This window comes from Anas platyrhynchos, chromosome 11 (assembly GCF_047663525.1).
Source record: "Anas platyrhynchos isolate ZD024472 breed Pekin duck chromosome 11, IASCAAS_PekinDuck_T2T, whole genome shotgun sequence".
Taxonomy (NCBI): domain Eukaryota; kingdom Metazoa; phylum Chordata; class Aves; order Anseriformes; family Anatidae; genus Anas; species Anas platyrhynchos.
The window spans coordinates 1,996,583-2,135,428 of NC_092597.1; positions in this window are offsets into that span (position 1 = coordinate 1,996,583).

Here is a 138,846-nt window from a genome sequence, read left to right on the forward strand (position 1 = left end):
TGCTAGGGCTATATTTAGGCTTGCGGTGAAAGGGTGAACCCGGAGGGTCCAGTTGCATGTGGGGCTGCATAAAGGCTCCCCTGGGGAGTTCACTTGTACCCAAAGCCTTCCTTTGGGGGCACTTCTGGATGGGTGAATGGGGCTTGAAACGCTTTTTCTGTGGCCCGAGTTTTCTGTTTTCTGCCATGCAGGCTAGTGTTATATTTAGGGTTGCTTGTAATCAGCGAACACGGGGGGTCCAGTTGCGTATGGCCCTGCATAAAGGCTCCCCTGGGGAGTCCAGTTGTACCCAAAGCCTTCCTTTGGGGGCACTTTGGGATGGTCCAAGGGGAATCGCAATGCGTTTTCTGAGGCCCGCTTTTTCAGTCTTCTCCCATTGCGGCGAGGGCTATATTTAGGCTTGCGGTGAAAGAGTGAACCTGGAGGGTCCAGTTGCATGTGGGGCTGCGTAAAGGCTCCCCTGGGGAGTTCAGATGTACCCAATGCCTTCCTCTGGGGGCACTTTTGGATGGGCGAATTAGGCTTTTAACAGTTTTTCTGGGGCCCGAGTTTTCAGTCGACTGCCAGGCGTGCCAGGGCTATATTTAGGGTTGCTGTGAAAGAGCAAATACGGAGGGTCCAGTTGCATGTGGGGCTGCGTTAAGGCTCCCCTGGGGAGTTCAGTTGTACACAAAGCCTTCCTCTGGGGGCACTTTTGGATGGGCGAATTAGTCATTTAACGCATATTCTGGGGCCCGATTTTTCAGTCGACTGCCAGGCGTGCTAGAGTTATATTTAGGGTTGCTTGTAAACAGCCAACACGGGGGGTCCAGTTGCGTATGGGCCTGCAACAAGGCTCCCCTGGGGAGTTCAGTTGTACCCAAAGCCTTCCTTTGGGGGCACTTTTGGATGGTCGAATGGGGCTTGTACCACGTTTTCTGGGGCCCGATTTTTCAGTCGTCTGCCATGCGGGCCAGGGCTATATTTAGGGTTGCTGTGAAAGAGCGAATACGGAGGGACCATTTGCATGTGGGGCTGCGTAAAGGCTCCCCTGGGGAGTTCAGATGTACCCAAAGCCTTCCTTTGGAGGCACTTTTGGATGGGCGAATGGGGCTTGACACGCTTTTTCTGTGGCCCGAGTTTTCAGTCTTCTGACATGCTGGCTAGGGTTATATTTAGGGTTGCTGTAAAGAGCGAACACGGAGGGTCCAGTTGCATATGGGGCTGAGTAAAGGCTCCCCTGGGGAGTTCAGATGTACCCAAAGCCTTCCTTTGGAGGCACTTTTGAATGGGCGAATGGGGCTCGTAACACATTTTCTGTGGCCCGAGCTCTCAGTCGACTGCCAAGCGTGCTAGGGCTATATTTAGGCTTGCGGTGAAACAGTGAACCCGGAGGGTCCAGTTGCATGTGGGGCTGCGTAAAGGCACCCCTGGGGAATTCAGATGTACCCAAAGCCTTCCTTTGGGGGCACTTCTGGATGGTCGAATGGGGCTTGTAGCACGTTTTCTGGGGCCCGATTTTTCAGACGTCTGCCATGCGGGCCAGGGTTATATTTAGGCTTGCGGTGAAAGAGCGAATACGGAGGTTCCAGTTGCATGTGGGGCTGCGTTAAGGCTCCTCTGGGGAGTTCACTTGTACCCAAAGCCTTCCTCTGGGGGCACTTTTGGATGGGCGAAGTAGGCTTTTAACGCATTTTCTGGGGCCCGAGTTTTCAGTCGACTGCCAGGAGAACCAGCGCTTTATTTAGGGTTGCTGTGAAAGAGCGAACACGGAAGGTCCAATTGCATGTGGGGCTGCATAAAGGCTCCCCTGGGGAGTTCACTTGTACCCAAAGCGTTCCTTTCGGGGCAATTTTGGATGGGCGAATGGGGCTTAAAACGCTTTTTCTGTGGCCCGAGTTTTCAGTTTTCTGCCATGCTGGCTAAGGATATATTTAGGGTTGCTGTAAAGAGCGAACACGGAGGGTCCAGTTGCATGTGGGGCTGCATAAAGGCTCCCCTGGGGAGTTCACTTGTACCCAAAGCCTTCCTCTGGAGGCACATTTGGATTTGCGAATTAGGCTTTTAATTCATTTTCTGGGGCCCGAGTTTTCAGTCGACTGCCAGGCGGGCCAGGGCTATATTTAGGGTTGCTGTGAAAGTGTGAACCCGGAGGGTCCAGTTGCATGTGGGGCTGCATAAAGGCTCCCCTGGGGAGTTCACTTGTACCCAAAGCCTTCCTTTGGGGGCACTTCTGGATGGGCGAAAGGGGCTTGAAACGATTTTTCTGTGGCCCGAGTTTTCAGTCTTCTGCCATGCTGGCTAGGGTTATATTTAGGGTTGCTGTAAAGAGCGAACACGGAGGGTCCAGTTGCATGTGGGGCTGCGTAAAGGCTCCCCTGGGGAGTTCAGTTGTACCCAAAGCCTACCTCTGGGGGCATTTTGGATGGGCGAATTAGGCTTTTAATGCGTTTTCTCTGGCACGAGTTTTCAGTCGACTGCCAGGCGGGCCAGAGCTATATTTAGGGTTGCTGTGAAAGAGCGAATACGAAGGGTCCAGTGGCATGTGGGGCTGCGTTAAGGCTCCCCTGGGGAGTCCAGTTGTACCCAAAACCTTCCTTTGGGGGCACATTTGGATGGTCCAAGGGGAATCGCAATGCGTTTTCTGAGACCCGCTTTTTCAGTCTTTCCCATTGCGCCGAGGGCTATATTTAGGGTTGCTGTGAAAGAGTGAACCCGGAGGGTCCAGTTACATGTGGGGCTGCATAAAGGCTCCCCTGGGGAGTTCAGTTGTACCCAAAGCATTCCTTTGGGGGCACTTTTGGATGGTCGAATGTGGCTTGTAGCACGTTTTCTGGGGCCTGATTTTTCAGTCGTCTGCCATGCGGGCCAGGGCTATATTTAGGGTTGCTGTGAAAGAGCGAATACGGAGGGTCAAGTTGCATGTGGGGCTGCGTTAAGGCTCTCCTGAAGAGTTCAGTTGTACCCAAAGCCTTCCTCTGGGGGCACTTTTGGATGGGCGAATTAGGCTTTTAATGCATTTTCTGTGGCCCGAGTTTTCAGTCGACTGCCAGGCGGGCCAGGGCTATATTTAGGGTTGCTGCGAAAGAGCGAATACGGAGGGTCCAGTTGCATGTGGGGCTGCATAAAGGCTCCTCTGGGGAGTTCACTTGTACCGAAAGCCTTCCTTTGGGTGCACTTTTGGATGGTCCAAGGGAAATCGCAATGCGTTTTCTGAGGCCCGCTTTTTCAGTCTTCTCCCTTTGCGCCGAGGGCTATATTTAGGCTTGAGGTGAAAGAGTGAACGCGGAGGGTCCAGTTGCATGTGGGGCTGCATAAAGGCTCCCCTGGGGAGTTCTGTTGTACCCAAAGCCTTCCTTTGGGGGCACTTCTGGATGGGTGAATGGGGCTTGAAACGCATTTTCTGGAGCCCGAGTTTTCAGTCTTCTGCCATGGTGGCTAGGGGTATATTTAGGGTTGCTCGTAAACAGTGAACAAGGAGGGTCCAGTTGCATGTGGGGCTGCATAAAGGCTCCCCTGGGGAGTTCACTTGTACCCAAATCCTTCCTTTGGGGGCACTTCTGGATGGGCGAAAGGGGCTTGAAACGCTTTTTCTGTGGCCCGAGTTTTCACTCTTCTGCCATGCTGGCTAGGGTTATATTTAGGGTTGCTGTAAAGAGCGAACACGTAGGGTCCAGTTGCATGTGGGGCTGCATAAAGGCTCCCCTGGGGAGTTCAGTTGTACCCAAAGCCTTCCTCTGGGGCACATTTGGATGGGCGACTTAGGCTTTTAATGCATTTTCTGGGGCCCGAGTTTTCAGTCGACTGCCAAACGGGCCAGGGCTATATTTAGGGTTGCTGTGAAAGAGCGAATACGGAGGGTCCAGTTGCATGTGGGGCTGCGTTAAGGCTCCCCTGGGGAGTTCAGTTGTACCCAAAGCCTTCCTTTGGGGGCACTTTTGGATGGGTGAATGGGGCTTGAAACGCATTTTCTGGGGCCCGAACTTTCAGTCGACTGCCAGGCTTGCTAGGGCTATATTTAGGCTTGCGGTGAAAGAGTGAACCCGGAGGGTCCAGTTGCATGTGGGGCTGCATAAAGGCTCCCCTGGGGAGTTCACTTGTTCCCAAAGCCTTCCTTTGGGGGCACTTCTGGATGGGCGAATGGGGCTTGAAACGCATTTTCTGGAGCCCGAGTTTTCAGTCTTCTGCCATGGTGGCTAGGGGTATATTTAGGGTTGCTTGTAAACAGTGAACAAGGAGGGTCCAGTTGCATGTGGGGCTGCGTTAAGGCTCCCCTGGGGAGTTCACTTGTACCCAAAGCCTTCCTCTGGGGGCACTTTTGGATGGGCGAATTAGGCTTTTAACGCATTTTCTGGGGCCCGAGTTTTTAGGCAACTGCCAGGCGGGCCAGGGCTATATTTAGGGTTGCTGTGAAAGAGTGAACCCGGAGTGTGCAGTTGCATGTGGGGCTGCATAAAGGCTCCCTTGGGGAGTTCACTTGTACCCAAAGCCTTCCTTTGGGGGCACTTCTGGATGGGTGAATGGGGCTTGAAAAGCTTTTTCTGTGGCCCGAGTTTTCAGTTTTCTGCCATGCTATATAGGGTTATATTTAGGGTTGCTGTAAAGAGCGAACACGGAGGGTCCAGTTGCATGTGGGGCTGCGTAAAGGCTCCCCTGGGGAGTTCAGATGTACCCAAATCCTTCCTTTGGGGGCACTTCTGGATGGGTGAATGGGGCTTGAAACGCATTTTCTGGAGCCCGAGTTTTCAGACTTCTGCCATGCTGGCTAGGGGTATATTTAGGGTTTCTCGTAAACAGTGAACAAGGAGGGTCCAGTTGCATGTTGGGCTGCATAAAGGCTCCCCTGGGGAGTTCACTTGTTCCCAAAGCCTTCCTTTGGGGGCACTTCTGGATGGGCGAATGGGGCTTGAAACGCATTTTCTGGAGCCCGAGTTTTCAGTCTTCTGCCATGGTGGCTAGGGGTATATTTAGGGTTGCTTGTAAACAGTGAACAAGGAGGGTCCAGTTGCATGTGGGGCTGCGTTAAGGCTCCCCTGGGGAGTTCACTTGTACCCAAAGCCTTCCTCTGGGGGCACTTTTGGATGGGCGAATTAGGCTTTTAACGCATTTTCTGGGGCCCGAGTTTTCAGTCGACTGCCAGGCGGGCCAGCGCTTTATTTAGGGTTGCTGTGAAAGAGTGAACCCGGAGGGTCCAGTTGCATGTGGGGCTGCATAAAGGCTCCCCTGGGGAGTTCAGTTGTACCCAAAGCCTTCCTCTGGGGGCACTTTTGGATGGGCGAATTAGGCTTTTAACGCATTTTCTGGGGCCCGAGTTTTCAGTCGACTGCCACGCTGGCCAGGGATATATTTAGGGTTGCTGTGAAAGAGTGAACCCGGAGTGTGCAGTTGCATGTGGGGCTGCATAAAGGCTCCCTTGGGGAGTTCACTTGTACACAAAGCCTTCCTTTGGGGGCACTTCTGGATGGGTGAATGGGGCTTGAAACGCTTTTTCTGTGGCCCGAGTTTTCAGTTTTCTGCCATGCTATCTAGGGTTATATTTAGGGTTGCTGTAAAGAGCGAACACGGAGGGTCCAGTTGCATGTGGGGCTGCGTAAAGGCTCCCCTGGGGAGTTCAGATGTACCCAAAGCCTTCCTTTGGGGGCACTTCTGGATGGGTGAATGGGGCTTGAAACGCATTTTCTGGAGCCCGAGTTTTCAGTCTTCTGCCATGGTGGCTAGGGGTATATTTAGGGTTGCTCGTAAACAGTGAACAAGGAGGGTCCAGTTGCATGTGGGGCTGCATAAAGGCTCCCCTGGGGAGTTCAGTTGTACCCAAAGCCTTCCTCTGGGGGCACTTTTGGATGGGCGATTTAGGCTTTTAACGCATTTTCTGGGGCCCGAGTTTTCAGTCAACTTCCAGGCGGGCCAGCGCTATATTAAAGGTTGCTGTGAAAGAGTGAACCCGGAGGGTCCAGTTGCATGTGGGGCTGAGTAAAGGCTCCCATGGGGAGTTCACTTGTACCCAAAGCCTTCCTCTGGGGGCACTTTTGGATGGGCGAATTAGGCTTTTAATGCATTTTCTGGGGCCCGGGTTTTCAGTCGACTGCCAGGCGGGCCAGGGCTATATTTAGGGTTGCTGTGAAAGAGCGAATACGGAGGGTCCAGTTGCATGTGGGGCTGCATAAAGGCTCCCCTGGGGAGTTCAGTTGCACCCAAAGCCTTCCTTTGGGGGCACTTCTGGATGGGCGAATGGGGCTCGTAACACATTTTCTGTGGCCCGAGCTTTCAGTCGACTGCTAGGAGTGCTAGGGCTATATTTAGGCTTGCGGTGAAAGGGTGAACCCGGAGGGTCCAGTTGCATGTGGGGCTGCATAAAGGCTCCCCTGGGGAGTCCAGTTGTACCCAAAGCCTTCCTTTGGGGGCACTTCTGGATGGGTGAATGGGGCTTGAAACGCATTTTCTGGAGACCGAGTTTTCAGTCTTCTGCCATGGAGGCTAGGGGTATATATAGAGTTGCTCGTAAACAGTGAACAAGGAGGGTCCAGTTGCATGTGGGGCTGCGTAAAGGCTCCCCTGGGGAGTTCACTTGTACCCAAAGCCTTCCTCTGGGGGCACTTTTGGAGGGGCGAATTAGGCTTTTAATGCATTTTCTGGGGCCCGAGTTTTCAGTCGACAGCGAGGCGGGCCAGGGCTATATTTAGGGTTGCTGTGAAAGAGCGAATACGGAGGGTCCAGTTGCATGTGGGGCTGCATAAAGGCTCCCCTGGGGAGTCCAGTTGTACCCAAAGCCTTCCTTTGGGGGCACTTCTGGATGGGTGAATGGGGCTTGAAACGCATTTTCTGGAGACCGAGTTTTCAGTCTTCTGCCATGGAGGCTAGGGGTATATATAGAGTTGCTCGTAAACAGTGAACAAGGAGGGTCCAGTTGCATGTGGGGCTGCGTAAAGGCTCCCCTGGGGAGTTCACTTGTACCCAAAGCCTTCCTCTGGGGGCACTTTTGGAGGGGCGAATTAGGCTTTTAATGCATTTTCTGAGGCCCGAGTTTTCAGTCGACTGCCAGGCGGGCCAGGGCTATATATAGGGTTGCTGTGAAAGAGCGAATACGGAGGGTCCAGTTGCATGTGGGGCTGCATAAAGGCTCCCCTGGGGAGTCCAGTTGTACCCAAAGCCTTCCTTTGGGGGCACTTTGGGATGGTCCAAGGGGAATTGCAATGCGTTTTCTGAGGCCCGCATTTTCAGTCTTCTCTCATTGCGCCGAGGGTTATTTAGGCTTGCTGTGAAAGAGTGAACCCGGAGGGTCCAGTTGCATGTGGGGCTGCATAAAGGCTCCCCTGGGGAGTTCACTTGTACCCAAAGCCTTCCTTTGGGGGCACTTCTGGATGGGTGAATGGGGCTTGAAACACATTTTCTGGAGCCCGAGTTTTCAGTCTTCTGCCATGCTGGCTAGGGTTATATATAGGGTTGCAGTAAAGAGCGAACACGGAGGGTCCAGTTGCATGTGGGGCTGCGTAAAGGCTCCCCTGGGGAGTTCAGATGTACCCAAAGCCTTCCTTTGCGTGCACTTTTGGATGGGTGAATGGGGCTCGTATCAAATTTTCTGGGGCCCGAACTTTCAGTCGACTGCCAGGCTTGCTAGGGCTATATTTAGGCTTGCGGTGAAAGAGTGAACCCGGAGGGTCCAGTTGCATGTGGGGCTGCATAAAGGCTCCCCTGGGGAATTCACTTGTTCCGAAAGCCTTCCTTTGGGGGCACTTCTGGATGGGTGAATGGGGCTTGAAACGCATTTTCTGGAGCCCGAGTTTTCAGTCTTCTGCCATGGTGGCTAGGGGTATATTTAGGGTTGCTTGTAAACAGTGAACAAGGAGGGTCCAGTTGCATGTGGGGCTGCGTAAAGGCTCCCCTGGGGAGTTCAGCTGTACCCAAAGCCTTCCTCTGGGGGCACTTTTGGATGGGAGAATTAGGCTTTTAATGCATTTTCTGGGGCCCGAGTTTTCAGTCGACTGCCAGGCGGGCCAGGACTATATTTAGGGTGGCTGTGAAAGAGCAAATACGGAGGGTCCAGTTGCATGTGGGGCTGCGTTAAGGCTCCCCTGGGGAGTTCAGTTGTACCCAAAGCCTTCCTCTGGGGGCACTTTTGGATGGGCGAATTAGGCTTTGAACGCATTTTCTGGGGCCCGAGTTTTCAGTCGACTGCCAGGCGGGCCAGCGTTTATATAGGATTGCTGTGAAAGAGTGAACCCGGAGGTTCCAGTTGCATGTGGGGCTGCATAAAGGCTCCCCTGGGGAGTTCAGCTGTACCCAAAGCCTACCTCTGGGTACACTTTTGGATGGGCGAATTAGGCTTTTAATGCATTTTCTGGGGCCCGAGTTTTCAGTCGACTGCCAGGCAGGCCAGGGCTATATTTAGTGTTGCTGTGAAAGAGCGAATACGGAGGGTCCAGTTGCATGTGGGGCTGCGTTAAGGCTCCCCTGGGGAGTCCAGTTGTACCCAAAGCCTTCCTTTGGGGGCACTTTTGCATGGTCCAAGTGGAATCGCAATGCGTTTTCTGAGGCCCGCTTTTTCAGTCTTCTCCCATTGCGCCGAGGGCTATATTTAGGCTTGCGGTGAAAGAGTGAACCCGGAGGGTCCAGTTGCATGTGGGGCTGCGTAAAGGCTCCCCTGGGGAGTTCAGTTGTACACAAAGCCTTCCTCTGGGGGCACTTTTGGATGGGCGAATTAGGCTTTTAACGCATTTTCTGGGGCCCGAGTTTTCAGTCGACTGCCAGGAGTGCTAGGGCTATATTTAGGGTTGCTGTGAAAGAGCAAATACGGAGGGTCCAGTTGCATGTGGGGCTGCATAAAGGCTCCCCTGGGGAGTTCACTTGTACCCAAAGCCTTCCTCTGGGGGCACTTTTGGATGGGCGAATTAGGCTTTTAACGCATTTTCTGTGGCCCGACTTTTCAGTCAACTTCCAGGCTGGCCAGCGCTATATTTAAGGTTGCTGTGAAAGAGTGAACCCGGATGGTCCAGTTGCATGTGGGGATGCGTTAAGGCTCCCCTGGGGAGTTCACTTGTACACAAAGCCTTCCTCTGGGGGCACTTTTGGATGGGCTTATTGGGCTTTTAACGCTTTTTCTGTTGCCCGAGTTTTCAGTTTTCTTCTAGGCTGGCTAGTGTTATATTTAGGGTTGCTGTAAACAGCGAACACGGGGGGTCCAGTTGCGTATGGGCCTGCATAAAGACTCCCCTGGGGAGTCCAGTTGTACCCAAAGCCTTCCTTTGTGGGCACTTTTGCATGGTCCAAGTGGAATCGCAATGCGTTTTCTGAGGCCCGCTTTTTCAGTCTTCTCCCATTGCGCCGAGGGCTATATTTAGGCTTGCGGTGAAAGAGTGAACCCGGAGGGTCCAGTTGCATGTGGGGCTGCGTAAAGGCTCCCCTGGGGAGTTCACTTGTACCCAAAGCCTTCCTCTGGGGGCACTTTTGGATGGGCGAATGGGCCTCGTAACACATTTTCTGTGGCCCGAGCTTTCAGTCGACTGCTAGGCGTACTAGGGCTATATTTAGGCTTGCGGTGAAAGGGTGAACCCGGAGAGTCCAGTTGCATGTGGGGCTGCATAAAGGCTCCCCTGGGGAGTTCACTTGTACCCAAAGCCTTCCTTTGGGGGCACTTCTGGATGGGTGAATGGGGCTTGAAACGCATTTTCTGGAGCCCGAGTTTTCAGTCTTCTGCCATGGTGGCTAGGGGTATATATAGGCTTGCTCGTAAACAGTGAACAAGGAGGGTCCAGTTGCATGTGGGGCTGCGTAAAGGCTCCCCTGGGGAGTTCACTTGTACCCAAAGCCTTCCTTTGGGGGCACTTTTGGAGGGGCGAATTAGGCTTTTAATGCATTTTCTGAGGCCCCAGTTTTCAGTCGACTGCCAGGCGGGCCAGGGCTATATTTAGGGTTGCTGTGAAAGAGCGAATACGGAGGGTCCAGTTGCATGTGGGTCTGCATAAAGGCTCCCCTGGGGAGTCCAGTTGTACCCAAAGCCTTCCTTTGGGGGCACTTTGGGATGGTCCAAGGGGAATTGCAATGCGTTTTCTGAGGCCCGCATTTTCAGTCTTCTCCCATTGCGCCGGGGGCTATATTTAGGCTTTCTGTGAAAGAGTGAACCCGGAGGGTCCAGTTGCATGTGGGGCTGCATAAAGGCTCCCCTGGGGAGTTCTGTTGTACCCAAAGCCTTCCTTTGGGGGCACTTCTGGATGGGTGAATGGGGCTTGAAACGCATTTTCTGGAGCCCGAGTTTTCAGTCTTCTGCCATGGTGGCTAGGGGTATATTTAGGGTTGCTCGTAAAGAGTGAACAAGGAGGGTCCAGTTGCATGTGGGGCTGCGTAAAGGCTCCCCTGGGGAGTTCACTTGTACCCAAAGCCTTCCTCTGGGGGCACTTTTGGATGGGCGAATTAGGCTTTTAATGCATTTTCTGGGGCCCGACTTTTCAGTCGACTGCCAGGCGGGCCAGGGTGATATTTAGGGTTGCTGTGAAAGAGCGAATACGGAGGGTCCAGTTGCATGTGGGGCTGCGTTAAGGCTCCCCTGGGGAGTTCAGTTGTACCCAAAGCCTTCCTCTGGGGGCACTTTTGGAGGGGCGAATTAGGCTTTTAATGCATTTTCTGGGGCCCGACTTTTCAGTCGACTGCCAGGCGGGCCAGGGTGATATTTAGGGTTGCTGTGAAAGAGCGAATACGGAGGGTCCAGTTGCATGTGGGGCTGCGTTAAGGCTCCCCTGGGGAGTTCAGTTGTACCCAAAGCCTTCCTCTGGGGGCACTTTTGGATGGGCGAATTAGGCTTTTAATGCATTTTCTGGGGCCCGAGTTTTCAGTCGACTGCCAGGCGGGCCAGGGCTATATTTAGGGTTGCTGTGAAAGAGTGAACCCGGAGGGTTCAGTTGCATGTGGGGCTGCATAAAAGGTTCCCCTGGGGAGTTCACATGTACCCAAAGCCTTCCTTTGGGGGCACGTCTGAATGGGTGAATGGGGCTTGAAACACTTTTTCTGTGGCCCGAGTTTTCTGTTTTCTGCCATGCAGGCTAGTGTTATATTTAGGGTTGTTTGTAAACAGCGAACACGGGGGGTCCAGTTGCGTATGGGCCTGCATAAAGGCTCCCCTGGGGAGTTCACTTGTACCCAAAGCCTTCCTTTGGGGGCACTTTTGGATGGGTGAATGGGGCTTGTAGCACGTTTTCAGTGGCCCGAGTTTTCAGTCTTCTGCCATGCTGGCTAGGGTTATATTTAGGTTTGCTATAAAGAGCGAACACGGAGGGTCCAGTTGCATGTGGGGCTGCGTAAAGGCTCCCCTGGGGAGTTCAGATGTACCCAAAGCCTTCCTTTGGGGGCACTTTTAGATGGGCGAATGGGGCTCGTAACACATTTTCTGTGGCCCGAGCTTTCAGTCGACTGCAAGGCGTGCTAGGGCTATATTTAGGCTTGCGGTGAAAGAGTGAACCCGGAGGGTCCAGTTGCATGTGGGGCTGCATAAAGGCTCCCCTGGGGAGTTCACTTGTACCCAAAGCCTTTCTTTGGGGGCACTTCTGGATGGGTGAATGGGGCTTGAAACGCATTTTCTGGAGCCCGAGTTTTCAGTCTTCTGCCATGGTGGCTAGGGGTATATTTAGGGTTGCTCGTAAACAGTGAACAAGGAGGGTCCAGTTGCATGTGGGGCTGCGTAAAGGCTCCCCTGGGGAGTTCAGTTGTACCCAAAGCCTTCCTCTGGGGGCAATTTTGGATGGGCGAATTAGGCTTTTAACGCATTTTCTGTGGCCCGAGTTTTCAGTCGACTGCCAGGCGGGCCAGGGCTATATTTAGGGTTGCTGTGAAAGAGCGAATACGGAGGGTCCAGTTGCATGTGGGGCTGCGTTAAGGCTCCCCTGGGGAGTCCAGTTGTACCCAAAGCCTTTTTTTGGGGGCACTTTTGCATGGTCCAAGGGGAATCGCAATGCGTTTTCTGAGGCCCGCTTTTTCAGTCTTCTCCCATTGCGCCGAGGGCTATATTTAGGCTTTCTGTGAAAGAGTGAACCCGGAGGGTCCAGTTGCATGTGGGGCTGCATAAAGGCTCCCCTGGGGAGTTCAGTTGTACCCAAAGCATTCCTTTGGGGGAACTTCTGGATGGGTGAATGGGGCTTTTAACGCATTTTCTGGAGCCCGAGTTTTCAGTCTTCTGCCATGGTGGCTAGCGGTATATTTAGGGTTGCTCGTAAACAGTGAACAAGGAGGGTCCAGTTGCATGTGGGGCTGCATAAATGTTCCCCTGGGTAGTTCAGTTGTACACAAAGCCTTCCTCTGGGGGCACTTTTGGATGGGCGAATTAGGCTTTTAACGCATTTTCTGGGGCCCGAGTTTTCAGTCGACTGCCAGGCGTGCTAGGGCTATATTTAGGGTTGCTGTGAAAGAGCAAATACGGAGGGTCCAGTTGCATGTGGGGCTGCATAAAGGCTCCCCTGGGGAGTTCAGTTGTACCCAAAGCCTTCCTCTGGGGGCACTTTTGGATGGGCGAATTAGGCTTTTAACGCATTTTCTGTGACCCGAGTTTTCAGTCAACTTCCAGGCGGGCCAGCGCTATATTTAAGGTTGCTGTGAAAGAGTGAACCCGGAGGGTCCAGTTGCATGTGGGGCTGCGTAAAGGCTCCCCTGGGGAGTTCACTTGTACCCAAAGCCTTCCTCTGGGGGCACTTTTGGATGGGCGAATTAGGCTTTTAATGCATTTTCTGGGGCCCGCGTTTTCAGTCGACTGCCAGGCGGGCCAGGGCTATATTTATGGTTGCTGTGAAAGAGCGAATACGGAGGGTCCAGTTGCATGAGGGGATGCATAAAGGCTCCCCTGGGGAGTTCAGTTGTACCCAAAGCCTTCCTTTGGGGGCACTTTTGGATGGGTGAATGGGGCTTGAAACGCAATTTCTGGAGCCCGAGTTTTCAGTCTTCTGACTTGGTGGCTAGGGGTAAATATATACTTGCTCGTAAACAGTGAACAAGGAGGGTCCAGTTGCATGTGGGGCTGCGTAAAGGCTCCCCTGGGGAGTTCACTTGTACCCAAAGCCTTCCTCTGGGGGCACTTTTGGAGGGGCGAATTAGGCTTTTAATGCATTTTCTGAGGCCCCAGTTTTCAGTCGACTGCCAGGCGGGCCAGGGCTATATTTAGGGTTGCTGTGAAAGAGTGAACCCGGAGGGTTCAGTTGCATGTGGGGCTGCATAAAAGGTTCCCCTGGGGAGTTCACATGTACCCAAAGCCTTCCTTTGGGGGCACTTTGGGATGGTCCAAGGGGAATTGCAATGCGTTTTCTGAGGCCCGCATTTTCAGTCTTCTCCCATTGCGCCGTGGGATATATTTAGGCTTTCTGTGAAAGAGTGAACCCGGAGGGTCCAGTTGCATGTGGGGCTGCATAAAGGCTCCCCTGGGGAGTTCACTTGTACCCAAAGCCTTCCTTTGGGGGCACTTCTGGATGGGTGAATGGGGCTTGAAACGCATTTTCTGGAGCCCGAGTTTTCAGTCTTCTGCCATGGTGGCTAGGGGTATATTTAGGGTTGCTCGTAAAAAGTGAACAAGGAGGGTCCAGTTGCATGTGGGGCTGGGTAAAGGCTCCCCTGGGGAGTTCACTTGTACCCAAAGCCTTCCTCTGGGGGCACTTTTGGAGGGGCGAATTAGGCTTTTAATGCATTTTCTGGGGCCCGACTTTTCAGTCGACTGCCAGGCAGGCCAGGGCTATATTTAGGGTTGCTGTGAAAGAGCGAACACGGAGGGTCCAGTTGCATGTGGGGCTTCATTAAGGCTCCCCTGGGGAGTTCAGTTGTACCCAAAGCCTTCCTCTGGGGGCACTTTTGGATGGGCGAATTAGGCTTTTAATGCATTTTCTGTGGCCCGAGTTTTCAGTCGACTGCCAGGCGGGCCAGGGCTATATTTAGGGTTGCTGTGAAAGAGTGAACCCGGAGGGTTCAGTTGCATGTGGGGCTGCATAAAAGGTTCCCCTGGGGAGTTCACATGTACCCAAAGCCTTCCTTTGGGGGCACGTCGGAATGGGTGAATGGGGCTTGAAACACTTTTTCTGTGGCCCGAGTTTTCTGTTTTCTGCCATGCAGGCTAGTGTTATATTTAGGGTTGTTTGTAAACAGCGAACACGGGGGGTCCAGTTGCGTATGGGCCTGCAGAAAGGCTCCCCTGGGGAGTTCACTTGTACCCAAAGCCTTCCTCTGGGGGCACTTTTGGAGGGGCGAATTAGGCTTTTAATGCATTTTCTGAGGCCCCAGTTTTCAGTCGACTGCCATGCTGGCTAGGGTTATATTTAGGTTTGCTATAAAGAGCGAACACGGAGGGTCCAGTTGCATGTGGGGCTGCGTAAAGGCTCCCCTGGGGAGTTCAGATGTACCCAAAGCCTTCCTTTGGGGGCACTTTTAGATGGGCGAATGGGGCTCGTAACACATTTTCTGTGGCCCGAGCTTTCAGTCGACTGCAAGGCGTGCTAGGGCTATATTTAGGCTTGCGGTGAAAGAGTGAACCCGGAGGGTCCAGTTGCATGTGGGGCTGCATAAAGGCTCCCCTGGGGAGTTCACTTGTACCCAAAGCCTTTCTTTGGGGGCACTTCTGGATGGGTGAATGGGGCTTGAAACGCATTTTCTGGAGCCCGAGTTTTCAGTCTTCTGCCATGGTGGCTAGGGGTATATTTAGGGTTGCTCGTAAACAGTGAACAAGGAGGGTCCAGTTGCATGTGGGGCTGCGTAAAGGCTCCCCTGGGGAGTTCAGTTGTACCCAAAGCCTTCCTCTGGGGGCAATTTTGGATGGGCGAATTAGGCTTTTAACGCATTTTCTGGAGCCCGAGTTTTCAGTCGTCCCCAGGCGGGCCAGGGCTATATTTAGGGTTGCTGTGAAAGAGCGAATACGGAGGGTCCAGTTGCATGTGGGGCTGCGTTAAGGCTCCCCTTGGCAGTCCAGTTGTACCCAAAGCCTTTTTTTGGGGGCACTTTTGCATGGTCCATGTGGAATCGCAATGCGTTTTCTGAGGCCCGCTTTTTCAGTCTTCTCCCATTGCGCCGAGGGCTATATTTAGGCTTGCGGTGAAAGAGTGAACCCGGAGGGTCCAGTTGCATGTGGGGCTGCATAAAGGCTCCCCTGGGGAGTTCAGTTGTACCCAAAGCCTTCCTTTGGGGGCACTTCTGGATGGGTGAATGGGGCTTGAAACGCATTTTCTGGAGCCCGAGTTTTCAGTCTTCTGCCATGGTGGCTAGCGGTATATTTAGGGTTGCTCGTAAACAGTGAACAAGGAGGGTCCAGTTGCATGTGGGGCTGCATAAATGTTCCCCTGGGTAGTTCAGTTGTACACAAAGCCTTCCTCTGGGGGCACTTTTGGATGGGCGAATTAGGCTTTTAACGCATTTTCTGGGGCCCGAGTTTTCAGTCGACTGCCAGGCGTGCTAGGGCTATATTTAGGGTTGCTGTGAAAGAGCAAATACGGAGGGTCCAGTTGCATGTGGGGCTGCATAAAGGCTCCCCTGGGGAGTTCAGGTGTACCCAAAGCCTTCCTCTGGGGGCACTTTTGGATGGGCGAATTAGGCTTTTAACGCATTTTCTGTGGCCCGAGTTTTCAGTCAACTTCCAGGCGGGCCAGGGATATATTTAAGGTTGCTGTGAAAGAGTGAACCCGGAGGGTCCAGTTGCATGTGGGGCTGCGTAAAGGCTCCCCTGGGGAGTTCACTTGTACCCAAAGCCTTCCTCTGGGGGCACTTTTGGATGGGCGAATTAGGCTTTTAATGCATTTTCTGGGGCCCGGGTTTTCAGTCGACTGCCAGGCGGGCCAGGGCTATTTTTATGGTTGCTGTGAAAGAGCGAATACGGAGGGTCCAGTTGCATGAGAGGATGCATAAAGGCTCCCCTGGGGAGTTCAGTTGTACCCAAAGCCTTCCTCTGGGGGCACTTTTGGATGGGCGAATGGGGCTCGTAACACATTTTCTGTGGCCCGAGCTTTCAGTCGACTGCTAGGCGTACTAGGGCTATATTTAGGCTTGCGGTGAAAGGGTGAACCCGGAGCGTCCAGTTGCATGTGGGGCTGCATAAAGGCTCCCCTGGGGAGTTCACTTGTACCCAAAGCCTTCCTTTGGGGGCACTTTTGGATGGGTGAATGGGGCTTGAAACGCATTTTCTGGAGCCCGAGTTTTCAGTCTTCTGACATGGTGGCTAGGGGTAAATATATACTTGCTCGTAAACAGTGAACAAGGAGGGTCCAGTTGCATGTGGGGCTGCATAAAGGCTCCCCTGGGGAGTTCACTTGTACCCAAAGCCTTCCTCTGGGGGCACTTTTGGAGGGGCGAATTAGGCTTTTAATGCATTTTCTGAGGCCCCAGTTTTCAGTCGACTGCCAGGCGGGCCAGGGCTATATTTAGGGTTGCTGTGAAAGAGCGAATACGGAGGGTCCAGTTGCATGTGGGGCTGCATAAAGGCTCCCCTGGGGAGTCCAGTTGTACCCAAAGCCTTCCTTTGGGGGCACTTTGGGATGGTACAAGGGGAATTGCAATGCGTTTTCTGAGGCCCGCATTTTCAGTCTTCTCCCATTGCGCCGTGGGATATATTTAGGCTTTCTGTGAAAGAGTGAACCGGAGGGTCCAGTTGCATGTGGGGCTGCATAAAGGCTCCCCTGGGGAGTTCTGTTGTACCCAAAGCCTTCCTTTGTGGGCACTTCTGGATGGGTGAATGGGGCTTGAAACGCATTTTCTGGAGCCCGAGTTTTCAGTCTTCTGCCATGGTGGCTAGGGGTATATTTAGGGTTGCTCGTAAACAGTGAACAAGGAGGGTCCAGTTGCATGTGGGGCTGCGTAAAGGCTCCCCTGGGGAGTTCACTTGTACCCAAAGCCTTCCTCTGGGGGCACTTTTGGAGGGGCGAATTAGGCTTTTAATGCATTTTCTGGGGCCCGACTTTTCAGTCGACTGCCAGGCAGGCCAGGGCTATATTTAGGGTTGCTGTGAAAGAGCGAACACGGAGGGTCCAGTTGCATGTGGGGCTTCATTAAGGCTCCCCTGGGGAGTTCAGTTGTACCCAAAGCCTTCCTCTGGGGGCACTTTTGGATGGGCGTATTAGGCTTTTAATGCATTTTCTGTGGCCCGAGTTTTCAGTCGACTGCCAGGCGGGCCAGGGCTATATTTAGGGTTGCTGTGAAAGAGTGAACCCGGAGGGTTCAGTTGCATGTGGGGCTGCATAAAAGGTTCCCCTGGGGAGTTCACATGTACCCAAAGCCTTCCTTTGGGGGCACGTCGGAATGGGTGAATGGGGCTTGAAACACTTTTTCTGTGGCCCGAGTTTTCTGTTTTCTGCCATGCAGGCTAGTGTTATATTTAGGGTTGTTTGTAAACAGCGAACACGGGGGGTCCAGTTGCGTATGGGCCTGCAGAAAGGCTCCCCTGGGGAGTTCACTTGTACCCAAAGCCTTCCTTTGGGGGCACTTTTGGATGGGTGAATGGGGCTTGTAGCACGTTTTCAGTGGCCCGAGTTTTCAGTCTTCTGCCATGCTGGCTAGGGTTATATTTAGGTTTGCTATAAAGAGCGAACACGGAGGGTCCAGTTGCATGTGGGGCTGCGTAAAGGCTCCCCTGGGGAGTTCAGATGTACCCAAAGCCTTCCTTTGGGGGCACTTTTAGATGGGCGAATGGGGCTCGTAACACATTTTCTGTGGCCCGAGCTTTCAGTCGACTGCAAGGCGTGCTAGGGGTATATTTAGGCTTGCGGTGAAAGAGTGAACCCGGAGGGTCCAGTTGCATGTGGGGCTGCATAAAGGCTCCCCTGGGGAGTTCACTTGTACCCAAAGCCTTTCTTTGGGGGCACTTCTGGATGGGTGAATGGGGCTTGAAACGCATTTTCTGGAGCCCGAGTTTTCAGTCTTCTGCCATGGTGGCTAGGGGTATATTTAGGGTTGCTCGTAAACAGTGAACAAGGAGGGTCCAGTTGCATGTGGGGCTGCGTAAAGGCTCCCCTGGGGAGTTCAGTTGTACCCAAAGCCTTCCTCTGGGGGCAATTTTGGATGGGCGAATTAGGCTTTTAACAGTTTTTCTGTGGCCCGAGTTTTCAGTCGACTGCCAGGCGGGCCAGGGCTATATTTAGGGTTGCTGTGAAAGAGCGAATACGGAGGGTCCAGTTGCATGTGGGGCTGCGTTAAGGCTCCCCTTGGCAGTCCAGTTGTACCCAAAGCCTTTTTTGGGGGGCACTTTTGCATGGTCCATGTGGAATCGCAATGCGTTTTCTGAGGCCCGCTTTTTCAGTCTTCTCCCATTGCGCCGAGGGCTATATTTAGGCTTTCTGTGAAAGAGTGAACCCGGAGGGTCCAGTTGCATGTGGGGCTGCATAAAGGCTCCCCTGGGGAGTTCAGTTGTACCCAAAGCCTTCCTTTGGGGGCACTTCTGGATGGGTGAATGGGGCTTGAAACGCATTTTCTGGAGCCCGAGTTTTCAGTCTTCTGCCATGGTGGCTAGCGGTATATTTAGGGTTGCTCGTAAACAGTGAACAAGGAGGGTCCAGTTGCATGTGGGGCTGCATAAATGTTCCCCTGGGTAGTTCAGTTGTACACAAAGCCTTCCTCTGGGGGCACTTTTGGATGGGCGAATTAGGCTTTTAACGCATTTTCTGGGGCCCGAGTTTTCAGTCGACTGCCAGGCGTGCTAGGGCTATATTTAGGGTTGCTGTGAAAGAGCAAATACGGAGGGTCCAGTTGCATGTGGGGCTGCATAAAGGCTCCCCTGGGGAGTTCAGGTGTACCCAAAGCCTTCCTCTGGGGGCACTTTTGGATGGGCGAATTAGGCTTTTAACGCATTTTCTGTGGCCCGAGTTTTCAGTCAACTTCCAGGCGGGCCAGGGATATATTTAAGGTTGCTGTGAAAGAGTGAACCCGGAGGGTCCAGTTGCATGTGGGGCTGCGTAAAGGCTCCCCTGGGGAGTTCACTTGTACCCAAAGCCTTCCTCTGGGGGCACTTTTGGATGGGCGAATGGGGCTCGTAACACATTTTCTGTGGCCCGAGCTTTCAGTCGACTGCTAGGCGTACTAGGGCTATATTTAGGCTTGCGGTGAAAGGGTGAACCCGGAGCATCCAGTTGCATGTGGGGCTGCATAAAGGCTCCCCTGGGGAGTTCACTTGTACCCAAAGCCTTCCTTTGGGGGCACTTTTGGATGGGTGAATGGGGCTTGAAACGCATTTTCTGGAGCCCGAGTTTTCAGTCTTCTGCCATGGTGGCTAGGGGTAAAAATATACTTGCTCGTAAACAGTGAACAAGGAGGGTCCAGTTGCATGTGGGGCTGCGTAAAGGCTCCCCTGGGGAGTTCACTTGTACCCAAAGCCTTCCTCTGGGGGCACTTTTGGAGGGGCGAATTAGGCTTTTAATGCATTTTCTGAGGCCCCAGTTTTCAGTCGACTGCCAGGCGGGCCAGGGCTATATTTAGGGTTGCTGTGAAAGAGCGAATACGGAGGGTCCAGTTGCATGTGGGGCTGCATAAAGGCTCCCCTGGGGAGTCCAGTTGTACCCAAAGCCTTCCTTTGGGGGCACTTTGGGATGGTCTAAGGGGAATTGCAATGCGTTTTCTGAGGCCCGCATTTTCAGTCTTCTCCCATTGCGCCGAGGGCTATATTTAGGCTTTCTGTGAAAGAGTGAACCCGGAGGGCCCAGTTGCATGTGGGGCTGCATAAAGGCTCCCCTTGGGAGTTCACTTGTACCCAAAGCCTTCCTTTGGGGGCACTTCTGGATGGGTGAATGGGGCTTGAAACGCATTTTCTGGAGCCCGAGTTTTCAGTCTTCTGCCATGGTGGCTAGGGGTATATTTAGGGTTGCTCGTAAAGAGTGAACAAAGAGGGTCCAGTTGCATGTGGGGCTGCGTAAAGGCTCCCCTGGGGAGTTCACTTGTACCCAAAGCCTTCCTCTGGGGGCACTTTTGGAGGGGCGAATTAGGCTTTTAATGCATTTTCTGGGGCCCGACTTTTCAGTCGACTGCCAGGCAGGCCACGGCTATATTTAGGGTTGCTGTGAAAGAGCGAATACGGAGGGTCCAGTTGCATGTGGGGCTTCGTTAAGGCTCTCCTGGGGAGTTCATTTGTACCCAAAGCCTTCCTCTGGGGGCACTTTTGGATGGGCGAATTAGGCTTTTAATGCATTTTCTGGGGCCCGAGTTTTCAGTCGACTGCCAGGCGGGCCAGGGCTATATTTAGGGTTGCTGTGAAAGAGTGAACCCGGAGGGTCCAGTTGCATGTGGGGCTGCATAAAGGCTCCCCTGGGGAGTTCACATGTACCCAAAGCCTTCCTTTGGGGGCACGTCTGAATGGGTGAATGGGGCTTGAAACACTTTTTCTGTGGCCCGAGTTTTCTGTTTTCTGCCATGCAGGCTAGTGTTATATTTAGGGTTGTTTGTAAACAGCGAACACGGGGGGTCCAGTTGCGTATGGGCCTGCATAAAGGCTCCCCTGGGGAGTTCACTTGTACCCAAAGCCTTCCTTTGGGGGCACTTTTGGATGGGTGAATGGGGCTTGTAGCACGTTTTCAGTGGCCCGAGTTTTCAGTCTTCTGCCATGCTGGCTAGGGTTATATTTAGGTTTGCTATAAAGAGCGAACACGGAGGGTGCAGTTGCATGTGGGGCTGCGTAAAGGCTCCCCTGGGGAGTTCAGATGTACCCAAAGCCTTCCTTTGGGGGCACTTTTAGATGGGCGAAAGGGGCTCGTAACACATTTTCTGTGGCCCGAGCTTTCAGTCGACTGCAAGGCGTGCTAGGGGTATATTTAGGCTTGCGGTGAAAGAGTGAACCCGGAGGGTCCAGTTGCATGTGGGGCTGCATAAAGGCTCCCCTGGGGAGTTCAGTTGTACCCAAAGCCTTTCTTTGGGGGCACTTCTGGATGGGTGAATGGGGCTTGAAACGCATTTTCTGGAGCCCGAGTTTTCAGTCTTCTGCCATGGTGGCTAGGGGTATATTTAGGGTTGCTCGTAAACAGTGAACAAGGAGGGTCCAGTTGCATGTGGGGCTGCGTAAAGGCTCCCCTGGGGAGTTCAGCTGTACCCAAAGCCTTCCTTTGGGGGCAATTTTGGATGGGCGAATTAGGCTTTTAATGCATTTTCTGTGGCCCGAGTTTTCAGTCGACTGCCAGGCGGGCCAGGGCTATATTTAGGGTTGCTGTGAAAGAGTGAACCCGGAGGGTCCAGTTGCATGTGGTGCTTCATAAAGGCTCCCCTGGAGAGTTCAGTTGTACCCAAAGCCTTCCTTTGGGGGCACTTTTGGTTGGTCGAATGGGGCTTGTAGCACGTTTTCTGGGGCTCGATTTTTCAGTCGTCTGCCATGCGGGCCAGGGTTATATTTAGGGTTGCTGTAAAGAGCGAACACGGAGGGTCCAGTTGCATGTCGGACTGCGTAAAGGCTCCCCTGGGGAGTTCAGTTGTACCCAAATCCTTCCTCTGGGGGCACTTTTGGATGGGCGAATTAGGCTTTTAACAGTTTTTCTGGGGCCCAAGTTTTCAGTCGACTGCCAGGCGGGCCAGGGCTATATTTAGGGTTGCTGTGAAAGAGCGAATACGGAGGGTCCAGTTGAATGTGGGGCTGCGTAAAGGCTCCCCTGGGGAGTTCACTTGTACCCAAAGCCTTCCTCTGGGGGCACTTTTGGAGGGGCGAATTAGGCTTTTAATGCATTTTCTGGGGCCCGAGTTTTCAGTCGACTGCCAGGCGGGCCAGGGCTATATTTAGGGTTGCTGTGAAAGAGCGAATACGGAGGGTCCAGTTGCATGTGGGGCTGCATAAAGGCTCCCCTGGGGAGTTCACTTGTACCCAAAGCCTTCCTTTGGGGGCACTTCTGGATGGGTGAATGGGGCTTGAAACGCTTTTTCTGTGGCCCGAGTTTTCTGTTTTCTGCCATGCAGGCTAGTGTTATATTTAGGGTTTCTTGTAAACAGCGAACACGGGGGGTCCAGTTCCGTATGGGCCTGCATAAAGGCTCCCGTGGGGAGTCCAGTTGTACCCAAAGTCTTCCTTTGGGGGCACTTTGGGATGGTCCAAGGGGAATCGCAATGCGTTTTCTGAGGCCCTCTTTTTCAGTCTTCTCCCATTGCGCCGAGGGCTATATTTAGGCTTGCGGTGAAAGAGTGAACCCGGAGGGTCCAGTTGCATGTGGGGCTGCATAAAGGCTCCCCTGGGGAGTTCAGTTGTACTCAAAGCCTTCCTTTGGGGGCACTTCTGGATGGGTGAAAGGGGCTTGAAACGCTTTTTCTGTGGCCCGAGTTTTCAGTCTTCTGCCATGGTGGCTAGGGGTATATTTAGGGTTGGTCGTCTACAGTGAACAAGGAGGGTCCAGTTGCATGTGGGGCTGCGTAAAGGCTCCCCTGGGGAGTTCAGTTGTACCCAAAGCCTTCCTTTGGGGGCACTTTTGGATGGTCCAAGGGGAATCGCAATGCGTTTTCTGAGGCCCGCTTTTTCAGTCTTCTCCCATTGCGCCGAGGGCTATATTTAGGCTTGCGGTGAAAGAGTGAACCCGGAGGGTCCAGTTGCATGTGGGGCTGCGTAAAGGCTCCCCTGGGGAGTTCAGTTGTACCCAAAGCCTTCCTCTGGGGGCACTTTTGGATGTATGAATTAGGCTTTTAACAGTTTTTCTGGGGCCCGAGTTTTCAGTCGACTGCCAGGCGGGCCAGGGCTATATTTAGGGTTGCTCTGAAAGAGCAAATACGGAGGGTCCAGTTGCATGTGGGGCTGCGTTAAGGCTCCCCTCGGGAGTTCAGTTGTACTCAAAGCCTTCCTCTGGGGGCACTTTTGGATGGGCGAATTAGGCTTTTAACGCATATTCTGGGGCCCGATTTTTCAGTCGACTGCCAGGCGTGCTAGAGTTATATTTAGGGTTGCTTGTAAACAGCCAACACGGGGGGTCCAGTCGCGTAGGAGCCTGCATAAAGGCTCCCCTTGGGAGTTCACTTGTACCCAAAGCCTTCCTTTGGGGGCACTTTTGGATGGTCGAATGGGGCTTGTACTACGTTTTCTGGGGCCCGATTTTTCAGTCGTCTGCCATGCGGGCCAGGGTTATATTTAGGGTTGCTGTAAAAGAGTGAATACGAAGGGACCATTTGCATGTGGGGCTGCGTAAAGGCTCCCCTGGGGAGTTCAGATGTACCCAAAGCCTTCCTTTGGAGGCACTTTTGGATGGGCGAATGGGGCTTGACACGCTTTTTCTGTGGCCCGAGTTTTCAGTCTTCTGCCATGCTGGCTAGGGTTATATTTAGGGTTGCTGTAAAGAGCGAACACGGAGGGTCCAGTTGCATATGGGGCTGAGTAAAGGCTCCCCTGGGGAGTTCACTTGTACCCAAAGCCTTCCTTTGGAGGCACTTTTGAATGGGCGAATGGGGCTCGTAACACATTTTCTGTGGCCCGAGCTCTCAGTCGACTGCCAGGCGTGCTAGTGCTATATTTAGGCTTGCGGTGAAAGAGTGAACCCGGAGGGTCCAGTTGCATGTGGGGCTACATAAAGGCTCCCCTGGGGAGTTCAGTTGTACCCAAAGCCTTCCTTTGGGGGCACTTCTGGATGGGTGAATGGGGCTTGAAACGCATTTTCTGGGGCCCGAATTTTCAGTCTTCTGCCATGGTGGCTAGGGGTATATTTAGGGTTGCTCGTGAACAGTGAACAAGGAGGGTCCAGTTGCATGTGGGCTGCGTAAAGGCTCCCCTGGGGAGTTCAGTTGTACCCAAAGCCTTCCTCTGGGGGCACTTTTGGATGGGCGAATTAGGCTTTTAACAGTTTTTCTGGGGCCTGAATTTTCAGTCGACTGCCAGGCCGGCCATGGCTATATTTAGGGTTGCTGTGAAAAAGCGAATACGGAGGGTCCAGTTGCATGTGGGGCTGCATAAAGGCTCCCCTGGGGAGTTCAGTTGTACCCAAAGCCTTCCTCTGGGGGCAGTTTTGGATGGGCGAATTAGGCTTTTAACGCATTTTCTGGGGCCCGAGTTTTCAGTCGACTGCCAGGCGGGCCAGGGCTATATTTAGGGTTGCTGTGAAAGAGTGAACCCGGAGGGTCCAGTTGCATGTGGGCCTGCATAAAGGCTCCCCTGGGGAGTTCAGTTGTACCCAAAGCCTTCCTTTGGGGGCACTTTTGGATGGTCGAATGGGGCTTGTAGCACGTTTTCTGGGGCCGGATTTTTCAGTCGACTGCCAGGCGTGCTAGGGCTATATTTAGGCTTGCGGTGAAAGAGTGAACCCGGAGGGTCCAGTTGCATGTGGGGCTGCATAAAGGCTCCCCTGAGCAGTTCAGTTGTACCCAAAGCCTTCCTCTGGGGGCACTTCTGGATGGGCGAATTAGGCTTTTAATGCATTTTCTGGGGCCCAGGTTTTCAGTCGACTGCCAGGCGGGCCAGTGCTATATTTAGGGTTGCTGTGAAAGAGTGAACCCGGAGGGTCCAGTTGCATGTGGGGCTGCATAAAGGCTCCCCTGGGGAGTTCAGTTGTACCCAAAGCCTTCCTCTGGGGGCACTTTTGGATGGGCGAATAAGTCTTTTAATGCATTTTCTGGGGCCCGAGTTTTCAGTCGACTGCCAGGCGGGTCAGGGATATATTTAGAGTTGCTGTGAAAGAGCGAGTACGGAGGGTCCAGTTGCATGTGGGGCTGCGTTAAGGCTCCCCTGGGGAGTCCAGTTGTACCCAAAGCCTTCCTTTGGGAGCACTTTGGGATGGTCCAGGGGAATCGCAATGCGTTTTCTGAGGCCCGCTTTTTCAGTATTCTCCCATTGCGCCGAGGGCTATATTTAGGCTTGCGGTGAAAGAGTGAATACGGAGGGTCCAGTTGCATGTGGGGCTGCATAAAGGCTCCCCTGGGGAGTTCAGTTGTACACAAAGACTTCCTTTGGGGGCACTTTTGGATGGTCGAATGGGGCTTGTAGCACGTTTTCTGGGGCTCGATTTTTCAGTCGTCTGCCATGCGGGCCAGGGTTATATTTAGGGTAGCTGTGAAAGAGCGAATACGGAGGGTCCAGTTGCATGTGGGGCTGCATAAAGGCTCCCCTGGGGAGTTCAGATGTACCCAAAGCCTTCCTTTGGGGGCACTTTTGGATGGACGAATTAGGATTTTAACAGTTTTTCTGTGGCCCGAGTTTTCAGTCGACTGCCAGGCGAGCCAGGGCTATATTTAGGGTTGCTGTGAAAGAGCGAATACGGAGGGTCCAGTTGCATGTGGGGCTGCATAAAGGCTCCCCTGGGGAGTTCAGTTGTACCCAAAGCCTTCCTCTGGGGGCACTTCTGGATGGGCGAATTAGGCTTTTAACGCATTTTCTGGGGCCCGAGTTTTCAGTCAACTGCCAGGCGGGTTAGGGCTATATTTAGGGTTGCTTTGAAAGAGTGAACCCGGAGGGTCCAGTTGCATGTGGGGCTGCATAAAGGCTCCCCTGGGGAGTTCACTTGTACCCAAAGCCTTCCTTTGGGGGCACATCTGGATGGGTGAATGGGGCTTGAAACGCATTTTCTGGAGCCCGAATTTTCAGTCTTCTGCCATGGTGGCTAGGGGTATATTTAGGGTTGCTCGTAAACAGTGAACAAGGAGGGTCCAGTTGCATGTGGGGCTGCATAAAGGCTCCCCTGGGGAGTTCAGTTGTACCCAAAGCCTTCCTCTGGGGGCACTTTTGGATGGGCGAATTAGTCTTTTAAAGGTTTTTCTGGGGCCCGAATTTTCATTCGACTGCCAGGCGGGCCAGGGCTATATTTAGGGTTGCTGTGAAAGAGAGAATACAGAGGGTCCAGTTGCATGTGGGGCTGCGTTAAGGCTCCCCTGGGGAGTTCACTTGTACCCAAAGCCTTCCTCTGGGGGCACTTTTGGATGGGCGAATTAGGCTTTTAACGCATTTTCTGGGGCCCGAGTTTTCAGTCGACTGCCAGGCGGGCCAGGGATATATTTAGGGTTGCTGTGAAAGAGTGAACCCGGAGAGTCCAGTTGCATGTGGGACTGCATAAAGGCTCCCCTGGGGAGTTCAGTTGTACCCAAAGCCTTCCTTTGGGGGCACTTCTGGATGGGCGAAAGGGGCTTGAAACGCTTTTTCTGTGGCCCGAGTTTTCAGTCTTCTGCCATGCTGGCTAGGGTTATATTTAGGGTTGCTGTGAAGAGCGAACACGGAGGGTCCAGTTGCATGTGGGGTTGCGTAAAGGCTCCCCTGGGGACTTCAGATGTACCCAAAGCCTTCCTCTGTGGGCACTTTTGGATGGTCGAATGGGGCTTTTAGCACGTTTTCTGGGGCCCGATTTTTCAGTGGTCTGCCATGCGGGCCAGGGTTATATGTAGGGTTGCTGTGAAAGAGCGAATACGCAGGGTCCAGTTGCATGTGGGGCTGCATAAAGGCTCCCCTGGGGAGTTCACTTGTACACAAAGCCTTCCTTTGGGGGCACTTCTAGATGGGCGAAAGGGGCTTGAAACGCTTTTTCTGTGGCCCGAGTTTTCAGTCTTCTGCCATGCTGGCTAGGGTTATATTTAGGGTTGCTGTGAAGAGCGAAGACGGAGGGTCCAGTTGCATGTGGGCCTGCATAAAGGCTCCCCTGGGGAGTTCAGTTGTACCCAAAGCCTTCCTTTGGGGGCACTTTTGGATGGTCGAATGGGGCTTGTAGCACGTTTTCTGGGGCCCGATTTTTCAGTCGACTGCCAGGCGTGCTAGGGCTATATTTAGGCTTGCGGTGAAAGAGTGAACCCGGAGGGTCCAGTTGCATGTGGGGCTGCATAAAGGCTCCCCTGAGCAGTTCAGTTGTACCCAAAGCCTTCCTCTGGGGGCACTTTTGGATGGGCGAATTAGGCTTTTAATGCATTTTCTGGGGCCCAGGTTTTCAGTCGACTGCCAGGCGGGCCAGTGCTATATTTAGGGTTGCTGTGAAAGAGTGAACCCGGAGGGTCCAGTTGCATGTGGGGCTGCATAAAGGCTCCCCTGGGGAGTTCAGTTGTACCCAAAGCCTTCCTCTGGGGGCACTTTTGGATGGGCGAATAAGTCTTTTAATGCATTTTCTGGGGCCCGAGTTTTCAGTCGACTGCCAGGCGGGTCAGGGATATATTTAGAGTTGCTGTGAAAGAGCGAATACGGTGGGTCCAGTTGCATGTGGGGCTGCGTTAAGGCTCCCCTGGGGAGTCCAGTTGTACCCAAAGCCTTCCTTTGGGAGCACTTTGGGATGGTCCAGGGGAATCGCAATGCGTTTTCTGAGGCCCGCTTTTTCAGTATTCTCCCATTGCGCCGAGGGCTATATTTAGGCTTGCGGTGAAAGAGTGAATACGGAGGGTCCAGTTGCATGTGGGGCTGCATAAAGGCTCCCCTGGGGAGTTCAGATGTACCCAAAGCCTTCCTCTGGGGGCACTTTTGGATGGACGAATTAGGATTTTAACAGTTTTTCTGGGGCCCGAGTTTTCAGTCGACTGCCAGGCGAGCCAGGGCTATATTTAGGGTTGCTGTGAAAGAGCGAATACGGAGGGTCCAGTTGCATGTGGGGCTGCATAAAGGCTCCCCTGGGGAGTTCAGTTGTACCCAAAGCCTTCCTCTGGGGGCACTTCTGGATGGGCGAATTAGGCTTTTAACGCATTTTCTGGGGCCCGAGTTTTCAGTCAACTGCCAGGCGGGTTAGGGCTATATTTAGGGTTGCTTTGAAAGAGTGAACCCGGAGGGTCCAGTTGCATGTGGGGCTGCATAAAGGCTCCCCTGGGGAGTTCACTTGTACCCAAAGCCTTCCTTTGGGGGCACTTCTGGATGGGTGAATGGGGCTTGAAACGCATTTTCTGGAGCCCGAATTTTCAGTCTTCTGCCATGGTGGCTAGGGGTATATTTAGGGTTGCTCGTAAACAGTGAACAAGGAGGGTCCAGTTGCATGTGGGGCTGCATAAAGGCTCCCCTGGGGAGTTCAGTTGTACCCAAAGCCTTCCTCTGGGGGCACTTTTGGATGGGCGAATTAGTCTTTTAAAGGTTTTTCTGGGGCCCGAGTTTTCATTCGACTGCCAGGCGGGCCAGGGCTATATTTAGGGTTGCTGTGAAAGAGCGAATACGGAGGGTCCAGTTGCATGTGGGGCTGCATAAAGGCTCCCCTGGGGAGTTCAGTTGTACCCAAAGCCTTCCTTTGGGGGCACTTTTGGATGGGCGAATTAGGCTTTTAACGCATTTTCTGGGGCCCGAGTTTTCAGTCGACTGCCAGGCGGGCCAGGGCTATATTTAGGGTTGCTGTGAAAGAGTGAATCCGGAGGGTCCAGTTGCATGTGGGGCTGCATAAAGGCTCCCCTGGGGAGTTCAGTTGTACCCAAAGCCTTCCTTTGGGGGCACTTCTGGATGGTTGAATGGGGCTTGAAACGCTTTTTCTGTGGCCTGAGTTTTCAGTTCTCTGCCTTGCTGGCTAGGGATATATTTAGGGTTGCTTGTAAACAGCAAACACGGGGGATCCCGTTGCGTATGTGCCTGCATAAAGGCTCCCCTGGGGAGTTCAGTTGTACCCAAAGCCTTCCTTTGGGGGCACTTTTGGATGGTCGAATGGGGCTTGTAGCACGTTTTCTGGGGCCCGATTTTTCAGTCGTCTGCCATGCGGGCCAGGATTATATTTAGGGTTGCTGTGAAAGAGCGAATACGGAGGGTCCAGTTGCATGTGGGGCTGCATAAAGGCTCCCCTGGGGAGTTCACTTGTACACAAAGCCTTCCTTTGGGGGCACTTCTAGATGGGCGAAAGGGGCTTGAAACGCTTTTTCTGTGGCCCGAGTTTTCAGTCGACTGCCAGGCGTGCTAGGGCTATATTTAGGCTTGCGGTGAAAGAGTGAACGCGGAGGGTCCAGTTGCATGTGGGGCTGCATAAAGGCTCCCCTGGGGAGTTCAGTTGTACCCAAAGCCTTCCTTTGGGGGCACTTCTGTATGGGTGAATGGGGCTTGAAACGCATTTTCTGGAGCCCGAGTTTTCAGTCTTCTGCCATGCTGGCTAGGGTTATATTTAGGGTTGCTGTAAAGTGCGAACAAGGAGGGTCCAGTTGCATGTGGGGCTGCGTAAAGGCTCCCCTGGGGAGTCCACTTCTACCCAAAACCTTCCTCTGGGGGCACTTTTGGATGGGCGAATTAGGCTTTTAACGCATTTTCTGGGGCCCGAGTTTTCAGTCGACTGCCAGGTGGGCCAGGGCTATATTTAGGGTTGCTGTGAAAAAGCGAATACGGAGGGTCCAGTTGCATGTGGGGCTGCGTTAAGGCTCCCCTGGGGAGTTCAGTTGTACCCAAAGCCTTCCTTTGGGGGCACTTTTGGATGGGCGAATTAGGCTTTTAACGCTTTTTCTGTTGCCCGAGTTTTCAGTTTTCTGCTAGGCTGGCTAGTGTTATATTTAGGGTTGCCTGTAAACAGCGAACATGGGGGGTCCAGTTGCGTATGGGCCTGCATAAAGGCTCCCCTGGGGAGTTCAAATGTACCCAAAGCTTTCCTTTGGGGGCACTTTTGGATGGTCGAATGGGGCTTGTAGCACGTTTTCTAGGGCCCGATTTTTCAGTCGTCTGCCATGCGCGCCAGGGTTATATTTAGGGTTGCTGTGAAAGAGCGAATACGGAGGGTCCAGTTGCATGTGGGGCTGCATAAAGGCTCCCCTGGGGAGTACAGTTGTACCCAAAGCCTTCCTTTTGGGGCACTTCTGGATGGGTGAATGGGGCTTGAAACGCATTTTCTGGAGCCCGAGTTTTCAGTCGACTGCCAGGCGGGCCACGGCTATATTTAGGGTTGCTGTGAAAGAGTGAACCCGGAGGGTCCAGTTGCATGTGGGTCTGCGTAAAGGCTCCCCTGGGGAGTTCACTTGTACCCAAAGCCTTCCTTTGGGGGCACTTCTGGATGGGCGAAAGGGGCTTGAAACGCTTTTTCTGTGGCCCGAGTTTTCAGTCTTCTGCCATGCTGGCTAGGGTTATATTTAGGGTTGCTGTAAAGAGCGAACACGGAGGGTCCAGTTGCATGTGGGGCTGCGTAAAGGCTCCCCTGGGGAGTTCAGATGTACCCAAAGCCTTCCTCTGGGGGCACTTTTGGATGGGCGAATTAGGCTTTTAACGCATTTTCTGGGGCCCGAGTTTTCAGTCGACTGCCAGGCGGGCCAGGGCTATATTTAGGGTTGCTGTGAAAGAGCAAATACGGAGGGTCCAGTTGCATGTGGGGCTGCGTTAAGGCTCCCCTGGGGAGTTCACTTGTACACAAAGCCTTCCTCTGGGGGCACTTTTGGATGGGCTTATTGGGCTTTTAACGCTTTTTCTGTTGCCCGAGTTTTCAGTTTTCTTCTAGGCTGGCTAGTGTTATATTTAGGGTTGCTGTAAACAGCGAACACGGGGGGTCCAGTTGCGTATGGGCCTGCATAAAGACTCCCCTGGGGAGTCCAGTTGTACCCAAAGCCTTCCTTTGGGGGCACTTTTGCATGGTCCAAGGGGAATCGCAATGCGTTTTCTGAGGCCCGCTTTTTCAGTCTTCTCCCATTGCGCCGAGGGCTATATTTAGGCTTGCGGTGAAAGAGTGAACCCAGAGGGTCCAGTTGCATGTGGGGCTGCATAAAGGCTCCCCTGGGGAGTTCAGACGTACCCAAAGCCTTCCTTTGGGGGCACTTCTGGATGGGTGAATGGGGCTTGAAACGCATTTTCTGGAGCCCGAGTTTTCAGTCTTCTGCCATGGTGTCTAGGGGTATATTTAGGGTTGCTCGTAAACAGTGAACACGGAGGATCCAGTTGCATGTGGGGCTGCGTAAAGGCTCCCCTGGGGAGTTCAGTTGTACCCAAAGACTTCCTCTGGGGGCACTTTTGGAGGGGAGAATTAGGCTTTTAATGCATTTCCTTGGGCCCGAGTTTTCAGTCGACTGCCAGGCGGGCCAGGGCTATATTTAGGGTTGCTCGTAAACAGTGAACAAGGAGGGTCCAGTTGCATGTGGGGCTGCGCAAAGGCTCCCCTGGGGAGTTCAGTTGTACCCAAAGCCTTCCTCTGGGGGCACTTTTGGATGGGCGAATTAGGCTTTTAACAGTTTCTCTGGGGCCCGAGTTTTCAGTCGACTGCCAGGCGGGCCAGGGCTATATTTAGGGTTGGTGTGAAAGAGAGAATACAGAGGGTCCAGTTGCATGTGGGGCTGCGTTAAGGCTCCCCTGGGGAGTTCAGTTGTAACCAAAGCCTTCCTCTGGGGGCACTTTTGGATGGTCGAATGGGGCTTGTAGCACGTTTTCTTGGGCCCGATTTTTCAGTCGTCTGCCATGCGGGCCAGGGTTATATTTAGGGTTGCTGTGAAAGAGCGAATACGCAGGGTCCAGTTGCATGTGGGGCTGCATAAAGGCTCCCCTGGAGAGTTCAGTTGTACCCAAAGCCTTCCTTTGGGGGCACTTCTGGATGGGCGAAAGGGGCTTGAAACGCTTTTTCTGTGGCCCGAGTTTTCAGTCTTTTGCCAGGCGGGCCAGGGCTATATTTAGGGTTGCTGTGAAGAGCGAACACGGAGGGTCCAGTTGCATGTGGGGCTGCGTAAAGGCTCCCCTGGGGAGTTCAGTTGTACCCAAAGCCTTCCTCTGGGGGCACTTTTGGATGGGCGAATTAGGCTTTTAACGCATTTTCTGGGGCCTGAGTTTTCAGTCGACTGCCAGGCGGGCCAGGGCTATATTTAGGGTTGCTGTGAAAGAGTGAACCCGGAGGGTCCAGTTGCATGTGGGGCTGCATAAAGGCTCCCCTGGGGAGTTCAGTTGTACCCAAAGCCTTCCTTTGGGGGCACTTCTGGATGGGTGAATGGGGCTTGAAACGCTTTTTCTGTGGCCCGAGTTTTCAGTTCTATGCCTTGCTGGCTAGGGATATATTTAGGGTTGCTTGTAAACAGCAAACACGGGGGATCCAGTTGCGTATGTTCCTGCATAAAGGCTCCCCTGGGGAGTTCAGTTGTACCCAAAGCCTTCCTTTGGGGGCACTTTTGGATGGTCGAATGGTGCTTGTAGCACGTTTTCTGGGGCCCGATTTTTCAGTCGTCTGCCATGCGGGCCAGGGTTATATTTAGGGTTGCTGTGAAAGAGCGAATACGGAGGGTCCAGTTGCATGTGGGGCTGCGTAAAGGCTCCCCTGGGGAGTTCACTTGTACACAAAGCCTTCCTTTGGGGGCACTTCTAGATGGGCGAAAGGGGCTTGAAATGCTTTTTCTGTGGCCCGAGTTTTCAGTCGACTGCCTGGCGTGCTAGGGCTATATTTAGGCTTGCGGTGAAAGAGTGAACCCGGAGGGTCCAGTTGCATGTGGGGCTGCATAAAGGCTCCCCTGGGGAGTTCAGTTGTACCCAAAGCCTTCCTCTGGGGGCACTTCTGGATGGGTGAATGGGGCTTGAAACGCATTTTCTGGAGCCCGAGTTTTCAGTCTTCTGCCATGCTGGCTAGGGTTATATTTAGGGTTGCTGTAAAGTGCGAACAAGGAAGGTCCAGTTGCATGTGGGGCTGCGTAAAGGCTCCCCTGGGGAGTTCACTTGTACCCAAAGCCTTCCTCTGGGGGCACTTTTGGCTGGGCGAATTAGGCTTTTAACGCATTTTCTGGGGCCCGAGTTTTCAGTCGACTGCCAGGCGGGCCAGGGATATATTTAGGGTTGCTGTGAAAGAGCGAATACGGAGGGTCCAGTTGCATGTGGGGCTGCGTTAAGGCTCCCCTGGGGAGTCCAGTTGTACCCAAAGCCTTCCTTTGGGGGCACTTTTGCATGGTCCAAGGGGAATCGCAATGCGTTTTCTGAGGCCCGCTTTTTCAGTCTTCTCCCATTGCGCCGAGGGTTATATTTAGGGTTGCTCGTAAACAGTGAACAAGGAGGGTCCAGTTGCATGTGGGGCTGCATAAAGGCTCCCCTGGGGAGTTCACTTGTACCCAAAGCCTTCCTTTGGGGGCACTTCTGGATGGGCGAAAGGGGCTTGAAACGCTTTTTCTGGAGCCCGAGTTTTCAGTCTTCTGCCATGGTGGCTAGTGGTATATTTAGGGTTGCTCGTAAACAGTGAACAAGGAGGGTCCAGTTGCATGGGGGGCTGCGTAAAGGCTCCCCTGGGGAGTTCACTTGTACCCAAAGCCTTCCTTTGGGGGCACTTCTGGATGGGTGAATGGGGCTTGAAACGAATTTTCTGGGGCCCGAGTTTTCAGTCGACTGCCAGGCGGGCCACGGCTATATTTAGGGTTGCTGTGAAAGAGTGAACCCGGAGGGTCCAGTTGCATGTGGGGCTGCGTAAAGGCTCCCCTGGGGAGTTCAGTTGTACCCAAAGCCTTCCTCTGGGGGCACTTTTGGATGGGCGAATTAGGCTTTTAACAGTTTTTCTGGGGCCCGAGTTTTCAGTTGACTGCCAGGCGGGCCAGGGTTATATGTAGGGTTGCTGTGAAAGAGCGAATACGCATGGTCCAGTTGCATGTGGGGCTGCATAAAGGCTCCCCTGGGGAGTTCACTTGTACACAAAGCCTTCCTTTGGGGGCACTTCTGGATGGGCGAAAGGGGCTTGAAACGCTTTTTCTGTGGCCCGAGTTTTCAGTCTTCTGCCATGCTGGCTGGGGTTATATTTAGGGTTGTTGTGAAGAGCGAACACGGAGGGTCCAGTTGCATGTGGGGCTGCGTAAAGGCTCCCCTGGGGAGTTCAGATGTACCCAAAGCCTTCCTGTGGGGGCACTTTTGAATGGGCGAATGGGGCTTGTAACACATTTTCTGTGGCCCGAGTTTTCAGTCGACGGCCAGGCGGGCCAGGGCTATATTTATGCTTGCGGTGAAAGAGTGAACCCGGAGGGTCCAGTTGCATGTAGGGCTGCATAAAGGATCCCCTGGGGAGTTCACTTGTACCCAAAGCCTTCCTTTGGGGGCACTTCTGGATGGGTGAATGGGGCTTGAAATGCATTTTCTGGAGCCCGAGTTTTCAGTCTTCTGCCATGCTGGCTAGGGGTATATTTAGGGTTGCTCGTAAACAGTGAACAAGGAGGGTCCAGCTGCATGTGGGGCTGCATAAAGGCTCCCCTGGGGAGTTCAGGTGTACCCAAAGCCTTCCTCTGGGGGCACTTTTGGATGGGCGAATTAGGCTTTTAACGCATTTTCTGGGGCCTGAGTTTTCAGTCGACTGCCAGGCGGGCCAGGGCTATATTTAGGGTTGCTGTGAAAGAGTGAACCCAGAGGGTCCAGTTGCATGTGGGGCTGCATAAAGGCTCCCCTGGGGAGTTCAGTTGTACCCAAAGCCTTCCTTTGGGGGCACTTCTGGATGGGTGAATGGGGCTTGAAACGCTTTTTCTGTGGCCCGAGTTTTCAGTTCTATGCCTTGCTGGCTAGGGATATATTTAGGGTTGCTTGTAAACAGGAAACACGGGGGATCCAGTTGCGTATGTGCCTGCATAAAGGCTCCCCTGGGGAGTTCAGTTGTACCCAAAGCCTTCCTTTGGGGGCACTTTTGGATGGTCGAATGGTGCTTGTAGCACGTTTTCTGGGGCCCGATTTTTCAGTCGTCTGCCATGCGGGCCAGGGTTATATTTAGGGTTGCTGTGAAAGAGCGAATACGCAGGGTCCAGTTGCATGTGGGGCTGCATAAAGGCTCCCCTGGGGAGTTCACTTGTACACAAAGCCTTCCTCTGGGGGCACTTTTGGCTGGGCGAATTAGGCTTTTAACGCATTTTCTGGGGCCCGAGTTTTCAGTCAACTGCCAGGCGGGCCAGGGCTATATTTAGGGTTGCTGTGAAAGAGCGAATACGGAGGGTCCAGTTGCATGTGGGGCTGCGTTAAGGCTCCCCTGGGGAGTCCAGTTGTACCCAAAGCCTTCCTTTGGCGGCACTTTTGCATGGTCCAAGGGGAATCGCAATGCGTTTTCAGAGGCCCGCTTTTTCAGTCTTCTCCCATTGCGCCGAGGGATATATTTAGGGTTGCTCGTAAACAGTGAACAAGGAGGGTCCAGTTGCATGTGGGGCTGCATAAAGGCTCCCCTGGGGAGTTCAGACGTACCCAAAGCCTTCCTTTGGGGGCACTTCTGGATGGGTGAATGGGGCTTGAAACGCATTTTCTGGGGCCCGAGTTTTCAGTCGACTGCCAGGCGGGCCACGGCTATATTTAGGGTTGCTGTGAAAGAGTGAACCCGGAGGGTCCAGTTGCATGTGGGGCTGCGTAAAGGCTCCCCTGGGGAGTTCACTTGTACCCAAAGCCTTCCTTTGGGGGCACTTCTGGATGGGCGAAAGGGGCTTGAAACGCTTTTTCTGTGGCCCGAGTTTTCAGTCTTCTGCCATGCTGGCTAGGGTTATATTTAGGGTTGCTGTAAAGAGCGAACACGGAGGGTCCAGTTGCATGTGGGGCTGCGTAAAGGCTCCTCTGGGGAGTTCAGATGTACCCAAAGCCTTCCTTTGGGGGCACTTTTGGATGGCCGAATGGGGCTCGTAACACATTTTCTGAGGCCCGAGTTTTCAGTCGACTGCCAGGCGTGCTAGGGGTATATTTAGGGTTGCTCGTAAACAGTGAACAAGGAGGGTCCAGTTGCATGTGGGGCTGCGTAAAGGCTCCCCTGGGGAGTTCAGTTGTACCCAAAGCCTTCCTCTGGGGGCACTTTTGGATGGGCGAATTAGGCTTTTAACGCATTTTCTGGGGCCCGAGTTTTCAGTCGACTGCCAGGCGGGCCAGGGATATATTTAGGGTTGCTGTGAAAGAGCGAATACGGAGGGTCCAGTTGCATGTGGGGCTACGTTAAGGCTCCCCTGGGGAGTTCAGTTGTACCGAAAGCATTCCTTTGGGTGCACTTCTGGATGGGTGAATGGGGCTTGAAACGCATTTTCTGGAGCCCGAGTTTTCAGTCTTCTGCCATGGTGGCTAGGGGTATATTTAGGGTTGCTCGTAAACAGTGAACAAGGAGGGTCCAGTTGCATGTGGGGCTGCGTAAAGGCTCCCCTGGGGAGTTCAGTTGTACCCAAAGCCTTCCTCTGGGTGCACTTCTGGATGGGTGAATGGGGCTTGAAACGCATTTTCTGGAGCCCGAGTTTTCAGTCTTCTGCCATGGTGGCTAGGGGTATATTTAGGGTTGCTCGTAAACAGTGAACAAGGAGGGTCCAGTTGCATGTGGGGCTGCGTAAAGGCTCCCCTGGGGAGTTCAGTTGTACCCAAAGCCTTCCTCTGGGGGCACTTTTGGAGGGGAGAATTCGGCTTTTAATGCATTTTCTGGGGCCCGAGTTTTCAGTCGACTGCCAGGCGGGCCAGGGCTATATTTAGGCTTGCGGTGAAAGAGTGAACCCGGAGGGTCCAGTTGCATGTGGGGCTGCATAAAGGCTCCCCTGGGGAGTTCACTTGTACCCAAAGCCTTCCTTTGGGGGCACTTCTGGATTTGTGAATGGGGCTTGAAACACATTTTCTGTAGCCCGAGTTTTCAGTTTTCTTCTAGGCTGGCTAGTGTTATATTTATGGTTGCTTGTAAACAGCGAACACGGGGGATCCAGTTGCGTATGGGCCTGCATAAAGGCTCCCCTGGGGAGTCCAGTTGTACCCAAAGCCTTCCTTTGGGGGCACTTTTGCATGGTCCAAGGGGAATCGCAATGCGTTTTCTGAGGCCCGCTTTTTCAGTCTTCTCCCATTGCACCGAGTGCTATATTTAGGCTTGCGGTGAAAGAGTGAACCCGGAGGGTCCAGTTGCATGTGGGGCTGCATAAAGGCTCCCCTGGGGAGTTCAGACGTACCCAAAGCCTTCCTTTGGGGGCACTTCTGGATGGGTGAATGGGGCTTGAAACGCATTTTCTGGGGCCCGAGTTTTCAGTCGACTGCCAGGCGGGCCACGGCTATATTTAGGGTTGCTGTGAAAGAGTGAACCCGGAGGGTCCAGTTGCATGTGGGGCTGCGTAAAGGCTCCCCTGGGGAGTTCACTTGTACCCAAAGCCTTCCTTTGGGGGCACTTCTGGATGGGCGAAAGGGGCTTGAAACGCTTTTTCTGTGGCCCGAGTTTTCAGTCTTCTGCCATGCTGGCTAGGGTTATATTTAGGGTTGCTGTAAAGAGCGAACACGGAGGGTCCAGTTGCATGTGGGGCTGCGTAAAGGCTCCTCTGGGGAGTTCAGATGTACCCAAAGCCTTCCTTTGGGGGCACTTTTGGATGGCCGAATGGGGCTCGTAACACATTTTCCGAGGCCCGAGCTTTCAGTCGACTGCCAGGCGTGCTAGGGCTATATTTAGGCTTGCGGTGAAAGAGTAAACCCGGAGGGTCCAGTTGCATGTAGGGCTGCATAAAGGCTCCCCTGGGGAGTTCAGTTGTACCCAAATCCTTCCTTTGGGGGCACTTCTGGATGGGTGAATGGGGCTTGAAATGCATTTTCTGGAGCCCGAGTTTTCAGTCTTCTGCCATGCTGGCTAGGGGTATATTTAGGGTTGCTCGTAAACAGTGAACAAGGAGGGTCCAGTTGCATGTGGGGCTGCGTAAAGGCTCCCCTGGGGAGTTCAGTTGTACCCAAAGCCTTCCTCTGGGGGCACTTTTGGATGGGCGAATTAGGCTTTTAACGCATTTTCTGGGGCCCGAGTTTTCAGTCGACTGCCAGGCGGGCCAGGGATATATTTAGGGTTGCTGTGAAAGAGCGAATACGGAGGGTCCAGTTGCATGGGGGGCTGCGTTAAGGCTCCCCTGGGGAGTTCAGTTGTACCGAAAGCCTTCCTTTGGGGGCACTTCTGGATGGGTGAATGGGGCTTGAAACGCATTTTCTGGAGCCCGAGTTTTCAGTCTTCTGCCATGGTGGCTAGGGGTATATTTAGGGTTGCTCGTAAACAGTGAACAAGGAGGGTCCAGTTGCATGTGGGGCTGCGTAAAGGCTCCCCTGGGGAGTTCAGTTGTACCCAAAGCCTTCCTCTGGGTGCACTTCTGGATGGGTGAATGGGGCTTGAAACGCATTTTCTGGAGCCCGAGTTTTCAGTCTTCTGCCATGGTGGCTAGGGGTATATTTAGGGTTGCTCGTAAACAGTGAACAAGGAGGGTCCAGTTGCATGTGGGGCTGCGTAAAGGCTCCCCTGGGGAGTTCAGTTGTACCCAAAGCCTTCCTCTGGGGGCACTTTTGGAGGGGAGAATTCGGCTTTTAATGCATTTTCTGGGGCCCGAGTTTTCAGTCGACTGCCAGGCGGGCCAGGGCTATATTTAGGCTTGCGGTGAAAGAGTGAACCCGGAGGGTCCAGTTGCATGTGGGGCTGCATAAAGGCTCCCCTGGGGAGTTCACTTGTACCCAAAGCCTTCCTTTGGGGGCACTTCTGGATTTGTGAATGGGGCTTGAAACACATTTTCTGTAGCCCGTCTTTTCAGTTTTCTTCTAGGCAGGCTAGTGTTATATTTATGGTTGCTTGTAAACAGCGAACACGGGGGGTCCAGTTGCGTATGGGCCTGCATAAAGGCTCCCCTGGGGAGTCCAGTTGTACCCAAAGCCTTCCTTCGGGGGCACTTTTGCATGGTCCAAGGGGAATCGCAATGCGTTTTCTGAGGCCCGCTTTTTCAGTCTTCTCCCATTGCACCGAGTGCTATATTTAGGCTTGCGGTGAAAGAGTGAACCCGGAGGGTCCAGTTGCATGTGGGGCTGCATAAAGGCTCCCCTGGGGAGTTCAGACGTACCCAAAGCCTTCCTTTGGGGGCACTTCTGGATGGGTGAATGGGGCTTGAAACACATTTTCTGGAGCCTGAGTTTTCAGTCTTCTGCCATGGTGGCTAGGGGTATATTTAGGGTTGCTCGTAAACAGTGAACAAGGAGGGTCCAGTTGCATGTGGGGCTGCATAAAGGCTCCCCTGGGGAGTTCAGTTGTACCCAAAGACTTCCTCTGGGGGCACATTTGGAGGGGAGAATTAGGCTTTTAATGCATTTTCTTGGGCCCGAGTTTTCAGTCGACTGCCAGGCGGGCCACGGCAATATTTAGGGTTGCTCGTAAACAGTGAACAAGGAGGGTCCAGTTGCATGTGGGGCTGCGTAAAGGCTCCCCTGGGGAGTTCACTTGTACACAAAGCCTTCCTTTGGGGGCACTTTTGGATGGTCGAATGGGGCTTGTAGCACGTTTTCTGGGGCCCGATTTTTCAGTCGTCTGCCATGCGGGCCAGGGTTATATTTAGGGTTGCTGTGAAAGAGCAAATACGGAGTGTCCAGTTGCATGTGGGGCTGCATAAAGGCTCCCCTGGGGAGTTCACTTGTACCCAAAGCCTTCCTTTGGGGGCACTTCTGGATGGGTAAATGGGGCTTGAAACGCATTTTCTGGAGCCCGAGTTTTCAGTCTTCTGCCATGGTGGCTAGCGGTATATTTAGGGTTGCTCGTAAACAGTGAACAAGGAGGGTCCAGTTGCATGTGGGGCTGCGTAAAGGCTCCCCTGGGGAGTTCACTTGTACCCAAAGCCTTCCTCTGGGGGCACTTTTGGATGGGCGAATTAGGCTTTTAACAGTATTTCTGGGGCCCGAATTTTCAGTCGACTGCCAGGCGGGCCAGGGCTATATTTAGGGTTGCTGTGAAAGAGCGAATACGGAAGGTCCAGTTGCATGTGGGGCTGCGTTAAGGCTCCCCTGGGGAGTCCAGTTGTACCCAAAGCCTTCCTATGGGGGCACTTCTGAATAGGCGAATGGGGCTTGAAACGCTTTTTCTGTGGCCCAAGTTTTCAGTCGTCTTCCATGCTGGCTGGGGTTATATTTAGGGTTGCTGTAAAGAGCGAACACAGAGGGTCCAGTTGCATGTGAGGCTGTGTTAAGGCTCCCCTGGGGAGTTCAGTTGTACCCAAAGCCTTCCTCTGGGGGCACTTCTGGATGGGCGAAAGGGGCTTGAAACGCTTTTTCTGTGGCCCGAGTTTTCAGTCTTCTGCCATGCTGGCTAGGGTTATATTTAGGGTTGCTGTAAAGAGCGAACACGGAGGGTCCAGTTGCATGTGGGGCTACGTTAAGGCTCCCCTGGGGAGTTCAGATGTACCCAAAGCCTTCCTTTGGGGGCACTTCTGGATGGGCGAATGGGGCTCGTAACACATTTTCTGTGGCCCGAGCTTTCAGACGACTGCCAGGCATGCTAGGGCTATATTTAGGCTTGCGGTGAAAGAGTGAACCCGGAGGGTCCAGTTGCATGTGGGGCTGCATAAAGGCTCCCCTGGGGAGTTCACTTGTACCCAAAGCCTTCCTTTGGGGGCACTTCTGGATGGGTGAATGGGGTTTGAAACATATTTTCTGGAGCCCGAGTTTTCAGTCTTCTGCCATGGTGGCTAGGGGTATATTTAGGGTTGCTCGTAAACAGTGAACAAGGAGGGTCCCGTTGCATGTGGGGCTGCGTTAAGGCTCCCCTGGGGAGTTCAGTTGTACCCAAAGCCCTCCTCTGGGGGCACTTTTGGATGGGCGAATTAGGCTTTTAATGCATTTTCTGGGGCCCGAGTTTTCAGTCGACTACCAGGCGGGCCAGGGATATATTTAGGGTTGCTGTGAAAGAGCGAATACGGACGGTCCAGTTGCATGTGGGGCTGCGTTAAGGCTCCCCTGGGGAGTCCAGTTGTACCCAAAGCCTTCCTTTGGGGGCACTTTTGCATGGTCCAAGGGGAATCGCAATGCGTTTTCTGAGGCCCGCTTTTTCAGTCTTCTCCCATTGCGCCGAGGGGTATATTTAGGGTTGCTCGTAAACAGTGAACAAGGAGGGTCCAGTTGCATGTGGGGCTGCATAAAGGCTCCCCTGGGGAGTTCAGACGTACCCAAAGCCTTCCTCTGGGGGCACATTTGGAGGGGAGAATTAGGCTTTTAATGCATTTTCTTGGGCCTGAGTTTTCAGTCGACTGCCAGGCGGGCCACGGCAATATTTAGGGTTGCTCGTAAACAGTGAACAAGGAGGGTCCAGTTGCATGTGGGGCTGCGTAAAGGCTCCCCTGGGGAGTTCACTTGTACCCAAAGCCTTCCTCTGGGGGCACTTTTGGATGGGCGAATTAGGCTTTTAACAGTATTTCTGGGGCCCGAATTTTCAGTCGACAGCCAGGCGGGCCAGGGCTATATTTAGGGTTGCTGTGAAAGAGCGAATACGGAGGGTCCAGTTGCATGTGGGGCTGCGTTAAGGCTCCCCTGGGGAGTCCAGTTGTACCCAAAGCCTTCCTATGGGGGCACTTCTGAATAGGCGAATGGGGCTTGAAACGCTTTTTCTGTGGCCCAAGTTTTCAGTCGTCTTCCATGCTGGCTGGGGTTATATTTAGGGTTGCTGTAAAGAGCGAACACAGAGGGTCCAGTTGCATGTGAGGCTGCGTAAAGGCTCCCCTGGGGAGTTCAGTTGTACCCAAAGCCTTCCTTTGGGGGCACTTCTGGATGGGCGAAATGGGCTTGAAACGCTTTTTCTGTGGCCCGAGTTTTCAGTCTTCTGCCATGCTGGCTAGGGTTATATTTAGGGTTGCTGTAAAGAGCGAACACGGAGGGTCCAGTTGCATGTGGGGCTACGTTAAGGCTCCCCTGGGGAGTTCAGATGTACCCAAAGCCTTCCTTTGGGGGCACTTCTGGATGGGCGAATGGGGCTCGTAACACATTTTCTGTGACCCGAGCTTTCAGTCGACTGCCAGGCGTGCTAGGGATATATTTAGGCTTGCGGTGAAAGAGTGAACCCGGAGGGTCCAGTTGCATGTGGGGCTGCATAAAGGCTCTCCTGGGGAGTTCACTTTTACCCAAAGCCTTCCTTTGGGGGCACTTCTGGATGGGTGAATGGGGCTTGAAACGCATTTTCTGGAGCCCGAGTTTCCAGTCTTCTGCCATGGTGGCTAGGGGTATACTTAGGGTTGCTCGTAAACAGTGAACAAGGAGGGTCCAGTTGCATGTGGGGCTGCGTAAAGGCTCCCCTGGGGAGTTCAGTTGTACCCAAAGCCTTCCTCTGGGGGCACTTTTGGAGGGGCGAATGGGGCTTGTAGCACGTTTTCTGTGGCCCGAGTTTTCAGTCGACTGCCAGGCGGGCCAGGGTTTAATTTAGGGTTGCTGTGAAAGAGCAAATACGAAGGGTCCACTTGTATGTGGGGCTGCGTTAAGGCTCCCCTGGGGAGTTCACTTGTACCCAAAGCCTTCCTCTGGGGGCACTTTTGGATGGGCGAATTAGGCTTTTAATGCATTTTCTGGGGCCCGAGTTTTCAGTCGACTGCCAGGCGGGCCAGGGCTATATTTTGGGTTGCTGTGAAAAAGTGAATACGGAGGGTCCAGTTGCATGTGGGGCTGCGTTAAGGCTCCCCTGGGGAGTCCAGTTATACCCAAAGCCTTCCTTTGGGGGCACTTCTGGATAGGCGAAAGGGGCTTGAAACGCCTTTTCTGTGGCCCGAGTTTTCAGTCTTCTGCCATGCTGGCTAGGGTTATATTTAGGGTTGCTGTAAAGAGCGAACACAGAGGGTCCAGTTGCATGTGGTGCTGCGTAAAGGCTCCCCTGGGGAGTTCACTTGTACCCAAAGCCTTCCTTTGGGGGCACTTTTGGATGGGCTAATGGGGCTTGTAACACATTTTCTGTGTCCCGAGCTTTCAATCGACTGCCAGGCGTGCTAGGGCTATATTTAGGCTTGCGGTGAAAGAGTGAACCCGGAGGGTCCAGTTGCATGTGGGGCTGCGTAAAGGCTCCCCTGGGGAGTTCAGATGTACCCAAAGCCTTCCTCTGGGGGCACTTTTGGAGGGGCGAATTAGGCTTTTAATGCATTTTCTGGGGCCCGATTTTTCAGTCGACTGCCAGGCGGGCCAGGGCTATATTTAGGGTTGCTGTGAAAGAGCGAATAAGGAGGGTCCAGTTGCATGTGGGGCTGCATAAAGGCTCCCCTGGGGAGTTCACTTGTACCCAAAGCCTTCCTTTGGGGGCACTTCTGGATGGGTGAATGGGGCTTGAAACGCATTTTCTGGAGCCCGAGTATTCAGTCTTCTGCCATGGTGGCTAGGGGTATATTTAGGGTTGCTCGTAAACAGTGAACAAGGAGGGTCCAGTTGCATGTGGGGCTGCGTAAAGGCTCCCCTGGGGAGTTCACTTGTACCCAAAGCCTTCCTCTGGGGGCACTTTTGGATGGGCGAATTAGGCTTTTAATGCATTTTCTGGGGCCCGAGCTTTCAGTCGACTGCCAGGCGTGCTAGGGCTATATTTAGGCTTGCGGTGAAAGAGTGAACCCGGAGGGTCCAGTTGCATGTGGGGCTGCATAAAGGCTCCCCTGGGGAGTCCAGTTGTACCCAAAGCCTTCCTTTGGGGGCACTTCTGGATGGGTGAATGGGGCTTGAAACGCATTTTCTGGGGCCCGAGTTTTCAGTCGACTGCCACGCGGGCCAGGGCTATATTTAGGGTTGCTGTGAAAGAGTGAACCCGGAGGGTCCAGTTGCATGTGGGGCTGCATAAAGGCTCCCCTGGGGAGTTCACTTGTACCCAAAGCCTTCCTTTGCGGGCACTTCTGGATGGGTGAATGGGGCTTGAAACGCATTTTCTGGAGCCCGAGTTTTCAGTCTTCTGAAATTCTGGCTAGGGTTTTATTTAGGGTTGCTGTAAAGAGCGAACACGGAGGGTCCAGTTGCATGTGGGGCTGCGTAAAGGCTCCCCTGGGGAGTTCAGATGTATCCAAAGTCTTCCTTTGGAGGCACTTTTGGATGGGCGAATGGGACTCGTAACACATTTTCTGTGTCTCGAGTTTTCAGTCGACTGCCAGGCGGGCCAGGGATATATTTAGGGTTGCTGCGAAAGAGCAAATACGGAGGGTCCAGTTGCATGTGGGGCTGCGTTAAGGCTCCCCTGGGGAGTTCACTTGTACCCAAAGCCTTCCTTTAGGGGCACTTCTGGATGGGTGAATGGGGCTTGAAACGCTTTTTCTGTGGCCCGAGTTTTCAATTTTCTGCCATGCTGGCTAGGGTTATATTTAGGGTTGCTTGTAAACAGCGAACACGGGGGTTCCTGTTGCGTATGGGCCTGCATAAAGGCTCCCCTGGGGTGTTCACTTGTACCCAAAGCCTTCCTCTGGGGGCACTTTTGGATGGGCGAATTAGGCTTTTAATGCATTTTCTGGGGACCGAGTTTTCAGTCGACTGCCACGCGGGCCAGGGCTATATTTAGGGTTGCTGTGAAAGAGCGAATACGGAGGGTCCAGTTGCACATGGGGCTGCGTTAAGGCTCTCCTGGGGAGTTCAGTTGTACCCAAAGCCTTCCTCTGGGGGCACTTTTGGATGGGCCTATTAGGCTTTTAACGCATTTTCTGGGGCCCAAGTTTTCAGTCGTCTGCCATGCGGGCCAGGGTTATATTTAGGGTTGCTGTGAAAGAGCGAATACGGAGGGTCCAGTTGCATGTGGGGCTGCATAAAGGCTCCCCTGGGGAGTTCACTTGTACCCAAAGCCTTCCTTTGGGGGCACTACTGGATGGGCGAAAGGGGCTTGAAACTCTTTTTCTGTGGCCCGAGTTTTCAGTCTTCTGCCATGCTGGCTAGGGTTATATTTAGGGTTGCTGTAAAGACCGAACACAGAGGGTCCAGTTGCATGTGGGGCTGCGTAAAGTCTCCCCTGGGGAGTTCAGATGTACCCAAAGCCTTTCTTTGGGGGCACTTTTGGATGGGCGAATGGGGCTTGTAACACATTTTCTGTGGCCCGAGCTTTCAGTCGAATGCCAGGCGTGCTAGGGCTATATTTAGGGTTGCTGTAAAGAGCGAACAAGGAGGGTCCAGTTGCATGTGGGGCTGCATAAAGGCTCCCCAGGGGAGTTCACTTGTACCCAAAGCCTTCCTTTGGGGGCACTTCTGGATGGGTGAATGGGGCTTGAAACGCATTTTCTGGAGCCCGAGTTTTCAGTCTTCTGCCATGGTGGCTAGCGGTATATTTAGGGTTGCTCGTAAACAGTGAACAAGCAGTGTCCAGTTGCATGTGGGGCTGCGTAAAGGCTCCCCTGGGGAGTTCAGTTGTACCCAAAGCCTTCCTCTGGGGGCACTTTTGGAGGGGCGAATGGGGCTTGTAGCACGTTTTCTGTGGCCCGAGTTTTCAGTCGACTGCCAGGCGGGCCAGGGTTTAATTTAGGGTTGCTGTGAAAGAGCAAATACGAAGGGTCCACTTGTATGTGGGGCTGCGTTAAGGCTCCCCTGGGGAGTTCACTTGTACCCAAAGCCTTCCTCTGGGGGCACTTTTGGATGGGCGAATTAGGCTTTTAATGCATTTTCTGGGGCCCGAGTTTTCAGTCGACTGCCAGGCGGGCCAGGGCTATATTTTGGGTTGCTGTGAAAAAGTGAATACGGAGGGTCCAGTTGCATGTGGGGCTGCGTTAAGGCTCCCCTGGGGAGTCCAGTTATACCCAAAGCCTTCCTTTGGGGGCACTTCTGGATAGGCGAAAGGGGCTTGAAACGCCTTTTCTGTGGCCCGAGTTTTCAGTCTTCTGCCATGCTGGCTAGGGTTATATTTAGGGTTGCTGTAAAGAGCGAACACAGAGGGTCCAGTTGCATGTGGTGCTGCGTAAAGGCTCCCCTGGGGAGTTCAGTTGTACCCAAAGCCTTCCTTTGGGGGCACTTTTGGATGGGCTAATGGGGCTTGTAACACATTTTCTGTGTCCCGAGCTTTCAATCGACTGCCAGGCGTGCTAGGGCTATATTTAGGCTTGCGGTGAAAGAGTGAACCCGGAGGGTCCAGTTGCATGTGGGGCTGCGTAAAGGCTCCCCTGGGGAGTTCAGATGTACCCAAAGCCTTCCTCTGGGGGCACTTTTGGAGGGGCGAATTAGGCTTTTAATGCATTTTCTGGGGCCCGATTTTTCAGTCGACTGCCAGGCGGGCCAGGGCTATATTTAGGGTTGCTGTGAAAGAGCGAATAAGGAGGGTCCAGTTGCATGTGGGGCTGCATAAAGGCTCCCCTGGGGAGTTCACTTGTACCCAAAGCCTTCCTTTGGGGGCACTTCTGGATGGGTGAATGGGGCTTGAAACGCATTTTCTGGAGCCCGAGTATTCAGTCTTCTGCCATGGTGGCTAGGGGTATATTTAGGGTTGCTCGTAAACAGTGAACAAGGAGGGTCCAGTTGCATGTGGGGCTGCGTAAAGGCTCCCCTGGGGAGTTCACTTGTACCCAAAGCCTTCCTCTGGGGGCACTTTTGGATGGGCGAATTAGGCTTTTAATGCATTTTCTGGGGCCCGAGCTTTCAGTCGACTGCCAGGCGTGCTAGGGCTATATTTAGGCTTGCGGTGAAAGAGTGAACCCGGAGGGTCCAGTTGCATGTGGGGCTGCGTAAAGGCTCCCCTGGGGAGTTCACTTGTACCCAAAGCCTTCCTCTGGGGGTACTTTTGGAGGGGCGAATTAAGCTTTTAATGCATTTTCTGGGTCCCGATTTTTCAGTCGACTGCCAGGCGGGCCAGGGATATATTTAGGGTTGTTCGTAAACAGTGAACAAGGAGGGTCCAGTTGCATGTGGGGCTGCATAAAGGCTCCCCTGGAGAGTTCACTTGTACCCAAAGCCTTCCTTTGGGGGCTCTTCTGGATGGGCGAAAGGTGCTTGAAACGCTTTTTCTGTGGCCGAGTTTTCAGTCTTCTGCCATGCTGGCTAGTGTTATATTTAGGGTTGCTTGTAAACAGTGAACGAGGAGGGTCCAGTTGCATGTGGGGCTGCATAAAGGCTCCCCTGGGGAGTTCACTTGTACCCAAAGCCTTCCTCTGGGGGCACTTTTGGATGGGCGAATTAGGCTTTTAATGCATTTTCTGGGGCCCGAGCTTTCAGTCGACTGCCAGGCGTGCTAGGGCTATATTTAGGCTTGCGGTGAAAGAGTGAACCCGGAGGGTCCAGTTGCATGTGGGGCTGCGTAAAGGCTCCCCTGGGGAGTTCACTTGTACCCAAAGCCTTCCTCTGGGGGTACTTTTGGAGGGGCGAATTAGGCTTTTAATGCATTTTCTGGGTCCCGATTTTTCAGTCGACTGCCAGGCGGGCCAGGGATATATTTAGGGTTGTTCGTAAACAGTGAACAAGGAGGGTCCAGTTGCATGTGGGGCTGCATAAAGGCTCCCCTGGGGAGTTCAGATGTACCCAAAGCCTTCCTTTGGGGGCACTTTTGGATGGGCGAGTGGGGCTCGTAACACATTTTCTGTGGCCCGAGCTTTCAGTCGACTGCCAGGCGTGCTAGGGCTATATTTAGGCTTGCGGTGAAAGAGTGAATACGGAGGGTCCAGTTGCATGTGGGGCTGCATAAAGGCTCCCCTGGGGAGTCCAGTTGTACCCAAAGCCTTCCTTTGGGGGCACTTCTGGATGGGTGAATGGGGCTTGAAACGCATTTTCTGGAGCCCGAGTTTTCAGTCTTCTGAAATTCTGGCTAGGGTTTTATTTAGGGTTGCTGTAAAGAGCGAACACGGAGGGTCCAGTTGCATGTGGGGCTGCGTAAAGGCTCCCCTGGGGAGTTCAGATGTATCCAAAGTCTTCCTTTGGAGGCACTTTTGGATGGGCGAATGGGACTCGTAACACATTTTCTGTGTCTCGAGTTTTCAGTCGACTGCCAGGCGGGCCAGGGATATATTTAGGGTTGCTGCGAAAGAGCAAATACGGAGGGTCCAGTTGCATGTGGGGCTGCGTTAAGGCTCCCCTGGGGAGTTCACTTGTACCCAAAGCCTTCCTTTAGGGGCACTTCTGGATGGGTGAATGGGGCTTGAAACGCTTTTTCTGTGGCCCGAGTTTTCAATTTTCTGCCATGCTGGCTAGGGTTATATTTAGGGTTGCTTGTAAACAGCGAACACGGGGGTTCCTGTTGCGTATGGGCCTGCATAAAGGCTCCCCTGGGGTGTTCACTTGTACCCAAAGCCTTCCTCTGGGGGCACTTTTGGATGGGCGAATTAGGCTTTTAATGCATTTTCTGGGGACCGAGTTTTCAGTCGACTGCCACGCGGGCCAGGGCTATATTTAGGGTTGCTGTGAAAGAGCGAATACGGAGGGTCCAGTTGCACATGGGGCTGCGTTAAGGCTCTCCTGGGGAGTTCAGTTGTACCCAAAGCCTTCCTCTGGGGGCACTTTTGGATGGGCCTATTAGGCTTTTAACGCATTTTCTGGGGCCCAAGTTTTCAGTCGTCTGCCATGCGGGCCAGGGTTATATTTAGGGTTGCTGTGAAAGAGCGAATACGGAGGGTCCAGTTGCATGTGGGGCTGCATAAAGGCTCCCCTGGGGAGTTCACTTGTACCCAAAGCCTTCCTTTGGGGGCACTACTGGATGGGCGAAAGGGGCTTGAAACTCTTTTTCTGTGGCCCGAGTTTTCAGTCTTCTGCCATGCTGGCTAGGGTTATATTTAGGGTTGCTGTAAAGACCGAACACAGAGGGTCCAGTTGCATGTGGGGCTGCGTAAAGTCTCCCCTGGGGAGTTCAGATGTACCCAAAGCCTTTCTTTGGGGGCACTTTTGGATGGGCGAATGGGGCTTGTAACACATTTTCTGTGGCCCGAGCTTTCAGTCGAATGCCAGGCGTGCTAGGGCTATATTTAGGGTTGCTGTAAAGAGCGAACAAGGAGGGTCCAGTTGCATGTGGGGCTGCATAAAGGCTCCCCAGGGGAGTTCACTTGTACCCAAAGCCTTCCTTTGGGGGCACTTCTGGATGGGTGAATGGGGCTTGAAACGCATTTTCTGGAGCCCGAGTTTTCAGTCTTCTGCCATGGTGGCTAGCGGTATATTTAGGGTTGCTCGTAAACAGTGAACAAGCAGTGTCCAGTTGCATGTGGGGCTGCGTAAAGGCTCCCCTGGGGAGTTCACTTGTACCCAAAGCCTTCCTTTGGGGGCACTTTTGGATGGGCGAATTAGGCTTTTAACGCATTTTCTGGGGCCCGAGTTTTCAGTCGACTGCCAGGCGGGCCAGGGATATATTTAGGGTTGCTGTGAAAGAGCGAATACGGAGGGTCCAGTTGCATGTGGGGCTGCGTTAAGGCTCCCCTGGGGAGTCCAGTTGTACCCAAAGCCTTCCTCTGGGGGCACTTTTGGATGGGCGTATTCGGCTTTTAACGCATTTTCTGGAGCCCGAGTTTTCAGTCGACTGCCACGCGGGCCAGGGCTATATTTAGGGTTGCTGTGAAAGAGTGAACCCGGAGGGTCCAGTTGCATGTGGGGCTGCATAAAGGCTCCCCTGGGGAGTTCACTTGTACACAAAGCCTTCCTTTGGGGGCACTTCTGGATGGGCGAATGGGGCTTGAAACGCATTTTCTGGAGCCCGAGTTTTCAGTCTTCTGAAATGCTGGCTAGGGTTTTATTAAGGGTTGCTGTAAAGAGCGAACACGGAGGGTCCAGTTGCATGTGGGGCTGCGTAAAGGCTCCCCTGGGGAGTTCAGATGTACCCAAAGCCTTCCTTTGGAGGCACTTTTGGATGGGCGAATGGGACTCGTAACACATTTTCTGTGGCCCGAGCTTTCAGTCGACTGCCAGGCGTGCTAGGGCTATATTTAGGCTTGCGGTGAAAGAGTGAACCCGGAGGGTACAGTTGCATGTGGGGCTGCATAAAGGCTCCCCTGGGGAGTTCAGTTGTACCCAAAGCCTTCCTTTGGGGGCACTTCTGGATGGGTGAATGGGGCTTGAAACGCATTTTCTGGAGCCCAAGTTTTCAGTCTTCTGACATGGTGGCTAGGGGTATATTTAGGGTTGCTCGTAAACAGTGAACAAGGAGGGTCCAGTTGCATGTGGGGCTGCGTAAAGGCTCCCCTGGGGAGTTCAGTTGTACCCAAAGCCTTCCTCTGGGGGCACTTTTGGATGGGCGAATTAGGCTTTTAACGCATTTTCTGGGGCCCGAGTTATCAGTCGACTGCAAGGCGGGCCAGGGCTATATTTAGGGTTGCTGTGAAAGAGCGAATACGGAGGGTCCAGTTGCATGTGGGGCTGCGTTAAGGCTCCCCTGGGGAGTTCAGTTGTACCCAAAGCCTTCCTCTGGGGGCACTTTTGGATGGGCGAATTAGGCTTTTAACGCATTTTCTGGGGCCCGAGTTTTCAGTCGACTGCCAGGCGGGCCAGGGCTATATTTAGGGTTGCTGTGAAAGAGTGAACCCGGAGGGTCCAGTTGCATGTGGTGCTGCATAAAGGATCCCCTGGGGAGTTAACTTGTACCCAAAGCCTTCCTTTGGGGGCACTTTTGGATGGTCGAATGGGGCTTCTAGCACGTCTTCTGCCGCCCAATTTTTCAGTCGTCTGCAATGCGGGCCAGGGTTATATTTAGGGTTGCTGTGAAAGAGCGAATACGGAGGGTCCAGTTGCATGTGGGGCTGCGTAAAGGCTCCCCTGGGGAGTTCACTTGTACCCAAAGCCTTCCTTTGGGGGCACATCTGGATAGGCGAAAGGGTCTTGAAACGCTTTTTCTGTGGCCCGAGTTTTCAGTCTTCCGCTATGCTGGCTAGGGCTATATTTAGGGTTGCTGTAAAGAGCGAACAAGGAGGGTCCAGTTGCATGTTGGGCTGCATAAAGGCTCCCCTGGGGAGTTCATTTGTACCCAAAGCCTTCCTTTGGGGGCACTTCTGGATGGGCGAAAGGGGCTTGAAACGCTTTTTCTGTGGCCCGAGTTTTCAGTCTTCTGCCATGTTGGCTAGGGTTATATTTAGGGTTGCTGTAAAGAGCGAACACGGAGGGTCCAGTTGCATGTGGGGCTGCGTAAAGGCTCCCCTGGGGAGTTCAGATGTATCCAAAGTCTTCCTTTGGAGGCACTTTTGGATGGGCGAATGGGACTCGTAACACATTTTCTGTGTCTCGAGTTTTCAGTCGACTGCCAGGCGGGCCAGGGATATATTTAGGGTTGCTGCGAAAGAGCAAATACGGAGGGTCCAGTTGCATGTGGGGCTGCGTTAAGGCTCCCCTGGGGAGTTCACTTGTACCCAAAGCCTTCCTTTAGGGGCACTTCTGGATGGGTGAATGGGGCTTGAAACGCTTTTTCTGTGGCCCGAGTTTTCAATTTTCTGCCATGCTGGCTAGGGTTATATTTAGGGTTGCTTGTAAACAGCGAACACGGGGGTTCCTGTTGCGTATGGGCCTGCATAAAGGCTCCCCTGGGGTGTTCACTTGTACCCAAAGCCTTCCTCTGGGGGCACTTTTGGATGGGCGAATTAGGCTTTTAATGCATTTTCTGGGGACCGAGTTTTCAGTCGACTGCCACGCGGGCCAGGGCTATATTTAGGGTTGCTGTGAAAGAGCGAATACGGAGGGTCCAGTTGCACATGGGGCTGCGTTAAGGCTCTCCTGGGGAGTTCAGTTGTACCCAAAGCCTTCCTCTGGGGGCACTTTTGGATGGGCCTATTAGGCTTTTAACGCATTTTCTGGGGCCCAAGTTTTCAGTCGTCTGCCATGCGGGCCAGGGTTATATTTAGGGTTGCTGTGAAAGAGCGAATACGGAGGGTCCAGTTGCATGTGGGGCTGCATAAAGGCTCCCCTGGGGAGTTCACTTGTACCCAAAGCCTTCCTTTGGGGGCACTACTGGATGGGCGAAAGGGGCTTGAAACTCTTTTTCTGTGGCCCGAGTTTTCAGTCTTCTGCCATGCTGGCTAGGGTTATATTTAGGGTTGCTGTAAAGACCGAACACAGAGGGTCCAGTTGCATGTGGGGCTGCGTAAAGTCTCCCCTGGGGAGTTCAGATGTACCCAAAGCCTTTCTTTGGGGGCACTTTTGGATGGGCGAATGGGGCTTGTAACACATTTTCTGTGGCCCGAGCTTTCAGTCGAATGCCAGGCGTGCTAGGGCTATATTTAGGGTTGCTGTAAAGAGCGAACAAGGAGGGTCCAGTTGCATGTGGGGCTGCATAAAGGCTCCCCTGGGGAGTTCACTTGTACCCAAAGCCTTCCTTTGGGGGCACTTCTGGATGGGTGAATGGGGCTTGAAACGCATTTTCTGGAGCCCGAGTGTTCAGTCTTCTGCCATGCTGGCTAGCGGTATATTTAGGGTTGCTCGTAAACAGTGAACAAGCAGTGTCCAGTTGCATGTGGGGCTGCGTAAAGGCTCCCCTGGGGAGTTCACTTGTACCCAAAGCCTTCCTTTGGGGGCACTTTTGGATGGGCGAATTAGGCTTTTAACGCATTTTCTGGGGCCCGAGTTTTCAGTCGACTGCCAGGCGGGCCAGGGATATATTTAGGGTTGCTGTGAAAGAGCGAATACGGAGGGTCCAGTTGCATGTGGGGCTGCGTTAAGGCTCCCCTGGGGAGTCCAGTTGTACCCAAAGCCTTCCTCTGGGGGCACTTTTGGATGGGCGTATTCGGCTTTTAACGCATTTTCTGGAGCCCGAGTTTTCAGTCGACTGCCACGCGGGCCAGGGCTATATTTAGGGTTGCTGTGAAAGAGTGAACCCGGAGGGTCCAGTTGCATGTGGGGCTGCATAAAGGCTCCCCTGGGGAGTTCACTTGTACACAAAGCCTTCCTTTGGGGGCACTTCTGGATGGGCGAATGGGGCTTGAAACGCATTTTCTGGAGCCCGAGTTTTCAGTCTTCTGAAATGCTGGCTAGGGTTTTATTAAGGGTTGCTGTAAAGAGCGAACACGGAGGGTCCAGTTGCATGTGGGGCTGCGTAAAGGCTCCCCTGGGGAGTTCAGATGTACCCAAAGCCTTCCTTTGGAGGCACTTTTGGATGGGCGAATGGGACTCGTAACACATTTTCTGTGGCCCGAGCTTTCAGTCGACTGCCAGGCGTGCTAGGGCTATATTTAGGCTTGCGGTGAAAGAGTGAACCCGGAGGGTACAGTTGCATGTGGGGCTGCATAAAGGCTCCCCTGGGGAGTTCAGTTGTACCCAAAGCCTTCCTTTGGGGGCACTTCTGGATGGGTGAATGGGGCTTGAAACGCATTTTCTGGAGCCCAAGTTTTCAGTCTTCTGACATGGTGGCTAGGGGTATATTTAGGGTTGCTCGTAAACAGTGAACAAGGAGGGTCCAGTTGCATGTGGGGCTGCGTAAAGGCTCCCCTGGGGAGTTCAGTTGTACCCAAAGCCTTCCTCTGGGGGCACTTTTGGATGGGCGAATTAGGCTTTTAACGCATTTTCTGGGGCCCGAGTTATCAGTCGACTGCAAGGCGGGCCAGGGCTATATTTAGGGTTGCTGTGAAAGAGCGAATACGGAGGGTCCAGTTGCATGTGGGGCTGCGTTAAGGCTCCCCTGGGGAGTTCAGTTGTACCCAAAGCCTTCCTCTGGGGGCACTTTTGGATGGGCGAATTAGGCTTTTAACGCATTTTCTGGGGCCCGAGTTTTCAGTCGACTGCCAGGCGGGCCAGGGCTATATTTAGGGTTGCTGTGAAAGAGTGAACCCGGAGGGTCCAGTTGCATGTGGTGCTGCATAAAGGATCCCCTGGGGAGTTAACTTGTACCCAAAGCCTTCCTTTGGGGGCACTTTTGGATGGTCGAATGGGGCTTCTAGCACGTCTTCTGCGGCCCAATTTTTCAGTCGTCTGCAATGCGGGCCAGGGTTATATTTAGGGTTGCTGTGAAAGAGCGAATACGGAGGGTCCAGTTGCATGTGGGGCTGCGTAAAGGCTCCCCTGGGGAGTTCACTTGTACCCAAAGCCTTCCTTTGGGGGCACATCTGGATAGGCGAAAGGGTCTTGAAACGCTTTTTCTGTGGCCCGAGTTTTCAGTCTTCCGCTATGCTGGCTAGGGCTATATTTAGGGTTGCTGTAAAGAGCGAACAAGGAGGGTCCAGTTGCATGTTGGGCTGCATAAAGGCTCCCCTGGGGAGTTCATTTGTACCCAAAGCCTTCCTTTGGGGGCACTTCTGGATGGGCGAAAGGGGCTTGAAACGCTTTTTCTGTGGCCCGAGTTTTCAGTCTTCTGCCATGTTGGCTAGGGTTATATTTAGGGTTGCTGTAAAGAGCGAACACGGAGGGTCCAGTTGCATGTGGGGCTGCGTAAAGGCTCCCCTGGGGAGTTCAGTTGTACCCAAAGCCTTCCTTTGGGGGCACTTTTGGATGGGCGATTGGGGCTCGTAACACATTTTCTGGGGCCCGAGTTTTCAGTCGACTGCCAGGCGTGCTAGGGCTATATTTAGGCTTGCGGTGAAAGAGTGAACACGGAGGGTCCAGTTGCATGTGGGGCTGCATAAAGGCTCCCCTGGGGAGTTCACTTGTACCCAAAGCCTTCCTTTGGGGGCACTTCTGGATGGGTGAATGGGGCTTGAAACGCATTTTCTGGAGCCCGAGTTTTCAGTCTTCTGCCATGGTGGCTAGGGGTATATTTAGGGTTGCTCGTAAACAGTGAACAAGCAGTGTCCAGTTGCATGTGGGGCTGCGTAAAGGCTCCCCTGGGGAGTTCACTTGTACCCAAATCCTTCCTTTGGGGGCACTTTTGGATGGGCGAATTAGGCTTTTAACGCATTTTCTGGGGCCCGAGTTTTCAGTCGACTGCCAGGCGGGCCAGGGTTATATTTAGGGTTGCTGTGAAAGAGCGAATACGGAGGGTCCAGTTGCATGTGGGGCTGCGTTAAGGCTCCCCTGGGGAGTCCAGTTGTACCCAAAGCCTTCCTCTGGGGGCACTTTTGGATGGGCGTATTAGGCTTTTAACGCATTTTCTGGGGCCCGAGTTTTCAGTCGACTGCCACGCGGGCCAGGGCTATATTTAGGGTTGCTGTGAAAGAGTGAACCCGGAGGGTCCAGTTGCATGTGGGGCTGCATAAAGGCTCCCCTGGGGAGTTCACTTGTACCCAAAGCCTTCCTTTGGGGGCACTTCTGGATGGGCGAATGGGGCTTGAAACGCATTTTCTGGAGCCCGAGTTTTCAGTCTTCTGAAATGCTGGCTAGTGTTTTATTAAGGGTTGCTGTAAAGAGCGAACACGGAGGGTCCAGTTGCATGTGGGGCTGCGTAAAGGCTCCCCTGGGGAGTTCAGATGTACCCAAAGCCTTCCTTTGGAGGCTCTTTTGGATGGGCGAATGGGACTCGTAACACATTTTCTGTGGCCCGAGCTTTCAGTCGACTGCCAGGCGTGCTAGGGCTATATTTAGGCTTGCGGTGAAAGAGTGAACCCGGAGGGTACAGTTGCATGTGGGGCTGCATAAAGGCTCCCCTGGGGAGTTCAGTTGTACCCAAAGCCTTCCTTTGGGGGCACTTCTGGATGGGTGAATGGGGCTTGAAACGCATTTTCTGGAGCCCAAGTTTTCAGTCTTCTGACATGGTGGCTAGGGGTATATTTAGGGTTGCTCGTAAACAGTGAACAAGGAGGGTCCAGTTGCATGTAGGGCTGCGTTAAGGCTCCCCTGGGGAGTTCAGTTGTACCCAAAGCCTTCCTCTGGGGGCACTTTTGGATGGGCGAATTAGGCTTTTAACGCATTTTCTGGGGCCCGAGTTTTCAGTCGACTGCCAGGCGGGCCAGGGTTATATTTAGGGTTGCTGTGAAAGAGCGAATACGGAGGGTCCAGTTGCATGTGGGGCTGCATAAAGGCTCCCCTGGGGAGTTCACTTGTACCCAAAGCCTTCCTTTGGGGGCACATCTGGATAGGCGAAAGGGTCTTGAAACGCTTTTTCTGTGGCCCGAGTTTTCAGTCTTCCGCTATGCTGGCTAGGGCTATATTTAGGGTTGCTGTAAAGAGCGAACAAGGAGGGTCCAGTTGCATGTTGGGCTGCATAAAGGCTCCCCTGGGGAGTTCATTTGTACCCAAAGCCTTCCTTTGGGGGCACTTCTGGATGGGCGAAAGGGGCTTGAAACGCTTTTTCTGTGGCCCGAGTTTTCAGTCTTCTGCCATGTTGGCTAGGGTTATATTTAGGGTTGCTGTGAAAGAGTGAACCCGGAGGGTCCAGTTGCATGTGGTGCTGCATAAAGGCTCCCCTGGGGAGTTCACTTGTACCCAAAGCCTTCCTTTGGGGGCACTTCTGGATGGGTGAATGGGGCTTGAAACGCATTTTCTGGAGCCCGAGTTTTCAGTCTTCTGCCATGGTGGCTAGGGGTATATTTAGGGTTGCTCGTAAACAGTGAACAAGCAGTGTCCAGTTGCATGTGGGGCTGCGTAAAGGCTCCCCTGGGGAGTTCACTTGTACCCAAAGCCTTCCTTTGGGGGCACTTTTGGATGGGCGAATTAGGCTTTTAACAGTTTTTCTGTGGCCCGAGTTTTCAGTCGACTGCCAGGCCGGCCAGGGTTATATTTAGGGTTGCTGTGAAAGAGTGAACCCGGAGGGTCCAGTTGCATGTGGGGCTGCATAAAGGCTCCCCTGGGGAGTTCACTTGTACCCAAAGCCTTCCTTTGGGGGCACTTCTGGATGGGCGAATGGGGCTTGAAACGCATTTTCTGGAGCCCGAGTTTTCAGTCTTCTGAAATGCTGGCTAGTGTTTTATTAAGGGTTGCTGTAAAGAGCGAACACGGAGGGTCCAGTTGCATGTGGGGCTGCGTAAAGGCTCCCATGGGGAGTTCAGATGTACCCAAAGCCTTCCTTTGGAGGCTCTTTTGGATGGGCGAATGGGACTCGTAACACATTTTCTGTGGCCCGAGCTTTCAGTCGACTGCCAGGCGTGCTAGGGCTATATTTAGGCTTGCGGTGAAAGAGTGAACCCGGAGGGTCCAGTTGCATGTGGGGCTGCATAAAGGCTCCCCTGGGGAGTTCAGTTGTACCCAAAGCCTTCCTTTGGGGGCACTTCTGGATGGGTGAATGGGGCTTGAAACGCATTTTCTGGAGCCCAAGTTTTCAGTCTTCTGACATGGTGGCTAGGGGTATATTTAGGGTTGCTCGTAAACAGTGAACAAGGAGGGTCCAGTTGCATGTAGGGCTGCGTTAAGGCTCCCCTGGGGAGTTCAGTTGTACCCAAAGCCTTCCTCTGGGGGCACTTTTGGATGGGCGAATTAGGCTTTTAACGCATTTTCTAGGGCCCGAGTTTTCAGTCGACTGCCAGGCGTGCTAGGGCTATATTTAGGGTTGCTGTGAAAGAGTGAACCCGGAGGGTCCAGTTGCATGTGGTGCTGCATAAAGGATCCCCTGGGGAGTTAACTTGTACCCAAAGCCTTCCTTTGGGGGCACTTTTGGATGGTCGAATGGGGCTTCTAGCACGTCTTCTGCGGCCCAATTTTTCAGTCGTCTGCAATGCGGGCCAGGGTTATATTTAGGGTTGCTGTCAAAGAGCGAATACGGAGGGTCCAGTTGCATGTGGGGCTGCGTAAAGGCTCCCCTTGGGAGTTCACTTGTACCCAAAGCCTTCCTTTGGGGGCACATCTGGATAGGCGAAAGGGTCTTGAAACGCTTTTTCTGTGGCCCGAGTTTTCAGTCTTCCGCTATGCTGGCTAGGGCTTTATTTAGGGTTGCTGTAAAGAGCGAACAAGGAGGGTCCAGTTGCATGTTGGGCTGCATAAAGGCTCCCCTGGGGAGTTCATTTGTACCCAAAGCCTTCCTTTGGGGGCACTTCTGGATGGGCGAAAGGGGCTTGAAACGCTTTTTCTGTGGCCCGAGTTTTCAGTCTTCTGCCATGTTGGCTAGGGTTATATTTAGGGTTGCTGTAAAGAGCGAACACGGAGGGTCCAGTTGCATGTGGGGCTGCGTAAAGGCTCCCCTGGGGAGTTCAGTTGTACCCAAAGCCTTCCTTTGGGGGCACTTTTGGATGGGTGAATGGGGCTCGTAACACATTTTCTGTGGCCAGAGCTTTCAATCGAATGCCAGGCGTGCAAGGGCTATATTTAGGCTTGCGGTGAAAGAGTGAACGCGGAGGGTCCAGTTGCATGTGGGGCTGCATAAAGGCTCCCCTGGGGAGTTCACTTGTACCCAAAGCCTTCCTTTGGGGGCACTTCTGGATGGGTGAATGGGGCTTGAAACGCATTTTCTGGAGCCCGAGTATTCAGTCTTCTGCCATGGTGGCTAGGGGTATATTTAGGGTTGCTCGTAAACAGTGAACAAGCAGTGTCCAGTTGCATGTGGGGCTGCGTAAAGGCTCCCCTGGGGAGTTCACTTGTACCCAAAGCCTTCCTCTGGGGGCACTTTTGGATGGGCGAATTAGGCTTTTAATGCATTTTCTGGGGCCCGAGTTTTCAGTCGACTGCCAGGCAGGCCAGGGCTATATTTAGGGTTGCTGTGAAAGAGCGAATACGGAGGGTGCAGTTGCATGTGGGGCTGCGTTAAGGCTCCCCTGGGGAGTCCAGTTGTACCCAAAGCCTTCCTTTGGGGGCACTTTTGGATGGCCCAAGGGGAATCGCAATGCGTTTTCTGAGGCCCGCATTTTCAGTCTTCTCCCAGTGCGCCGAGGGATATATTTAGTCTTGCGCTGAAAGAGCGAATACGGAGGGTCCAGTTGCATGTGGGGCTGCGTAAAGGCTCCCCTGGGGAGTTCACTTGTACCCAAAGCCTTCCTTTGGGGGCACTTTTGGATGGTCGAATGGGGCTCCTAGCACGTTTTCTGCGGCCCGATTTTCAGTCGTCTGCCATGCGGGCCAGGGTTATATTTAGGGTTGCTGTGAAAGAGCGAATACGGAGGGTCCAGTTGCATGTGGGGCTGCGTAAAGGCTCCCCTGGGGAGTTCACTTGTACCCAAAGCCTTCCTTTGGGGGCACTTCTGGATAGGCAAAAGGGGCTTGAAACGCTTTTTCTGTGGCCCGAGTTTTCAGTCTTCCGCCATGCTGGCTAGGGCTATATTTAGGGTTGCTGTAAAGAGCGAACAAGGAGGGTCCAGTTGCATGTGGGGCTGCATAAAGGCTCCCCAGGGGAGTTCATTTGTACCCAAAGCCTTCCTTTGGGGGCACTTCTGGATGGGCGAAAGGGGCTTGAAACTCTTTTTCTGTGGCCCGAATTTTCAGTCTTCTCCCATTGCGCCGAGGGCTATATTTAGGGTTGCTGTGAAAGAGCGAATACTGAGGGTCCAGTTGCATGTGGGGCTGCGTAAAGGCTCCCCTGGGGAGTTCAGTTGTACCCAAAGCCTTCCTCTGGGGGCACTTTTGGATGGGCGAATTAGGCTTTTAACAGTTTTTCTGTGGCCCGAGTTTTCAGTCGCCTGCCAGGCGGGCCAGGGCTATATTTAGGGTTGCTGTGAAAGAGCGAATACGGAGGGTCCAGTTGCATGTGGGGCTGCATAAAGGCTCCCCTGGGGAGTCCAGTTCTACCCAAAGCCTTCCTTTGGGGGCACTTTTGGATGGGCGAAACGGGCTTGAAACGCTTTTTCTGTGGCCCAACTTTTCAGTCTTCTGCCATGCAGGCTAGGGCTATATTTAGGGTTGCTGTAAAGAGCGAACAAGGAGGGTCCAGTTGCATGTGGGGCTGCATAAAGGCTCCCCAGGGGAGTTCATTTGTACCCAAAGCCTTCCTTTGGGGGCACTTCTGGATGGGCGAAAGGGGCTTGAAACGCTTTTTCTGTAGCCCGAGTTTTCAGTCTTCTGCCATGTTGGCTAGGGTTATATTTAGGGTTGCTGTAAAGAGCGAACACGGAGGGTCCAGTTGCATGTGGGGCTGCGTAAAGGCTCCCCTGGGGAGTTCAGTTGTACCCAAAGCCTTCCTTTGGGGGCACTTTTGGATGGGCGAATGGTGCTCCTAACACATTTTCTGTGGCCCGAGCTTTCAATCGAATGCCAGGCGTGCAAGGGATATATTTAGGCTTGGGCTGAAAGAGTGAACCCGGAGGGTCCAGTTGCATGTGGGGCTGCATAAAGGCTCCCCTGGGGAGTTCAGTTGTACCCAAAGCCTTCCTTTGGGGGCACTTCTGGATGGGTGAATGGGGCTTGAAACGCATTTTCTGGAGCCCAAGTTTTCAGTCATCTGCCATGGTGGCTGGGGGAATATTTAGGATTGCTCGTAAACAGTGAACAAGGAGGGTCCAGTTGCATGTGGGGCTGCGTTAAGGCTCCACTGGGGAGTTCAGTTGTACTCAAAGCCTTCCTCTGGGGGCATTTTGAATGGGCGAATTAGGCTTTTAACGCATTTTCTGGGGCCCGAGTTTTCAGTCGACTGCCAGGTGGGCCAGGGATATATTTAGGGTTGCTGTGAAAGAGCGAATACGGAGGGTCCAGTTGCATGTGGGGCTGCGTTTAGGCTCCCCTGGGGAGTCCAGTTGTACCCAAAGCCTTCCTTTGGGGGCACTTTTGGATGGGCGAAATGGGCTTGAAACGCTTTTTCTGTGGCCCGAGTTTTCAGTCTTCTGCCATGCTGGCTAGGGCTATATTTAGGGTTGCTATAAAGAGCGAACAAGGAGGGTCCAGTTGCATGTGGGGCTGCATAAAGGCTCCCCAGGGGAGTTCACTTGTACCCAAAGCCTTCCTTTGGGGGCACTTTTGGATGGTCGAAGGGGAATCGCAATGCGTTTTCTGAGGCCCGCTTTTTCAGTCTTCTCCCATTGCGCCGAGGGCAACATTTAGGCTTGCGGTGACAGAGCGAATACGGAGGGTCCAGTTGCATGTGGGGCTGCATAAAGGCTCCCCTTGGGAGTTCACTTGTACCAAAAGCCTTCCTTTGGGGGAACTTCTGGATGGGTGAATGGGGCTTGAAACGCATTATGTGGGGCCCGAGTTTTCAGTCTTCTGCCATGCTGGCTAGGGTTATATTTAGGGTTGCTGTGAAAGAGCGAACACGGAGGGTCCAGTTGCATGTGGGGCTGCGTTAAGGCTCCCCTGGGGAGTTCAGTTGTACCCAAAGCCTTCCTCTGGGGGCACTTTTTGATGGGCGAATTAGGCTTTTAACGCATTTTCTGGGGCCCGAGTTTTCAGTCGACTGCCAGGCGGGCCAGGGCTATATTTAGGGTTGCTGTGAAAGAGTGAACCCGGAGTGTACAGTTGCATGTGGTGCTGCATAAAGGCTCCCCTGGGGAGTTAACTTGTACCCAAAGCCTTCCTTTGGGGGCACTTTTGGATGGGCGAATGGGGCTCGTAACACATTTTCTGTGGCCCGAGCTTTCAATCGAATGCCAGGCGTGCAAGGGATATATTTAGACTTGCGGTGAAAGAGTGAACGCGGAGGGTCCAGTTGCATGAAGGGCTGCATAAAGGCTCCCCTGGGGAGTTCACTTGTACCCAAAGCCTTCCTTTGGGGGCACTTCTGGATGGGTGAATGGGGCTTGAAACGCATTTTCTGGAGCCCGAGTTTTCAGTCTTCTGCCATGGTGGCTAGGGGTATATTTAGGGTTGCTCGTAAACAGTGAACAAGGAGGGTCCAGTTGCATGTGGGGCTGCATAAAGGCTCCCCTGGGGAGTTCACTTGTACCCAAAGCCTTCCTTTGGGGGCACTTTTGGATGGGCGAAACGGGCTTGAAACGCTTTTTCTGTGGCCCGACTTTTCAGTCTTCTGCCATGCTGGCTAGGGCTATATTTAGGGTTGCTGTAAAGAGCGAACAAGGAGGGTCCAGTTGCATGTGGGGCTGCATAAAGGCTCCCCAGGGGAGTTCATTTGTACCCAAAGCCTTCCTTTGGGGGCACTTTTGGATGGGCGAATGGTGCTCCTAACACATTTTCTGTGGCCCGAGCTTTCAATCGAATGCCAGGCGTGCTAGGGCTATATTTAGGCTTGCTGTGAAAGAGTGAACGCGGAGGGTCCAGTTGCATGTGGGGCTGCATAAAGGATCCCCTGGGGAGTTCACTTGTACCCAAAGCCTTCCTTTGGGGGCACTTTTTGATGGTCCAAGGGGAATCGCCATGCGTTTTCTGAGGCCCGCTTTTTCAGTCTTCTCCCAATGCGCCGAGGGCTATATTTAGGCTTGCGCTGAAAGAGCGAATACGGAGGGTCCAGTTGCATGTGGGGCTGCGTAAAGGCTCCCCTGGGGAGTTCAGATGTACCCAAAGCCTTCCTTTGGAGGCACTTTTGGATGGGCGAATGTGGCTCGTAACACATTTTCTGTGGCCCGAGCTTTCAGTCGACGGCCAGGCCTGCTAGGGCTATATTTAGGCTTCCGGTGAAAGAGTGAACCCGGAGGGTCCAGTTGCATGTGGGGCTGCATAAAGGCTCCCCTGGGGAGATCACTTGTACCCAAAGCCTTCCTTTGGGGGCACTTCTGGATGGGTGAATGGGGCTTGAAACGCATTTTCTGGAGCCCGAGTTTTCAGTCTTCTGCCATGGTGGCTAGGGGTATATTTAGGGTTGCTGTAAAGACCGAACACGGAGGGTCCAGTTGCATGTGGGGCTGCGTAGAGGCTCCCCTGGGGAGTTCACTTGTACCCAAAGCCTTCCTCTGGGGGCACTTTTGGATGGGCGAATTAGGCTTTAAACGCATTTTCTGGGGCCCGAGTTTTCAGTCGACTGCCAGGCGGGCCAGGGCTATATTTAGGGTTGCTGTGAAAGAGCGAACCCGGAGGGTCCAGTTGCATGTGGGGCTGCATAAAGGCTCCCCTGGGGAGTTCAGTTGTACCCAAAGCCTTCCTCTGGGGGCACTTTTGGATGGGCGGATTAGGCTTTTAACGCATTTTCTGTGGCCCAAGTTTTCAGTCGACTGCCAGGCGGGCCAGGCCTATATTTAGGGTTGCTGTGAAAGAGTGAACCCGGAGGGTCCAGTTGCATGTGGGGCTGCATAAAGGCTCCCCTGGGGAGTTCATTTGTACCCAAAGCCTTCCTTTGGGGGCACTTCTGGATGGGCGAAAGCGGCTTGAAACGCTTTTTCTGTGGCCCGAGTTTTCAGTTTTCTGCCATGCTGGCTAGTGTTATATTTAGGGTTGCTTGTAAACAGCGAACACGGGGGGTCCAGTTGCGTATGGGCCTGCATAAAGGCTCCCCTGGGGAGTTCATTTGTACCCAAAGCCTTCCTTTGGGGGCAATTTTGGATGGTCTAATGGGGCTTGTAGCACGTTTTCTGTGGCCTGAGTTTTCAGTCTTCTACCATGCTGGCTAGGGTTATATTTAGGGTTGCTGTAAAGAGCGAACACAGAGGGTCCGGTTGCATGTGGGGCTGCGTAAAGGCTCCCCTGGGGAGTTCAGATGTACCCAAACCCTTTCTTTGGAGGCACCTTTGGATGGGCGAATGGGGCTCGTAACACATTTTGTGTGGCCCGAGATTTCAGTCGACTGCCAGGCGTGCTACGGCTATATTTAGGCTTGCGGTGAAAGAGTGAACCCGGAGGGTCCAGTTGCATGTGGGGCTGCATAAAGGCTCCCCTGGGGAGTTCACTTGTACCCAAAGCCTTCCTTTGGGGGCACTTCTGGATGGGTGAATGGGGCTTGAAACGCATTTTCTGGAGCCAAAGTTTTCAGTCTTCTGCCATGTTGGCTAGGGGTATATTTAGGATTGCTGTGAAAGAGTGAACCCGGAGGGTCCAGTTGCATGTGGGGCTGCGTAAAGGCTCCCCTGGGGAGTTCAGTTGTACCCAAAGCCTTCCTCTGGGGGCACTTTTGGATGGGCGAATTAGGCTTTTAACGCATTTTCTGGGGCCCGAGTTTTCATTCGACTGACAGGAGGGCCAGGGCTATATTTAGGCTTACGGTGACAGAGCGAATACGGAGGGTCCAGTTGCATGTGGGGCTGCGTTAAGGCTCCCCTGGGGAGTTCAGTTGTACCCAAAGCCTTCCTCTGGGGGCACTTTTGGATGGGCGAATTAGGCTTTTAACGCATTTTCTGGGGCCCGAGTTTTCAGTCGAGTGCCAGGCGGGCCAGGGTTATATTTAGGGTTGCTGTGAAAGAGTGAACCCGGAGCTTCCAGTTGCATGTGGGGCTGCGTAAAGGCTCCCCTGGGGAGTTCACTTGTACCCAAAGCCTTCCTTTGGGGGCACTTCTGGATTAGCGAAAGGGGCTTGAAACGCTTTTTCTGTGGTCCGAGTTTTCAGTCTTCTGCCATGCTGGCTAGGGTTTTATTTAGGCTTGCTGTGAAAGAGCGAATACGGAGGGTCCAGTTGCATGTGGGGCTGCGTTAAGGCTCCCCTGGGGAGTCCAGTTGTACCCAAAGCCTTCCTTTGGGGGCACTTTTGGATGGTCGAAGGGGAATCGCAATGCGTTTTCTGAGGCCCGCTTTTTCAGTCTTCTCCCATTGCGCCGAGGGCAACATTTAGGCTTGCGGTGACAGAGCGAATACGGAGGGTCCAGTTGCATGTGGGGCTGCATAAAGGCTCCCCTGGGGAGTTAACTTGTACCCAAAGCCTTCCTTTGGGGGCACTTTTGGATGGGCGAATGGGGCTCGTAACACATTTTCTGTGGCCCGAGCTTTCAATCGAATGCCAGGCGTGCAAGGGATATATTTAGGCTTGCGGTGAAAGAGTGAACGCGGAGGGTCCAGTTGCATGAAGGGCTGCATAAAGGCTCCCCTGGGGAGTTCACTTGTACCCAAAGCCTTCCTTTGGGGGCACTTCTGGATGGGTGAATGGGGCTTGAAACGCATTTTCTGGAGCCCGAGTTTTCAGTCTTCTGCCATGGTGGCTAGGGGTATATTTAGGGTTGCTCGTAAACAGTGAACAAGGAGGGTCCAGTTGCATGTGGGGCTGCATAAAGGCTCCCCTGGGGAGTTCACTTGTACCCAAAGCCTTCCTTTGGGGGCACTTTTGGATGGGCGAAACGGGCTTGAAACGCTTTTTCTGTGGCCCGACTTTTCAGTCTTCTGCCATGCTGGCTAGGGCTATATTTAGGGTTGCTGTAAAGAGCGAACAAGGAGGGTCCAGTTGCATGTGGGGCTGCATAAAGGCTCCCCAGGGGAGTTCATTTGTACCCAAAGCCTTCCTTTGGGGGCACTTTTGGATGGGCGAATGGTGCTCCTAACACATTTTCTGTGGCCCGAGCTTTCAATCGAATGCCAGGCGTGCTAGGGCTATATTTAGGCTTGCTGTGAAAGAGTGAACGCGGAGGGTCCAGTTGCATGTGGGGCTGCATAAAGGATCCCCTGGGGAGTTCACTTGTACCCAAAGCCTTCCTTTGGGGGCACTTTTTGATGGTCCAAGGGGAATCGCCATGCGTTTTCTGAGGCCCGCTTTTTCAGTCTTCTCCCAATGCGCCGAGGGCTATATTTAGGCTTGCGCTGAAAGAGCGAATACGGAGGGTCCAGTTGCATGTGGGGCTGCGTAAAGGCTCCCCTGGGGAGTTCAGATGTACCCAAAGCCTTCCTTTGGAGGCACTTTTGGATGGGCGAATGTGGCTCGTAACACATTTTCTGTGGCCCGAGCTTTCAGTCGACGGCCAGGCCTGCTAGGGCTATATTTAGGCTTCCGGTGAAAGAGTGAACCCGGAGGGTCCAGTTGCATGTGGGGCTGCATAAAGGCTCCCCTGGGGAGATCACTTGTACCCAAAGCCTTCCTTTGGGGGCACTTCTGGATGGGTGAATGGGGCTTGAAACGCATTTTCTGGAGCCCGAGTTTTCAGTCTTCTGCCATGGTGGCTAGGGGTATATTTAGGGTTGCTGTAAAGACCGAACACGGAGGGTCCAGTTGCATGTGGGGCTGCGTAGAGGCTCCCCTGGGGAGTTCACTTGTACCCAAAGCCTTCCTCTGGGGGCACTTTTGGATGGGCGAATTAGGCTTTAAACGCATTTTCTGGGGCCCGAGTTTTCAGTCGACTGCCAGGCGGGCCAGGGCTATATTTAGGGTTGCTGTGAAAGAGCGAACCCGGAGGGTCCAGTTGCATGTGGGGCTGCATAAAGGCTCCCCTGGGGAGTTCAGTTGTACCCAAAGCCTTCCTCTGGGGGCACTTTTGGATGGGCGGATTAGGCTTTTAACGCATTTTCTGTGGCCCAAGTTTTCAGTCGACTGCCAGGCGGGCCAGGCCTATATTTAGGGTTGCTGTGAAAGAGTGAACCCGGAGGGTCCAGTTGCATGTGGGGCTGCATAAAGGCTCCCCTGGGGAGTTCATTTGTACCCAAAGCCTTCCTTTGGGGGCACTTCTGGATGGGCGAAAGCGGCTTGAAACGCTTTTTCTGTGGCCCGAGTTTTCAGTTTTCTGCCATGCTGGCTAGTGTTATATTTAGGGTTGCTTGTAAACAGCGAACACGGGGGGTCCAGTTGCGTATGGGCCTGCATAAAGGCTCCCCTGGGGAGTTCATTTGTACCCAAAGCCTTCCTTTGGGGGCAATTTTGGATGGTCTAATGGGGCTTGTAGCACGTTTTCTGTGGCCTGAGTTTTCAGTCTTCTACCATGCTGGCTAGGGTTATATTTAGGGTTGCTGTAAAGAGCGAACACAGAGGGTACGGTTGCATGTGGGGCTGCGTAAAGGCTCCCCTGGGGAGTTCAGATGTACCCAAACCCTTTCTTTGGAGGCACCTTTGGATGGGCGAATGGGGCTCGTAACACATTTTCTGTGGCCCGAGATTTCAGTCGACTGCCAGGCGTGCTACGGCTATATTTAGGCTTGCGGTGAAAGAGTGAACCCGGAGGGTCCAGTTGCATGTGGGGCTGCATAAAGGCTCCCCTGGGGAGTTCACTTGTACCCAAAGCCTTCCTTTGGGGGCACTTCTGGATGGGTGAATGGGGCTTGAAACGCATTTTCTGGAGCCAAAGTTTTCAGTCTTCTGCCATGGTGGCTAGGGGTATATTTAGGATTGCTGTGAAAGAGTGAACCCGGAGGGTCCAGTTGCATGTGGGGCTGCGTAAAGGCTCCCCTGGGGAGTTCAGTTGTACCCAAAGCCTTCCTCTGGGGGCACTTTTGGATGGGCGAATTAGGCTTTTAACGCATTTTCTGGGGCCCGAGTTTTCATTCGACTGACAGGAGGGCCAGGGCTATATTTAGGCTTACGGTGACAGAGCGAATACGGAGGGTCCAGTTGCATGTGGGGCTGCGTTAAGGCTCCCCTGGGGAGTTCAGTTGTACCCAAAGCCTTCCTCTGGGGGCACTTTTGGATGGGCGAATTAGGCTTTTAACGCATTTTCTGGGGCCCGAGTTTTCAGTCGAGTGCCAGGCGGGCCAGGGTTATATTTAGGGTTGCTGTGAAAGAGTGAACCCGGAGCTTCCAGTTGCATGTGGGGCTGCGTAAAGGCTCCCCTGGGGAGTTCACTTGTACCCAAAGCCTTCCTTTGGGGGCACTTCTGGATTAGCGAAAGGGGCTTGAAACGCTTTTTCTGTGGTCCGAGTTTTCAGTCTTCTGCCATGCTGGCTAGGGTTTTATTTAGGCTTGCTGTGAAAGAGCGAATACGGAGGGTCCAGTTGCATGTGGGGCTGCGTTAAGGCTCCCCTGGGGAGTCCTGTTGTACCCAAAGCCTTCCTTTGGGGGCACTTTTGGATGGTCGAAGGGGAATTGCAATGCGTTTTCTGAGGCCCGCTTTTTCAGTCTTCTCCCATTGCGCCGAGGGCAACATTTAGGCTTGCGGTGACAGAGCGAATACGGAGGGTCCAGTTGCATGTGGGGCTGCATAAAGGCTCCCCTGGGGAGTTCACTTGTACCAAAAGCCTTCCTTTGGGGGAACTTCTGGATGGGTGAATTTGGCTTGAAACGCATTTTCTGGAGCCCGAGTTTTCAGTCTTCTGCCATGCTGGCTAGGGTTATATTTAGGGTTGCTGTGAAAGAGCGAACACGGAGGGTCCAGTTGCATGTGGGGCTGCGTTAAGTCTCCCCTGGGGAGTTCACTTGTACCCAAAGCCTTCCTCTGGGGGCACTTTTGGATGGGCGAATTAGGCTTTTAACGCATTTTCTGGGGCCCGAGTTTTCAGTCGACTGCCAGGCGGGCCAGGGCTATATTTAGGGTTGCTGTGAAAGAGTGAACCCGGAGTGTACAGTTGCATGTGGTGCTGCATAAAGGCTCCCCTGGGGAGTTAACTTGTACCAAAAGCCTTCCTTTGGGGGCACTTTTGGATGGGCGAATGGGGCTCGTAACACATTTTCTGTGGCTCGAGCTTTCAATCGAATGCCAGGCGTGCAAGGGATATATTTAGGCTTGCGGTGAAAGAGTGAACGCGGAGGGTCCAGTTGCATGAAGGGCTGCATAAAGGCTCCCCTGGGGAGTTCACTTGTACCCAAAGCCTTCCTTTGGGGGCACTTCTGGATGGGTGAATAGGGCTTGAAACGCATTCTCTGGAGCCAAAGTTTTCAGTCATCTGCCATGGTGGCTAGGGGTATATTTAGGGTTGCTCGTAAACAGTGAACAAGGAGGGTCCAGTTGCATGTGGGGCTGCGTTAAGGCTCCCCTGGGGAGTTCAGTTGTACCCAAAGTCTTCCTCTGGGGACACTTTTGGATGGGCGAATTAGGCTTTTAACGCATTTTCTGGGGCCCGAGTTTTCAGTCGACTGCCAGGCGAGCCAGGGCTATATTTAGGGTTGCTGTGAAAGAGCGAATACGGAGGGTCCAGTTGCATGTGGGGCTGCGTTAAGGCTCCCCTGGGGAGTTCACTTGTACCCAAAGCCTTCCTTTGGGGGCACTTTTGGATGGGCGAAACGGGCTTGAAACGCTTTTTCTGTGGCCCGACTTTTCAGTCTTCTGCCATGCTGGCTAGGGCTATATTTAGGGTTGCTGTAAAGAGCGAACAAGGAGGGTCCAGTTGCATGTAGGGCTGCATAAAGGCTCCCCAGGGGAGTTCATTTGTACCCAAAGCCTTCCTTTGGGGGCACTTTTGGATGGGCGAATGGTGCTCCTAACACATTTTCTGTGGCCCGAGCTTTCAATCGAATGCCAGGCGTGCTAGGGCTATATTTAGGCTTGCGGTGAAAGAGTGAACGCGGAGGGTCCAGTTGCATGTGGGGCTGCATAAAGGCTCCCCTGGGGAGTTCACTTGTACCCAAAGCCTTCCTTTGGGGGCACTTTTGAATGGTCCAAGGGGAATCGCCATGCGTTTTCTGAGGCCCGCTTTTTCAGTCTTCTCCCAATGCGCCGAGGGCTATATTTAGGCTTGCGGTGACAGAGCGAATACGGAGGGTCCAGTTGCATGTGGGGCTGCATAAAGGCTCCCCTGGGGAGTTCACTTGTACACAAAGCCTTCCTTTGGGGGCACTTCTGGATGGGTGAATGGGGCTTGAAACGCATTTTCTGGAGCCCGAGTTTTCAGTCTTCTGCCATGGGGGCTAGGGGTATATTTAGGGTTGCTCGTAAACAGTGAACAAGGAGGGTCCAGTTGCATGTGGGGCTGCGTAAAGGCTCCCCTGGGGAGTTCAGATGTACCCAAAGCCTTCCTTTGGGGGCACTTTTGGATGGTCCAAGGGGAATCGCAATGCGTTTTCTGGGGCCCGCGTTTTCAGTCTTCTCCCAATGCGCCGAGGGCTATATTTAGGCTTGCGGTGACAGAGCGAATACGGAGGGTCCAGTTGCGTATGGGCCTCCATAAAGGCTCCCCTGGGGAGTTCATTTGTACCCAAAGCCTTCCTGTGGGGGCACTTTTGGATGGTCGAATGGGGCTTCTAGCACGTCTTCTGCGGCCCGAGTTTTCAGTCTTCTGCCATGCTGGCTATGGTTATATTTAGGTTTGATGTAAAGAGCGAACACGGAGGGTCCAGTTGCATGTGGGGCTGCGTAAAGGCTCCCCTGGGGAGATCACTTGTACCCAAAGCCTTCCTTTGGAGGCACTTTTGGTTGGGAGAATGGGGCTCGTAACACATTTTCTGTGGCCCGAGCTTTCAGTCGACTGCCAGGCGTGCTAGGGCTATATTTAGGCTTGCGGTGAAAGAGTGAACCCGGAGGGTCCAGTTGCATGTGGGGCTGCATAAAGGCTCCCCTGGGGAGTTCAGTTGTACCCAAAGCCTTCCTCTGGGGGCACTTTTGGATGGGCGAATTAGGCTTTTAATGCATTTTCTGGGGCCCGAGTTTTCAGTCGACTGCCAGGCGGGCCAGGGCTATATTTAGGCTTGCGGTGAAAGAGTGAACCCGGAGGGTCCAGTTGCATGTGGGGCTGCGTTAAGGCTCCCCTGGGGAGTCCAGTTGTACCCAAAGCCTTCCTTTGGGGGCACTTTTGCATGGTCCAAGGGGAATCGCAATGCTTTTTCTGAGGCCCGCTTTTTCAGTCTTCTCCCATTGCGCCGAGGGATATATTTAGGGTTGCTGTGAAAGAGTGAACCCGGAGGGTCCAGTTGCATGTGGGGCTGCATAAAGGCTCCCCTGGGGAGTTCACTTGTACCCAAAGCCTTCCTTTGGGGGCAATTCTGGATGGGTGAATGGGGCTTGAAACGCATTTTCTGTGGCCCGAGTTTTCAGTCTTCTGCCATGGTGGCTAGGGGTATATTTAGGGTTGCTCGTAAACAGTGAACAAGGAGGGTCCAGTTGCATGTGGGGCTGCATAAAGGCTCCCCTGGGGAGTTCAGTTGTACCCAAAGCCTTCCTTTGGGGGCACTTCTGGATGGGTGAATGGGGCTTGAAACGCTTTTTCTGTGGCCCCAGTTTTCAGTTTTCTGCCATGCTGGCTAGTGTTATATTTAGGGTTGCTTGTATACAGCGAACACGGGGGGTCCAGTTGCGTATGGGCCTGCATAAAGGCTCCCCTGGGGAGATCAGATGTACCCAAACCCTTCCTTTGGGGGCACTTCTGGATGGCCCAATGGGGCTTGAAACGCTTTTTCTGTGGCCCGAGTTTTCAGTTTTCTGCAATGCTGGCTGGTGTTATATTTAGGGTTGCTTGTAAACAGCGAACACGGGGGGTCCAGTTGCGTATGGGCCTGCATAAAGGCTCCCCTGGGGAGTTCAGTTGTACCCAAAGCCTTCCTTTGGGGGAACTTTTGGATGGTCAAATGGGGCTTGAAGCACTTTTTCTGTGGCCCGAGTTTCCAGTCTTCTGCCATGCTGGCTAGGGTTATATTTAGGGTTGCTGTAAAGAGCGAACACGGAGGGTCCAGTTGCATGTGGGGCTGCGTAAAGGCTCCCCTGGGGAGTTCAGATGTACCCAAAGCCTTCCTTTGGAGGCACTTTTGGAAGGGCAAATGGGGCTCGTAACACATTTTCTGTGGCCCGATTTTTCAGTCGTCTGCCATGCGGGCCAGGGTTATATTTAGGGTTGCTGTGAAAGAGCGAATACGGAGGGTCCAGTTGCATGTGGGGCTGCGTAAAGGCTCCCCTGGGGAGTTCACTTGTACCCAAAGCCTTCCTTTGGGGGCACTTTTGCATGGGTGAATGGGGCTTGAAACGCATTTTCTGGGGCCCGAGTTTTCAGTCTTCTCCCATTGCACCGAGGGATATATTTAGGATTGCGGTTCAAGAGCGAATACGGAGGGTCCAGTTGCATGTGGGACTGCGTAAAGGCTCCCCTGGGGAGTTCAGATGTACCCAAAGCCTTCCTTTGGGGGCACTTCTGGATGGGTGAATGGGGCTTGAAACGCATTTTCTGGAGCCTGAGTTTTCACTCTTCTTCCATGGTGGCTAGGGTTTTATTTACGGTTGCTGTAAAGAGCGAACAAGGAGGGTCCAGTTGCATGTGGGGCTGCGTAAAGGCTCCCCTGGGGAGTTCAGATGTACCCAAAGCCTTCCTTTGGGGGCATTTTTGGATGGGCGAATGGGGCTCGTAACACATTTTCTGTGGCCCGAGCTTTCAGTCGACTGCCAGGCGTGCTAGGGCTATATTTAGGCTTGCGGTGAAAGAGTGAACCCGGAGGGTCCAGTTGCATGTGGGGCTGCATAAAGGCTCCCCTGGGGAGTTCAGTTGTACCCAAAGCCTTCCTTTGGGGGCACTTTTGGATGGGTGAATGGGGCTTGAAACGCATTTTCTGGAGCCCGAATTTTCAGTCTTCTGCCATGGTGGCTAGGGGTATATTTAGGGTTGCTCGTAAACAGTGAACAAGGAGGGTCCAGTTGCATGTGGGGCTGCGTAAAGGCTCCCCTGGGGAGTTCAGATGTACCCAAAGCCTTCCTTTGGGGGCACTTTTGGATGGGCGAATGGGGCTCGTAACACATTTTCTGTGGCCCGAGCTTTCAGTCGACTGCCAGGCGTGCTAGGGCTATATTTAGGCTTGCGGTGAAAGAGTGAACCCGGAGGGTCCAGTTGCATGTGGGGCTGCATAAAGGCTCCCCTGGGGAGTTCACTTGTACCCAAAGCCTTCCTTTGGGGGCACTTCTGGATGGGTGAATGGGGCTTGAAACGCATTTTCTGGAGCCCGAGTTTTCAGTCTTCTGCCATGGTGGCTAGGGGTATATTTAGGGTTGCTCGTAAACAGTGAACAAGGAGGGTCCAGTTGCATGTGGGGCTGCGTAAAGGCTCCCCTGGGGAGTTCAGTTGTACCCAAAGCCTTCCTCTGGGGGCACTTTTGGATGGGCGAATTAGGCTTTTAATGCATTTTCTGGGGCCCGAGTTTTCAGTCGACTGCCAGGCGGGCCAGGGCTATATTTAGGCTTGTGCTGAAAGAGCGAATACGGAGGGTCCAGTTGCATGTGGGGCTGCATAAAGGCTCCCCTGGGGAGTCCAGTTGTACCCAAAGCCTTCCTTTGGGGGCACTTTGGGATGGTCCAAGGGGAATCGCAATGCGTTCTCTGAGGCCCGCATTTTCAGTCTTATCCCATTGTGCCGAGGGCTATATTTAGGCTTGCGGTGAAAGAGTGAACCCGGAGGGTCCAGTTGCATGTGGGGCTGCATAAAGGCTCCCCTGGGGAGTTCACTTGTACCCAAAGCCTTCCTTTGGGGGCACTTCTGGATGGGTGAATGGGGCTTGAAACGCATTTTCTGGAGCCCGAGTTTTCAGTCTTCTGCCATGGTGGCTAGGGGTATATTTAGGGTTGCTCGTAAACAGTGAACAAGGAGGGTCCAGTTGCATGTGGGGCTGCGTAAAGGCTCCCCTGGGGAGTTCAGATGTACCCAAAGCCTTCCTCTGGGGGCACTTTGGGATGGTCCAAGGGGAATCGCAATGCGTTTTCTGAGGCCCGCTTTTTCAGTCTTCTCCCATTGCGCCGAGGGTTATATTTAGGCTTGCAGTGAAAGAGTGAACCCGGAGGGTCCAGTTGCATGTGGGGCTGCATAAAGGCTCCCCTGGGGAGTTCACTTGTACCCAAAGCCTTCCTTTGGGGGCACTTCTGGATGGGTGAATGGGGCTTGAAACGCATTTTCTGGAGTCCGAGTTTTCACTCTTCTGCCATGCTGGCTAGGGGTATATTTAGGGTTGCTCGTAAACAGTGAACAAGGAGGGACCAGTTGCATGTGGGGCTGCGTGAAGGCTCCCCTGGGTAGTTCAGTTGTACACAAAGCCTTCCTCTGGGGGCACTTTGGGATGGTCCAACGGGAATCGCAATGCGTTTTCTGAGGCCCGCTTTTTCAGTCTTCTCCCATTGCGCCGAGGGCTATATTTAGGCTTGCGGTGAAAGAGTGAACCCGGAGGGTCCAGTTGCATGTGGGGCTGCGTTAAGGCTCCCCTGGGGAGTCCAGTTGTACCCAAAGCCTTCCTCTGGGGGCACTTTTGGATGGGCGTATTCGGCTTTTAACGCATTTTCTGGAGCCCGAGTTTTCAGTCGACTGCCACGCGGGCCAGGGCTATATTTAGGGTTGCTGTGAAAGAGTGAACCCGGAGGGTCCAGTTGCATGTGGGGCTGCATAAAGGCTCCCCTGGGGAGTTCACTTGTACACAAAGCCTTCCTTTGGGGGCACTTCTGGATGGGCGAATGGGGCTTGAAACGCATTTTCTGGAGCCCGAGTTTTCAGTCTTCTGAAATGCTGGCTAGGGTTTTATTAAGGGTTGCTGTAAAGAGCGAACACGGAGGGTCCAGTTGCATGTGGGGCTGCGTAAAGGCTCCCCTGGGGAGTTCAGATGTACCCAAAGCCTTCCTTTGGAGGCACTTTTGGATGGGCGAATGGGACTCGTAACACATTTTCTGAGGCCCGAGCTTTCAGTCGACTGCCAGGCGTGCTAGGGCTATATTTAGGCTTGCGGTGAAAGAGTGAACCCGGAGGGTACAGTTGCATGTGGGGCTGCATAAAGGCTCCCCTGGGGAGTTCAGTTGTACCCAAAGCCTTCCTTTGGGGGCACTTCTGGATGGGTGAATGGGGCTTGAAACGCATTTTCTGGAGCCCAAGTTTTCAGTCTTCTGACATGGTGGCTAGGGGTATATTTAGGGTTGCTCGTAAACAGTGAACAAGGAGGGTCCAGTTGCATGTGGGGCTGCGTAAAGGCTCCCCTGGGGAGTTCAGTTGTACCCAAAGCCTTCCTCTGGGGGCACTTTTGGATGGGCGAATTAGGCTTTTAACGCATTTTCTGGGGCCCGAGTTATCAGTCGACTGCCAGGCGGGCCAGGGCTATATTTAGGGTTGCTGTGAAAGAGCGAATACGGAGGGTCCAGTTGCATGTGGGGCTGCGTTAAGGCTCCCCTGGGGAGTTCAGTTGTACCCAAAGCCTTCCTCTGGGGGCACTTTTGGATGGGCGAATTAGGCTTTTAACGCATTTTCTTGGGCCCGAGTTTTCAGTCGACTGCCAGGCGGGCCAGGGCTATATTTAGGGTTGCTGTGAAAGAGTGAACCCGGAGGGTCCAGTTGCATGTGGTGCTGCATAAAGGATCCCCTGGGGAGTTAACTTGTACCCAAAGCCTTCCTTTGGGGGCACTTTTGGATGGTCGAATGGGGCTTCTAGCACGTCTTCTGCGGCCCAATTTTTCAGTCGTCTGCAATGCGGGCCAGGGTTATATTTAGGGTTGCTGTGAAAGAGCGAATACGGAGGGTCCAGTTGCATGTGGGGCTGCGTAAAGGCTCCCCTGGGGAGTTCACTTGTACCCAAAGCCTTCCTTTGGGGGCACATCTGGATAGGCGAAAGGGTCTTGAAACGCTTTTTCTGTGGCCCGAGTTTTCAGTCTTCCGCTATGCTGGCTAGGGTTATATTTAGGGTTGCTGTAAAGAGCGAACAAGGAGGGTCCAGTTGCATGTTGGGCTGCATAAAGGCTCCCCTGGGGAGTTCATTTGTACCCAAAGCCTTCCTTTGGGGGCACTTCTGGATGGGCGAAAGGGGCTTGAAACGCTTTTTCTGTGGCCCGAGTTTTCAGTCTTCTGCCATGTTGGCTAGGGTTATATTTAGGGTTGCTGTAAAGAGCGAACACGGAGGGTCCAGTTGCATGTGGGGCTGCGTAAAGGCTCCCCTGGGGAGTTCAGTTGTACCCAAAGCCTTCCTTTGGGGGCACTTTTGGATGGGCGAATGGGGCTCGTAACACATTTTCTGTGGCCAGAGCTTTCAATCGAATGCCAGGCGTGCAAGGGCTATATTTAGGCTTGCGGTGAAAGAGTGAACACGGAGGGTCCAGTTGCATGTGGGGCTGCATAAAGGCTCCCCTGGGGAGTTCACTTGTACCCAAAGCCTTCCTTTGGGGGCACTTCTGGATGGGTGAATGGGGCTTGAAACGCATTTTCTGGAGCCCGAGTTTTCAGTCTTCTGCCATGGTGGCTAGGGGTATATTTAGGGTTGCTCGTAAACAGTGAACAAGCAGTGTCCAGTTGCATGTGGGGCTGCGTAAAGGCTCCCCTGGGGAGTTCACTTGTACCCAAAGCCTTCCTTTGGGGGCACTTCTGGATGGGCGAATTAGGCTTTTAACAGTTTTTCTGTGGCCCGAGTTTTCAGTCGACTGCCAGGCGGGCCAGGGTTATATTTAGGGTTGCTGTGAAAGAGCGAATACGGAGGGTCCAGTTGCATGTGGGGCTGCGTTAAGGCTCCCCTGGGGAGTCCAGTTGTACCCAAAGCCTTCCTCTGGGGGCACTTTTGGATGGGCGTATTCTGCTTTTAACGCATTTTCTGGGGCCCGAGTTTTCAGTCGACTGCCACGCGGGCCAGGGATATATTTAGGGTTGCTGTGAAAGAGTGAACCCGGAGGGTCCAGTTGCATGTGGGTCTGCATAAAGGCTCCCCTGGGGAGTTCACTTGTACCCAAAGCCTTCCTTTGGGGGCACTTCTGGATGGGCGAATGGGGCTTGAAACGCATTTTCTGGAGCCCGAGTTTTCAGTCTTCTGAAATGTTGGCTAGTGTTTTATTAAGGGTTGCTGTAAAGAGCGAACACGGAGGGTCCAGTTGCATGTGGGGCTGCGTAAAGGCTCCCCTGGGGAGTTCAGATGTACCCAAAGCCTTCCTTTGGAGGCTCTTTTGGATGGGCGAATGGGACTCGTAACACATTTTCTGTGGCCCGAGCTTTCAGTCGACTGCCAGGCGTGCTAGGGCTATATTTAGGCTTGCGGTGAAAGAGTGAACCCGGAGGGTACAGTTGCATGTGGGGCTGCATAAAGGCTCCCCTGGGGAGTTCAGTTGTACCCAAAGCCTTCCTTTGGGGGCACTTCTGGATGGGTGAATGGGGCTTGAAACGCATTTTCTGGAGCCCAAGTTTTCAGTCTTCTGACATGGTGGCTAGGGGTATATTTAGGGTTGCTCGTAAACAGTGAACAAGGAGGGTCCAGTTGCATGTAGGGCTGCGTAAAGGCTCCCCTGGGGAGTTCAGTTGTACCCAAAGCCTTCCTCTGGGGGCACTTTTGGATGGGCGAATTAGGCTTTTAACGCATTTTCTAGGGCCCGAGTTTTCAGTCGACTGCCAGGCGTTCTAGGGCTATATTTAGGGTTGCTGTGAAAGAGCGAATACGGAGGGTCCAGTTGCATGTGGGGCTGCGTTAAGGCTCCCCTGGGGAGTTCACTTGTACCCAAAGCCTTCCTTTGGGGGCACTTTTGGATGGTCGAATGGGGCTTCTAGCACGTCTTCTGCGGCCCAATTTTTCAGTCGTCTGCAATGCGGGCCAGGGTTATATTAAGGGTTGCTGTCAAAGAGCGAATACGGAGGGTCCAGTTGCATGTGGGGCTGCGTAAAGGCTCCCCTGGGGAGTTCACTTGTACCCAAAGCCTTCCTTTGGGGGCACATCTGGATAGGCGAAAGGGTCTTGAAACGCTTTTTCTGTGGCCCGAGTTTTCAGTCTTCCGCTATGCTGGCTAGGGCTATATTTAGGGTTGCTGTAAAGAGCGAACAAGGAGGGTCCAGTTGCATGTTGGGCTGCATAAAGGCTCCCCTGGGGAGTTCATTTGTACCCAAAGCCTTCCTTTGGGTGCACTTCTGGATGGGCGAAAGGGGCTTGAAACGCTTTTTCTGTGGCCCGAGTTTTCAGTCTTCTGCCATGTTGGCTAGGGTTATATTTAGGGTTGCTGTAAAGAGCGAACACGGAGGGTCCAGTTGCATGTGGGGCTGCGTAAAGGCTCCCCTGGGGAGTTCAGTTGTACCCAAAGCCTTCCTTTGGGGGCACTTTTGGATGGGCGAATGGGGCTCGTAACACATTTTCTGTGGCCAGAGCTTTCAATCGAATGCCAGGCGTGCAAGGGCTATATTTAGGCTTGCGGTGAAAGAGTGAACGCGGAGGGTCCAGTTGCATGTGGGGCTGCATAAAGGCTCCCCTGGGGAGTTCACTTGTACCCAAAGCCTTCCTTTGGGGGCACTTCTGGATGGGTGAATGGGGCTTGAAACGCATTTTCTGGAGCCCGAGTATTCAGTCTTCTGCCATGGTGGCTAGGGGTATATTTAGGGTTGCTCGTAAACAGTGAACAAGCAGTGTCCAGTTGCATGTGGGGCTGCGTAAAGGCTCCCCTGGGGAGTTCACTTGTACCCAAAGCCTTCCTCTGGGGGCACTTTTGGATGGGCGAATTATGCTTTTAATGCATTTTCTGGGGCCCGAGTTTTCAGTCGACTGCCAGGCAGGCCAGGGCTATATTTAGGGTTGCTGTGAAAGAGCGAATACGGAGGGTGCAGTTGCATGTGGGGCTGCGTTAAGGCTCCCCTGGGGAGTCCAGTTGTACCCAAAGCCTTCCTATGGGGGCACTTTTGGATGGCCCAAGGGGAATCGCAATGCGTTTTCTGAGGCCCGATTTTTCAGTCTTCTCCCAGTGCGCCGAGGGATATATTTAGGCTTGCGCTGAAAGAGCGAATACGGAGGGTCCAGTTGCATGTGGGGCTGCGTAAAGGCTCCCCTGGGGAGTTCACTTGTACCCAAAGCCTTCCTTTGGGGGCACTTTTGGATGGTCGAATGGGGCTCCTAGCACGTTTTCTGCGGCCCGATTTTCAGTCGTCTGCCATGCGGGCCAGGGTTATATTTAGGGTTGCTGTGAAAGAGCGAATACGGAGGGTCCAGTTGCATGTGGGGCTGCGTAAAGGCTCCCCTGGGGAGTTCACTTGTACCCAAAGCCTTCCTTTGGGGGCACTTCTGGATAGGCAAAAGGGGCTTGAAACGCTTTTTCTGTGGCCCGAGTTTTCAGTCTTCCGCCATGCTGGCTAGGGCTATATTTAGGGTTGCTGTAAAGAGCGAACAAGGAGGGTCCAGTTGCATGTGGGGCTGCATAAAGGCTCCCCAGGGGAGTTCATTTGTACCCAAAGCCTTCCTTTGGGGGCACTTCTGGATGGGCGAAAGGGGCTTGAAACGCTTTTTCTGTGGCCCGAATTTTCAGTCTTATCCCATTGCGCCGAGGGCTATATTTAGGGTTGCTGTGAAAGAGCGAATACTGAGGGTCCAGTTGCATGTGGGGCTGCGTAAAGGCTCCCCTGGGGAGTTCAGTTGTACCCAAAGCCTTCCTCTGGAGGCACTTTTGGATGGGCGAATTAGGCTTTTAACAGTTTTTCTGTGGCCCGAGTTTTCAGTCGCCTGCCAGGCGGGCCAGGGCTCTATTTAGGGTTGCTGTGAAAGAGCGAATACGGAGGGTCCAGTTGCATGTGGGGCTGCATAAAGGCTCCCCTGGGGAGTCCAGTTGTACCCAAAGCCTTCCTTTGGGGGCACTTTTGGATGGGCGAAACGGGCTTGAAACGCTTTTTCTGTGGCCCAACTTTTCAGTCTTCTGCCATGCAGGCTAGGGCTATATTTAGGGTTGCTGTAAAGAGCGAACAAGGAGGGTCCAGTTGCATGTGGGGCTGCATAAAGGCTCCCCAGGGGAGTTCATTTGTACCCAAAGCCTTCCTTTGGGGGCACTTCTGGATGGGCGAAAGGGGCTTGAAACGCTTTTTCTGTGGCCCGAGTTTTCAGTCTTCTCCCATTTTGGCTAGGGTTATATTTAGGGTTGCTGTAAAGAGCGAACACGGAGGGTCCAGTTGCATGTGGGGCTGCGTAAAGGCTCCCCTGGGGAGTTCAGTTGTACCCAAAGCCTTCCTTTGGGGGCACTTTTGGATGGGCGAATGGTGCTCCTAACACATTTTCTGTGGCCCGAGCTTTCAATCGAATGCCAGGCGTGCAAGGGATATATTTAGGCTTGGGCTGAAAGAGTGAACCCGGAGGGTCCAGTTGCATGTGGGGCTGCATAAAGGCTCCCCTGGGGAGTTCAGTTGTACCCAAAGCCTTCCTTTGGGGGCACTTCTGGATGGGTGAATGGGGCTTGAAACGCATTTTCTGGAGCCCAAGTTTTCAGTCATCTGCCATGGTGGCTGGGGGAATATTTAGGATTGCTCGTAAACAGTGAACAAGGAGGGTCCAGTTGCATGTGGGGCTGCGTTAAGGCTCCCCTGGGGAGTTCAGTTGTACTCAAAGCCTTCCTCTGGGGGCATTTTGGATGGGCGAATTAGGCATTTAACGCATTTTCTGGGGCCCGAGTTTTCAGTCGACTGCCAGGTGGGCCAGGGATATATTTAGGGTTGCTGTGAAAGAGCGAATACGGAGGGTCCAGTTGCATGTGGGGCTGCGTTTAGGCTCCCCTGGGGAGTCCAGTTGTACCCAAAGCCTTCCTTTGGGGGCACTTTTGGATGGGCGAAACGGGCTTGAAAAGCTTTTTCTGTGGCCCGAGTTTTCAGTCTTCTGCCATGCTGGCTAGGGCTATATTTAGGGTTGCTATAAAGAGCGAACAAGGAGGGTCCAGTTGCATGTGGGGCTGCATAAAGGCTCCCCAGGGGAGTTCACTTGTACCCAAAGCCTTCCTTTGGGGGCACTTCTGGATGGGTGAATGGGGCTTGAAACGCATTTTCAGGAGCCCAAGTTTTCAGTCATCTGCCATGGTGGCTATGGGTATATTTAGGGTTGCTCGTAAACAGTGAACAAGGAGGGTCCAGTTGCATGTGGGGCTGCGTTAAGGCTCCCCTGGGGAGTTCAGTTGTACTCAAAGCCTTCCTCTGGGGGCAATTTTGGATGGACAAATTAGGCTTTTAACGCATTTTCTGGGGCCCGAGTTTTCAGTCGACTGCCAGGCGGGCCAGGGCTATATTTAGGGTTGCTGTGAAAGAGCGAATATGGAGGGTCCAGTTGCATGTGGGGCTGCGTTAAGGCTCCCCTGGGGAGTCCAGTTGTACCCAAAGCCTTCCTTTGGGGGCACTTTTGGATGGTCGAAGGGGAATCGCAATGCGTTTTCTGAGGCCCGCTTTTTCAGTCTTCTCCCATTGCGCCGAGGGCAACATTTAGGCTTGCGGTGACAGAGCGAATACGGAGGGTCCAGTTGCATGTGGGGCTGCATAAAGGCTCCCCTTGGGAGTTCACTTTTACCAAAAGCCTTCCTTTGGGGGAACTTCTGGATGGGTGAATGGGGCTTGAAATTCATTTTCTGGAGCCCGAGTTTTCAGTCTTCTGCCATGCTGGCTAGGGTTATATTTAGGGTTGCTGTGAAAGAGCGAACACGGAGGGTCCAGTTGCATGTGGGGCTGCGTTAAGGCTCCCCTGGGGAGTTCAGTTGTACCCAAAGCCTTCCTCTGGGGGCACTTTTTGATGGGCGAATTAGGCTTTTAACGCATTTTCTGGGGCCCGAGTTTTCAGTCGACTGCCAGGCGGGCCAGGGCTATATTTAGGGTTGCTGTGAAAGAGTGAACCCGGAGTGTACAGTTGCATGTGGTGCTGCATAAAGGCTCCCCTGGGGAGTTAACTTGTACCCAAAGCCTTCCTTTGGGGGCACTTTTGGATGGGCGAATGGGGCTCGAAACACATTTTCTGTGGCCCGAGCTTTCAATCGAATGCCAGGCGTGCAAGGGATATATTTAGGCTTGCGGTGAAAGAGTGAACGCGGAGGGTCCAGTTGCATGAAGGGCTGCATAAAGGCTCCCCTGGGGAGTTCACTTGTACCCAAAGCCTTCCTTTGGGGGCACTTCTGGATGGGTGAATGGGGCTTGAAACGCATTTTCTGGAGCCTGAGTTTTCAGTCATCTGCCATGGTGGCTAGGGGTATATTTAGGGTTGCTCGTAAACAGTGAACAAGGAGGGTCCAGTTGCATGTGGGGCTGCATAAAGGCTCCCCTGGGGAGTTCACTTGTACCCAAAGCCTTCCTTTGGGGGCACATTTGGATGGGCGAAACGGGCTTGAAACGCTTTTTCTGTGGCCCGACTTTTCAGTCTTCTGCCATGCTGGCTAGGGTTATATTTAGGGTTGCTGTAAAGAGCGAACAAGGAGGGTCCAGTTGCATGTGGGGCTGCATAAAGGCTCCCCAGGGGAGTTCATTTGTACCCAAAGCCTTCCTTTGGGGGCACTTTTGGATGGGCGAATGGTGCTCCTAACACATTTTCTGTGGCCCGAGCTTTCAATCGAATGCCAGGCGTGCTAGGGCTATATTTAGGCTTGCTGTGAAAGAGTGAACGCGGAGGGTCCAGTTGCATGTGGGGCTGCATAAAGGATCCCCTGGGGAGTTCACTTGTACCCAAAGCCTTCCTTTGGGGGCACTTTTTGATGGTCCAAGGGGAATCGCCATGCGTTTTCTGAGGCCTGCTTTTTCAGTCTTCTCCCAATGCGCCGAGGGCTATATTTAGGCTTGCGCTGAAAGAGCGAATACGGAGGGTCCAGTTGCATGTGGGGCTGCATAAAGGCTCCCCTGGGGAGTTCATTTGTACCCAAAGCCTTCCTTTGGGGGCACTTCTGGATGGGTGAATGGGGCTTGAAACGCATTTTCTGGAGCCCGAGTTTTCAGTCTTCTGCCATGGTGGCTAGGGGTATATTTAGGATTGCTGTGAAAGAGTGAACCGGGAGGGTCCAGTTGCATGTGGGGCTGCATAAAGGCTCCCCTGGGGAGTTCAGTTGTACCCAAAGCCTTCCTTTGGGGGCACTTTTGGATGGTCGAAGGGGAATTGCAATGCGTTTTCTGAGGCCCGCTTTTTCAGTCTTCTCCCATTGCGCCGAGGGCAACATTTAGGCTTGCGGTGACAGAGCGAATACGGAGGGTCCAGTTGCATGTGGGGCTGCATAAAGGCTCCCCTGGGGAGTTCACTTGTACCAAAAGCCTTCCTTTGGGGGAACTTCTGGATGGGTGAATTTGGCTTGAAACGCATTTTCTGGAGCCCGAGTTTTCAGTCTTCTGCCATGCTGGCTAGGGTTATATTTAGGGTTGCTGTGAAAGAGCGAACACGGAGGGTCCAGTTGCATGTGGGGCTGCGTTAAGTCTCCCCTGGGGAGTTCACTTGTACCCAAAGCCTTCCTCTGGGGGCACTTTTGGATGGGCGAATTAGGCTTTTAACGCATTTTCTGGGGCCCGAGTTTTCAGTCGACTGCCAGGCGGGCCAGGGCTATATTTAGGGTTGCTGTGAAAGAGTGAACCCGGAGTGTACAGTTGCATGTGGTGCTGCATAAAGGCTCCCCTGGGGAGTTAACTTGTACCAAAAGCCTTCCTTTGGGGGCACTTTTGGATGGGCGAATGGGGCTCGTAACACATTTTCTGTGGCCCGAGCTTTCAATCGAATGCCAGGCGTGCAAGGGATATATTTAGGCTTGCGGTGAAAGAGTGAACGCGGAGGGTCCAGTTGCATGAAGGGCTGCATAAAGGCTCCCCTGGGGAGTTCACTTGTACCCAAAGCCTTCCTTTGGGGGCACTTCTGGATGGGTGAATGGGGCTTGAAACGCATTCTCTGGAGCCAAAGTTTTCAGTCATCTGCCATGGTGGCTAGGGGTATATTTAGGGTTGCTCGTAAACAGTGAACAAGGAGGGTCCAGTTGCATGTGGGGCTGCGTTAAGGCTCCCCTGGGGAGTTCAGTTGTACTCAAAGTCTTCCTCTGGGGGCACTTTTGGATGGGCGAATTAGGCTTTTAACGCATTTTCTGGGGCCCGAGTTTTCAGTCGACTGCCAGGCGAGCCAGGGCTATATTTAGGGTTGCTGTGAAAGAGCGAATACGGAGGGTCCAGTTGCATGTGGGGCTGCGTTAAGGCTCCCCTGGGGAGTTCACTTGTACCCAAAGCCTTCCTTTGGGGGCACTTTTGGATGGGCGAAACGGGCTTGAAACGCTTTTTCTGTGGCCCGAGTTTTCAGTCTTCTGCCATGGTGGCTAGGGGTATATTTAGGGTTGCTGTAAAGAGCGAACAAGGAGGGTCCAGTTGCATGTGGGGCTTTATAAAGGCTCCCCAGGGGAGTTCATTTGTACCCAAAGCCTTCCTTTGGGGGCACTTTTGGATGGGCGAATGGTGCTCCTAACACATTTTCTGTGGCCCGAGCTTTCAATCGAATGCCAGGCGTGCTAGGGCTATATTTAGGCTTGCGGTGAAAGAGTGAACGCGGAGAGTCCAGTTGCATGTGGGGCTGCATAAAGGATCCCCTGGGGAGTTCACTTGTACCCAAAGCCTTCCTTTGGGGGCACTTTTGGATGGTCCACGGGGAATCGCCATGCGTTTTCTGAGGCCCGCTTTTTCAGTCTTCTCCCAATGCGCCGAGGGCTATATTTAGGCTTCCGGTGACAGAGCGAATACGGAGGGTCCAGTTGCATGTGGGGCTGCATAAAGGCTCCCCTGGGGAGTTCACTTGTACCCAAAGCCTTCCTTTGGGGGCACTTCTGGATGGGTGAATGGGGCTTGAAACGCATTTTCTGGAGCCCGAGTTTTCAGTCGTCTGCCATGGGGGCTAGGGGTATATTTAGGGTTGCTCGTAAACAGTGAACAAGGAGGGTCCAGTTGCATGTGGGGCTGCGTAAAGGCTCCCCTGGGGAGTTCAGATGTACCCAAAGCCTTCCTTTGGGGGCACTTTTGGATGGTCCAAGGGGAATCGCAATGCGTTTTCTGGGGCCCGCGTTTTCAGTCTTCTCCCAATGCGCCGAGGGCTATATTTAGGCTTGCGGTGACAGAGCGAATACGGAGAGTCCAGTTGCGTATGGGCCTGCATAAAGGCTCCCCTGGGGAGTTCATTTGTACCCAAAGCCTTCCTGTGGGGGCACTTTTGGATGGTCGAATGGGGCTTCTAGCACGTCTTCTGCGGCCCGAGTTTTCAGTCTTCTGCCATGCTGGCTAGGGTTATATTTAGGTTTGATGTAAAGAGCGAACACGGAGGGTCCAGTTGCATGTGGGGCTGCGTAAAGGCTCCCCTGGGGAGTTCAGATGTACCCAAAGCCTTCCTTTGGAGGCACATTTGGTTGGGAGAATGGGGCTCGTAACACATTTTCTGTGGCCCGAGCTTTCAGTCGACTGCCAGGCGTTCTAGGGCTATATTTAGGCTTGCGGTGAAAGAGTGAACCCGGAGGGTCCAGTTGCATGTGGGGCTGCATAAAGGCTCCCCTGGGGAGTTCAGTTGTACCCAAAGCCTTCCTCTGGGGGCACTTTTGGATGGGCGAATTAGGCTTTTAATGCATTTTCTGGGGCCCGAGTTTTCAGTCGACTGCCAGGCGGGCCAGGGTTATATTTAGGCTTGCTGAGAAAGAGCGAATACGGAGGGTCCAGTTGCATGTGGGGCTGCGTTAAGGCTCCCCTGGGGAGTCCAGTTGTACCCAAAGCCTTCCTTTGGGGGCACTTTTGCATGGTCCAAGGGGAATCGCAATGCTTATTCTGAGGCCCGCTTTTTCAGTCTTCTCCCATTGCGCCGAGGGATATATTTAGGGTTGCTGTGAAAGAGTGAACCCGGAGGGTCCAGTTGCATGTGGGGCTGCATAAAGGCTCCCCTGGGGAGTTCACTTGTACCCAAAGCCTTCCTTTGGGGGCAATTCTGGATGGGTGAATGGGGCTTGAAACGCATTTTCTGTGGCCCGAGTTTTCAGTCTTCTGCCATGGTGGCTAGGGGTATATTTAGGGTTGCTCGTAAACAGTGAACAAGGAGGGTCCAGTTGCATGTGGGGCTGCATAAAGGCTCCCCTGGGGAGTTCAGTTGTACCCAAAGCCTTCCTTTGGGGGCACTTCTGGATGGGTGAATGGGGCTTGAAACGCTTTTTCTGTGGCCCCCGTTTTCAGTTTTCTGCCATGCTGGCTAGTGTTATATTTAGGGTTGCTTGTATACAGCGAACACGGGGGGTCCAGTTGCGTATGGGCCTGCATAAAGGCTCCCCTGGGGAGATCAGATGTACCCAAACCCTTCCTTTGGGGGCACTTCTGGATGGCCCAATGGGGCTTGAAACGCTTTTTCTGTGGCCCGAGTTTTCAGTTTTCTGCAATGCTGACTGGTGTTATATTTAGGGTTGCTTGTAAACAGCGAACACGGGGGGTCCAGTTGCGTATGGGCCTGCATAAAGGCTCCCCTGCGGAGTTCAGTTGTACACAAAGCCTTCCTTTGGGGGCACTTTTGGATGGTCAAATGGGGCTTGAAGCACTTTTTCTGTGGCCCGAGTTTCCAGTCTTCTGCCATGCTGGCTAGGGTTATATTTAGGGTTGCTGTAAAGAGCGAACACGGAGGGTCCAGTTGCATGTGGGGCTGCGTAAAGGCTCCCCTGGGGAGTTCAGATGTACCCAAAGCCTTCCTTTGGAGGCACTTTTGGAAGGGCAAATGGGGCTCGTAACACATTTTCTGTGGCCCGATTTTTCAGTCGTCTGCCATGCGGGCCAGGGTTATATTTAGGGTTACTGTGAAAGAGCGAATACGGAGGGTCCAGTTGCATGTGGGGCTGCATAAAGGCTCCCCTGGGGAGTTCAGTTGTACCCAAAGCCTTCCTTTGGGGGCACTTTTGGATGGGTGAATGGGGCTTGAAACGCATTTTCTGGGGCCCGAGTTTTCAGTCTTCTCCCATTGCACTGAGGGATATATTTAGGATTGCGGTTCAAGAGCGAATACGGAGGGTCCAGTTGCATGTGGGGCTGCGTAAAGGCTCCCCTGGGGAGTTCAGATGTACCCAAAGCCTTCCTTTGGGGGCACTTCTGGATGGGTGAATGGGGCTTGAAACGCATTTTCTGGAGCCTGAGTTTTCACTCTTCTTCCATGGTGGCTAGGGTTTTATTTACGGTTGCTGTAAAGAGCGAACACGGAGGGTCCAGTTGCATGTGGGGCTGCGTAAAGGCTCCCCTGGGGAGTTCAGATGTACCCAAAGCCTTCCTTTGGGGGCATTTTTGGATGGGCGAATGGGGCTCGTAACACATTTTCTGTGGCCCGAGCTTTCAGTCGACTGCCAGGCGTGCTAGGGCTATATTTAGGCTTGCGGTGAAAGAGTGAACCCGGAGGGTCCAGTTGCATGTGGGGCTGCATAAAGGCTCCCCTGGGGAGTTCACTTGTACCCAAAGCCTTCCTTTGGGGGCACTTTTGGATGGGTGAATGGGGCTTGAAACGCATTTTCTGGAGCCCGAATTTTCAGTCTTCTGCCATGGTGGCTAGGGGTATATTTAGGGTTGCTCGTAAACAGTGAACAAGGAGGGTCCAGTTGCATGTGGGGCTGCGTAAAGGCTCCCCTGGGGAGTTCAGATGTACCCAAAGCCTTCCTTTGGGGGCACTTTTGGATGGGCGAATGGGGCTCGTAACACATTTTCTGTGGCCCGAGCTTTCAGTCGACTGCCAGGCGTGCTAGGGCTATATTTAGGCTTGCGGTGAAAGAGTGAACCCGGAGGGTCCAGTTGCATGTGGGGCTGCATAAAGGCTCCCCTGGGGAGTTCACTTGTACCCAAAGCCTTCCTTTGGGGGCACTTCTGGATGGGTGAATGGGGCTTGAAACGCATTTTCTGGAGCCCGAGTTTTCAGTCTTCTGCCATGCTGGCTAGGGGTATATTTAGGGTTGCTCGTAAACAGTGAACAAGGAGGGTCCAGTTGCATGTGGGGCTGCGTAAAGGCTCCCCTGGGGAGTTCAGTTGTACCCAAAGCCTTCCTCTGGGGGCACTTTTGGATGGGCGAATTAGGCTTTTAATGCATTTTCTGGGGCCCGAGTTTTCAGTCGACTGCCAGGCGGGCCAGGGCTATATTTAGGCTTGAGCTGAAAGAGCGAATACGGAGGGTCCAGTTGCATGTGGGGCTGCGTAAAGGCTCCCCTGGGGAGTTCAGATGTACCCAAAGCCTTCCTTTGGGGGCATTTTTGGATGGGCGAATGGGGCTCGTAACACATTTTCTGTGGCCCGAGCTTTCAGTCGACTGCCAGGCGTGCTAGGGCTATATTTAGGCTTGCGGTGAAAGAGTGAACCCGGAGGGTCCAGTTGCATGTGGGGCTGCATAAAGGCTCCCCTGGGGAGTTCACTTGTACCCAAAGCCTTCCTTTGGGGGCACTTTTGGATGGGTGAATGGGGCTTGAAACGCATTTTCTGGAGCCCGAATTTTCAGTCTTCTGCCATGGTGGCTAGGGGTATATTTAGGGTTGCTCGTAAACAGTGAACAAGGAGGGTCCAGTTGCATGTGGGGCTGCGTAAAGGCTCCCCTGGGGAGTTCAGATGTACCCAAAGCCTTCCTTTGGGGGCACTTTTGGATGGGCGAATGGGGCTCGTAACACATTTTCTGTGGCCCGAGCTTTCAGTCGACTGCCAGGCGTGCTAGGGCTATATTTAGGCTTGCGGTGAAAGAGTGAACCCGGAGGGTCCAGTTGCATGTGGGGCTGCATAAAGGCTCCCCTGGGGAGTTCACTTGTACCCAAAGCCTTCCTTTGGGGGCACTTCTGGATGGGTGAATGGGGCTTGAAACGCATTTTCTGGAGCCCGAGTTTTCAGTCTTCTGCCATGGTGGCTAGGGGTATATTTAGGGTTGCTCGTAAACAGTGAACAAGGAGGGTCCAGTTGCATGTGGGGCTGCGTAAAGGCTCCCCTGGGGAGTTCAGTTGTACCCAAAGCCTTCCTCTGGGGGCACTTTTGGATGGGCGAATTAGGCTTTTAATGCATTTTCTGGGGCCCGAGTTTTCAGTTGACTGCCAGGCGGGCCAGGGCTATATTTAGGCTTGAGCTGAAAGAGCGAATACGGAGGGTCCAGTTGCATGTGGGGCTGCATAAAGGCTCCCCTGGGGAGTCCAGTTGTACCCAAAGCCTTCCTTTGGGGGCACTTTGGGATGGTCCAAGGGGAATCGCAATGCGTTCTCTGAGGCCCGCATTTTCAGTCTTATCCCATTGTGCCGAGGGCTATATTTAGGCTTGCGGTGAAAGAGTGAACCCGGAGGGTCCAGTTGCATGTGGGGCTGCATAAAGGCTCCCCTGGGGAGTTCACTTGTACCCAAAGCCTTCCTTTGGGGGCACTTCTGGATGGGTGAATGGGGCTTGAAACGCATTTTCTGGAGCCCGAGTTTTCAGTCTTCTGCCATGCTAGCTAGGGGTATATTTAGGGTTGCTCGTAAACAGTGAACAAGGAGGGTCCAGTTGCATGTGGGGCTGCGTAAAGGCTCCCCTGGGGAGTTCAGATGTACCCAAAGCCTTCCTCTGGGGGCACTTTGGGATGGTCCAAGGGGAATCGCAATGCGTTTTCTGAGGCCCGCTTTTTCAGTCTTCTCCCATTGCGCCGAGGGCTATATTTAGGCTTGCAGTGAAAGAGTGAACCCGGAGGGTCCAGTTGCATGTGGGGCTGCATAAAGGCTCCCCTGGGGAGTTCACTTGTACCCAAAGCCTTCCTTTGGGGGCACTTCTGGATGGGTGAATGGGGCTTGAAACGCATTTTCTGGAGTCCGAGTTTTCACTCTTCTGCCATGCTGGCTAGGGGTATATTTAGGGTTGCTCGTAAACAGTGAACAAGGAGGGACCAGTTGCATGTGGGGCTGCGTGAAGGCTCCCCTGGGTAGTTCAGTTGTACACAAAGCCTTCCTCTGGGGGCACTTTGGGATGGTCCAAGGGGAATCGCAATGCGTTTTTGAGGCCCGCTTTTTCAGTCTTCTCCCATTGCGCCGAGGGCTATATTTAGGCTTGCGGTGAAAGAGTGAACCCGGAGGGTCCAGTTGCATGTGGGGCTGCATAAAGGCTCCCCTGGGGAGTTCACTTGTACCCAAAGCCTTCCTTTGGGGGCACTTCTGGATGGGTGAATGGGGCTTGAAACGCATTTTCTGGAGCCCGAGTTTTCAGTCTTCTGCCATGCTGGCTAGGGGTATATTTAGGGTTGCTCGTAAACAGTGAACAAGGAGGGTCCAGTTGCATGTGGGGCTGCGTTAAGGATCCCCTGGGGAGTTCAGTTGTACCCAAAGCCTTCCTCTGGGGGCACTTTGGGATGGTCCAAGGGGAATCGCAATGCGTTTTTGAGGCCCGCTTTTTCAGTCTTCTCCCATTGCGCCGAGGGCTATATTTAGGCTTGCGGTGAAAGAGTGAACCCGGAGGGTCCAGTTGCATGTGGGGCTGCATAAAGGCTCCCCTGGGGAGTTCACTTGTACCCAAAGCCTTCCTTTGGGGGCACTTCTGGATGGGTGAATGGGGCTTGAAACGCATTTTCTGGAGCCCGAGTTTTCAGTCTTCTGCCATGGTGGCTAGGGGTATATTTAGGGTTGCTCGTAAACAGTGAACAAGGAGGGTCCAGTTGCATGTGGGGCTGCGTAAAGGCTCCCCTGGGGAGTTCAGATGTACCCAAAGCCTTCCTCTGGGGGCACTTTGGGATGGTCCAAGGGGAATCGCAATGCGTTTTCTGAGGCCCGCTTTTTCAGTCTTCTCCCATTGCGCCGAGGGCTATATTTAGGCTTGCAGTGAAAGAGTGAACCCGGAGGGTCCAGTTGCATGTGGGGCTGCATAAAGGCTCCCCTGGGGAGTTCACTTGTACCCAAAGCCTTCCTTTGGGGGCACTTCTGGATGGGTGAATGGGGCTTGAAACGCATTTTCTGGAGCCCGAGTTTTCAGTCTTCTGCCATGCTGGCTAGGGGTATATTTAGGGTTGCTCGTAAACAGTGAACAAGGAGGGTCCAGTTGCATGTGGGGCTGCATACAGGCTCCCCTGGGGAGTTCACTTGTACCCAAAGCCTTCCTTTGGGGGCACTTCTGGATGGGCGAAAGGGGCTTGAAACGCTTTTTCTGTGGCCCGAGTTTTCAGTCTTCTGCCATGCTGGCTAGGGTTATATTTAGGGTTGCTGTAAAGAGCGAACACGGAGGGTCCAGTTGCATGTGGGGCTGCGTAAAGGCTCCCCTGGGGAGTTCAGATGTACCCAAAGCCTTCCTTTGGGGGCACTTTTGGATGGGCGAATGGGGCTCGTAACACATTTTCTGTGGCCCGAGCTTTCAGTTTTCTGCCATGCTGGCTAGTGTTATATTTAGGGTTGCTTGTAAACAGCGAACACGGGGGGTCCAGTTGCGTATGGGCCTGCATAAAGGATCCCCTGGGGAGTTCAGATGTACCCAAAGCCTTCCTTTGGGGGCACTTTTGGATGGTCGAATGGGGCTTGTAGCACATTTTCTGGGGCCGATTTTTCACTCCTCTGCCATGCGGGCCAGGGTTATATTTAGGGTTGCTGTGAAAGAGCGAATACGGAGGGTCCAGTTGCATGTGGTGCTGCATAAAGGCTCCCCTGGGGAGTTCAGTTGTACCCAAAGCCTTCCTTTGGGGGCACTTCTGGATGGGTGAATGGGGCTTGAAACGCATTTTCTGGAGCCCGAGTTTTCAGTCTTCTGCCATGGTGGCTAGGGGTATATTTAGGGTTGCTCGTAAACAGTGAACAAGGAGGGTCCAGTTGCATGTGGGGCTGCGTAAAGGCTCCCCTGGGGAGATCAGTTGTACCCAAAGCCTTCCTCTGGGGGCACTTTGGGATGGTCCACAGGGAATCGCAATGCGTTTTCTGAGGCCCGCTTTTTCAGTCTTCTCCCATTGCGCCGAGGGTTATATTTAGGCTTGCAGTGAAAGAGTGAACCCGGAGGGTCCAGTTGCATGTGGGGCTGCATAAAGGCTCCCCTGGGGAGTTCACTTGTACCCAAAGCCTTCCTTTGGGGGCACTTCTGGATGGGTGAATGGGGCTTGAAACACATTTTCTGGAGCCCGAGTTTTCAGTCTTCTGCCATGGTGGCTAGGGGTATATTTAGGGTTGCTCGTAAACAGTGAACAAGGAGGGTCCAGTTGCATGTGGGGCTGCGTTAAGGATCCCCTGGGGAGTTCAGTTGTACCCAAAGCCTTCCTCTGGGGGCATTTTGGGATGGTCCAAGGGGAATCGCAATGCGTTTTCTGAGGCCCGCTTTTTCAGTCTTCTCCCATTGCGCCGAGTGTTATATTTAGGCTTGCGGTGAAAGAGTGAACCCGGAGGGTCCAGTTGCATGTGGGGCTGCATAAAGGCTCCCCTGGGGAGTTCAGATGTACCCAAAGCCTTCCTTTGGGGGCACTTCTGGATGGTCGAATGGGGCTTGTAGCACGTTTCCTGGGGCCCGAGTTTTCAGTCGTCTGCCATGCGGGCCAGGGTTATATTTAGGGTTGCTGTCAAAGAGCGAATACGGAGGATCCAGTTGCATGTGGGGCTGCATAAAGGCTCCCCTGGGGAGTTCACTTGTACACAAAGCCTTCCTTTGGGGGCACTTCTGGATAGGCGAAAGGGGCTTGAAACGCTTTTTCTGTGGCCCGAGATTTCAGTCGACTGCCAGGCGTGCTAGTGCTATATATAGGCTTGCGGTGAAAGAGTGAACCCGGAGGGTCCAGTTGCATGTGGGGCTGCATAAAGGATCCCCTGGGGAGTTCACTTGTACCCAAAGCCTTCCTTTGGGGGCACTTCTGGATGGGTGAATGGGGCTTGAAACGCATTTTCTGGAGCCCGAGTTTTCAGTCTTCTGCCATGGTGGCTAGGGGTATATTTAGGGTTGCTCGTAAACAGTGAATAAGGAGGGTCCAGTTGCATGTGGGGCTGCATAAAGGCTCCCCTGGGGAGTTCACTTGTACCCAAAGCCTTCCTTTGGGGGCACTTCTGGATGGGTGAATGGGGCTTGAAACGCATTTTCTGGAGCCCGAGTTTTCAGTCTTCTGCCATGGTGGCTAGGGGTATATTTAGGGTTGCTCGTAAACAGTGAACAAGGAGGGTCCAGTTGCATGTGGGGCTGCATAAAGGCTCCCCTGGGGAGTTCACTTGTACCCAAAGCCTTCCTTTGGGGGCACTTCTGGATGGGCGAAATGGGCTTGAAACGCTTTTTCTGTGGCCCGAGTTTTCAGTCTTCTGCCATGCTAGCTAGTGTTATATTTAGGGTTGCTGTAAAGAGCGAACACGGAGGGTCCAGTTGCATGTGGGGCTGCGTAAAGGCTCCCCTGGGGAGTTCAGATGTACCCAAAGCCTTCCTCTGGGGGCACTTTGGGATGGTCCAAGGGGAATCGCAATGCGTTTTCTGAGGCCCGCTTTTTCAGTCTTCTCCCATTGCGCCGAGGGCTATATTTAGGCTTGCAGTGAAAGAGTGAACCCGGAGGGTCCAGTTGCATGTGGGGCTGCATAAAGGCTCCCCTGGGGAGTTCACTTGTACCCAAAGCCTTCCTTTGGGGGCACTTCTGGATGGGTGAATGGGGCTTGAAACGCATTTTCTGGAGCCCGAGTTTTCAGTCTTCTGCCATGCTGGCTAGGGGTATATTTAGGGTTGCTCGTAAACAGTGAACAAGGAGGGTCCAGTTGCATGTGGGGCTGCGTAAAGGCTCCCCTGGGGAGTTCAGATGTACCCAAAGCCTTCCTCTGGGGGCACTTTGGGATGGTCCAAGGGGAATCGCAATGCGTTTTCTGAGGCCCGCTTTTTCAGTCTTCTCCCATTGCGCCGAGGGCTATATTTAGGCTTGCAGTGAAAGAGTGAACCCGGAGGGTCCAGTTGCATGTGGGGCTGCATAAAGGCTCCCCTGGGGAGTTCACTTGTACCCAAAGCCTTCCTTTGGGGGCACTTCTGGATGGGTGAATGGGGCTTGAAACGCATTTTCTGGAGTCCGAGTTTTCAGTCTTCTGCCATGCTGGCTAGGGGTATATTTAGGGTTGCTCGTAAACAGTGAACAAGGAGGGTCCAGTTGCATGTGGGGCTGCGTAAAGGCTCCCCTGGGTAGTTCAGTTGTACACAAAGCCTTCCTCTGGGGGCACTTTGGGATGGTCCAAGGGGAATCGCAATGCGTTTTCTGAGGCCCGCTTTTTCAGTCTTCTCCCATTGCGCCGAGGGCTATATTTAGGCTTGCGGTGAAAGAGTGAACCCGGAGGGTCCAGTTGCATGTGGGGCTGCATAAAGGCTCCCCTGGGGAGTTCACTTGTACCCAAAGCCTTCCTTTGGGGGCACTTCTGGATGGGTGAATGGGGCTTGAAACGCATTTTCTGGGGCCCGAGTTTTCAGTCTTCTGCCATGCTGGCTAGGGGTATATTTAGGGTTGCTCGTAAACAGTGAACAAGGAGGGTCCACTTGCATGTGGGGCTGCGTTAAGGATCCCCTGGGGAGTTCAGTTGTACCCAAAGCCTTCCTCTGGGGGCACTTTGGGATGGTCCAAGGGGAATCGCAATGCGTTTTTGAGGCCCGCTTTTTCAGTCTTCTCCCATTGCGCCGAGGGCTATATTTAGGCTTGCGGTGAAAGAGTGAACCCGGAGGGTCCAGTTGCATGTGGGGCTGCATAAAGGCTCCCCTGGGTAGTTCAGTTGTACCCAAATCCTTCCTTTGGGGGCACTTCTGGATGGGTGAATGGGGCTTGAAACGCATTTTCTGGAGCCCGAGTTTTCAGTCTTCTGCCATGGTGGCTTGGGGTATATTTAGGGTTGCTCGTAAACATTGAACAAGGAGGGTCCAGTTGCATGTGGGGCTGCATAAAGGCTCCCCTGGGGAGTTCACTTGTACCCAAAGCCTTCCTTTGGGGGCACTTCTGGATGGGCGAAAGGGGCTTGAAACGCTTTTTCTGTGGCCCGAGTTTTCAGTCTTCTGCCATGCTGGCTAGGGTTATATTTAGGGTTGCTGTAAAGAGCAAACACGGAGGGTCCAGTTGCATGTGGGGCTGCGTAAAGGCTCCCCTGGGGAGTTCACTTGTACCCAAAGCCTTCCTTTGGGGGCACTTTTGGATGGGCGAATGGGGCTCGTAACACATTTTCTGTGGCCCGAGCTTTCAGTCGACTGCCAGGCGTGCTAGGGCTATATTTAGGGTTGCTGTGAAAGAGTGAACCCGGAGGGTCCAGTTGCATGTGGGGCTGCATAAAGGCTCCCCTGGGGAGTTCACTTGTACCCAAAGCCTTCCTTTGGGGGCACTTCTGGATGGGTGAATGGGGCTTGAAACGCTTTTTCTGTTGCCTGAGTTTTCAGTTTTCTGCCATGCTGGCTAGTGTTATATTTAGGGTTGCTTGTAAACAGCGAACACGGGGGGTCCAGTTGCGTATGGGCCTGCATAAAGGCTCCCCTGGGGAGTTCAGATGTACCCAAAGCCTTCCTTTGGGGGCACTTTTGGATGGTCGAATGGGGCTTGTAGCACATTTTCTGGGGCCGATTTTTCACTCCTCTGCCATGCGGGCCAGGGTTATATTTAGGGTTGCTGTGAAAGAGCGAATACGGAGGGTCCAGTTGCATGTGGTGCTGCATAGAGGCTCCCCTGGGGAGTTCAGTTGTACCCAAAGCCTTCCTTTGGGGGCACTTCTGGATGGGTGAATGGGGCTTGAAACGCATTTTCTGGAGCCCGAGTTTTCAGTCTTCTGCCATGCTGGCTAGGGGTATATTTAGGGTTGCTCGTAAACAGTGAACAAGGAGGGTCCAGTTGCATGTGGGGCTGCGTAAAGGCTCCCCTGGGGAGTTCAGTTGTACACAAAGCCTTCATCTGGGGGCACTTTGGGATGGTCCACAGGGAATCGCAATGCGTTTTCTGAGGCCCGCTTTTTCAGTCTTCTCCCATTGCGCCGAGGGTTATATTTAGGCTTGCAGTGAAAGAGTGAACCTGGAGGGTCCAGTTGCATGTGGGGCTGCATAAAGGCTCCCCTGGGGAGTTCACTTGTACCCAAAGCCTTCCTTTGGGGGCACTTCTGGATGGGTGAATGGGGCTTGAAACGCATTTTCTGGAGCCCGAGTTTTCAGTCTTCTGCCATGGTGGCTAGGGGTATATTTAGGGTTGCTCGTAAACAGTGAACAAGGAGGGTCCAGTTGCATGTGGGGCTGCGTTAAGGATCCCCTGGGGAGTTCAGTTGTACCCATAGCCTTCCTCTGGGGGCACTTTGGGATGGTCCAAGGGGAATCGCAATGCGTTTTCTGAGGCCCGCTTTTTCAGTCTTCTCCCATTGCGCCGAGGGCTATATTTAGGCTTGCGGTGAAAGAGTGAACCCGGAGGGTCCAGTTGCATGTGGGGCTGCATAAAGGCTCCCCTGGGGAGTTCACTTGTACACAAAGCCTTCCTTTGGGGGCACTTCTGGATGGGTGAATGGGGCTTGAAACGCATTTTCTGGAGCCCGAGTTTTCAGTCTTCTGCCATGGTGGCTAGGGGTATATTTAGGGTTGCTCGTAAACAGTGAACAAGGAGGGTCCAGTTGCATGTGGGGCTGCATAAAGGCTCCCCTGGGGAGTTCACTTGTACCCAAAGCCTTCCTTTGGGGGCACTTCTGGATGGGCGAAAGGGGCTTGAAACGCTTTTTCTGTGGCCCGAGTTTTCAGTCTTCTGCCATGCTAGCTAGGGTTATATTTAGGGTTGCTGTGAAAGAGTGAACCCGGAGGGTCCAGTTGCATGTGGGGCTGCGTAAAGGCTCCCCTGGGGAGTTCACTTGTACCCAAAGCCTTCCTTTGGGGGCACTTTTGGATGGGCGAATGGGGCTCGTAACACATTTTCTGTGGCCCGAGCTTTCAGTCGACTGCCAGGCGTGCAAGGGGTATATTTAGGCTTGCGGTGAAAGAGTGAACCCGGAGGGTCCAGTTGCATGTGGGGCTGCATAAAGGCTCCCCTGGGGAGTTCAGATGTACCCAAAGCCTTCCTTTGGGGGCACTTTTGGATGGGCGAATGGGGCTCGTAACACATTTTCTGTTGCCCGAGCTTTCAGTCGACTGCCAGGCGTGCTAGGGCTATATTTAGGCTTGCGGTGAAAGAGTGAACCCGGAGGGTCCAGTTGCATGTGGGGCTGCATAAAGGCTCCCCTGGGGAGTTCACTTGTACCCAAAGCCTTCCTTTGGGGGCACTTCTGGATGGGTGAATGGGGCTTGAAACGCATTTTCTGCAGCCCGAGTTTTCAGTCTTCTGCCATGGTGGCTAGGGGTATATTTAGGGTTGCTCGTAAACAGTGAACAAGGAGGGTCCAGTTGCATGTGGGGCTGCGTAAAGGCTCCCCTGGGGAGTTCAGTTGTACCCAAAGCCTTCCTCTGGGGGCACTTTTGGATGGGCGAATTAGGCTTTTAATGCATTTTCTGGGGCCCGAGTTTTCAGTCGACTGCCAGGCGGGCCAGGGCTATATATAGGCTTGCGCTGAAAGAGCGAATACGGAGCGTCCAGTTGCATGTGGGGCTGCGTTAAGGCTCCCCTGGGGAGTTCAGTTGTACCCAAAGCCTTCCTTTGGGGGCACTTTGGGATGGTCCAAGGGGAATCGCACTGCGTTCTCTGAGGCCCGCATTTTCAGTCTTCTCCCATTGCGCCGAGGGCTATATTTAGGCTTGCGGTGAAAGAGTGAACCCGGAGGGTCCAGTTGCATGTGGGGCTGCATAAAGGCTCCCCTGGGGAGTTCACTTGTACCCAAAGCCTTCCTTTGGGGGCACTTCTGGATGGGTGAATGGGGCTTGAAACGCATTTTCTGGAGCCCGAGTTTTCAGTCTTCTGCCATGCTGGCTAGGGGTATATTTAGGGTTGCTCGTAAACAGTGAACAAGGAGGGTCCAGTTGCATGTGGGGCTGCGTAAAGGCTCCCCTGGGGAGTTCAGGTGTACCCAAAGCCTTCCTCTGGGGGCACTTTTGGATGGGCGAATTAGGCTTTTAATGCATTTTCTGGGGCCCGAGTTTTCAGTCGACTGCCAGGCGGGCCAGGGCTATATTTAGGCTTGCGCTGAAAGAGCGAATACGGAGGGTCCAGTTGCATGTGGGGCTGCGTTAAGGCTCCCCTGGGGAGTCCAGTTGTACCCAAAGCCTTCCTTTGGGGGCACTTTGGGATTGTCCAAGGGGAATCGCAATGCGTTCTCTGAGGCCCGCATTTTCAGTCTTATCCCATTGTGCCGAGGGCTATATTTAGGCTTGCGGTGAAAGAGTGAACCCGGAGGGTCCAGTTGCATGTGGGGCTGCATAAAGGCTCCCCTGGGGAGTTCACTTGTACCCAAAGCCTTCCTTTGGGGGCACTTCTGGATGGGTGAATGGGGATTGAAACGCTTTTTCTGTAGCCCGAGTTTTCAGTCTTCTGCCATGGTGGCTAGGGGTATATTTAGGGTTGCTCGTAAACAGTGAACAAGGAGGGTCCAGTTGCATGTGGGGCTGCGTGAAGGCTCCCCTGGGTAGTTCAGTTGTACCCAAAGCCTTCCTCTGGGGGCACTTTGGGATGGTCCACAGGGAATCGCAATGCGTTTTCTGAGGCCCGCTTTTTCAGTCTTCTCCCATTGCGCCGAGGGCTATATTTAGGCTTGGGGTGAAAGAGTGAACCCGGAGGGTCCAGTTGCATGTGCTGCTGCATAAAGACTCCCCTGGGGAGTTCACTTGTACCCAAAGCCTTCCTTTGGGGGCACTTTTGGATGGGCGAATTAGGCTTTTAACGCATTTTCTGTGGCCCGAGTTTTCAGTCGACTGCCAGGCGAGCCAGGGCTATATTTAGGGTTGCTGTGAAAGAGCGAATACGGAGGGTCCAGTTGCATGTGGGGCTGCGTTAAGGCTCCCCTGGGGAGTTCAGTTGTACCCAAAGCCTTCCTTTGGGGGCACTTTTGGATGGGCGAATTAGGCTTTTAACAGTTTTTCTGGGGCCCGAATTTTCAGTCGACTGCCAGGCGAGCCAGGGCTATATTTATGGTTGCTGTGAAAGAGCGAATACGGAGGGTCCAGTTGCATGTGGGGCTGCGTTAAGGCTCCCCTGGGGAGTTCAGTTGTACCCAAAGCCTTCCTTTGGGGGCACTTCTGGATGGGTGAATGGGGCTTGAAACGCATTTTCTGGAGCCCGAATTTTCAGTCTTCTGCCATGGTGGCTAGGGGTATATTTAGGGTTGCTCGTAAACAGTGAACAAGGAGGGTCCAGTTGCATGTGGGGCTGCATAAAGGCTCACCTGGGGAGTTCAGATGTACCCAAAGCCTTCCTTTGGGGGCACTTTTGGATGGTCGAATGGGGCTTGTAGCACGTTTTCTGGGGCCCGATTTTTCAGTCGTCTGCCATGAGGGCCAGGGTTATATTTAGGGTTGCTGTAAAGAGCGAACACGGAGGGTCCAGTTGCATGTGGGGCTGTGTAAAGGCTCCCCTGTGGAGTTCAGATGTACCCAAAGCCTTCCTTTGGGGGCACTTTTGGATGGGCGAATGGGGCTCGTAACACATTTTCTGTGGCCCGAGCTTTCAGTCGACTGCCAGTCGTGTTAGGGCTATATTTAGGCTTGCGGTGAAAGAGTGAACCCGGAGGGTCCAGTTGCATGTGGGGCTGCATAAAGGCTCCCCTGCGGAGTTCAGTTGTACCCAAAGCCTTCCTTTGGGGGCACTTTTGGATGGGCGAATTAGGCTTTTAACGCATTTTCTGTGGCCCGAGTTTTCAGTCGACTGCCAGGCGAGCCAGGACTATATTTAGGTTTGCTGTGAAAGAGCGAATACGGAGGGTCCAGTTGCATGTGGGGCTGCGTTAAGGCTCCCATGGGGAGTTCAGATGTACCCAAAGCCTTCCTCTGGGGGCACTTTTGGATGGGCGAAATAGGCTTTTAACAGTTTTTCTGGGGCCCGAGTTTTCAGTCGACTGCCAGGCGAGCCAGGGCTATATTTAGGGTTGCTGTGAAAGAGCGAATACGGAGGGTCCAGTTGCATGTGGGGCTGCGTTAAGGCTCCCCTGGGGATTTCCGTTGTACCCAAAGCCTTCCTCTGGGGGCACTTTTGGATGGCGAATTAGGCTTTTAACGCATTTTCTGTGGCCCGAGTTTTCAGTCGTCTGCCATGCGGGCCAGGGATATATTTATTGTTGCTGTGAAAGAGCGAATACGGAGGGTCCAGTTGCATGTGGGGCTGCATAAAGGCTCCCCTGGGGAGTTCACTTGTACCCAAAGCCTTCCTTTGGGGGCACTTCTGGATGGGCGAAAGGGGCTTGAAACGCTTTTTCTGTGGCCCGTGTTTTCAGTCTTCTGCCATGCTGGCTAGGGTTATATTTAGGGTTGCTGTAAAGAGCAAACACGGAGGGTCCAGTTGCATGTGGGGCTGCGTAAAGGCTCCCCTGGGGAGTTCAGGTGTACCCAAAGCCTTCCTTTGGAGGCACTTTTGGATGGGCGAATGGGGCTCGTAACACATTTTCTGTGGCCCGAGCTTTCAGTCGACTGCCAGGCGTGCTAGGGCTATATTTAGGCTTGCGGTGAAAGAGTGAACCCGGAGGGTCCAGTTGCATGTGGGGCTGCGTTAAGGCTCCCCTGGGGAGTTCAGTTGTACCCAAAGCCTTCCTTTGGGGGCACTTCTGGATGGGTGAATGGGGCTTGAAACGCATTTTCTGGAGCCCGAGTTTTCAGTCTTCTGCCATGGTGGCTAGGGGTATATTTAGGGTTGCTCGTAAACAGTGAACAAGGAGGGTCCAGTTGCATGTGGGGCTGCGTAAAGGCTCCCCTGGGGAGTTCAGATGTACCCAAAGCCTTCCTCTGGGGGCACTTTTGGATGGGCGAATTAGGCTTTTAACGCATTTTCTGGGGCCCGAGTTTTCAGTCGACTGCCAGGCGGGCCAGGGATATATTTAGGGTTGCTGTGAAAGAGTGAGCCCGGAGGGTCCAGTTGCATGTGGGGCTGCATAAAGGCTCCCCTGGGGAGTTCAGATGTACCCAAAGCCTTCCTTTGGGGGCACTTTTGGATGGGCAAATTGGGCTCGTAACACATTTTCTGCAGCCCGAGCTTTCAGTCGACTGCCAGGCGAGCCAGGGCTATATTTAGGTTTGCTGTGAAAGAGCGAATACGGAGGGTCCAGTTGCATGTGGGGCTGCGTTAAGGCTCCCCTGGGGAGTTCACTTGTACCCAAAGCCTTCCTCTGGGGGCACTTTTGGATGGTCGAATGGGGCTTGTAGCACATTTTCTGGGGCCGATTTTTCACTCCTCTGCCATGCGGGCCAGGGTTATATTTAGGGTTGCTGTGAAAGAGCGAATACGGAGGGTCCAGTTGCATGTGGGGCTGCGTTAAGGCTCCCCTGGGGAGTTCAGTTGTACCCAAAGCCTTCCTCTGGGGGCACTTTTGGATGGGCGAATTAGGCTTTTAACGCATTATGTGGGGCCCGAGTTTTCAGTCGACTGCCAGACCGGCCAGGGTTATATTTAGGGTTGCTGTGAAGGAGTGATCCCGGAGGGTCCAGTTGCATGTGGGGCTGCATAAAGGCTCCCCTGGGGAGTTCACTTGTACCCAAAGCCTTCCTTTGGGGGCACTTCTGGATGGGTGAATGGGGCTTGAAACGCTTTTTCTGTGGCCCGAATTTTATGTTTTCTGCCATGCTGGCTAGGGTTATATTTAGGGTTGCTTGTAAACAGCGAACACGAGGGGTCCAGTTGCGTATGGGCCTGCATAAAGGCTCCCCTGGGGAGTTCAGTTGTACCCAAAGCCTTCCTCTGGGGGCACTTTTGGATGGTCAAATGGGGCTTGTAGCACGTTTTCTGGGGCCCGATTTTTCAGTCGTCTGCCATGCGGGCCAGGGTTATATTTAGGGTTGCTGTGAAAGAGCGAATACGGAGGGTCCAGTTGCATGTGGGGCTGCATAAAGGCTCCCCTGGGGAGTTCACTTGTACCCAAAGCCTTCCTTTGGGGGCACTTCTGGATGGGCGAAAGGGGCTTGAAACACGTTTTCTGTGGCCCGAGCTTTCAGTCAACTGCCAGGCGTGCTAGGGCTATATTTAGGCTTGCGGTGAAAGAGTGAACCCGGAGGGTCCAGTTGCATGTGGGGCTGCATAAAGGCTCCCCTGCGGACTTCAGTTGTACCCAAAGCCTTCCTTTGGGGGCACTTTTGGATGGGCGATTTAGGCTTTTAACGCATTTTCTGTGGCCCGAGTTTTCAGTCAACTGCCAGACGAGCCAGGGTTATATTTAGGCTTGCTGTGAAAGAGCGAATACGGAGGGTCCAGTTGCATGTGGGGCTGCGTTAAGGCTCCCCTGGGGAGTTCAGATGTACCCAAAGCCTTCCTTTGGGGGCACTTTTGGATGGGCGAATTAGGCTTTTAACATTTTTTCTGGGGCCCGAGTTTTCAGTCGACTGCCAGGCGAGCAAGGAATATATTTAGGGTTGCTGTGAAAGAGCGAATACTGAGGGTCCAATTGCATGTGGGGCTGCGTTAAGGCTCCCCTGGGGAGTTCAGTTGTACCCAAAACGTTCCTTTGGGGGCACTTTTGGATGGTCGAATGGGGCTTGTAGCACGTTTTCTGGGGCCCGATTTTTCAGTCGTCTACCATGCGGGCCAGGGTTATATTTAGGGTTGCTGTGAAAGAGCGAATACGGAGGGTTCAGTTGCATGTGGGGCTGCATAAAGGCTCCCCTGGGGAGTTCAGATGTACCCAAAGCCTTCCTTTGGGGGCACTTTTGGATGGGCGAATGGGGCTCGTAACAAATTTTCTGCCGCCCGAGCTTTCAGTCGACTGCCAGGCGTTCTAGGGCTATATTTAGGCTTGCGGTGAAAGAGTGAACCCGGAGGGTCCAGTTGCATGTGGGGCTGCATAAAGGCTCCCCTGGGGAGTTCACTTGTACCCAAAGCCTTCCTTTGGGGGCACTTCTGGATGGGTGAATGGGGCTTGAAACGCATTTTCTGGAGCCCGAGTTTTCAGTCTTCTGTCATGGTGGCTAGGGTTATATTTAGGGTTGCTCGTAAACAGTGAACAAGGAGGGTCCAGTTGCATGTGGGGCTGCGTAAAGGCTCCCCTGGGGAGTTCAGTTGTACCCAAAGCCTTCCTCTGGGGGCACTTTTGGATGGGCGAATTAGGCTTTTAACAGTTTTTCTGGGGCCCGAGTTTATAGTCGACTGTCAGGCAAGCCAGGGCTATATTTAGGGTTGCTGTGAAAGAGCGAAAACGGAGGGTCCAGTTGCATATGGGGCTGCATAAAGGCTCCCCTGGGGAGTTCAGTTGTACCCAAAGCCTTCCTCTGGGGGCACTTTTGGATGGCGAATTAGGATTTTAACGCATTTTCTGTGGCCCGAGTTTTCAGTCGTCTGCCATGCGGGCCAGGGATATATTTATTTTTGCTGTGAAAGAGCGAATACGGAGGGTCCAGTTGCATGTGGGGCTGCATAAAGGCTCCCCTGGGGAGTTCACTTGTACCCAAAGCCTTCCTTTGGGGGCACTTCTGGATGGGCGAAAGGGGCTTGAAACGCTTTTTCTGTGGCCCGAGTTTTCAGTCTTCTGCCATGCTGGCTAGGGTTATATTTAGGGTTGCTGTAAAGAGCAAACACGGAGGGTCCAGTTGAATGTAGGGCTGCGTAAAGGCTCCCCTGGGGAGTTCAGGTGTACCCAAAGCCTTCCTTTGGGGGCACTTTTGGATGGGCGAATTAGGCTTTTAACAGTTTTTCTGGGGCCCGAGTTTTCAGTCGACTGCCAGGCGAGCCAGGGTTATATTTAGGGTTGCTGTGAAAGAGCGAATACGGAGGGTCCAGTTGCATGTGGGGCTGCTTTAAGGCTCCCCTGGGGAGTTCAGTTGTACCCTAAGCCTTCCTCTAGGGGCACTTTTGGATGGCGAATTAGGCTTTTAACGCATTTTCTGTGGTCCGAGTTTTCAGTCGTCTGCCATGCGGGCCAGGGTAATATTTATTCTTGCTGTGAAAGAGCAAATACGGAGGGTCCAGTTGCATGTGGGGCTGCATAAAGGCTCCCCTGGGGAGTTCACTTGTACCCAAAGCCTTCCTTTGGGGGCACTTCTGGTTGGGCGAAAGGGGCTTGAAACGCTTTTTCTGTGGCCCGAGTTTTCAGTCTTCTGCCATGCTGGCTAGGGTTATATTTAGGGTTGCTGTAAAGAGCGAACACGGAGGGTCCAGTTGCATGTAGGGCTGCGTAAAGGCTCCCCTGGGGAGTTCAGGTGTACCCAAAGCCTTCCTTTGGAGGCACTTTTGGATGGGCGAATGGGGCTCGTAACACATTTTCTGTGGCCCGAACTTTCAGTCGACTGCCAGGCATGCCAGGGCTATATTTAGGCTTGCGGTGAAAGAGTGAACCCGGAGGGTCCAGTTGCATGTGGGGCTGCATAAAGGCTCCCCTGGGGAGTTCACTTGTACCCAAAGCCTTCCTTTGGGGGCACTTCTGGATGGGCGAAAGGGGCTTGAAACGCTTTTTCTGTGGCCCGAGTTTTCAGTCTTCTGCCATGCTGGCTAGGGTTATATTTAGGGTTGCTGTAAAGAGCGAACACGGAGGGTCCAGTTGCATGTTGGGCTGCATAAAGGCTCCCCTGGGGAGTTCACTTGTACCCAAAGCCTTCCTTTGGAGGCACTTTTGGATGGGCGAAATGGCTCGTAACACATTTTCTGTGTCCCGAGCTTTCAGTCGACTGCCAGGGGTGCTAGGGCTATATTTAGGCTTGCGGTGAAAGAGTGAACCCGGAGGGTCAAGTTGCATGTGGGGCTGCGTTAAGGCTCCCCTGGGGAGTTCAGTTGTACCCAAAGCCTTCCTCTGGGGGCACTTTTGGATGGGCGAATTAGGCTTTTAACAGTTTTTCTGGGGCCCGGGTTTTCAGTCCACTGCCAGGTGGGCCAGGGTTATATTTAGGGTTGTTGTGCAAGAGTGAACCCGGAGGGTCCAGTTGCATGTGGGGCTGCATAAAGGCTCCCCTGGGGAGTTCAGATGTACCCAAAGCCTTCCTTTGGGGGCACTTTTGGATGGTCGAATGGGGCTTGTAGCACGTTTTCTGGGGCCCGATTTTTCAGTCGTCTACCATGCGGGCCAGGGTTATATTTAGGGTTGCTGTGAAAGAGCGAATACGGAGGGTTCAGTTGCATGGTGGGCTGCATAAAGGCTCCCCTGGGGAGTTCAGATGTACCCAAAGCCTTCCTTTGGGGGCACTTTTGGATGGGCGAATGGGGCTCGTATCACATTTTCTGCAGCCCGAGCTTTCAGTCGACTGCCAGGTGTGCTAGTGCTATATTTAGGCTTGCGGTGAAAGAGTAAACACGGAGGGTCCAGTTGCATGTGGGGCTGGATAAAGGCTCCCCTGGGGAGTTCACTTGTACCCAAAGCCTTCCTTTGGGGGCACTTCTGGATGGGCGAAAGGGGCTTGAAACGCTTTTTCTGTGGCCAGAGTTTTCAGTCTTCTGCCATGCTGGCTAGGGTTATATTTAGGGTTGCTGTAAAGAGCGAACACGGAGGGTCCAGTTGCATGTAGGGCTGCGTAAAGGCTCCCCTGGGGAGTTCACTTGTACCCAAAGCCTTCCTTTGGGGGCACTTTTGGATGGGCGAATTAGGCTTTTAACAGTTTTTCTGGGGCCCGAGTTTTCAGTCGACTGCCAGGCGAGCCAGGGTTATATTTAAGGTTGCTGTGAAAGAGCGAATACGGAGGGTCCAGTTGCATGTGGGGCTGCTTTAAGGCTCCCCTGGGGAGTTCAGTTGTACCCTAAGCCTTCCTCTGGGGGCACTTTTGGATGGCGAATTAGGCTTTTAACGCATTTTCTGTGGTCCGAGTTTTCAGTCGTCTGCCATGCGGGCCAGGGTAATATTTATTGTTGCTGTGAAAGAGCAAATACGGAGGGTTCAGTTGCATGTGGGGCTGCATAAAGGCTCCCCTGGGGAGTTCACTTGTACCCAAAGCCTTCCTTTGGGGGCACTTCTGGATGGGCGAAAGGGGCTTGAAACGCTTTTTCTGTGGCCCGAGTTTTCAGTCTTCTGCCATGCTGGCTAGGGTTATATTTAGGGTTGCTGTAAAGAGCGAACACGGAGGGTCCAGTTGCATGTAGGGCTGCGTAAAGGCTCCCCTGGGGAGTTCAGGTGTACCCAAAGCCTTCCTTTGCAGGCACTTTTGGATGGGCGAATGGGGCTCGTAACACATTTTCTGTGGCCCGAGCTTTCAGTCGACTGCCAGGCATGCCAGGGCTATATTTAGGCTTGCGGTGACAGAGTGAACCCGGAGGGTCCAGTTGCATGTGGGGCTGCATAAAGGCTCCCCTGGGGAGTTCACTTGTACCCAAAGCCTTCCTTTGGGGGCACTTCTGGATGGGCGAAAGGGGCTTGAAACGCTTTTTCTGTGGCCCGAGTTTTCAGTCTTCTGCCATGGTGGCTAGGGGTATATTTAGGGTTGCTGAAAAGAGCGAACACGGAGGGTCCAGTTGCATGTGGGGTTGCGTAAAGGCTCCCCTGGGGAGTTCAGATGTACCCAAAGCCTTCCTTTGGGGGCACTTTTGGATGGGCGAATGGGGCTCGTAACACATTTTCTGTGGCCCGAGCTTTCAGTCGACTGCCAGGCGTGCAAGGGGTATATTTAGGCTTGCGGTGAAAGAGTGAACCCGGAGGGTCCAGTTGCATGTGGGGCTGCGTAAAGGCTCCCCTGGGGAGTTCACTTGTACCCAAAGCCTTCCTTTGGGGGCACTTTTGGATGGGCGAATTAGGCTTTTAACGCATTTTCTGTGGCCCGAGTTTTCAGTCGACTGCCAGGAGAGCCAGGGCTATATTTAGTGTTGATGTGAAAGAGCGAATACGGAGGGTCCAGTTGCATGTGGGGCTGCGTTAAGGCTCCCCTGGGGAGTTCAGTTGTACCCAAAGCCTTCCTTTGGGGGCACTTTTGGATGGGCGAATTAGGCTTTTAACGCATTTTCTGGGGCCCGAGTTTTCAGTCTTCTGCCATGCGGGCCAAAGCTATATTTAGGGTTGCTGTGAAAGAGTGAACCCGGAGGGTCCAGTTGCATGTGGGGCTGCATAAAGGCTCCCCTGGGGAGTTCAGTTGTACCCAAAGCCTTCCTTTGGGGGCACTTTTGGATGGGCGAATTAGGCTTTTAACGCATTTTTTGTGGCCCGAGTTTTCAGTCGACTGCCATGCTGGCTAGGGTTATATTTAGGGTTGCTGTAAAGAGCAAACACGGAGGGTCCAGTTGCATGTAGGGCTGCGTAAAGGCTCCCCTGGGGAGTTCAGTTGTACCCAAAGCCTTCCTTTGGGGGCACTTTTGGATGGGCGAATTAGGCTTTTAACGCATTTTCTGGGGCCCGAGTTTTCAGTCGTCTGCCATGCGGGCCAGGGATATATTTATTTTTGCTGTGAAAGAGCGAATACGGAGGGTCCAGTTGCATGTGGGGCTGCATAAAGGCTCCCCTGGGGAGTTCACTTGTACCCAAAGCCTTCCTTTGGGGGCACTTCTGGATGGGCGAAAGGGGCTTGAAACGCTTTTTCTGTGGCCCGAGTTTTCAGTCTTCTGCCATGCTGGCTAGGGTTATATTTAGGGTTGCTGTAAAGAGCAAACACGGAGGGTCCAGTTGCATGTAGGGCTGCGTAAAGGCTCCCCTGGGGAGTTCAGGTGTACCCAAAGCCTTCCTTTGGGGGCACTTTTGGATGGGCGAATTAGGCTTTTAACAGTTTTTCTGGGGCCCGAGTTTTCAGTCGACTGCCAGGCGAGCCAGGGTTATATTTAGGGTTGCTGTGAAAGAGCGAATACGGAGGGTCCAGTTGCATGTGGGGCTGCTTTAAGGCTCCCCTGGGGAGTTCAGTTGTACCCTAAGCCTTCCTCTAGGGGCACTTTTGGATGGCGAATTAGGCTTTTAACGCATTTTCTGTGGTCCGAGTTTTCAGTCGTCTGCCATGCGGGCCAGGGTAATATTTATTCTTGCTGTGAAAGAGCAAATACGGAGGGTCCAGTTGCATGTGGGGCTGCATAAAGGCTCCCCTGGGGAGTTCACTTGTACCCAAAGCCTTCCTTTGGGGGCACTTCTGGTTGGGCGAAAGGGGCTTGAAACGCTTTTTCTGTGGCCCGAGTTTTCAGTCTTCTGCCATGCTGGCTAGGGTTATATTTAGGGTTGCTGTAAAGAGCGAACACGGAGGGTCCAGTTGCATGTAGGGCTGCGTAAAGGCTCCCCTGGGGAGTTCAGGTGTACCCAAAGCCTTCCTTTGGAGGCACTTTTGGATGGGCGAATGGGGCTCGTAACACATTTTCTGTGGCCCGAACTTTCAGTCGACTGCCAGGCATGCCAGGGCTATATTTAGGCTTGCGGTGAAAGAGTGAACCCGGAGGGTCCAGTTGCATGTGGGGCTGCATAAAGGCTCCCCTGGGGAGTTCACTTGTACCCAAAGCCTTCCTTTGGGGGCACTTCTGGATGGGCGAAAGGGGCTTGAAACGCTTTTTCTGTGGCCCGAGTTTTCAGTCTTCTGCCATGCTGGCTAGGGTTATATTTAGGGTTGCTGTAAAGAGCGAACACGGAGGGTCCAGTTGCATGTTGGGCTGCATAAAGGCTCCCCTGGGGAGTTCACTTGTACCCAAAGCCTTCCTCTGGGGGCACTTTTGGATGGGCGAAATGGCTCGTAACACATTTTCTGTGTCCCGAGCTTTCAGTCGACTGCCAGGGGTGCTAGGGCTATATTTAGGCTTGCGGTGAAAGAGTGAACCCGGAGGGTCAAGTTGCATGTGGGGCTGCGTTAAGGCTCCCCTGGGGAGTTCAGTTGTACCCAAAGCCTTCCTCTGGGGGCACTTTTGGATGGGCGAATTAGGCTTTTAACAGTTTTTCTGGGGCCCGGGTTTTCAGTCCACTGCCAGGTGGGCCAGGGTTATATTTAGGGTTGCTGTGCAAGAGTGAACCCGGAGGGTCCAGTTGCATGGTGGGCTGCATAAAGGCTCCCCTGGGGAGTTCAGATGTACCCAAAGCCTTCCTTTGGGGGCACTTTTGAATGGGCGAATGGGGCTCGTATCACATTTTCTGCAGCCCGAGCTTTCAGTCGACTGCCAGGTGTGCTAGTGCTATATTTAGGCTTGCGGTGAAAGAGTAAACACGGAGGGTCCAGTTGCATGTGGGGCTGGATAAAGGCTCCCCTGGGGAGTTCACTTGTACCCAAAGCCTTCCTTTGGGGGCACTTCTGGATGGGCGAAAGGGGCTTGAAACGCTTTTTCTGTGGCCAGAGTTTTCAGTCTTCTGCCATGCTGGCTAGGGTTATATTTAGGGTTGCTGTAAAGAGCGAACACGGAGGGTCCAGTTGCATGTAGGGCTGCGTAAAGGCTCCCCTGGGGAGTTCACTTGTACCCAAAGCCTTCCTTTGGGGGCACTTTTGGATGGGCGAATTAGGCTTTTAACAGTTTTTCTGGGGCCCGAGTTTTCAGTCGACTGCCAGGCGAGCCAGGGTTATATTTAGGGTTGCTGTGAAAGAGCGAATACGGAGGGTCCAGTTGCATGTGGGGCTGCTTTAAGGCTCCCCTGGGGAGTTCAGTTGTACCCTAAGCCTTCCTCTGGGGGCACTTTTGGATGGCGAATTAGGCTTTTAACGCATTTTCTGTGGTCCGAGTTTTCAGTCGTCTGCCATGCGGGCCAGGGTAATATTTATTGTTGCTGTGAAAGAGCAAATACGGAGGGTTCAGTTGCATGTGGGGCTGCATAAAGGCTCCCCTGGGGAGTTCACTTGTACCCAAAGCCTTCCTTTGGGGGCACTTCTGGATGGGCGAAAGGGGCTTGAAACGCTTTTTCTGTGGCCCGAGTTTTCAGTCTTCTGCCATGCTGGCTAGGGTTATATTTAGGGTTGCTGTAAAGAGCGAACACGGAGGGTCCAGTTGCATGTAGGGCTGCGTAAAGGCTCCCCTGGGGAGTTCAGGTGTACCCAAAGCCTTCCTTTGCAGGCACTTTTGGATGGGCGAATGGGGCTCGTAACACATTTTCTGTGGCCCGAGCTTTCAGTCGACTGCCAGGCATGCCAGGGCTATATTTAGGCTTGCGGTGACAGAGTGAACCCGGAGGGTCCAGTTGCATGTGGGGCTGCATAAAGGCTCCCCTGGGGAGTTCACTTGTACCCAAAGCCTTCCTTTGGGGGCACTTCTGGATGGGCGAAAGGGGCTTGAAACGCTTTTTCTGTGGCCCGAGTTTTCAGTCTTCTGCCATGGTGGCTAGGGGTATATTTAGGGTTGCTGAAAAGAGCGAACACGGAGGGTCCAGTTGCATGTGGGGTTGCGTAAAGGCTCCCCTGGGGAGTTCAGATGTACCCAAAGCCTTCCTTTGGGGGCACTTTTGGATGGGCGAATGGGGCTCGTAACACATTTTCTGTGGCCCGAGCTTTCAGTCGACTGCCAGGCGTGCTAGGGCTATATTTAGGCTTGCGGTGAAAGAGTGAACCCGGAGGGTCCAGTTGCATGTGGGGCTGCGTAAAGGCTCCCCTGGGGAGTTCAGATGTACCCAAAGCCTTCCTTTGGGGGCACTTTTGGATGGGCGAATTAGGCTTTTAACGCATTTTCTGTGGCACGAGTTTTCAGTCGACTGCCAGGAGAGCCAGGGCTATATTTAGTGTTGATGTGAAAGAGCGAATACGGAGGGTCCAGTTGCATGTGGGGCTGCGTTAAGGCTCCCCTGGGGAGTTCAGTTGTACCCAAAGCCTTCCTTTGGGGGCACTTTTGGATGGGCGAATTAGGCTTTTAACGCATTTTCTGGGGCCCGAGTTTTCAGTCGACTGCCATGCGGGCCAAAGCTATATTTAGGGTTGCTGTGAAAGAGTGAACCCGGAGGGTCCAGTTGCATGTGGGGCTGCATAAAGGCTCCCCTGGGTAGTTCAGTTGTACCCAAAGCCTTCCTTTGGGGGCACTTTTGGATGGGCGAATTAGGCTTTTAACGCATTTTTTGTGGCCCGAGTTTTCAGTCGACTGCCATGCTGGCTAGGGTTATATTTAGGGTTGCTGTAAAGAGCAAACACGGAGGGTCCAGTTGCATGTAGGGCTGCGTAAAGGCTCCCCTGGGGAGTTCAGGTGTACCCAAAGCCTTCCTTTGGGGGCACTTTTGGATGGGCGAATTAGGCTTTTAACAGTTTTTCTGGGGCCCGAGTTTTCAGTCGACTGCCAGGCGAGCCAGGGTTATATTTAGGGTTGCTGTGAAAGAGCGAATACGGAGGGTCCAGTTGCATGTGGGGCTGCTTTAAGGCTCCCCTGGGGAGTTCAGTTGTACCCTAAGCCTTCCTCTAGGGGCACTTTTGGATGGCGAATTAGGCTTTTAACGCATTTTCTGTGGTCCGAGTTTTCAGTCGTCTGCCATGCGGGCCAGGGTAATATTTATTCTTGCTGTGAAAGAGCAAATACGGAGGGTCCAGTTGCATGTGGGGCTGCATAAAGGCTCCCCTGGGGAGTTCACTTGTACCCAAAGCCTTCCTTTGGGGGCACTTCTGGTTGGGCGAAAGGGGCTTGAAACGCTTTTTCTGTGGCCCGAGTTTTCAGTCTTCTGCCATGCTGGCTAGGATTATATTTAGTGTTGCTGTAAAGAGCGAACACGGAGGGTCCAGTTGCATGTAGGGCTGCGTAAAGGCTCCCCTGGGGAGTTCAGGTGTACCCAAAGCCTTCCTTTGGAGGCACTTTTGGATGGGCGAATGGGGCTCGTAACACATTTTCTGTGGCCCGAACTTTCAGTCGACTGCCAGGCATGCCAGGGCTATATTTAGGCTTGCGGTGAAAGAGTGAACCCGGAGGGTCCAGTTGCATGTGGGGCTGCATAAAGGCTCCCCTGGGGAGTTCACTTGTACCCAAAGCCTTCCTTTGGGGGCACTTCTGGATGGGCGAAAGGGGCTTGAAACGCTTTTTCTGTGGCCCGAGTTTTCAGTCTTCTGCCATGCTGGCTAGGGTTATATTTAGGGTTGCTGTAAAGAGCGAACACGGAGGGTCCAGTTGCATGTTGGGCTGCATAAAGGCTCCCCTGGGGAGTTCACTTGTACCCAAAGCCTTCCTTTGGAGGCACTTTTGGATGGGCGAAATGGCTCGTAACACATTTTCTGTGTCCCGAGCTTTCAGTCGACTGCCAGGGGTGCTAGGGCTATATTTAGGCTTGCGGTGAAAGAGTGAACCCGGAGGGTCAAGTTGCATGTGGGGCTGCGTTAAGGCTCCCCTGGGGAGTTCAGTTGTACCCAAAGCCTTCCTCTGGGGGCACTTTTGGATGAGCGAATTAGGCTTTTAACAGTTTTTCTGGGGCCCGGGTTTTCAGTCCACTGCCAGGTGGGCCAGGGTTATATTTAGGGTTGCTGTGCAAGAGTGAACCCGGAGGGTCCAGTTGCATGTGGGGCTGCATAAAGGCTCCCCTGGGGAGTTCAGATGTACCCAAAGCCTTCCTTTGGGGGCACTTTTGGATGGTCGAATGGGGCTTGTAGCACGTTTTCTGGGGCCCGATTTTTCAGTCGTCTACCATGCGGGCCAGGGTTATATTTAGGGTTGCTGTGAAAGAGCGAATACGGAGGGTTCAGTTGCATGGTGGGCTGCATAAAGGCTCCCCTGGGGAGTTCAGATGTACCCAAAGCCTTCCTTTGGGGGCACTTTTGGATGGGCGAATGGGGCTCGTATCACATTTTCTGCAGCCCGAGCTTTCAGTCGACTGCCAGGTGTGCTAGTGCTATATTTAGGCTTGCGGTGAAAGAGTAAACACGGAGGGTCCAGTTGCATGTGGGGCTGGATAAAGGCTCCCCTGGGGAGTTCACTTGTACCCAAAGCCTTCCTTTGGGGGCACTTCTGGATGGGCGAAAGGGGCTTGAAACGCTTTTTCTGTGGCCAGAGTTTTCAGTCTTCTGCCATGCTGGCTAGGGTTATATTTAGGGTTGCATGTAAACAGCGAACACGGAGGGTCCAGTTGCATGTAGGGCTGCGTAAAGGCTCCCCTGGGGAGTTCACTTGTACCCAAAGCCTTCCTTTGGGGGCACTTTTGGATGGGCGAATTAGGCTTTTAACAGTTTTTCTGGGGCCCGAGTTTTCAGTCGACTGCCAGGCGAGCCAGGGTTATATTTAGGGTTGCTGTGAAAGAGCGAATACGGAGGGTCCAGTTGCATGTGGGGCTGCTTTAAGGCTCCCCTGGGGAGTTCAGTTGTACCCTAAGCCTTCCTCTGGGGGCACTTTTGGATGGCGAATTAGGCTTTTAACGCATTTTCTGTGGTCCGAGTTTTCAGTCGTCTGCCATGCGGGCCAGGGTAATATTTATTGTTGCTGTGAAAGAGCAAATACGGAGGGTCCAGTTGCATGTGGGGCTGCATAAAGGCTCCCCTGGGGAGTTCACTTGTACCCAAAGCCTTCCTTTGGGGGCACTTCTGGATGGGCGAAATGGGCTTGAAACGCTTTTTCTGTGGCCCGAATTTTCTGTTTTCTACCATGCTTGCTAGTGTTATATTTAGGGTTGCTTGTAAACAGCGAACACGTGGGGTCCAGTTGCGTATGGGCCTGCATAAAGGCTCCCCTGGGGAGTTCAGTTGTACCCAAAGCCTTCCTTTGGGGGCACTTTTGGATGGTCAAATGGGGCTTGTAGCTCGTTTTCTGGGGCCCGATTTTTCAGTCGTCTGCCATGCGGGCCAGGGTTATATTTAGGGTTGCTGTGAAAGAGCGAATACTTAGGGTCCAGTTGCATGTGGGGCTGCATAAAGGCTCCCCTGGGGAGTTCACTTGTACCCAAAGCCTTCCTTTGGGGGCACTTCTGGATGGGCGAAATGGGCTTGAAACGCTTTTTCTGTGGCCCGAGTTTTCAGTCTTCTGCCATGGTGGCTAGGGGTATATTTAGGGTTGCTGAAAAGAGCGAACACGGAGGGTCCAGTTGCATGTGGGGCTGCGTAAAGGCTCCCCTGGGGAGTTCAGATGTACCCAAAGCCTTCCTTTGGGGGCACTTTTGGATGGGCGAATTAGGCTTTTAACGCATTTTCTGTGGCACGAGTTTTCAGTCGACTGCCAGGAGAGCCAGGGCTATATTTAGTGTTGATGTGAAAGAGCGAATACGGAGGGTCCAGTTGCATGTGGGGCTGCGTTAAGGCTCCCCTGGGGAGTTCAGTTGTACCCAAAGCCTTCCTTTGGGGGCACTTTTGGATGGGCGAATTAGGCTTTTAACGCATTTTCTGGGGCCCGAGTTTTCAGTCGACTGCCATGCGGGCCAAAGCTATATTTAGGGTTGCTGTGAAAGAGTGAACCCGGAGGGTCCAGTTGCATGTGGGGCTGCATAAAGGCTCCCCTGGGGAGTTCAGTTGTACCCAAAGCCTTCCTTTGGGGGCACTTTTGGATGGGCGAATTAGGCTTTTAACGCATTTTTTGTGGCCCGAGTTTTCAGTCGACTGCCATGCTGGCTAGGGTTATATTTAGGGTTGCTGTAAAGAGCAAACACGGAGGGTCCAGTTGCATGTAGGGCTGCGTAAAGGCTCCCCTGGGGAGTTCAGGTGTACCCAAAGCCTTCCTCTGGGGGCACTTTTGGATGGGCGAATTAGGCTTTTAACAGTTTTTCTGGGGCCCGAGTTTTCAGTCGACTGCCAGGCGAGCCAGGGTTATATTTAGGGTTGCTGTGAAAGAGCGAATACGGAGGGTCCAGTTGCATGTGGGGCTGCTTTAAGGCTCCCCTGGGGAGTTCAGTTGTACCCTAAGCCTTCCTCTAGGGGCACTTTTGGATGGCGAATTAGGCTTTTAACGCATTTTCTGTTGTCCGAGTTTTCAGTCGTCTGCCATGCGGGCCAGGGTAATATTTATTCTTGCTGTGAAAGAGCAAATACGGAGGGTCCAGTTGCATGTGGGGCTGCATAAAGGCTCCCCTGGGGAGTTCACTTGTACCCAAAGCCTTCCTTTGGGGGCACTTCTGGTTGGGCGAAAGGGGCTTGAAACGCTTTTTCTGTGGCCCGAGTTTTCAGTCTTCTGCCATGCTGGCTAGGATTATATTTAGTGTTGCTGTAAAGAGCGAACACGGAGGGTCCAGTTGCATGTAGGGCTGCGTAAAGGCTCCCCTGGGGAGTTCAGGTGTACCCAAAGCCTTCCTTTGGAGGCACTTTTGGATGGGCGAATGGGGCTCGTAACACATTTTCTGTGGCCCGAACTTTCAGTCGACTGCCAGGCATGCCAGGGCTATATTTAGGCTTGCGGTGAAAGAGTGAACCCGGAGGGTCCAGTTGCATGTGGGGCTGCATAAAGGCTCCCCTGGGGAGTTCACTTGTACCCAAAGCCTTCCTTTGGGGGCACTTCTGGATGGGCGAAAGGGGCTTGAAACGCTTTTTCTGTGGCCCGAGTTTTCAGTCTTCTGCCATGCTGGCTAGGGTTATATTTAGGGTTGCTGTAAAGAGCGAACACGGAGGGTCCAGTTGCATGTTGGGCTGCATAAAGGCTCCCCTGGGGAGTTCACTTGTACCCAAAGCCTTCCTTTGGAGGCACTTTTGGATGGGCGAAATGGCTCGTAACACATTTTCTGTGTCCCGAGCTTTCAGTCGACTGCCAGGGGTGCTAGGGCTATATTTAGGCTTGCGGTGAAAGAGTGAACCCGGAGGGTCAAGTTGCATGTGGGGCTGCGTTAAGGCTCCCCTGGGGAGTTCAGTTGTACCCAAAGCCTTCCTCTGGGGGCACTTTTGGATGAGCGAATTAGGCTTTTAACAGTTTTTCTGGGGCCCGGGTTTTCAGTCCACTGCCAGGTGGGCCAGGGTTATATTTAGGGTTGCTGTGCAAGAGTGAACCCGGAGGGTCCAGTTGCATGTGGGGCTGCATAAAGGCTCCCCTGGGGAGTTCAGATGTACCCAAAGCCTTCCTTTGGGGGCACTTTTGGATGGTCGAATGGGGCTTGTAGCACGTTTTCTGGGGCCCGATTTTTCAGTCGTCTACCATGCGGGCCAGGGTTATATTTAGGGTTGCTGTGAAAGAGCGAATACGGAGGGTTCAGTTGCATGGTGGGCTGCATAAAGGCTCCCCTGGGGAGTTCAGATGTACCCAAAGCCTTCCTTTGGGGGCACTTTTGGATGGGCGAATGGGGCTCGTATCACATTTTCTGCAGCCCGAGCTTTCAGTCGACTGCCAGGTGTGCTAGTGCTATATTTAGGCTTGCGGTGAAAGAGTAAACACGGAGGGTCCAGTTGCATGTGGGGCTGGATAAAGGCTCCCCTGGGGAGTTCACTTGTACCCAAAGCCTTCCTTTGGGGGCACTTCTGGATGGGCGAAAGGGGCTTGAAACGCTTTTTCTGTGGCCAGAGTTTTCAGTCTTCTGCCATGCTGGCTAGGGTTATATTTAGGGTTGCTGTAAAGAGCGAACACGGAGGGTCCAGTTGCATGTAGGGCTGCGTAAAGGCTCCCCTGGGGAGTTCAGTTGTACCCAAAGCCTTCCTTTGGGGGCACTTTTGGATGGGCGAATTAGGCTTTTAACAGTTTTTCTGGGGCCCGAGTTTTCAGTCGACTGCCAGGCGAGCCAGGGTTATATTTAGGGTTGCTGTGAAAGAGCGAATACGGAGGGTCCAGTTGCATGTGGGGCTGCTTTAAGGCTCCCCTGGGGAGTTCAGTTGTACCCTAAGCCTTCCTCTGGGGGCACTTTTGGATGGCGAATTAGGCTTTTAACGCATTTTCTGTGGTCCGAGTTTTCAGTCGTCTGCCATGCGGGCCAGGGTAATATTTATTGTTGCTGTGAAAGAGCAAATACGGAGGGTCCAGTTGCATGTGGGGCTGCATAAAGGCTCCCCTGGGGAGTTCACTTGTACCCAAAGCCTTCCTTTGGGGGCACTTCTGGATGGGCGAAATGGGCTTGAAACGCTTTTTCTGTGGCCCGAATTTTCTGTTTTCTACCATGCTTGCTAGTGTTATATTTAGGGTTGCTTGTAAACAGCGAACACGTGGGGTCCAGTTGCGTATGGGCCTGCATAAAGGCTCCCCTGGGGAGTTCAGTTGTACCCAAAGCCTTCCTTTGGGGGCACTTTTGGATGGTCAAATGGGGCTTGTAGCTCGTTTTCTGGGGCCCGATTTTTCAGTCGTCTGCCATGCGGGCCAGGGTTATATTTAGGGTTGCTGTGAAAGAGCGAATACTTAGGGTCCAGTTGCATGTGGGGCTGCATAAAGGCTCCCCTGGGGAGTTCACTTGTACCCAAAGCCTTCCTTTGGGGGCACTTCTGGATGGGCGAAATGGGCTTGAAACGCTTTTTCTGTGGCCCGAGTTTTCAGTCTTCTGCCATGGTGGCTAGGGGTATATTTAGGGTTGCTGAAAAGAGCGAACACGGAGGGTCCAGTTGCATGTGGGGCTGCGTAAAGGCTCCCCTGGGGAGTTCAGATGTACCCAAAGCCTTCCTTTGGGGGCACTTTTGGATGGGCGAATGGGGCTCGTAACACATTTTCTGTGGCCCGAGCTTTCATTCGACTGCCAGGCGTGCTAGGGCTATATTTAGGCTTGCGGTGAAAGAGTGAACCCGGAGGGTCCAGTTGCATGTGGGGCTGCGTAAAGGCTCCCCTGGGGAGTTCAGATGTACCCAAAGCCTTCCTTTGGGGGCACTTTTGGATGGGCGAATTAGGCTTTTAACGCATTTTCTGTGGCCCGAGTTTTCAGTCGACTGCCAGGATAGCCAGGGCTATATTTAGTGTTGATGTGAAAGAGCGAATACGGAGGGTCCAGTTGCATGTGGGGCTGCGTTAAGGCTCCCCTGGGGAGTTCAGTTGTACCCAAAGCCTTCCTTTGGGGGCACTTTTGGATGGGCGAATTAGGCTTTTAACGCATTTTCTGGGGCCCGAGTTTTCAGTCGACTGCCATGCGGGCCAAAGCTATATTTAGGGTTGCTGTGAAAGAGTGAACCCGGAGGGTCCAGTTGCATGTGAGGCTGCATAAAGGCTCCCCTGGGGAGTTCAGTTGTACCCAAAGCCTTCCTTTGGGGGCACTTTTGGATGGGCGAATTAGGCTTTTAACGCATTTTTTGTGGCCCGAGTTTTCAGTCGACTGCCAGGAGAGCCAGGGCTATATTTAGGGTTGATGTGAAAGAGCGAATACGGAGGGTCCAGTTGCATGTGGGGCTGCGTAAAGGCTCCCCTGGGGAGTTCACTTGTACCCAAAGCCTTCCTTTGGGGGCACTTTTGGATGGGCGAATTAGGCTCTTAACAGTTTTTCTGGGGCCCGAGTTTTCAGTCGACTGCCAGGCGGACAGGGCTATATTTAGGGTTGCTGTGAAAGAGTGAACCCGGAGGGTCCAGTTGCATGTGGGGCTGCATAAAGGCTCCCCTGGGGAGTTCACTTGTACCCAAAGCCTTCCTTTGGGGGCACTTTTGGATGGGCGAATGGGGCTCGTAACACATTTTCTGTGGCCCGAGATTTCAGTCGACTGCCAGGCGTGCTAGGGCTATATTTAGGCTTGCGGTGAAAGAGTGAACCCGGAGGGTCCAGTTGCATGTGGGGCTGCATAAAGGCTCCCCTGGGGAGTTCAGTTGTACCCAAAGCCTTCCTTTGGGGGCACTTCTGGATGGGTGAATGGGGCTTGAAACGCATTTTCTGGAGTCCGAATTTTCAGTCTTCTGCCATGGTGGCTAGGGGTATATTTAGGGTTGCTCGTAAACAGTGAACAAGGAGGGTCCAGTTGCATGTGGGGCTGCATAAAGGCTCCCCTGGGGAGTTCAGATGTACCCAAAGCCTTCCTCTGGGGGCACTTTTGGATGGGCGAATTAGGCTTTTAACAGTTTTTCTGGGGCCCGAGTTTTCAGTCGACTGCCAGGCGGGCCAGGGCTATATTTAGGGTTGCTGTGAAAGAGTGAACCCGGAGGGTCCAGTTGCATGTGGGGCTGCATAAAGGCTCCCCTGGGGAGTTCACTTGTACCCAAAGTCTTCCTTTGGGGGCACTTCTGGATGGGCGAAAGGGGCTTGAAACGCTTTTTCTGTGGCCCGAGTTTTCAGTCTTCTGCCATGCTGGCTAGGGTTATATTTAGGGTTGCTGTAAAGAGCGAACACGGAGGGTCCAGTTGCATGTTGGGCTGCATAAAGGCTCCCCTGGGGAGTTCACTTGTACCCAAAGCCTTCCTTTGGAGGCACTTTTGGATGGGCGAAATGGCTCGTAACACATTTTCTGTGTCCCGAGCTTTCAGTCGACTGCCAGGGGTGCTAGGGCTATATTTAGGCTTGCGGTGAAAGAGTGAACCCGGAGGGTCAAGTTGCATGTGGGGCTGCGTTAAGGCTCCCCTGGGGAGTTCAGTTGTACCCAAAGCCTTCCTCTGGGGGCACTTTTGGATGAGCGAATTAGGCTTTTAACAGTTTTTCTGGGGCCCGGGTTTTCAGTCCACTGCCAGGTGGGCCAGGGTTATATTTAGGGTTGCTGTGCAAGAGTGAACCCGGAGGGTCCAGTTGCATGTGGGGCTGCATAAAGGCTCCCCTGGGGAGTTCAGATGTACCCAAAGCCTTCCTTTGGGGGCACTTTTGGATGGTCGAATGGGGCTTGTAGCACGTTTTCTGGGGCCCGATTTTTCAGTCGTCTACCATGCGGGCCAGGGTTATATTTAGGGTTGCTGTGAAAGAGCGAATACGGAGGGTTCAGTTGCATGGTGGGCTGCATAAAGGCTCCCCTGGGGAGTTCAGATGTACCCAAAGCCTTCCTTTGGGGGCACTTTTGGATGGGCGAATGGGGCTCGTATCACATTTTCTGCAGCCCGAACTTTCAGTCGACTGCCAGGTGTGCTAGTGCTATATTTAGGCTTGCGGTGAAAGAGTAAACACGGAGGGTCCAGTTGCATGTGGGGCTGGATAAAGGCTCCCCTGGGGAGTTCACTTGTACCCAAAGCCTTCCTTTGGGGGCACTTCTGGATGGGCGAAAGGGGCTTGAAACGCTTTTTCTGTGGCCAGAGTTTTCAGTCTTCTGCCATGCTGGCTAGGGTTATATTTAGGGTTGCTGTAAAGAGCGAACACGGAGGGTCCAGTTGCATGTAGGGCTGCGTAAAGGCTCCCCTGGGGAGTTCAGTTGTACCCAAAGCCTTCCTTTGGGGGCACTTTTGGATGGGCGAATTAGGCTTTTAACAGTTTTTCTGGGGCCCGAGTTTTCAGTCGACTGCCAGGCGAGCCAGGGTTATATTTAGGGTTGCTGTGAAAGAGCGAATACGGAGGGTCCAGTTGCATGTGGGGCTGCTTTAAGGCTCCCCTGGGGAGTTCAGTTGTACCCTAAGCCTTCCTCTGGGGGCACTTTTGGATGGCGAATTAGGCTTTTAACGCATTTTCTGTGGTCCGAGTTTTCAGTCGTCTGCCATGCGGGCCAGGGTAATATTTATTGTTGCTGTGAAAGAGCAAATACGGAGGGTCCAGTTGCATGTGGGGCTGCATAAAGGCTCCCCTGGGGAGTTCACTTGTACCCAAAGCCTTCCTTTGGGGGCACTTCTGGATGGGCGAAATGGGCTTGAAACGCTTTTTCTGTGGCCCGAATTTTCTGTTTTCTACCATGCTTGCTAGTGTTATATTTAGGGTTGCTTGTAAACAGCGAACACGTGGGGTCCAGTTGCGTATGGGCCTGCATAAAGGCTCCCCTGGGGAGTTCAGTTGTACCCAAAGCCTTCCTTTGGGGGCACTTTTGGATGGTCAAATGGGGCTTGTAGCTCGTTTTCTGGGGCCCGATTTTTCAGTCGTCTGCCATGCGGGCCAGGGTTATATTTAGGGTTGCTGTGAAAGAGCGAATACTTAGGGTCCAGTTGCATGTGGGGCTGCATAAAGGCTCCCCTGGGGAGTTCACTTGTACCCAAAGCCTTCCTTTGGGGGCACTTCTGGATGGGCGAAATGGGCTTGAAACGCTTTTTCTGTGGCCCGAGTTTTCAGTCTTCTGCCATGGTGGCTAGGGGTATATTTAGGGTTGCTGAAAAGAGCGAACACGGAGGGTCCAGTTGCATGTGGGGCTGCGTAAAGGCTCCCCTGGGGAGTTCAGATGTACCCAAAGCCTTCCTTTGGGGGCACTTTTGGATGGGCGAATGGGGCTCGTAACACATTTTCTGTGGCCCGAGCTTTCATTCGACTGCCAGGCGTGCTAGGGCTATATTTAGGCTTGCGGTGAAAGAGTGAACCCGGAGGGTCCAGTTGCATGTGGGGCTGCGTAAAGGCTCCCCTGGGGAGTTCAGATGTACCCAAAGCCTTCCTTTGGGGGCACTTTTGGATGGGCGAATTAGGCTTTTAACGCATTTTCTGTGGCCCGAGTTTTCAGTCGACTGCCAGGATAGCCAGGGCTATATTTAGTGTTGATGTGAAAGAGCGAATACGGAGGGTCCAGTTGCATGTGGGGCTGCGTTAAGGCTCCCCTGGGGAGTTCAGTTGTACCCAAAGCCTTCCTTTGGGGGCACTTTTGGATGGGCGAATTAGGCTTTTAACGCATTTTCTGGGGCCCGAGTTTTCAGTCGACTGCCATGCGGGCCAAAGCTATATTTAGGGTTGCTGTGAAAGAGTGAACCCGGAGGGTCCAGTTGCATGTGAGGCTGCATAAAGGCTCCCCTGGGGAGTTCAGTTGTACCCAAAGCCTTCCTTTGGGGGCACTTTTGGATGGGCGAATTAGGCTTTTAACGCATTTTTTGTGGCCCGAGTTTTCAGTCGACTGCCAGGAGAGCCAGGGCTATATTTAGGGTTGATGTGAAAGAGCGAATACGGAGGGTCCAGTTGCATGTGGGGCTGCGTAAAGGCTCCCCTGGGGAGTTCACTTGTACCCAAAGCCTTCCTTTGGGGGCACTTTTGGATGGGCGAATTAGGCTCTTAACAGTTTTTCTGTGGCCCGAGTTTTCAGTCGACTGCCAGGCGGACAGGGCTATATTTAGGGTTGCTGTGAAAGAGTGAACCCGGAGGGTCCAGTTGCATGTGGGGCTGCATAAAGGCTCCCCTGGGGAGTTCACTTGTACCCAAAGCCTTCCTTTGGGGGCACTTTTGGATGGGCGAATGGGGCTCGTAACACATTTTCTGTGGCCCGAGATTTCAGTCGACTGCCAGGCGTGCTAGGGCTATATTTAGGCTTGCGGTGAAAGAGTGAACCCGGAGGGTCCAGTTGCATGTGGGGCTGCATAAAGGCTCCCCTGGGGAGTTCAGTTGTACCCAAAGCCTTCCTTTGGGGGCACTTCTGGATGGGTGAATGGGGCTTGAAACGCATTTTCTGGAGTCCGAATTTTCAGTCTTCTGCCATGGTGGCTAGGGGTATATTTAGGGTTGCTCGTAAACAGTGAACAAGGAGGGTCCAGTTGCATGTGGGGCTGCATAAAGGCTCCCCTGGGGAGTTCAGATGTACCCAAAGCCTTCCTCTGGGGGCACTTTTGGATGGGCGAATTAGGCTTTTAACAGTTTTTCTGGGGCCCGAGTTTTCAGTCGACTGCCAGGCGGGCCAGGGCTATATTTAGGGTTGCTGTGAAAGAGTGAACCCGGAGGGTCCAGTTGCATGTGGGGCTGCATAAAGGCTCCCCTGGGGAGTTCACTTGTACCCAAAGTCTTCCTTTGGGGGCACTTCTGGATGGGCGAAAGGGGCTTGAAACGCTTTTTCTGTGGCCCGAGTTTTCAGTCTTCTGCCATGCTGGCTAGGGTTATATTTAGGGTTGCTGTAAAGAGCGAACACGGAGGGTCCAGTTGCATGTTGGGCTGCATAAAGGCTCCCCTGGGGAGTTCACTTGTACCCAAAGCCTTCCTTTGGAGGCACTTTTGGATGGGCGAAATGGCTCGTAACACATTTTCTGTGTCCCGAGCTTTCAGTCGACTGCCAGGGGTGCTAGGGCTATATTTAGGCTTGCGGTGAAAGAGTGAACCCGGAGGGTCAAGTTGCATGTGGGGCTGCGTTAAGGCTCCCCTGGGGAGTTCAGTTGTACCCAAAGCCTTCCTCTGGGGGCACTTTTGGATGAGCGAATTAGGCTTTTAACAGTTTTTCTGGGGCCCGGGTTTTCAGTCCACTGCCAGGTGGGCCAGGGTTATATTTAGGGTTGCTGTGCAAGAGTGAACCCGGAGGGTCCAGTTGCATGTGGGGCTGCATAAAGGCTCCCCTGGGGAGTTCAGATGTACCCAAAGCCTTCCTTTGGGGGCACTTTTGGATGGTCGAATGGGGCTTGTAGCACGTTTTCTGGGGCCCGATTTTTCAGTCGTCTACCATGCGGGCCAGGGTTATATTTAGGGTTGCTGTGAAAGAGCGAATACGGAGGGTTCAGTTGCATGGTGGGCTGCATAAAGGCTCCCCTGGGGAGTTCAGATGTACCCAAAGCCTTCCTTTGGGGGCACTTTTGGATGGGCGAATGGGGCTCGTATCACATTTTCTGCAGCCCGAACTTTCAGTCGACTGCCAGGTGTGCTAGTGCTATATTTAGGCTTGCGGTGAAAGAGTAAACACGGAGGGTCCAGTTGCATGTGGGGCTGGATAAAGGCTCCCCTGGGGAGTTCACTTGTACCCAAAGCCTTCCTTTGGGGGCACTTCTGGATGGGCGAAAGGGGCTTGAAACGCTTTTTCTGTGGCCAGAGTTTTCAGTCTTCTGCCATGCTGGCTAGGGTTATATTTAGGGTTGCTGTAAAGAGCGAACACGGAGGGTCCAGTTGCATGTAGGGCTGCGTAAAGGCTCCCCTGGGGAGTTCAGTTGTACCCAAAGCCTTCCTTTGGGGGCACTTTTGGATGGGCGAATTAGGCTTTTAACAGTTTTTCTGGGGCCCGAGTTTTCAGTCGACTGCCAGGCGAGCCAGGGATATATTTAGGGTTGCTGTGAAAGAGCGAATACGGAGGATCCAGTTGCATGTGGGGCTGCATAAAGGCTCCCCTGGGGAGTTCACTTGTACCCAAAGCCTTCCTTTGGAGGCACTTTTGGATGGTCGAATTAGTCTTTTAACGCATTATGTGGGGCCCGAGTTTTCAGTCAACTGCCAGGCGGGCCAGGGCTATATTTAGGATTGCTGTGAAGGAGTGAACCCGGAGGGTCCAGTTGCATGTGGGGCTGCATAAAGGCTCCCCTGAGGAGTTCACTTGTACCCAAAGCCTTCCTTTGGGGGCACTTCTGGATGGGCGAATGGGGCTTGAAACGCTTTTTCTGTGGCCCGAATTTTCTGTTTTCTGCCATGTTTTCTAGTGTTATATTTAGGGTTGCTTGTAAACAGCGAACACGTGGGGTCCAGTTGCGTATGGGCCTGCATAAAGGCTCCCCTGGGGAGTTCAGTTGTACCCAAAGCCTTCCTTTGGGGGCACTTTTGGATGGTCAAATGGGGCTTGTAGCTCGTTTTCTGGGGCCCGATTTTTCAGTCGTCTGCCATGCGGGCCAGGGTTATATTTAGGGTTGCTGTGAAAGAGCGAATACGGAGGGTCCAGTTGCATGTGGGGCTGCATAAAGGCTCCCCTGGGGAGTTCACTTGTACCCAAAGCCTTCCTTTGGGGGCACTTCTGGATGGGCGAAATGGGCTTGAAACGCTTTTTCTGTGGCCCGAGTTTTCAGTCTTCTACCATGCTGGCTAGGGTTATATTTAGGGTTGCTGTAAAGAGCGAACACGGAGGGTCCAGTTGCATGTGGGGCTGCGTAAAGGCTCCCCTGGGGAGTTCAGATGTACCCAAAGCCTTCCTTTGGGGGCACTTTTGGATGGGCGAATGGGGCTCGTAACACATTTTCTGTGGCCCGAGCTTTCAGTCGACTGCCAGGCTTGCTAGGGCTATATTTAGGCTTGCGGTGAAAGAGTGAACCCGGAGGGTCCAGTTGCATGTGGGGCTGCATAAAGGCTCCCCTGGGGAGTTCAGGTGTACCCATAGCCTTCCTTTTGGGGCACTTTTGGATGGGCGAATTAGGCTTTTAACGCATTTTCTGTGGCCCGAGTTTTCAGTCGACTGCCAGGAGAGCCAGGGCTATATTTAGGGTTGATGTGAAAGAGCGAATACGGAGGGTCCAGTTGCATGTGGGGCTGCGTTAAGGCTCCCATGGGGAGTTCAGTTGTACCCAAAGCCTTCCTTTGGGGGCACTTTTGGATGGGCGAATTAGGCTTTTAACAGTTTTTCTGGGGCCCGAGTTTTCAGTCGACTGCCAGGCGGGCCAGGGCTATATTTAGGGTTGCTGTGAAAGAGTGAACCTAGAGGGTCCAGTTGCATGTGGGGCTGCATAAAGGCTCCCCTGGGGAGTTCAGATGTACCCAAAGCCTTCCTTTGGGGGCACTTTTGGATGGGCGAATGGGGCTCGTAACACATTTTCCGCCGCCCGAGCTTTCAGTCGACTGCCAGGCGTGCTAGGGCTATATTTAGGCTTGCGGTGAAAGAGTAAACCCGGAGGGTCCAGTTGCATGTGGGGCTCCATAAAGGCTCCCCTGGGGAGTTCACTTGTACACAAAGCCTTCCTTTGGGGGCACTTCTGGATGGGTGAATGGGGCTTGAAACGCATTTTCTGGAGCCCGAGTTTTAAGTCTTCTGCCATGGTGGCTAGGGGTATATTTAGGGTTGCTCGAAAACAGTGAACAAGGAGGGTCCAGTTGCATGTGGGGCTGCGTTAAGGCTCCCCTGGGGAGTTCACTTGTACCCAAAGCCTTCCTCTGGGGGCACTTTTGGATGGCGAATTAGGCTTTTAACGCATTTTCTGTGGCCCGAGTTTTCAGTCGTCTGCCATGCGGGCCAGGGTTATATTTATTGTTGCTGTGAAAGAGCGAATACGGAGGGTCCAGTTGCATGTGGGGCTGCATAAAGGCTCCCCTGGGGAGTTAAGTTGTACCCAAAGCCTTCCTTTGGGGGCACTTCTTGATGTGCGAAAGGGGCTTGAAACGCATTTTCTGGGGCCCGAGTTTTCAGTTGACTGCCAGGCGTGCTAGGGCTATATTTAGGCTTGCGGTGAAAGAGTGAACCCGGAGGGTCCAGTTGCATGTGGGGCTGCATAAAGGCTCCCCTGGGGAGTTCAGATGTACCCAAAGCCTACCTTTGGGGGCACTTCTGGATGGGTGAATGGGGCTTGAAACGCATTTTCTGGAGCCCGAATTTTCAGTCTTCTGCCATGGTGGCTAGGGGTATATTTAGGGTTGCTCGTAAACTGTGAACAAGGAGGGTCCAGTTGCATGTGGGGCTGCATAAAGGCTCCCCTGGGGAGTTCAGATGTACCCAAAGCCTTCCTCTGGGGGCACTTTTGGATGGGCGAATTAGGCTTTTAACGCATTTTCTGGGGCCCGAGTTTTCAGTCGACTGCCAGGCGGGCCAGGGCTATATTTAGGGTTGCTGTGAAAGAGTGAACCCGGAGGGTCCAGTTGCATGTGGGGCTGCGTTAAGGCTCCCCTGGGGAGTTCAATTGTACCCAAAGCCTTCCTCTGGGGGCACTTTTGGATGGACGAATGGGGCTCGTAACACATTTTCTGTGGCCCGAGCTTTCAGTCGACTGCCAGGCGTGCTAGGGCTATATTTAGGGTTGCTGTGAAAGAGTAAACCCGGAGGGTCCAGTTGCATGTGGGGCTGCATAAAGGCTCCCCTGGGGAGTTCACTTGTACACAAAGCCTTCCTTTGGGGGCACTTCTGGATGGGTGAATGGGGCTTGAAACGCATTTTCTGGAGCCCGAGTTTTCAGTCTTCTGCCATGGTGGCTAGGGGTATATTTAGGGTTGCTCGTAAACAGTGAACAAGGAGGGTCCAGTTGCATGTGGGGCTGCGTAAAGGCTCCCCTGGGGAGTTCAGTTGTACCCAAAGCCTTCCTCTGGGTGCACTTTTGGATGGGCGAATTAGGCTTTTAACAGTTTTTCTGGGGCCCGAGTTTTCAGTCGACTGCCAGGCGAGCCAGGGATATATTTAGGGTTGCTGTGAAAGAGCGAATACGGAGGGTCCAGTTGCATGTGGGGCTGCGTTAAGGCTACCATGGCGAGTTCACTTGTACCCAAAGCCTTCCTCTGGGGGCACTTTTGGATGGCGAATTAGGCTTTTAACGCATTTTCTGTGGCCCGAGTTTTCAGTCGTCTGCCATGTGGGCCAGGGTTATATTTATTGTTGCTGTGAAAGAGCGAATACGGAGGGTCCAGTTGCATGTGGGGTTGCATAAAGGCTCCCCTGGGGAGTTCACTTGTACCCAAAGCCTTCCTTTGGGGGCACTTCTGGATGGGCGAAAGGGGCTTGAAACGCTTTTTCTGTGGCCCGAGTTTTCAGTCTTCTGCCATGCTGGCTAGGGTTATATTTAGGGTTGCTGTAAAGAGCGAACACGGAGGGTCCAGTTGCATGTGGGGCTGCGTAAAGGCTCCCCTGGGGAGTACAGGTGTACCCAAAGCCTTCCTCTGGGTGCACTTTTGGATGGGAAAATGGGGCTTGTAGCACGTTTTCTGGGGCCCGATTTTTCAGTCGTCTGCCATGCGGGCCAGGGTTATATTTAGGGTTGCTGTGAAAGAGCGAATACGGAGGGTCCAGTTGCATGTGGGGCTTCATAAAGGCTCCCCTGGGGAGTTCAGTTGTACCCAAAGCCTTCCTTTGGAGGCACTTCTGGATGGGCGAAACGGGCTTGAAACGCTATTTCTGTGGCCCGAGTTTTCAGTCTTCTGCCATGGTGGCTAGGGTTATATTTAGGGTTGCTGTAAAGAGTGAACCCGGAGGGTCCAGTTGCATGTGGGGCTGCATAAAGGCTCCCCTGGGGAGTTCAGATCTACCCAAAGCCTTCCTTTGGGGGCACTTTTGGATGGGCGAATTAGGCTCGTAACACATTTTCTGTGGCCCGAGCTTTCAGTCGACTGCCAGGCGTGCTAGGGCTATATTTAGGGTTGCTGTGAAAGAGTGAACCCGGAGGGTCCAGTTGCATGTGGGGCTGCATAAAGGCTCCCCTGGGGAGTTCAGATGTACCCAAAGCCTTCCTTTGGGGGCACTTTTGGATGGGCGAATTAGGCTTTTAACGCATTTTCTGTGGCCCGAGTTTTCAGTCGACTTCCAGGCGAGCCAGGGCTATATTTAGGGTTGATGTGAAAGAGCGAATACGGAGGGTCCAGTTGCATGTGGGGCTGCGTTAAGGCTCCCCTGGGGAGTTCAGTTGTACCCAAAGCCTTCCTCTGGGGGCACTTTTGGATGGGCGAATTAGGCTTTTAACAGTTTTTCTGGGGCCCGAGTTTTCAGTCGACTGCCAGGCGGGCCAGGGCTATATTTAGGGTTGCTGAGAAAGAGCGAATACGGAGGGTCCAGTTGCATGTGGGGCTGCGTTAAGGCTCCCCTGGGGAGTTCAGTTGTACCCAAAGCCTTCCTCTGGGGGCACTTTTGGATGGCGAATTAGGCTTTTAACGCATATTCTGCGGCCTGAGTTTTCTGTCGTCTGCCATGCGGGCCAGGGTTATATTTATTTTTCCTGTGAAAGAGCGAATACGGAGGGTCCAGTTGCATGTGGGGCTGCATAAAGGCTCCCCTGGGGAGTTCACTTGTACACAAAGCCTTCCTTTGGGGGCACTTTTGGATGGTCGAATGGGGCTTGTAGCACGTTTTCTGGGGCCCGATTTTTCAGTCGTCTACAATGCGGGCCAGGGTTATATTTAGGGTTGCTGTGAAAGAGCGAATACGGAGGGTTCAGTTGCATGTGGGGCTGCATAAAGGCTCCCCTGGGGAGTTCACTTGTACCCAAAGCCTTCCTTTGGGGGCACTTCTGGATGGGTGAATGGGGCTTGAAACGCATTTTCTGGAGCCCGAGTTTTCAGTCTTCTGCCATGGTGGCTAGGGGTATATTTAGGGTTGCTCGTAAACAGTGAACAAGGAGGGTCCAGTTGCATGTGGGGCTGAGTAAAGGCTCCCCTGGGGAGTTCACTTGTACCCAAAGCCTTCCTCTGGGGGCACTTTTGGATGGGCGAATTAGGCTTTTAACGCATTTTCTGGGGCCCGAGTTTTCAGTCTACTGCCAGGCGGGCCAGGGCTATATTTAGGCTTGCTGTGAAAGAGCGAATATGGAGGGTCCAGTTGCATGTGGGGCTGCGTAAAGGCTCCCCTGGGGAGTTCACTTGTACCCAAAGCCTTCCTTTGGGGGCACTTTTGGATGGGCGAATTAGGCTTTTAACGCATTTTCTGGGGCCCGAGTTTTCAGTCTACTGCCAGGCGGGCCAGGGCTATATTTAGGGTTGCGGTGAAAGAGTGAACCCGGAGGGTCCAGTTGCATGTAGGGCTGCATAAAGGCTCCCCTGGGGAGTTCAGTTGTACCCAAAGCCTTCCTTTGGGGGCACTTCTGGGTGGGTGAAATGGGCTTGAAACGCATTTTCTGGAGCCCGAGTTTTCAGTCTTCTGCCATGGTGGCTAGGGGTATATTTAGGGTTGCTCGTAAACAGTGAACAAGGAGGGTCCAGTTGCATGTGGGGCTGAGTAAAGGCTCCCCTGGGGAGTTCACTTGTACCCAAAGCCTTCCTCTGGGGGCACTTTTGGATGGGCGAATTAGGCTTTTAACAGTTTTTCTGTGGCCCGAGTTTTCAGTCGACTGCCAGGCGGGCCAGGGCTATATTTAGGGTTGCTGTGAAAGAGCGAATACTGACGGTCCAGTTGCATGTGGGGCTGCGTTAAGGCTCCCCTGGGGAGTTCACTTGTACCCAAAGCCTTCCTTTTGGGGCACTTTTGGATGGGCGAATTAGGCTTTTAACGCATTTTCTGGGGCCCGAGTTTTCAGTCGACTGCCAGGCGGACAGGGCTATATTTAGGGTTGCTGTGAAATAGTGAACCCGGAGGGTCCAGTTGCATGTGGGGCTGCGTAAAGGCTCCCCTTGGGAGTTCAGTTGTACCCAAAGCCTTCCTTTGGGGGCACTTCTGGATGGGTGAATGGGGCTTGAAATGCTTTTTCTGTGGCCCGAGTTTTCTCTTTTCTGCCATGCTGGCTAGTGTTATATTTAGGGTTGCTTGTAAACAGCGAACACGGGGGGTCCAGTTGCATATGGGCCTGCATAAAGGCTCCCCTGGGGAGTTCAGTTGTACCCAAAGCCTTCCTTTGGGGGCACTTTTGGATGGCGAATGGGGCTCGTAACACATTTTCTGTGGCCCGAGCTTTCAGTCGACTGCCATGCGTGCTAGGGCTATATTTAGGTTTGCTGTGAAAGACTGAACCCGGAGGGTCCAGTTGCATGTGGGGCTGCATAAAGGCTCCCCTGGGGAGTTCACTTGTACCCAAAGCCTTCCTTTGGGGGCACTTTTGGATGGGCGAATGGGGCTTGTAGCACGTTTTCTGGGGCCCGATTTTTCAGTCGTCTACCATGCGGGCCAGGGTTATATTTAGGGTTGCTGTGAAAGAGCGAATACGGAGGGTTCAGTTGCATGTGGGGCTGCATAAAGGCTCCCCTGGGGAGTTCAGTTGTACCCAAAGCCTTCCTTCGGGGGCACTTCTGGATGGGTTAATGGGGCTTGAAACGCATTTTCTGTGGCCCGAATTTTCTGTTTTCTGCCATGCTTGCTAGTGTTATATTTAGGGTTGCATGTAAACAGCGAACACGGGGCGTCCAGTTGCGTATGGGCCTGCATAAAGGCTCCCCTGGGGAGTTCAGTTGTACCCAAAGCCTTCCTTTGGGGGCACTTTTGGATGGGCGAATTAGGCTTTTAACAGTTTTTCTGGGGCCCGATTTTTCAGTCGACTGCCAGGCGGGCCAGGGCTATATTTAGGGTTGCTGTGACAGAGTGAACCGGGAGGGTCCAGTTGCATGTGGGGCTGCATAAAGGCTCCCCTGGGGAGTTCAGATGTACCCAAAGCCTTCCTTTGGGGGCACTTTTGGATGGGCGAATGGGGCTCGTAACACATTTTCTGTGGCCCGAGCTTTCAGTCGACTGCCAGGCGTGCTAGGGCTATATTTAGGCTTGCGGTGAAAGAGTAAACCCGGAGGGTCCAGTTGCATGTGGGGCTGCGTAAAGGCTCCCCTGGGGAGTTCACTTTTACACAAAGCCTTCCTTTGGGGGCACTTCTGGATGGGTGAATGGGGCTTGAAACGCATTTTCTGGGGCACGAGTTTTAAGTCTTCTGCCATGGTGGCTAGGGGTATATTTAGGGTTGCTCGTAAACAGTGAACAAGGAGGGTCCAGTTGCATGTGGGGCTGCGTTAAGGCTCCCCTGGGGAGTTCAGTTGTACCCAAAGCCTTCCTCTGGGGGCACTTTTGGATGGGCGAATTAGGCTTTTAACGCATTTTCTGGGGCCCGAGTTTTCAGTCGACTGCCAGGCGGGCCAGGGCTATATTTAGGGTTGCTGTGAAAGAGTGAACCCGGAGGGTCCAGTTGCATGTGGGGCTGCATAAAGGCTCCCCTGGGGAGTTCAGTTGTACCCAAAGCCTTCCTTTGGGGGCACTTCTGGATGGGTGAATGGGGCTTGAAACGCATTTTCTGTGGCCCGAGTTTTCAGTCTTCTGCCATGGTGGCTAGGGGTATATTTAGGGTTGCTCGTAAACAGTGAACAAGGAGGGTCCAGTTGCATGTGGGGCTGAGTAAAGGCTCCCCTGGGGAGTTCACTTGTACCCAAAGCCTTCCTCTGGGGGCACTTTTGGATGGGCGAATTAGGCTTTTAACAGTTTTTCTGTGGCCCGAGTTTTCAGTCGACTGCCAGGCGGGCCAGGGTTATATTTACGGTTGCTGTGAAAGAGCGAATACTGACGGTCCAGTTGCATGTGGGGCTGCGTTAAGGCTCCCCTGGGGAGTTCACTTGTACCCAAAGCCTTCCTTTTGGGGCACTTTTGGATAGGCGAATTAGGCTTTTAACGCATTTTCTGGGGCCCGAGTTTTCAGTCGACTGCCAGGCGGACAGGGCTATATTTAGGGTTGCTGTGAAATAGTGAACCCGGAGGGTCCAGTTGCATGTGGGGCTGCGTAAAGGCTCCCCTGGGGAGTTCACTTGTACCCAAAGCCTTCCTTTGGGGGCACTTCTGGATGGGTGAATGGGGCTTGAAATGCTTTTTCTGTGGCCCGAGTTTTCTTTTTTCTGCCATGCTGGCTAGTGTTATATTTAGGGTTGCTTGTAAACAGCGAACAAGGAGGGTCCAGTTGCGTATGGGCCTGCATAAACGCTCCCCTGGGGAGTTCAGTTGTACCCAAAGCCTTCCTCTGGGGGCACTTTTGGATGGCGAATTAGGCTTTTAACGCTTTTTCTGTGGCCCGAGTTTTCAGTCTTCTGCCATGCTGACTAGAGATATATTTAGGGTTGCTGTAAAGAGCGAACACGGAGGGTCCAGTTGCATGTAGGGCTGCATAAAGGCTCCCCTGGGGAGTTCAGGTGTACCCAAAGCCTTCCTTTGGAGGCACTTTTGGATGGGCGAATGGGGCTCGTAACACATTTTCTGTGGCCCGAGCTTTCAGTCGACTGCCAGGCGTGCTAGGGCTATATTTAGGCTTGCGGTGAAAGAGTGAACCCGGAGGGTCCAGTTGCATGTGGGGCTGCATAAAGGCTCCCCTGGGGAGTTCAGATGTACCCAAAGCCTTCCTCTGGGGGCACTTCTGGATGGGCGAATTAGTCTTTTAACGCATTATGTGGGGCCCGAGTTTTCAGTCGACTGCCAGGCCGGCCAGGGATATATTTAGGGTTGCTGTGAAGGAGTGAACCCGGAGGGTCCAGTTGCATGTGGGGCTGCATAAAGGCTCCCCTGGGGAGTTCACTTTTACACAAAGCCTTCCTTTGGGGGCACTTCTGGATGGGTGAATGGGGCTTGAAACGCATTTTCTGGGGCACGAGTTTTAAGTCTTCTGCCATGGTGGCTAGGGGTATATTTAGGGTTGCTGTGAAAGAGCGAATACGGAGGGTTCAGTTGCATGTGGGGCTGCATAAAGGCTCCCCTGGGGAGTTCACTTGTACCCAAAGCCTTCCTTTGGGGGCACTTCTGGATGGGTGAATGGGGCTTGAAACGCATTTTCTGGAGCCCGAGTTTTCAGTCTTCTGCCATGGTGGCTAGGGGTATATTTAGGGTTGCTCGTAAACAGTGAACAAGGAGGGTCCAGTTGCATGTGGGGCTGCGTAAAGGCTCCCTTGGGGAGTTCACTTGTACCCAAAGCCTTCTTCTGGGGGCACTTTTGGATGGGCGAATTAGGCTTTTAACGCATTTTCTGGGGCCCGAGTTTTCAGTCTACTGCCAGGCGGGCCAGGGCTATATTTAGGCTTGCTGTGAAAGAGCGAATATGGAGGGTCCAGTTGCATGTGGGGCTGCGTAAAGGCTCCCCTGGGGATTTCAGTTGTACCCAAAGCCTTCCTTTGGGGGCACTTTTGGATGGGCGAATTAGGCTTTTAACGCATTTTCTGGGGCCCGAGTTTTCAGTCTACTGCCAGGCGGGCCAGGGCTATATTTAGGGTTGCGGTGAAAGAGTGAACCCGGAGGGTCCAGTTGCATGTAGGGCTGCATAAAGGCTCCCCTGGGGAGTTCAGTTGTACCCAAAGCCTTCCTTTGGGGGCACTTCTGGGTGGGTGAAAGGGGCTTGAAACGCATTTTCTGGAGCCCGAGTTTTCAGTCTTCTGCCATGGTGGCTAGGGGTATATTTAGGGTTGCTCGTAAACAGTGAACAAGGAGGGTCCAGTTGCATGTGGGGCTGAGTAAAGGCTCCCCTGGGGAGTTCACTTGTACCCAAAGCCTTCCTCTGGGGGCACTTTTGGATGGGCGAATTAGGCTTTTAACAGTTTTTCTGTGGCCCGAGTTTTCAGTCGACTGCCAGGCGGGCCAGGGCTATATTTAGGGTTGCTGTGAAAGAGCGAATACTGACGGTCCAGTTGCATGTGGGGCTGCGTTAAGGCTCCCCTGGGGAGTTCACTTGTACCCAAAGCCTTCCTTTTGGGGCACTTTTGGATGGGCGAATTAGGCTTTTAACGCATTTTCTGGGGCCCGAGTTTTCAGTCGACTGCCAGGCGGACAGGGCTATATTTAGGGTTGCTGTGAAATAGTGAACCCGGAGGGTCCAGTTGCATGTGGGGCTGCGTAAAGGCTCCCCTGGGGAGTTCACTTGTACCCAAAGCCTTCCTTTGGGGGCACTTCTGGATGGGTGAATGGGGCTTGAAATGCTTTTTCTGTGGCCCGAGTTTTCTTTTTTCTGCCATGCTGGCTAGTGTTATATTTAGGGTTGCTTGTAAACAGCGAACAAGGAGGGTCCAGTTGCGTATGGGCCTGCATAAACGCTCCCCTGGGGAGTTCAGTTGTACCCAAAGCCTTCCTCTGGGGGCACTTTTGGATGGCGAATTAGGCTTTTAACGCTTTTTCTGTGGCCCGAGTTTTCAGTCTTCTGCCATGCTGACTAGAGATATATTTAGGGTTGCTGTAAAGAGCGAACACGGAGGGTCCAGTTGCATGTAGGGCTGCATAAAGGCTCCCCTGGGGAGTTCAGGTGTACCCAAAGCCTTCCTTTGGAGGCACTTTTGGATGGGCGAATGGGGCTCGTAACACATTTTCTGTGGCCCGAGCTTTCAGTCGACTGCCAGGCGTGCTAGGGCTATATTTAGGCTTGCGGTGAAAGAGTGAACCCGGAGGGTCCAGTTGCATGTGGGGCTGCATAAAGGCTCCCCTGGGGAGTTCAGATGTACCCAAAGCCTTCCTCTGGGGGCACTTCTGGATGGGCGAATTAGTCTTTTAACGCATTATGTGGGGCCCGAGTTTTCAGTCGACTGCCAGGCCGGCCAGGGATATATTTAGGGTTGCTGTGAAGGAGTGAACCCGGAGGGTCCAGTTGCATGTGGGGCTGCATAAAGGCTCCCCTGGGGAGTTCACTTTTACACAAAGCCTTCCTTTGGGGGCACTTCTGGATGGGTGAATGGGGCTTGAAACGCATTTTCTGGGGCACGAGTTTTAAGTCTTCTGCCATGGTGGCTAGGGGTATATTTAGGGTTGCTGTGAAAGAGCGAATACGGAGGGTTCAGTTGCATGTGGGGCTGCATAAAGGCTCCCCTGGGGAGTTCACTTGTACCCAAAGCCTTCCTTTGGGGGCACTTCTGGATGGGTGAATGGGGCTTGAAACGCATTTTCTGGAGCCCGAGTTTTCAGTCTTCTGCCATGGTGGCTAGGGGTATATTTAGGGTTGCTCGTAAACAGTGAACAAGGAGGGTCCAGTTGCATGTGGGGCTGCGTAAAGGCTCCCTTGGGGAGTTCACTTGTACCCAAAGCCTTCTTCTGGGGGCACTTTTGGATGGGCGAATTAGGCTTTTAACGCATTTTCTGGGGCCCGAGTTTTCAGTCTACTGCCAGGCGGGCCAGGGCTATATTTAGGCTTGCTGTGAAAGAGCGAATATGGAGGGTCCAGTTGCATGTGGGGCTGCGTAAAGGCTCCCCTGGGGATTTCAGTTGTACCCAAAGCCTTCCTTTGGGGGCACTTTTGGATGGGCGAATTAGGCTTTTAACGCATTTTCTGGGGCCCGAGTTTTCAGTCTACTGCCAGGCGGGCCAGGGCTATATTTAGGGTTGCGGTGAAAGAGTGAACCCGGAGGGTCCAGTTGCATGTAGGGCTGCATAAAGGCTCCCCTGGGGAGTTCAGTTGTACCCAAAGCCTTCCTTTGGGGGCACTTCTGGGTGGGTGAAAGGGGCTTGAAACGCATTTTCTGGAGCCCGAGTTTTCAGTCTTCTGCCATGGTGGCTAGGGGTATATTTAGGGTTGCTCGTAAACAGTGAACAAGGAGGGTCCAGTTGCATGTGGGGCTGAGTAAAGGCTCCCCTGGGGAGTTCACTTGTACCCAAAGCCTTCCTCTGGGGGCACTTTTGGATGGGCGAATTAGGCTTTTAACAGTTTTTCTGTGGCCCGAGTTTTCAGTCGACTGCCAGGCGGGCCAGGGCTATATTTAGGGTTGCTGTGAAAGAGCGAATACTGACGGTCCAGTTGCATGTGGGGCTGCGTTAAGGCTCCCCTGGGGAGTTCACTTGTACCCAAAGCCTTCCTTTTGGGGCACTTTTGGATGGGCGAATTAGGCTTTTAACGCATTTTCTGGGGCCCGAGTTTTCAGTCGACTGCCAGGCGGACAGGGCTATATTTAGGGTTGCTGTGAAATAGTGAACCCGGAGGGTCCAGTTGCATGTGGGGCTGCGTAAAGGCTCCCCTTGGGAGTTCAGTTGTACCCAAAGCCTTCCTTTGGGGGCACTTCTGGATGGGTGAATGGGGCTTGAAATGCTTTTTCTGTGGCCCGAGTTTTCTCTTTTCTGCCATGCTGGCTAGTGTTATATTTAGGGTTGCTTGTAAACAGCGAACACGGGGGGTCCAGTTGCATATGGGCCTGCATAAAGGCTCCCCTGGGGAGTTCAGTTGTACCCAAAGCCTTCCTTTGGGGGCACTTTTGGATGGCGAATGGGGCTCGTAACACATTTTCTGTGGCCCGAGCTTTCAGTCGACTGCCATGCGTGCTAGGGCTATATTTAGGTTTGCTGTGAAAGACTGAACCCGGAGGGTCCAGTTGCATGTGGGGCTGCATAAAGGCTCCCCTGGGGAGTTCACTTGTACCCAAAGCCTTCCTTTGGGGGCACTTTTGGATGGGCGAATGGGGCTTGTAGCACGTTTTCTGGGGCCCGATTTTTCAGTCGTCTACCATGCGGGCCAGGGTTATATTTAGGGTTGCTGTGAAAGAGCGAATACGGAGGGTTCAGTTGCATGTGGGGCTGCATAAAGGCTCCCCTGGGGAGTTCAGTTGTACCCAAAGCCTTCCTTCGGGGGCACTTCTGGATGGGTTAATGGGGCTTGAAACGCATTTTCTGTGGCCCGAATTTTCTGTTTTCTGCCATGCTTGCTAGTGTTATATTTAGGGTTGCATGTAAACAGCGAACACGGGGCGTCCAGTTGCGTATGGGCCTGCATAAAGGCTCCCCTGGGGAGTTCAGTTGTACCCAAAGCCTTCCTTTGGGGGCACTTTTGGATGGGCGAATTAGGCTTTTAACAGTTTTTCTGGGGCCCGATTTTTCAGTCGACTGCCAGGCGGGCCAGGGCTATATTTAGGGTTGCTGTGACAGAGTGAACCGGGAGGGTCCAGTTGCATGTGGGGCTGCATAAAGGCTCCCCTGGGGAGTTCAGATGTACCCAAAGCCATCCTTTGGGGGCACTTTTGGATGGGCGAATGGGGCTCGTAACACATTTTCTGTGGCCCGAGCTTTCAGTCGACTGCCAGGCGTGCTAGGGCTATATTTAGGCTTGCGGTGAAAGAGTAAACCCGGAGGGTCCAGTTGCATGTGGGGCTGCGTAAAGGCTCCCCTGGGGAGTTCACTTTTACACAAAGCCTTCCTTTGGGGGCACTTCTGGATGGGTGAATGGGGCTTGAAACGCATTTTCTGGGGCACGAGTTTTAAGTCTTCTGCCATGGTGGCTAGGGGTATATTTAGGGTTGCTCGTAAACAGTGAACAAGGAGGGTCCAGTTGCATGTGGGGCTGCGTTAAGGCTCCCCTGGGGAGTTCAGTTGTACCCAAAGCCTTCCTCTGGGGGCACTTTTGGATGGGCGAATTAGGCTTTTAACGCATTTTCTGGGGCCCGAGTTTTCAGTCGACTGCCAGGCGGGCCAGGGCTATATTTAGGGTTGCTGTGAAAGAGTGAACCCGGAGGGTCCAGTTGCATGTGGGGCTGCATAAAGGCTCCCCTGGGGAGTTCAGTTGTACCCAAAGCCTTCCTTTGGGGGCACTTCTGGATGGGTGAATGGGGCTTGAAACGCATTTTCTGTGGCCCGAGTTTTCAGTCTTCTGCCATGGTGGCTAGGGGTATATTTAGGGTTGCTCGTAAACAGTGAACAAGGAGGGTCCAGTTGCATGTGGGGCTGAGTAAAGGCTCCCCTGGGGAGTTCACTTGTACCCAAAGCCTTCCTCTGGGGGCACTTTTGGATGGGCGAATTAGGCTTTTAACAGTTTTTCTGTGGCCCGAGTTTTCAGTCGACTGCCAGGCGGGCCAGGGTTATATTTACGGTTGCTGTGAAAGAGCGAATACTGACGGTCCAGTTGCATGTGGGGCTGCGTTAAGGCTCCCCTGGGGAGTTCACTTGTACCCAAAGCCTTCCTTTTGGGGCACTTTTGGATAGGCGAATTAGGCTTTTAACGCATTTTCTGGGGCCCGAGTTTTCAGTCGACTGCCAGGCGGACAGGGCTATATTTAGGGTTGCTGTGAAATAGTGAACCCGGAGGGTCCAGTTGCATGTGGGGCTGCGTAAAGGCTCCCCTGGGGAGTTCACTTGTACCCAAAGCCTTCCTTTGGGGGCACTTCTGGATGGGTGAATGGGGCTTGAAATGCTTTTTCTGTGGCCCAAGTTTTCTTTTTTCTGCCATGCTGGCTAGTGTTATATTTAGGGTTGCTTGTAAACAGCGAACAAGGAGGGTCCAGTTGCGTATGGGCCTGCATAAACGCTCCCCTGGGGAGTTCAGTTGTACCCAAAGCCTTCCTCTGGGGGCACTTTTGGATGGCGAATTAGGCTTTTAACGCTTTTTCTGTGGCCCGAGTTTTCAGTCTTCTGCCATGCTGACTAGAGATATATTTAGGGTTGCTGTAAAGAGCGAACACGGAGGGTCCAGTTGCATGTAGGGCTGCATAAAGGCTCCCCTGGGGAGTTCAGGTGTACCCAAAGCCTTCCTTTGGAGGCACTTTTGGATGGGCGAATGGGGCTCGTAACACATTTTCTGTGGCCCGAGCTTTCAGTCGACTGCCAGGCGTGCTAGGGCTATATTTAGGCTTGCGGTGAAAGAGTGAACCCGGAGGGTCCAGTTGCATGTGGGGCTGCATAAAGGCTCCCCTGGGGAGTTCAGATGTACCCAAAGCCTTCCTCTGGGGGCACTTCTGGATGGGCGAATTAGTCTTTTAACGCATTATGTGGGGCCCGAGTTTTCAGTCGACTGCCAGGCCGGCCAGGGATATATTTAGGGTTGCTGTGAAGGAGTGAACCCGGAGGGTCCAGTTGCATGTGGGGCTGCATAAAGGCTCCCCTGGGGAGTTCACTTTTACACAAAGCCTTCCTTTGGGGGCACTTCTGGATGGGTGAATGGGGCTTGAAACGCATTTTCTGGGGCACGAGTTTTAAGTCTTCTGCCATGGTGGCTAGGGGTATATTTAGGGTTGCTCGTAAACAGTGAACAAGGAGGGTCCAGTTGCATGTGGGGCTGCGTTAAGGCTCCCCTGGGGAGTTCAGTTGTACCCAAAGCCTTCCTCTGGGGGCACTTTTGGATGGCGAATTAGGCTTTTAACGCATTTTCTCTGGCCCGAGTTTTCAGTCGTCTGCCATGCGGGCCAGGGATATATTTATTGTTGCTGTGAAAGAGCGAATACGGAGGGTCCAGTTGCATGTGGGGCTGCGTTAAGGCTCCCCTGGGGAGTTCACTTGTACCCAAAGCCTTCATCTGGGGGCACTTTTGGATGGCGAATTAGGCTTTTAACGCATTTTCTGTGGCCCGAGTTTTCAGTCGTCTACCATGCGGGCCAGGGTTATATTTATTGTTGCTGTGAAAGAGCGAATACGGAGGATCCAGTTGCATGTGGGGCTGCATAAAGGCTCCCCTGGGGAGTTCAGATGTACCCAAAGCCTTCCTTTGGGGGCACTTCTGGATGGGCGAAAGGGGCTTGAAACGCTTTTTCTGTGGCCCGAGTTTTCAGTCTTCTGCCATGCTGGCTAGGGATATATTTAGGGTTGCTGTAAAGAGCGAACACGGAGGGTCCAGTTGCATGTGGGGCTGCATAAAGGCTCCCCTGGGGAGTTCAGGTGTACCCAAAGCCTTCCTTTGGAGGCACTTTTGGATCGGCGAATGGGGCTCGTAACACATTTTCTGTGGCCCGAGCTTTCAGTCGACTGCCAGGCGTGCTAGGGCTATATTTAGGCTTGCGGTGAAAGAGTGAACCCGGAGGGTCCAGTTGCATGTGGGGCTGCGTAAAGGCTCCCCTGGGGAGTTCAGTTGTACCCAAAGCCTTCCTTTGGGGGCACTTCTGGATGGGTGAATGGGGCTTGAAACGCATTTTCTGGAGCCCGAATTTTCAGTCTTCTGCCATGGTGGCTAGGGGTGTATTTAGGGTTGCTCGTAAACAGTGAACAAGGAGGGTCCAGTTGCATGTGGGGCTGCGTTAAGGCTCCCCTGGGGAGTTCAGATGTACCCAAAGCCTTCCTCTGGGGGCACTTCTGGATGGGCGAATTAGGCTTTTAACGCATTTTCGGTGGCGCGAGTTTTCAGTCGACTGCCAGGCGGGCCAGGGCTATATTTAGGGTTGCTGTGAAAGAGTGAACCCGGAGGGTCCAGTTGCATGTGGGGCTGCGTTAAGGCTCCCCTGGGGAGTTCAGTTGTACCCAAAGCCTTCCTTTGGGGGCACTTTTGGATGGGCGAATGGGGCTCGTAACACATTTTCTGTGGCCCGAGCTTTCAGTCGACTGCCAGGCGTGCTAGGGCTATATTTAGGCTTGCGGTGAAAGAGTAAACCCGGAAGGTCCAGTTGCATGTGGGGCTGCATAAAGGCTCCCCTGGGGAGTTCAGTTGTACCCAAAGCCTTCCTTTGGGGGCACTTCTGGATGGGTGAATGGGGCTTGAAACGCATTTTCTGGAGCCCGAGTTTTCAGTCTTCTGCCATGGTGGCTAGGGGTATATTTAGGGTTGCTCGTAAACAGTGAACAAGGAGGGTCCAGTTGCATGTGGGGCTGCGTAAAGGCTCCCCTGGGGAGTTCACTTGTACCCAAAGCCTTCCTCTGGGGGCACTTTTGGATGGGCGAAATAGGCTTTTAACAGTTTTTCTGGGCCCCGAGTTTTCAGTCGACTGCCAGGCGAGCCAGGGCTATATTTAGGGTTGCTGTGAAAGAGCGAATACAGAGGGTCCAGTTGCATGTGGGGCTGCGTTAAGGCTACCCTGGGGAGTTCAGTTGTACCCAAAGCCTTCCTCTGGGGGCACTTT